Source organism: Cyprinus carpio, chromosome B11, assembly GCF_018340385.1.
Source record: "Cyprinus carpio isolate SPL01 chromosome B11, ASM1834038v1, whole genome shotgun sequence".
Lineage (NCBI taxonomy): Eukaryota > Metazoa > Chordata > Actinopteri > Cypriniformes > Cyprinidae > Cyprinus > Cyprinus carpio.
In genome coordinates, this window is record NC_056607.1 from 11239767 (window position 1) to 11383945 (window position 144179).

A 144179-nucleotide genomic window follows, 5' to 3' on the forward strand; every position below is an offset into this window, starting at 1 on the left:
AATGAAACAAGTACAGTCATTGAATCATTCATTCATAAATGACATGTGATTTTGTTTAGTTGTCTAATGTTTTTTTTTCTTCAGAATTATGGGAGAACCACAACTTCCACTGAAAAAAAAACAAAAAAAAAAAACCTCAATTTACCCTGAATCATAGGCTACAGGCTATTTTGCACACAAACAGCTCTTAAAGAGTTTTTATGTAGCCTGTTGATTTTAGTTCATGGTATTCAGTCCAATAAATGGTTTGCAAAAAAGGAGACACAGGATAAATGTTTGATATCATTATTTAATCACATTGGAATCGAAACTGGGAATCGAAAAGAATCGGAATCGCTAAGAGGAATCGGAATCGATAAAATTCAAATGATACCCAACCCTACTTACCATTGGATTTTGGTTACACAACCAAAATTTAACTAAATATCAACGTAAATTATGAGCAGTGTAAAACATATAGCAGTATAACCCAGGATTCCTTTACCTGGGGTTTAGGATGTCCCAGGGTTAACAAGCCTATTTCAGGTGTGAAAAACCCTTATGATAGTATGCTCTGCAAAAAAAAAAAAAAAAAAAAAAAAAAAATCTCGCATATACCTTCATCCTTTAATTACCTAAAGGAACTGTCTGTTCTCGTCACATGGATAAAAGCGTCTGCTTAATGAATAAATGTAAATGTGTAAAAGTCTCTAATATGAGTCCCTGTGCTACATCTCTCAGACATTTCTCCAATCATTATATTTTATGACTCTTTGATCAAGGGAACAGAGTGATCAAAATCTGAGTAGCACTTTTATTTTTGTTGCATAGCAAGAATTAATATATGTAGAAGTTTGTGTTCTACTAGGCCACATCAAAAACTTTTTACTTAATGTGTCATCCTCTCTGACAAAAATCCTTCCATCTTCTATTGTATTATAATATTCAAATACTGCAGTATTCAATGTTAATACATACTTTTGACTTTATATACTGTTCAAAAAAGATAGTTTCCCCCCAGTCAAGGACACATCAAATGACAGTAAGGACATGTAAAATGTTAAATTATAAATTAAATATTTATTTTTCAAATAAATGCTGTAACTTTCTAGTTATTAAAGAATTCTGAAAAAAGTATCATGGTTTCTACATAAATATTAAGCAGCTCACCGTTTTCAACATTGGTTTCAACATTCAACATTTTCACATTTTCAAATTGCAAACCATGCAGCTACATAATTTAATCTATAGAAATGTATAGATTTATCAGATGATTCACTGATTAACCCTTAAGATCAGATGGATTAAAGACAAATGTATTAACCTTAACAAGAATAGAGGCATATGAAAAGAAATATAGCATTATGAAAGGCAGTTAATGTGAATGAAATGTTTACATAGATTAAATACTTTGTGTTCTGAAAAGTGTATTTTGGGATTTTGTGTTTTGTACTAACACAATTGAAAACACACTTAAAATGTGTGAAAAAAGTGCATTTTTGATGATGTGTTATGAGATTTGTACTAAGAGTGTTGAAAAGCTTTGACTTACTTATGAAAATTGCACCAAAATGAATATAAACTGTAAATGAACACCTGTAATTGTCATGGCAGTTGATACATGTTCTATGCTTTGCTTTAAGAGCATGAGGCAGGCAATGCATTCTGGGAACACCTCCAGCTGAGGAGTGTCTGGAAACGCTGCTTTGTGTGAAAGCACTATTAGACTTCTCACTGATGGCTTTGTTCAATGGACTTTGAAGTACACATTTTTCCACCTCTAAGAGCACAGAGCCTCGTCCTGTTCACTGATCTCTTCTTTCCTGGCATGAGCAGCATGTGACAGGTCAAAAAAATCCACTTGCCTCTAGTTTTTGAGGAAACCATATAACCAAAGGAAGCGTTTCCTCTCTTTTATTGCAGCAGGAAATCTCATTTAAATCGAGCTATTTGATCTGTCTGATGTTTATGCTAAAAGCACATACTCTCTTTATGTTTTGGACATTCTTGTCTTCATGAAGGTGTAAATTTGCTGATTGTGCCTTTTAAGTGTAGTACATGATGGAAGCTTGTCACCCTTTCAGGTGCTATGTATTGTAAATTAAAATGACAATACTCTCAATAAAGCAACAAGATTAAAATATTTTATGTTAACATGCAGACACACACACACACACACACGCACAGCTGAAGAGAGTCTGCTATACACTGTTTTAAAGCAGCAGAAGAACATATACTTTATTTATCTCATTTCTAGATTATCAGTTCATGTAAAGAGGTAACTTTTAAACGGTAGTGTAGGTTAGCAGAAGTTTGTCATGCTTTAGTCACAAGAAATTCTGCTTTATACTAGAAAATTCTACAGAAGAATGTCAAGGTTCATTCTGTGAACTGAAGCTCAATAGAAAGTAGGTCCTGAAACCCTATAAACAAACAAATCTAACACTGAGTGGTTAAAGCAGAAGAAATGTAATTTTTGAAAGACCAAGTTATAGTCCTGTTTTTTACCCAAAAGATATGTCAAGGGACAACTTGAAAAGTTCACATCACTGAGTTGAAGCAGAGTTGAGGCCAAAATGTGCAGTCATTTGTGCAGTTCCACACTCACTAGAAATGTTTGGTTGCATTATATCACCTGCTCACTCATTCTCATTCTGACGGCACCCATTCACTGCAGAGGATCCATTGGTGAACAAGTGATGTAATGCTAAATTTCTGTTATAAAAAAAAGGAAAAACTTATCTACATTTTAGATGGTCTGAGGGTGAGCACATTTTCAGAAAAATTCTCATTCTTGGGTTAACAATTCCTTTAATGTAAGAGATTTATCAGAAATGGGATTAAAATGTTGGCATTGTAACTTTCCAGATGCTGTACTGTAAGCACCTTATTTTAAGCATGACTTCTTTAAAAAAAAAAAAAAAAAAAAAAAAAAAACTGAAGGGTGAGTAGAAGTTATTTTCTGTTTTAATGTAAAATATGCAACAAATGCTGTCGAATGAGCTTAACTTGAACCCTGAACATTTCTCACAATGCTGCTTGGCACAAACAACAGCAAACTCCAACCAGCAGAATCCATTTGACCTCCCTGATGGTGCATTGCTCTCAGGCAACAGTCTGATACTGTAGATCATGAATATTTACACCCTAAACTCTAAGCTCTAACAAACGTGTATGATAAATATGCTTCCCTGCGCAGCAGAGGCCGGTGAAAACACGGATGGGTTCATCTGTGTACGCCTTCAGGGCCGATCAGCAGGAATGCCTGATGGGAAAAGATGTTACCCGGCACATCCAACCATTTTAGAGACGTGCTGAGCACAGAGCCTGTAGCTTGTCAGCAACAACATAAAAAAAAAAATAAATAAATACAAGCTCCAGTAACTCAACTGCACAGGCAGAGGCAATTTTGCAGTAAATTTACACAATTATCCTGCTTGAGTAATCAATGACTCTCGTAGCTGGCAGAAAAAAAGCGATGGCCGCCAGATGTAAAGTCTGTGTGTGTGTGAACAGGTGTGACTGTACCCCTCTGCGCTACAGTGAAGCCTCATTTCCCATACCCTGCCAAATTTGCAAATTGAAGTGTGCGGAGGCTCAGGTAATATTGCTGCAATTTGAGATTTACTATCAGCCTTGAGAATACAAAACAGTATCATGTGTGCAGACAACTGCACATGTGATCATGTACCACGGGAAAGTGACTTCTTGACACGCATTCTATTAATTAATGCAGACACAGTAACGCAAGTGATTAATCCAACACAAATTTTGCAATAAATGAATAAACTAATAAAATATATACCATCTAAATTTCTTGTGCCCACCAAAGCTGCATCAAAACAGGCTGGGACAAATATCATGATAATGACGATATTAATTTAATACATTTAAAAATACCATTTATTCCTGTGATGTAAAACTGAATTTTTAGCATCATTACTCCTGTCTTCAGTGTCACATGATCCTTCAGAAATCATTCTAACATGCCTGATTTGCTGCTCAAGAAATATTGTAAACTCACTTTTGATTTAATGTGTCTGTGCTTAGTAAAAGTAATTGGCATTAAAAAAATGATCAAATAATTTAAATAGAAAATAAAGAAATAAAATATCTTAGTGACCCCAAAATTTTGGAAAATAAATGAATAAATAAATACATTTATAATTCAAAATTGGACCTATATATTATATATTATAATAATACACTGTACAGTATATAAATTCATGTCTTCTATCTCAGACTCAGTGAGTATTGAATCTATCTCAATCAGTATAAAATAAAATAAAAAAGTTTTCTGACAGCAAACATTTTGAACTATATACATTTCTGTATGTCGACTACCTCAATTAGTATTCTTAACTCAGCTTCAGATTGTGCAAAATCATTGGGTGGTTGACTAAGTAGACAATGCAGATGAAGATGCCAACTCCACCAATTAATCTTGTTAAAAACACACAATTATGCTCAAAGTTCCAGAGCTTCACGACCTCTGGCCAGAACTCATACCAACCACCCACAAGTCCACTGGTCCAGCTGACTTTTTAAAAATGCTGCCAGTTCCAAAAAAATTAATTATGTGGTTTATGCCAGCTTTTCCCCAGGAGATCACGTAGCAGATAACAGATGACACACTGGGTTAGAGTTCCCTCAGATCTCATCCCAAAGTAAATGGCAGCCAAGGTTAATTGGCTTCTCTGGACTCCCCAGAGGCTGATCGACGGTATCAAAATTGTTTTGCTTTTGTTAAGTGCGGAGGGTGATGGGTTTAATCAAGGTATTAAGTAAAAAAGATTTAGTCACAAGCAGTGATTTAGTCTCCGCTTCTGGCATTCGACTGTCTACTGTGCATCCAATTAAAATCAATGCAAACTATAATTGTATTTTATAGCAATTGGGTGGTTCAAACATATTCAATCAAGAGACTGGGACTTACATTGTGCCGCCTGAAGCTTACATCCACCTCACCTATCATGACAAATGTACTTTTGGCACAATGCATCTTTGAATGCATTAAAAATGAATATTACACACAATTGAACTATTATAGTAACTCTCATAGAAATTCATTTAGGTGTAGGTATTCTGTCTATCTTTCAGCTTCTCTTCAAGCCAAATATCCATGCAGAGAAGAAAGAGCAATTTATTTCTTTTTATCTCCCTTTCACTATTTTTTCTTGCTTCCTTTGTGCTTTAAGGGTTGAGGTGTTGATTAAAAACACATCTGAAAACCAACTTTTTTGGGGTTTTTCTACATGCAGCATTTTCAGGTTTGACTTTTCTTCAGATATCCACTCATATTGGGGGCGAACTGAATTTGGGCTCACTGATAATTCAATCTACATAGGTTTTTTTTTCTCCACATGCTCTATTTTCCTTTCATCTGGCTCAGAGAAAAGAGCAGAACAAGTTAGTCATGTGAAACATTAGCCTGTGTAGAGATGCTTCATCCACACATCTCTTGTGCATTTGTAGTCTTATATATATTTTTTGTAATAAAATTGTTTACATTTTAATGTAAAAAATCATAAAAGGGGAAGTTATTTACTGACCACATGTTAAACAATCACAATTTTACACTAATCCATCAAAGGTTTGCAATTAAGATTGGTTAATGTTTTTGGACCAAGTCTCTTATGCTCTCCAAGCAGAGGCAGAGGGTGAACCAACTCCAGGGTAAGGCTAAAAGCAGTCAAATGTATTAAACATCATAAACCCGTCTTTTTAAGCAAGTACCAGACATGGGTGTCATGTAGGCTACTAAAATATGTTTAATGGGACTGAATTTGTATTTAACGTGATAACAATTTAATAAAAACATCCACGGTTATTCAAACAGCCAATCAATTATAAGTAGAAAGTGACAATATAACTAACTTTGATCTATCACGAGTTTAAGCACTCTCAAAAAAAAAACAAAAAAAAACTATTGTTATAATGACTGCAGCTGTATACACTGTGAAATGAATATCTTACAAAGAGGCTGGAATTCAGAACGCATGCACACTCAACAAAACTGACCAGTTTCAATGAGGACTCATCTGAACGCCTCTGATTGGCCATTGAAAATGCAGCGGTTGGCCTTGATGGATAGCCAAAAATGTTAAGCAGCACAACGGTTTTCAACACTGATAATAAAAAGAAATGTTTTTTTTTTTGAGCAGCAAATCAGCATATTACATCGTGTCCTTACTAAATGCGATGCATCACACAAGAGGTATCTTTTTCACGCTAATCTGAGTTTTTGTCCTAAAACAGCCGCAACGGCGACAAGCGAAGTTTGTATTTTAGAAATGGCTTCTATTTCTGTGACATCATGGCTGGAACAACATACAGAGCAAAGCATACAGCAAGCCAGCAAATTCAAAGTTTTTAAGATCACAAGGAATCCTGTCCACACTTTGACTGATAGTCTAACTTCAGTCAAGTGTGTTCACATATTGTGAAGCCGCCTATACCAGAGGGCTTGTTTTGAAGGTGCGATCATTGTTTTTGTCAGACAATCAGGTGCATCCTGCCTTGAGAGGTGTTGTTTGGCTTTGTCTACAGCCTACCTGTTACAGCAGATGGCCAAGAGAAGTTGTTTCATTACCACTGTATCCTAAGGGTTCGCAATCGATACGCTCTCTCCTTTTCCTTCTCCATCTTGGCTTATATTACTAACGTTAGCGGTTCATTTGACACACAGGAAATAGAAGGTCATGCAGGCTGTATTGTAGAAGCGCAATGTGCTCTGTTGTACACTGCACATTTTGCCAGGTTGTATTACAGGGATATAGAAAAATAGCACACTATGCACAGTAAACATACTATACACTGCAGAAATAATAAGAGTAGTATGGCAATCCACTATGGCTCAAAAATATGGATTGTCTGCTGGCCTGAGGCCTTTATGAGAGAGTTTTGCGACAGTTGACAGAAGTGTCTCGTGTTACATATTTGTCAGTGCTATATCAGTAAAAAAATTTATGAACATGGACATATTTATTCAGCAAGGAAATACTTTTTTTTTTTTTTGATCAAAACTGACAACTGTTTTCAACAATAAGAAATGTTTCTTGAGCATCGAATCAGCATATTAGAAAGATTTTTGAAGGATTGTGTGATACTAAAGTCTGGAGTAAAATTCAGTAAATTACTTTTTATAATACATTAAATGGAAAATAATTTAAATGTAATTATTTATAATTAAAATTATTTCACAATATTGTATGTATTGCACTTTTGATTGACGAAAGAGACTTTGAAAAATATTTTTACAGACACTAAACTTTTGAACGGTAGTGTACATGCATCTTTTTGATTTGCAAACCTGTAATTATGCAAGTTATATTAAAATTACAATATAACATTTTCAATTTATTTGAAAAAAATGTGAATTTTATAATTTTATGTGCCAAAGCTGGTGAAAATTTTGGCCCGTATTAAGAAGCAGAAACAATCCTTATGTTAAGCCTGAGTGCAGTATTCCATACATTGCCATACACACTTTCATTTCTGCATAAATATACCAAAACCATTGGTCATCTGCACTCATAAGCTCTTAGAAAGCTCAATTTATTAAATATAATTATGAAATGTATATACACCAGTAGTCATATAAAAAAAAAAAAAAAGCCATATAATTCATTCTCAATAGAAAGCAAGTGTTTTTTCTTTTCTTTTTCTTTTTTTCTTTTTTTTGTGTGTGTGTGTGTATTGTTTTTTTTTCTAGTCAGGAGATATGGACGATAAAGACGAGATTTCGTTCAAGGGGCATGCTGTGTACGCTCAGTTGCGAGACCAGCTCGATTACGGTGGGAAAGAGAATTAAACTGCCTGAATCTGCACGGCCCGTGGGAATTGGTATACAAACAAATGACTCATATTCCATCCCTCATCCTCCGCTGATATATTCTTATAGTCCTTTGGTGGTTAATCCCAGACTTTAGTGGCTCCTTGCACCAGTCAATAGTTTCAACATCAAATGCGGGGTTGTCGGATGCGGACGTCTTTAATCTTTTTTTTTTTTTTGACATGTTGAGCGATGATCGATCCTTTAAAAACAACATCTGGGAAGGTCTGCCGCTCTGCCACAAAACCATTCTCTCAGAACCCTCTCTGCTGGGGTTTCAGTCCATTAGCTTAAGCCCACTCTATATGCAGGCTCTGAGACGGACAAGTTTGAGCAGGCACACTGGATAAAGACTATTCAGAGTGATGCTTCAGCCCTCCTGCTGTGCTGTTTGCTTGGAATGTGTGTGTGCTGTGCATGTATAACCTATTATTATGCCCGTAAAATAACAATATACAGCTCTGTCATCATCCAGGAGGCCGGCGCACGCTTACGTTCCTGTAAGCTTGACTCTCTTCGTAGAATAAGCAAACAAACAAAAATGTCTCTGTTGTAATTTCTTGTGCCTGTTGGGTCATTGCTGGCCTGTGATTGGCTGCTCAACTTGCAGTGTAGATAATACAGTGTGGTGGGTTTGTTAGCATGTACACTGGCGACAGGCTGTTCGATTAAAGGCCAGGCACGAGATGGCGAGGTCAGATGTAGTATTCTTTGCTGTCGTGGTTGGGTTTGTGCAGGTCCAGTGCAGCCCGGTATGGAGGATGTTCCATGCTGGGTCGATGTATCTTTCCGGTGATTACGGGGGGTGCTGGAGTCCGTCGGTGATGATACAGGAAGCGGATGATGAAAGCCAACGCACAGAGGGTGATGAACACCACTGCAGCCACTACTCCTGTTCATGCGATAAACGAAGAGGTGGCATGTAAAAATGAAAACATGCTAAATATTAATAAATTACACTGGTTCACTACTTTGAATGCAATGGTGTGGCTTCGTAAATGTATCTTGATCGCTTTACAATGCAGTACTGCAGTGGAACAAATGTGACAGCATTAAATAAAACTTCCGATATAACTAAAGGTGTATAAGGCTGTTCATTTCTAAGGATGGTTTATTACTTGTCAGATCTGAGTATTATTTTGAAAAGTTTTTTCACAGAGCACAATATCATGAGGATCTATACCTCCGATTACTGCCAAGTCTTTTTGATCAGCCTTTTTCAGTGGATCTTTGCCTTGGTCTGTTTTTGCTGAGTCATCTGCAAGCAGAGAACGAGAGCGAGAGGAAGACAAAGAACTGGCTTTTGTGATTCTTTTCAGCAGGCTGAAAAACACTCATTTTTGAGTCTCATGCAGTGTGGGAACTATTAAAAAGGATCATTTACCTGACCGTGTGTGTGTATCGCTCAAAGTGTTCGAGCTGGATACCGTCCCACAGCTTGATGCTTCCAGGCGGCCGATAACAGTAACTAACGGGCTTTGGCTGTTTTGCAGGGCTGCCTTCAGAGGGGTAGCCTGATTAAACTGCACGGAGGACAAGCAGCCAATAAACCCTCTCAATCCAGCCTGAACCAGTTCCTTATCAGTGATTTCAATACCTGAAACAGGAAAAAGAATTGAGCAACTGAACTTAAATGTGATGCGTGTAATATTTACATGTTAAAATACATTCTCCCATGCCAGGTTAATATGCAGAGACAACGACACTGCTATTCAAAAGTTTGGGGACAGCAAGATATATATATATATATACATATTTTTCAGTAGGATGTTTTTGAAAGAAGTCTCTTATGCTCACCAAAGCTGCATTTATTTGATCAAGAATACAGTAAAAATGTTACTACAATTTAAATTAACTGTCATATAAAAGGTAATTTATTTCTGTGATAGCAAAGCTGAATTTTAAGCATCCATTACTTAAGTCTTCAGTGTGACATGGTCCTTCAGAAATAAATTTTTTAAAGATTTGATGATTTAAAAAAAGTCTTTACTGTCACTTTTGACCAATTTAATCTTGTTGAATAATTTCTTTTAATTTCTTTAAAAACTTTTTAAAACAAAATTTGAATGCTAATCTACTGTATAAATAAACCATTTCTATGTTTGCTCTTCTGAGAAAAGAGTAACCAAAACAAGGCTCTGTTAGTGACTTTGGCTTAACAAATGGCATGAGTCTGGAGTGAAATTAGCTGATTGTCTGACTAATGGGAGACGAGGAGAGTAATTTAAGAGTAATTATGCATTTCACCTTTAAATGAATTCAAAGTCAGCTGTTAAACTGTTTATGTAACCACTCCACAGCTTTCATTTTAAAAGGAGCCGACTGCAGAATCACACAAGTAACCTCTAATCTGATTAATAACCTTTTTTAGCAAGCTTCATTATTATATTACTCAAGTCCCTTTTTAGTGTCTACAAAGCCTTTCTAAAACAGAATAAATCAGCACATTCAGTGCCAATTCCTTTTCTATTTTGCGTCTGTATTGACTAATGAGTATAAAAGGGGCTTGCTGTAGTTGTGTGAGTGCTTTATTGCTAATTTGTATTAAATGTTCACTCGCCTCTATCAAAGCACTGGGGTTCGTGCCACTTTCAGACCCTTCTTATTGGCTATCAGGTAAAAAGAAATAGTCTCCTAGGCAACACTGAGACACATTCCATTTGGCTTTGACTTGGCAACTCACCTGTGACGGCGCTGTCAAAAGTGTGCCTCCCTACCCAGACAACCACCCACCCCGTCCTAACCTGCCTGGATTCAAACACCTGATGCCACATCAGTGAAATAGAAATGTGTGAAACAGCACACAAGGAACATGAAGAAATGGAGTCCTCTTCAAAAGCCTGTCAGAAGCTCACCTTGGATTCTCCCCAGAATCACTGACCTCGCCGGGCTGAGAGCAGAGCCAGGAGACAGGCTGTACTGCTGGGTTATTGTGCTGTCAATCTGGAAGGGGACAGATAATGGCAGGTAACTTGGGAAAGACTGATACCAGTAATAGATTTGAATCGGTCACAAAAAACACTAAACAAAAAAGAAACATCTCAGGTCACTATGACATGCTTTTAGAAATATCATTTATATCTTACAAGACCTTTAAAATTTATTGGTTAAAAGTTATCGGAGCAGCATACAAGTTCGGACAACTTTAAAAGTTATCAGACAAGCATAAAAGTCATCCGTTCTTATTTTTGTAGAGTCGAGTATAGGAGGTCAAGTAACACCCCTTTTAAAATCAGATACTGACCACTGTGTTAAAACTCACCTGGACAAGGAGCTCCTGCCCCTTTCGATTGATTTTGACCCAGTGGAAGCGTCCATCTGCTAGACTGGATGACACTGGGCTGAACGTTTCTGTTTGTTTTTCTTTGTCCAACAAGTATCGTATTTGCAGGCTGCCTGGGAAATCAGAGTAAAAGCTACTGACTTAAAGTCATAAGGTATTTGTTCGATACAATACATGCAGAGTTGTAACATGACAAGGAGAATTAATGTTTTAAATTTACAAAGTAATGGGTTGCAATGCAAATTCCAACAAGGTGTTCAAGACTCCAGTGTAAAGTGTTTTTGTACCATCGTGATCTTTTTCATGGCTACTAACCAAAGAAATAAATGAATGGATAAGAAATGTTGAGTTGAAATCATTCAGTTAAGTAAGAATAAATGATGGTATGTTGATGCAAGAAATATTACACTAGACTAAATATGTAGGAAATTGTTTGCATAGGACAATGTTTGATCATGTTTAGTGATCATAATAAAATATTGATAAATATAAAAAAGACTCTAAAGGGCCGTACACACCGGGACGAATATCGGCGTGCGTTATTCGCCAGCGTTTTTCAACGCGTTTTTTGTGTTCACACCCAAGCGATTTTCGCTGACGATGAGCCGAGTGAACATGCAAATTCATTCCCTGACATTAGATGGAGCTTAATGTAAAACAGAAATACTAGAAATACTAGTTCTCTTTTATCAAGATTTTTGTAATCGCTGTCGCGTTTGTCATATAGTTCTTTGTGTTCCGACACCAACGAGACCAGCAACTCTACATTCATCTTGCCTTGCATCTTCTTCGTCTTATTTCTTCCCGGCAGTGTAGACGCTACTTGGCGTATATCTTCTTCGCCGTTACGTATGTGTGCTCAGCAAGACAGTTTTGTGTTTGAGCGCCCCCAAGTTGTGTTTTACTGTAACTTCAGAAGCTCCAGACACGTGTGCAAAAGCGCCATTGTCATTGGTCGTATAGTTTTTGACGCGGTGCGTCAAACCAAAAAAACGAACCCGAGGCGTTTTTTTTAAAAAATGACGCTTTTACGCGTGGCGTTTTTTTTCGCGTCGGTGTGCACACTCACATTGGCGCCCTTTGTTTAGTCACGAGGCGTTAAACGTCGGCAAATATCGCGTGCGAAATTCATCCCGGTGTGAACAGGCCTTAACACTAGTGTTTTCTATTCATTTTCTATTCTATCTACTTGTTTTCTTTATTATCTATTATATAAAATGACCCTCTAACACTAGCGTTCTCTATTCTTTTTCTATGCTGTCTACTTGATTTCTTTTTATTATATATATATATATCTTGCTTAGTTGGGGTTTAAAAGACAGTAATATAAGTGATTTGACTGCACTGAGACTTTCATGAGAACAAAAATTTTACTGAATTGAGCTGGAAAATGACAGTACTGTCTTCTGTGTAGCTGCTTTATAGCTGAATGGAATTTGTTTCATTATTGATGAACTTTGCAACACCTTCACTGAGTTAAATGTAATCAACTTTGACGTTTCTTGAGCCGAATAATGACACTGTTGTGTTCTGTAGCGCTGCTTATAGCTGAAAATAACTTATTTCATAATTACTTTTGCAACATCAACACTTATTTTCCTCTTTATTATTATTAAGTTTCACAAAAAATATTAAGCAGCACAATTATTTTAAACATTAATAATCATAAGAAATGAAGGATCATGTGACACTGAAGACTAGAATAATGATGCTGAAAATTACAAAAATGCATAACAGGAATAAATTACATTTTCAAATATATTAAAATAATATAAAACAGTTATTTCAAATGGTGATAATATTTCACAATATTGCTGTTTGACTGTATTTTTTATCAAATAAATGCCACATAAAATCTTGATGAACATAAAAGACTTATTTCACTTCTTCTATAAAAACATGAAAAAATCTTACAGACTCTAAGCTTTTGAATGGAAGCTTCCAGAAATATCTGTGGCCAAAAAAAAAGCGGTTTTATTTTAGAGAGAGTGACTGAGTGCGCTTGCAAATATTTCCTCAAAATTGACAATAAAACTCTTATAGAAAATAAGACTCTTTGTACATTAATTAAGTGTTCTGTCATTTCACTGCAATCAACAATTTGTGATTTATGAATGCTTGAACATGTTTAACAATCATCTGGGATAACAGGACTAGGCAAGTCTTTGCAATCACCTCTGCACTTGAAAAGTTCTCATGTGAATAATTACTTCCCTTGTAGGTGTAACATGACTAACTCCATCTACTAGCCTTCCCTTTCTCAGCTGGGATTTAAAATATAATTAACATTAAGTAATAATATTGATTTGACTGCACTGACTCTATCAGATGAGAATGAAACTTGAACCAAGTTCAGCTGAATGATGACACTATATTGTCTTCTGTTGTTGAGCTGAATTGAATCAACATTGAACTGACTTGAGCTGAATAATGATACTATTCCCTGTCAATTTAAATTGACAAACATTTCTGTAATTAATTACTTTTTATAGTATTTGCTTGCTTCTTGGCTTTCCTTACAAATACTTTCCTTCTTTTCTGCACTGCCTGCTCCTCTCCTCAGTGCTTCTTTCTTTTTATTACCTTTCTCTCTTTTTTATCCTTCCATGTTAAAGATTGATCTGTATTGCTATCTGCGCTGCAAGACATGTTAACCAGGCATGTGTTTTCTTGATGAGATGGTGACAAATATTTTTCCACTAACTGGAAAAAAATAGAGGCGTGAAAGAGTGCTGTAAATGGTGATAAGTCAGTGGTTGCAAGCAGGGGCGTCGCTAGTGGGGGGAAAAGGGTGACAGAGTGCATATAGGGCCCAGAGGTCTGGGGGGGCCCGTGATTGCCTACTGGCCATCGGGAGCACCGGGACAATTCATTCAGGTAGTGGGCTGATCGCCAAAGTGAGGGAATATTAGGCACTGTTCTATAATTACAGCGCATGTGAAACAGCATAAAGCAAATACTCTGAAGGTGTGAAGCGGCATGACCTGATGCATCTGCCAGCCGCACATCAAAGCAGAGCATCACCCGCACATTTATTATTACTTATTAAATATTTTAAAAACAATCTAATCATGGTAATGAGGACCATTGTTTTACTTCTTGTGACCACCATCCTACTAATACTAGTCAGCTAAACTCTGGATATTAATTGAAGTAAAATGTTAATTCAATAAGAGCCTGATTAAAGACAAATATCAGTGTCTTATATAAATTAGGTACTTATTATTTACAAATAACAAAGTTCTTAAAGGGAGATTCATTTTGTCATCATTTACTCAACATCATGTCATTCCAAACCTTTATGAATTTCTTTCTTCTGTGGAACATAATTTGAGAAATTCAAGAAATTTTTGTCCATGCAGTAGAAATGAAGGGTAATCAGAATGGTTTGGTAACATTCTACAAAATCTTCTATTGTGTTCAACAGAAGAAAGTAGTTTGGAATGACCTGAGGGTGAGGAAATGATGACAAAATTTATTAGCAGTAACTTTCCAGTAGTCTAGCTCAAAATCAATGCTGTACTGTCAAGTGCTTTTCTATGAGAAAAAAATGCATTATTAATTTCTTGTTGCATTTGTTGCGAATTCAGTAATATCTGTCAGTATTTGTTTCTGTCCTGTTTTATTTATTCATTTATTTACTCCAACTGAAGGCCCTATGACCCATCAAAACATTTAAGGGGGAATTTGTGGGGAAGATGGGCTCGATTTGTCCAGGGCCAAATTTTAACCCCAGTCCAGCCGTGAACATTATTTTACATCTTACGATTGCACCTCTTACCCCCCACCCCACAGAACGTGCAAATTCAGTGCACTGGGCCCAGAATTCCTAGCGACAGCCCTGGTTGCAAGAGCCTTCCATTTAGATGCCTTTTGCTTTTTAGGGAAAGGGTGTGGGTGTTACACAGAGAGAAATAGAGTGTATGTGCATATGATGCGCTTTAATGGATATGTGTGATTTTCAAGCATATTGAGGTGCCAGGTTGATACAGCATGTCAACAGGGTGTGAAATTGAAGGAAAAAACTTGAGAAGGAATGCGGGAAAGTCACATGAGAGAAGGCAATGCCTCTATCACAATATGATTGGATATGACTGGTTATGTTCTGCTGTGATTGGTTCATGCGATAAATCCCGCCTCTTGGGTTCGTGTGCGTTCATGAATCAGTCTGAATGATATAATGCCGTTAATGGGAAGACTGATTTAAAAAAGCAAGTAAACAACTCGCACACTTAGATATGAAAGTGAAAAAAAAGTGAAAGTCGTGACATTTGCCAAGTATGGTAACCCATACTCGGAATCGGTGATCTGTGTTAAGTGAATACACAGTGAACACACACCCGGAGCAGTGGGCAGCTATATATCAAGCTGCCTGGAGAGCAACTGGGGGTTCAGTGCCTTGCTCAAGGGCACTTCAGCCATGGGTATTGAGGGTGGAAGAGAGCACTGTTCATTCACTCCCTCCCACCTACAACTCCTGCCAGCACTGAGACTCGAACCCGCGACCTTCGGGTTTACAAGTCCAACTCTCTAACCGTTAGGCCACAGCTGCCCCACATGATATAACCCCCCCATGATCAAAACAAAACTTAAAATGGCCTGAAAACATGATCTGTGCAAGTATTTAGTGAGTAATCAGCTTGGTAAAATTTTAAGTAAATCTCTGCGACCAATATTTACTGAGCTTTGATGACTGATGACCCAAAAAAATTCAAAATAGTTAAAAGTTTACTATTAAAAACAAAAGTTGAACATAAGTTAACAAATAAAATATATTGTTTAAATTGTTACTGCCTTGAGTTTGTATTTTGGAATAAATGTAAAATTCTTAAAAACACCAACTTGAAGAGATTCATACTTAGCTTTAATAAATAGTATATTGATAGTATATTGATTACATATATATATATATATATATATATATATATATATATATATATATATATATATATATATATATTTATTTATTTATTTATTTATTTTTTTGATAGTGTAAATAATGTTTATTTAAACAATAAAATGTGACTGGGACATGAGCACTTTGCCTCCTCATTTCAGAACACCAATGATGTACACACACACACACATACTCACGTTTGTTTCTGTGAGTTTCCATAGACTTCTATTACTTGTATACTGACCAAACAGTATTTTCTCAACCCTAATCCCTCTAAACCTGCATGACTTTTAACCTGTAGTATTGTGGGTGTTCATTTCTACTCAGTGAAATAAGATAATGACCAAGCTAAACAAAGGAAAAATAAACAAATAAATAAAAATGGTCCTTTTTGAAGCTTGATATAGGTTTGTAACAGGATGAGCAAATTCTGACTATTCCCCAAGGTTTAGTGGTTTAGAATATGACTTGGTACCGTTTGATGTTAGCATAACAGCCATATAGTGCTGGTCCACAGTGTGTGCTGTAAGGATCAAGGCTGGCACATGATGCGTCAAGAACCCAAACGACACTTTCTCTTGAGATTTGGTAACTTCAGCATCATGAAAACCGGCCGGTGATCTTCTGGCTTCCTCATTCAGTATTCCGGAAAATGGCTCCTGGAGAGTGTACAGGATTGAAGATCCACTTTCGAAGGAAGCTGCTAGAGCTGTGATGGACACATAAAGACAAAGCATTCCCTGGTGAACTTCTCTGATAATATCATCATCATCATCTCTATGCAAATTCAGATTGCGTGCAAACTCTATGTCTCATCTGTCATTATTTGAGCTATAAAAAAACAACAACATTAGCATTGTTTCCTCCCCAACCACAGCTGAGACCGTGGCGGAGAGGTGTCCTACTGATTCTGTCTGTCTCTTCTCATTTTCTGGTCATCTATTCTAGTTAGCAGTAAACAGCCGTGGCTTGAGCGGACCCGTTGCGACATCACATTGTAAAGAAACAAAGCCATTACATCACTAATCTGACTGACAGCCTGCTGGATGAGTATGAGGCAGACGAATGACCGCTGTAATTAAATTCCATTTGTCAGTTAAAGCTTTTTTGCCATGGCCTGTCAGCCCAGCCTCAAGGAATTCAAGGTGACTACGCCATCAAGGGCATGTTGTCATTCACCGGCGGCCGATCCTCCAGAACTAATAGAAAATAATAAGTTGTCTAAAACAGATGAAATTGAGAAATTTCTATAGAGTATATAGTGGGTTGACCTACACTCCTTTTATACACATTTTTGGTACAAACGTCTCCTATTGTGAGACTCATGCCTTATCCAACAGCTCACGGCAAGCCTTGAATTAAACCAATATTAAATCAACTCCTACAGAGTCTTAATTTAATTTCTCTCTGTAAGCTTTGATCTAATTGTGTGATTTTTTAGCGTAAATCCAATAAAAACACTTCCACCATCAGGAATGCCAACACTATGGCGTTTGAGAGCTACAAGCATCTGAGGCGTGCTTAAGTCCAGAGTGCTTGTTTCATTTAGCTCTTTTTGATTGGTGCAACAAGACCAATGAAAGCGTGCTCACCCGGAGGCCATCGTAACCTCACCTGTTCTGCAGTGTGGCCCGTCGAAGGCTGTCTGCGTGCAGTCGCAGGTGTAACTGCTCCTCTCTTCCACACATCTCCCTCCATTATGGCAGACACTGTCGCTGGTGCAGTGACCCGGGCAGCCAGAATTCACCCCCGGGGTGGTCTTTGCACGTTCATACAGGTCAAGGGTAACCCCGTTAATGGTGAGGAAACGTAAGCAGCCCAGAAATCCCCTCTGCCTAGAAGCTGTTCCTCCTAATGGGGAGAGTTCAATGATTAATTGTCATAGGTAAATTAGAAAGCCAAGGCTTTTGAAGTACATAATAGTGTCATTCTCAGAAAAACAGTTCCATTTATGTGCCATGGTGTGTGTCCCAGCTACTGACTTAATTACCTGAATTTAATATTATTATTTGATAGTTTTACTCTGTTTAGTGTGTAAACAATTTTTTTATTTGATTAATATATAACCACACTTTAACATCAATTTACATGTTCCTATTCATTCACCACTACACATTAACAGGTTTTATAGGTTACAATTTTACTTTTATTATAATTTTACTTTTTATGTTTTGTTGAACTCTCAAAAGAATGATCTGCTTTTTGTGACGCTGTATTTAAGGGAGTGACAGCATAACATTTCCTGATCATGTTTTTAAACAGATAGGTTTACTGAAAAACAGTGTTCTTGTCATAAAACATACTGACTGCAAATAATGTGGTGTGGTGTTTATGAACACAATAAAAATTTATACAATATTTTGTGAATAATTTTTTTTCCTTAAGAGATATAAGGAGACATTTACAAGCTAAATTATTTATTTGAATATAAAAAGTACTCTAGGTTTTTTAAATAAAAATTGCCTTCAAATTGTATTTATTAAATAAATATGTCATTATTTATATTTTAAATATTGAGCTAAATGCCACATGCTGTTTATTGTGCAATACAGGGCTTTTGATTATAAAGAGACCCAAAATACATTTTATTGTATATTTTAATATTTAAATTTAATTGTCTTTACTATTTCCAGCTGCTCACTCAAACAAATGAGGGACATAAAATATGCATCTTAAAAGCATCTAGAACATATAAAACAAAAGTTAAAACTTTATCATAATTTATGAACAGATCATAAGCAATAGCTGGGTTTAAATGTGCGGAATTCACTTACTGCAACTGCTTTGAACTCCAAGCCCACAGAACGGCCACAAGACCATGTCACAGTTTACTCTTAAATTTAATAAAACTGAATTTAATACTTTTAAGTACCTGCAAGGACTTACTTTTTATTTGCACACATGCTTCTAAATACATTTTACAGTTTGCACAAATATACTGTAGTCGCAAAACTGTGAGTAAAACGCTTGCACTGTAATAATATTTTTGCACTGATCTTCAACCCTGTAACATTTATCAACACCATGGTTCTTGACTTATGAATATGATCACAGATTCCTTCTATTTAAATTATCTAAATGTTCTCTGTTCCCAGAGGTATTCTTAGCTCAAGTTAAAGTACACTCAATGTTTTTTTTCATTATTAGTGACATTTGCTCGATTACATGTCTGCGCACCCACAAAGAGTTGACTGCTGAGCTGAAGACGGTAGGGTCTCTCAGATGGTGCTTCATTTAGCTTCGGCGGCAGGGAGTCAACCTGTAGAGAAGCTTCTTTCACATTTCGTTCAGCACGAATATAATGCCACTGACGATCATTCAAAGCTACAGGTGAATGAACGGTAAGGATTACTGGTCCGTCCCCTAGGTCGATAGTGAAGTTCACTGTATATGGAGCTGAAAAAGAAAGGGAAAAAAAAAAAATCACACTATGTGGTTTAAACAAATGTATTTCAATGAGGTTCATTGAAAGTTCACTGAATGTACTTCTTGAAAGGGCCTCTGAGCACTTCTTCACATCAAACATGCTGAAACTCTTATTTTCAGGTCAGACGCACCCAATATATTATCCTTAAAATGAACTATTGCGTAATTTATTTCTCTCTTTCTTTACAATTAAAATGACAAACAAATAAATAAAGGGGTTTTTTCTATATAAAACTGTTATTTTTTATATAGAAAGTAGAGTTACATTTATACTTTGAATTTAGATATTTATTTGAAAAAAAGTATAAGAAAAACAAAATTTTTTTTTTTTTGCAAGTAATGTTTAAACAAGCACTCACAACTGAGTTCCAGCCTTATGAAGTCTCTAATGCCCAGATTCTCCAAGAAGACTCCTGAGAGAACACTAGTTTTGAAAAAGAGTGAAATATCGACACTCAGTTCAGCTTGGAGGGTGGGGAAATGCAGATAGGAGGACTCCTGGTAAAAAGATGCAGAGTTCCAGAAAAATCCTGCAGCAGAGGGACAGGCAAGAAAGCACATAGCGTGTTGGAAAACAAATTGTGCACTGAATATGATAAAAAAGGTCAATCTCTTCTGCATTTTGAAATATGAAAATGTATTCTGTAGAGAGCGATATTACCCCCCATTCCCCTTTTAAATTTGGTAAACAAAACACCCACGGTTGCCATAGCAACGCAGCGGTCCAATTTGGAGCTCGGCCTGTGAGTTTGTCCGGTTTGTGTCTCCAATGGCGATCTCACTAAGGGGTAAATGGTCTTTGTAAGACAACACACCAGTATCATTTGCCCTGCAGGAGGAGAAAGAGAATGAGAGAATCAGAATGTGCAAGAGATGAGGTAATGAGTGAAAGGCTAGGAGAAGGTCTTTTTAATCTCTCTCTGATGTAGAAGATTGCCCTCCGAGGAGCGAGTGTGCCATTTGTTGCTTAAAAAACGGTAATACTTGCCCTATAGCGAGAATTAAGCTTTTTCTGCAGCAACTCGGACACTTTAACAGAACAACTAATGAAGCGTTTTAAAGTGCAATTCCTATACAGAAATTTAATCGACTAAATCTCTGCAATCTGCCTCAAATTTCTTTCGTTTTTCATGAAAAATAACAATCCTGTTGGAAAACTGCTCATACAGTGCCATGTGTGAGGGAACTTGGGCTACTTTTAAAAGGAGTTTTTTTTTTTTTGTTTGTTTGACATTAAATATATGTGACTGAAATGCCTCTACTGAAATGTTATATATTTTACCAGTGTTAAAACTGTGCTAGATGTTATGTTTTCTGAGAGATGGATACTAATAGAGGAAGCTTTGTGAGGTCCTTCATAAAAAACAAACCATATAAAACATAAAAGTGACTGGAAAATATGTATTTCTCTGATTTTGGGCTAGGGTCATTGGGCTATTTTTGACTGGCCATTGGGCTAGTTTTGTTACACAAAACTGGCAAATGTGATTCACTGTAAAATTAAGATTTACCAGGTGTCTTGGTCTGCATCACAGTTGCAGAAATAATTCATGTCCCTGCAGTTGCCATCCAAACTACAAGAGCACTGCTGGACCCCAGGCAGAAATCCTCCCCAATATGTTCTTTTCACTCCGTCTCTATCCAGCCACCATGACAGGGGAGTTCCATCTGAAAATGGACAAAATGCCCAATGGATAAGAATATTTTTGCTTATCTGACAGTAAATAATAATGTAAGTAATGACAACACTGCTTGGAGTCTAATGTAATTTAGACATGCATGATTACATCTGGTCTCCTGCCCCTGCTGGTCAGTAATGGGCATTGAGACTCCTGTCAGTCAAGTAGCTGTTATAGTATTGCTACAATGTGTCTGACCAGACATCTGCTATCACAGCAGTGCAGAGATCTGGCCAAGAGCTTAGCCAATAACAAATGGCAATCAGATATGCAAGATGTCTATAGTGCTGGAGGTTCACCATTTGAGCAATGTTTAATCAAAGGTTGATCTTTTGCTCAAAGGCTTCACTGAATCTCATTCCTTTAAATCGAAATGAACCTTAAGTATGAGCCGAGTGTTTGAGGATAAGTTAACTCCAACTCAGTTAAAAGCCTAAGCATATCAACCCCACAAAGTCAAAAGTATTAAAGCGGTGTGAGAAAAAACATGTGGAATAATTTAGCGTACCAGTGTATAATCTTTTTTAAGGCTTTATGCATGCCTTTGCAATTCAAATTCTCTCATCACGTCCCATAACCATCCCTGCATGACAAGAATTACATCCTAACCGCTTTTTAAGTGAACATCATCATTCACCATGCATCGTCGTCATGTCACTTGAGTCCCTTTAATATCTGTGGTAATAACCTGCTGTTGTGAATCATTTAGCTGTGAGGTACTTCTTTGTTCCTTTGGAACATATTAGCCGAATTTAGAGGATTAGAATTCCTGAGGTAACATAAATCACACACTTCATAAGAAAAACAACATTTTAGCACTACAGTACACAAAAACAATAAGATAGACTAGAGTAATAAAGCAGGACCAACCCCAGGTGTCAAAAAGCCGAGACTTCCTGCAACGATATCTCACTTCCTGTTGACAGTGCTCCGAGGAGGTCACGAGCGAGCGGAGATGGTATGGCGAGATGGTGTAGTTGAAGATGAGAACGAAAGGGCTGCGTGGAGTAGATCCTTGAATGTCGATAGGCCTCATGTGATCGTGCCCCACTACGGTCCAAACTTTATCTTCTGTGCAAGAAACACACACACATACACACAAAGACTGAAATCCCCATTGACTCGGATCGTGTATCAACCCTCTCAAGTCTGCACTCAATTGACCGTATGTGCTCGCGAATGAAAATGAGAGATTAACGGAGTGATGGAGTCGTATGCAAATATTAAGCAGAGAACAGAAGGTCACTCATTCAGGAGAGTGTGAAATGATGAGAGTATGGTAGTCTACGCTAGCACCTTTCCCTATGCAAATTGAAACGATTTTCTTGCCAGTGCTTGTTGGCGTCGCCTGAGAGAAAAGGTCTATTGGGACTGGTATAAAGGTATATTGTGACTTTGGATCTTTAAATGCATTCACCGTGACAAAGCTAACTTTGCAATCTGGCTAAAGCTCAATGAAAGCTAACTTTGTAAAACAAAGCCAGCTTAGCCGCGCCAACATGCAGCAGGTGGTCAGAGTGTATGACAGTTTCCCAGTGCTTACTTTTCTCCGCTCAGCTTGCAGCTCCAATAACCTCAGATACAACGCCTGCTGCCTATGAAACTAAGAAAAATGAAGCTATCAGTCGCAGCTAGTACGCGTCTCTGCAGGCAGACATGCTCCTTGACTTTTTTCTTCCTTCACCTGCGTTCCTCCCTGCTGCTGACATAATGGGGCTTGAATTTCCCTGCATAATGATATAATGTATTACAGTCTTATCACAGAGACAAATCAGTCTAGCATCTGATGCAGCAGAGAGGAATGTCAGAGGCCAAAAACCAAGGTCGGTGAAATTGGTGATGAAACCTAACAGGAGATGTGAGAAAATGCATTGCTCCCTGCGATAGAGGATGCATCTGCTTGCCCCCACATGTCTTGGTAGGAGCTACAGTATATCTTGATATATCAAAACCAGTTATAAAGAGTTCATTTCTAGATATCAGTTCCAAAATATACTTGCAATTTTTATAGAAAAAGACTGTAAAAATGCTACAGTAAAACCTGTTAATTGGTTAACTGTAAGTTACCTTACCAAATACACTGGTTTATTTTTTTATTTTGTTTTGTAAAATACTGTCAAATGTTTTGTTTTTCAAATTACCATATAATTCACACTAAAAGTATTGGTGGCACATCACATATTATTATATTTTATTAGAATTGTTTCGTCCTATTTATGTTATCAGCAGTGTACATTAGGGCCTTTTAGGTTATATTTCTGTTCTTTAGTTTATGTTTATTAATTTTTTATGGACAGGCCAATTACAATGTACTCTGATTCGTCATGTGGCTTACTATTGTGCCATATGTATTATGGTATACATATCAGTACATTCATATCAGTAAAAAAGAATTTGGTTGAAGTAGTTTGGTATATTATCTCACTTATTGAAATAAATTCTATTAATTCTGTTATACATGGAACTACCACGGTTGATAGATGTTTATTAATTTATTAATGAATTACTTTTTTTTTTACTATAAATGTAACATTTAAGTTTAAGATATTTAAATGTAATTTTTTTTTTTTTACACTGTAAAGTTACTATAAAAAAATACTGTATAAGGTCAAATTCATTAAACGTGTGCAGGCATCAAGCAAAAACCTGCATCTCTCACTAATCTCCTCCAAACCACCCAAGTGCGCAGTGTCTAGCAATCGAGACAGGAGTCATTGCTTAAATTATGATTAAGTGATGGAAAACTAATAATCCATCATATATCAATGAAAATAAACAGTGCTATCAGTAGACACAAATTATTCCCTCACAGTCTTGGGATAACACAAAAACATCTTAACCACAGCAATATCACACCATCTACTAAATGTCTTGGTAACACTCATCATCTGCATCATTGGATAGCTGAATCAGGGATGTTTGTGTGGTGCCTGAGCAAAAAATCTGCCTCACTGGAGACTCCCTAGAAGGAGGGTTTGCCAACCCTGATCCAACCTGCTGAACTAGACAGCCGCATGAGATGCTGAACTCACTTAATGAGATGTGTGATTTCTCTAGGCAGTCCCCCACACATGCTGAGGTCACACCTGTCCATGCACTGAATCGGGTTTGTAAATGAGAAATGCTGAGCTTTGAGCTTCATCATTCAATAATGTGAAAGATGATGAACATCAGTGTATAATATGTCTAGAAATGTGCAAAGCTGAGTATGCATAATTGGGTCAGTCACCTGCCATGGTGCAGTTGACTTGAGTGTGCTCTAGAGGTCCACTCCCATCAAGGTCGATTGTAAACACACTCGACTGGCTTCCTGTTTTTCTGAAGGCCTCGCAGGATCGCTCATATATTGCTGAAAATGATGAATCATAGAAATGATGGAAATAAATCTGCTGCTGTTTTTATGTTGTGCTTAATTACAGAACGCTTGCATTTTGGCACATCTGCATGCTTGGCACAGGGATACTGAGCCTGTAGGAAGTAAACACAAGTTTACCTTGAAGTTTAAAGTGTAATCATATAAGATAAATTACACATGTCAACGTTTGCTATTCAGCAGTATACTTCAGACAGAGCATTCTGCTTGAATGCCATTAATAGTAGATATCTGTTAAATCAGTCACACATAAAAAGTGTTGACATGGAAATGAGTCTTCTTTCATTTAAATTAAATTAATATTCCTAACAATGGCATAACCATTTCAAACAGTTAATTTAGCAAACAGAGGTAATTATTGTTTTCTTGGGACCCGTTCGTCATGACAGAGAAGTCCTCTGTGCGGTAGAGTGAGCTAGTTTGCTGCATGTGTGGTTTTGCTGACAGTGAATCGCACAGCAGGACTTGTAAAAAGGAAATATCATATTTCTCACACTTTTAAAGCAATACATCTAACAGATGGCATTGTCATGCCTCTCTCTCCTCCAGAGAACATGTACAGTCATGAGCGTATGATAAAATGTTGCATGTGGTGGCAGATAAAAACATATTGATCCAACAAATTTGATTACAGCAAGGAACTGTCAAAATATATCTGCCAAAATAATTACAGCTTACTCAAAATACCATCATAGACACAGATGCCAAAATGAAATGCTAAAATGGTGAGTGCGCAGTTTCAAATCATCATTACATGACACATAGGCTTGCAGCTGTGATTCATTATGTACACTCTAATTAATCTTGATGATTTAAAGATAAGAAGTAAGCAGCATTGGACTAATCCAATAAGTATAGTTTTAAATAATAAATACAGTTTATATTAATGATAAAAACAACAATATGGGGAAGGACGGACCTTGCCAACTTTACAGAAACATAATAACAAATTAATTGAGTAATTGAATTGAAGTAATTGAATTAAAAATTTAGTAGGGTACTTTCTCCCTAATTATGCAGGCATGGGCTTTTTTGGGGCTTTGCATAACTCACAGCTGTGGCAGGTGGCTCCTGTGTATCCTGTTCCAGAACAGTCACAGTGAAACTGGTCCCATGACTGGATGCATTGACCACGGTGTTCGCACAGATTGGGCAAACACCTGTTGGGATGAACATGTTCAACTGCTGTGATCATTTCTGTTTTTAAACAGCTTAATTTCTAATAGAATTGCTCATTCTCATCCCAGCGTTTTATCATTATATGTAGCTTATCCTGCACATTTGTGTTACAGACAGCTTATTGAGCAAACTCTGTAATAAGTATAAGTGGTTTAAGATAATTAATTGTCAGGTTTTCCACCAAAATGTGTATAAAAAAGGCAAAGAAATTCTGTAAATTCCATCTAGGTCTGGTTATAAGCCAAATTACATATTTGATCAGTACATACATTATTGCAAGACATGCAGAGTGAATCACAATAAAAACAAATTAAATAAATAAATAACTAGGTAATAAAACTTTGTGAACATAAGAAAATCAATGAGAAAACTGACCTGTCTTGAATGTTGCAGACATCAAAGCTAATCTGGCTAAAGTTGCTCAGGCTTTCCTGCTGAATCTGAAGGAAGTTGACTGGATGGCTGTTTATGAAAAGGAGACGAAGGCAGCCTTGATATCCTTTGTTGGGGTTTTCACAGTTGAAATCACTCTGGAATAAAGGGCAGCCTAAAATAATGGAAAATCCCAACTTACTGTCTTTCAAATCAAAAACAACATCCACAACTAATAACAAGTTGCACAAAGAAAAATCTCTGTTCTGAGAAATACATGCAAAGCAGCTTATAAAATCTCAGCAGGGCTGCATTGTCCCTGAAGTAAGCAAAATGAGAGATTTAGAGGTTTTAGTTAAGTCATTGGAAGTTTGAGTCAAAGATTTCAATAACAGCTTTAAAGAAACTGCGTTTATCCTCTACAGTAATTGAATGTGGTTTGAGCTGCCTGAATGAACTAAACCAAAAAAAAAAAACCTTCAAGAAAAAAGCAAAAGCAGGACATTGGGAAATAACAGCTATGCATGTGAAATGAAATACCCTAAGAACATGCTCAGCTTGCCAAGCCTGTATTTCATTCAGGAATATGAGGGACGTTCAGTTGATGGAGGTTATAGTTAATAAGGTAGAAGAAAATTGTCCCTTGCATTCAAGAAAATGTTTTGGGTAATAGCCACTTTTTGCCTGCAGCCAACAGGCTAGTTCAGAACTCAGCTTAGTAGATAACAGATCAAAATAAGTTACGATCTCTGCATTTGAATATAGCCAGCAACTCTTTCTAAGAATCAGGTTAAACTAGCTTTTTCAATTTCTGATGCTATACCTCCAATGAAGATGGCTGTTCTTTGCATATTCTGAATTAGCCCACTGAATTCCATAGTGACAGGCTTCTGGTTGTTGACTGTTAAAGACACCTTCTGTCCCTTGACCTCAACGGTTATGGAGTGCCACTGTCCATCACTCAAATTCTGACCTGAAACACAAACAGTGAAGGCATAACAAGGCAGTCCTCAGAATGAAAGATGAAGTGTCTAAGGCTACGTTCACAGGAAGCCAGAGCTTTCCCTATCCGTTCTTTTTTTTTTCCTTGTCTCAAGAAATATCTGCATCCACACAAAACCACAAAAACGACACAAAACGATGTAGTATACATGCCAGACCAGCATGTGGCACTGTAATTCTTCCACACAGATACACTAAAAACGGAGAAGAAGACTTAGACTATGCGCATAAACACTGCGCATGGTATACAAACAAACATGGAACAATCCATTTATTATTCTGTGTTAATGTTAGTTAATAAAAAGACAATTGTTCAGTGTTTGTTCATGTTTTTGTTGCTGTTATGTGACGTAGCGGTGTTTGATGTCATAGTTTCAGAACATATACGGATTCGCTGTCCACACAAAAATGCAAAAGGGGCGTTTTCAAATTTAACCACTCTGGGACCCGGTTTAAAAAAATATTGGTTTCACTCTCCCAAAACGCCGGATCCGTGTGGACGAAACGCCTATGCGATACAAAATGTATGTACAGTGAAACGTGTCTCCATAATAATCAATTATTATTATTATTATTATTATTATTATGTCTAGTTTTATATTAAGTACTACATTCTGTACAATAGTAATATATTTGTCACAAATTGTGTGATTATTTCTTAAGTCATAATAATTTTATTATTATTACTTTTAGGTTTATGTTTGTATTTGGTAATAGATTTGGTGGATTGACTCTCAGAGCAGCTCTGGAAAAAACGTTCATGTGCCATATAGTAATACAACAGACCATGAAAACATCTTGAGCATCATGTGTGTTGTTGAATTTGTGCAGTAGGCCAAACGGAGACACACAGAACATGCATAATTCATATTTCAATAGTCATTTTGCGCTTTAATATTCACAGACACTAGTCAATATCGTGTTTTGATTTACTACAATATACAAGCCCTGCTTTTGCTTTATTCATCCAAGTTTTGTCAAATTCCATGACATTCAGTATTATACAGTAAATTCCTATTTTATGACTGGATTCAATAATTCTATCCATGTTTTCCACAGCATGGAAATCATAAATACACATCTTACCGCTAAAAACCTGAGCAGAGTTTTGGGGCCCTCCAGAGAGCAAAAGAAGCAGCCTAGCCTGGCTGAGCTGCAGAAGCAGGTTAATGGTGTCCGGATCACGAGAGAGTGGGATTGAGAACAACAGCCCTTCCTGATTCCATGTGCGGAACTGGAGTCGTACAGAGAGACTCTCCATACTGTAATCTGCAGGGAGCATCAGGAAGCTGCCTGTGGAACTGAGGAATGTCACAGCGACTGAGGAAGACTCAGAGCACGAGAACGTCACGTTACCTTAGTAAGAAGAGAGGGAAGAAGATAATGAAAGAAAGGATGAATATGTGGAGAGGAAAACTGAAATGTAGGGAAATTAAAAACTAGGTGTAGTGGAAGAAAGTGAAAAGGGAGAATTAAATAATATTATACTACGGGTCCATTGAATGTTTGAATCTGACTGGCTGACGAATGTTCTAAGGTGTGCAATTATTTTCAAGGAAACGCATGGCGAACGTAGTTCCAGGCAGCTCTGGACCACATTACATGTCCATATCACTTTGCCAAATGATTTCTGTTATTTCAAAATGTCTTAAAACAGCACAATAACCAAAACCCACAATAACCCACAATAAATATAGTATGTAATATGATAAAAAAAAAGACAGATCATTTCCATGTTTTGCCACATAATTACATTTTATTATGTGGGTAAAGCACATACTCTATCTTTCCCGCTCTCTCTCCCTCACATACATAACTTACAGTACAAAAAACATGCTGACGTTGTTAGCGCTTCTCTGGCGTTTTAGAAATAGTTTAGCAACATGACATTTCTCACAAGTGAGGTAACAACGGCGCTGTTCGTTAAGAAAATTAACTTAAAGTTTCACTGTTAGTAGAGCTGCTGCTGCCAAACACTGTTGAGAGATGCACAGGCTCAGAGAGGTAATACGGTTAATCTCTCTCTCTCTCTCTCTCTCTCTCTCATATATAACTTAGTTATTAACTGCATTAGTCTGCTATCAACTTCTCAAGTCTCCGTTACTAGGTCTAAAATGACGTTTAGGAATTAGCAACAGAGGCATTGGATTAGATGCAGGAGAAATTAATCCTACTCACAATAGCATTTTAAGTACAAAAACTGGACGAATGCCTTGAAATATATCATCTGATTGATGTCTTGAGGTGTGGCAACAGTAGTATAAGTGGAATAATTGACTCCGGGACATTGATTTATTAGAAAAATCTACTTCGCGTCATGGCTTCATCACCACCTCGGGTGTACATTATTTTACTAATAATTCAACGGCCCATCATCAATTATTCCTTACTTAATGTACATGGGCATGGGCACATGGTGCATAGTAATTGAATTATTGAACCAATAGATGTGTGCTGGTAGAAGGGTATACACACACACACACACACACATACACGTTTGTTTCTGTGAATTGTGGGGACTTTCCATAGACTTCTATTATTATACTGTCTCAAATAGTTATAGAGGATTTGTGGAAAAACTAGTGAACAAAAATCTCATTGCAAAACTATGGAAAAACGTGATAGAGTGCAAGTGTTCTACCAGAGGCTCTCTAAGAATATTTATCATAGACATGCCAAAAAATTCTTCAGTAAAGGGTTTAAAGCCTTGGACCAAACAAATTGGTTTTTAAAATCAAATTTAAGACCTACACAAATAACATTAATACTGTATGTCCATACAGAACAAACCCAAACAATCTCAAACAATCTCTCACAAATCGAATATGCACACAATTAACTGCAAAACAGGGTAACTGTAAGTTTAAAATACTCAAGAAGTGTTTTTTTTTAATACATGTGTATTGAAGTTGGTTTATGTAGTTTTTACGATATCAACATGCAAATTAGGGGTCAATCAATATTGTATTTTGCTCATATAACAATAATGTGTTTAAAGAAAGGCAATAAACTTTATTGTGTCAATATTAATATATTAATACATATACTGAACATGAAAATGGAGTTCCTTTTTTTTAAACATTCACGTTACGTTGTGTATGGGGTAAACTCCTGTTTACTCTGTTACAGAAGCCTGATTTGTTCACATTTGTGTAGCTGCACAAACCAATGGTGCTTTATCCCACCAGAAAGGGTGGAGCCGACATGTATATATCTCCTAACCCTAAGGCTGTGGGTTTGAGTCTCGGGCCGGCAGTACCACGACTGAGGTGCCCTTGAGCTCCCCGGGTGCTGCAGCATAAATGGCTGCCCACTGCTCCGGGTGTGTGTTCACGGTGTGTGTGTGTTCACTGCTGTGTGTGGGCACTTTGGATAGGTTAAATGCAGAGCATGAATTCTGAGTATGGGTCACCATACTTGACTGTATGTCATGTCACTTATATAAGTCGGATCGCAGCACCATTTCATCAGAATCTTGTCCGTCAACGACAAGGATCATCTTTTCACTGACTCTGCAAGAAGCCAAAGACAGAAGACGGATAGAAGCTCAACCCACTCGCCACCGTCGAAGAGCCCCGGCAGAAGACGAGTCTTTCCTGTGGCCATCTGGCACTTTCTAAAAGAAAGCTCCGGCTCCACCACGTTGCGCCGGTGTGCTTCACACGAGAGGATTAACACCCTGAGGAAGAGACTGCCGTCGACTACTCGATGTCCTTGATGGTATCAGACGCTGAAGGACGGTGCGTTTCCGGCGATGAGCCTGAAGCCCTCCCTTCATCCCAACCATTGCGGCCTTAACCGGACAGCAAGCTGATCCGTGTTCTCTCCAAGGTGTTGGAGGATCTGGGTCTCGAGTGATCGGCTCCAGGTGAGCCCGCCCATGGCCTCTTAGATGAGTGGTTTCTGCCGGGATGCCGTCAGCCACCTTCCCGCCAGCAGCCCACCCTGTTCTTGCCTGCAGTTCACAAAGAACTGACCAAGACGTGGTGCACCCCCTATTCGGCCTGAGTTAGCTCCTCCTCCTCAGCATCTCTCACCACTATTGATGGCGCTGAGGAAAAAGGATATAGCAAGCTCCCCCCGTTGGAGGAGGCGGTAGCTGCTCACTTGTGTCCGCCATGCGCCCTGGGATTAAAGGCCCATGCAGCGCATCTCTCGAAGCCCTGCTGGACCACTTCAGCTCTGGCCAACAGGGTGTATGCAGAGGCCTGTCAGGCCGGATTGGCGCTGCATACAATGGCAGTCCTACAAGTGTTTCAGGCCAAACTTCTCGTGATATGGACGAGTCTGGCCAAATTCAGGATGCTTTCAAAGAGCTGTGCACAGCAACTGATTGGCTCTGTGTGCTACGAAAGTCACAGCTCAGGCTATCGGCAAGACAATGGCCACCCTGGTGGTGTTGGAGCATCACCTTTGGCTGAACCTCACTGAAATAAGGGACGCTGAGAAGATGGCCTTCCTTGATTCTCTGGTCTCGCTGAAGGGCCTCTTTGGCCCCGCTGTGGACGAGTTTACACAGCGCTTCTCAGAGGCTCAGATGACAGTGCAAACACTGTGTCACTTCCTCCCTTACCGCTCTGGTGCTGCAGCCGCTAGCTGCCAGAAAGCCCCATCCACTCAACCAAACAAAGACGGTGCTGCCTTCGGAAAGAAAGAAGAAAGGGTCAGTTCTCACCTCGGCTGGTTCTCCCTCAAAAACAGATAGCTTTCAACCGCCATCCCTCCGAATACCTCTGAGCGATGGAGTTTTGTTTCCCACAGGTCACGCCCCGCAGGTACAGTGTGTACCCGAATGTTTTACTCCTGTGATAGCGGACCCAAATACTCAAAAGAGCGAATTTCCTCTTCCCACATTTACACACGCGGATATCAGGATATCCCTGCCCCCTCGCAGCGAACTTTCATTTAGTAAAATTAGATCCACTCGTATCCCTGTTCAAGAGGCAATGTGGCTCCAGGAGAATGGACGCTATGTCCTCATACGGTTCAAGAAATCTATGTCTTTGGGAAGGCAGAGGTAGACCTCTTCGCATCAGAAGACAGCTCTCACTGCCCAACTTATTTCTTGGGACAGTGAGATGCTCTGGCCCACAATTACCCAAGATCTCACCTGTACGCTTTCCCCCGATAGCCCCTAAAAGATGCCTTTACACCCTCAAATGGTCAGTCTTTCGTGACTGCTGTACTGCACGAAGCTTGGGCCTGGTAATCCTTTCTACAAGAGTTGTTGGACAACGGGCGCCCCTTCCACACTCAAAGTTTACGTGGCAGCTATCGCAGTGAAACTTTCCCTCAAAGCTGGCCATTTGGTCAGCAGAAACGATCTGATCATTAAGTTATTGAAGGGTACCCAGAGATTTAACCCTCCTCATCCTCAGACCGTACCGATCTGGGACTTGTCAATAGCCCTTAGGGCCCTACGGGGTCCTCCCTTCGAGCCACTACATTTGGCCGAACTATGCCCTTTGTTGCTGAAAACTACTACTGGCACTAGCATCGGTCAAGCGAGTGGGTGGCTTACAAGCACTGTCAATCAGTGCTTCCTGTCTGGAGTTTGGGCCTAGCGACTGTAAAGTCATCCTCAAGCCTAGACATGGATATGTTCCGAAGGTGCTCTCAGCTCCGTTCAGTGCCCAGGTAATTACCCTTCTGGCGCTCCCCGCTGCAGATGGTGAGCAGGGTCCCAATATTCTCTGTCCCGTCAGGGCTCTGAGAATATATCTTGAACGCTTCAGTCTGTTCAGAAAGTCGGAGCAGCTTTTGTTTGCTTTGGAGGCCACTCTAAGGGGCTGCCAGCTACAAAACTAAAACAAAAACTATCCCTCTGGATAATCCCGCCCCATAGGTGTGAGGGCCCACTCCACTAGAGGAATTGCCTCCTCCTGGGCTTGGTCCAGCGGAATCTCTATTGATGAGATATGTGCGGCTGCCATCCACATTTGCCAGATTTTACAGCCTAGATTTCCCTGCTCTCCAGGCACAAATTTTATCGGCTTAAACTGCTTATTTCTCCCTATGGTGGAAATAGCTATGTCCCAAGTCCTCAGCTATGCTCCGGACTCAGTTGGCCTATGTTCTATAGGGGCCCTTAACATAAGTGCTCCAGAACTGGGCTCGCACAGTGGCTTAGTATGCTTCTGCTCACAGCCTGGCGTGATTGGATTTGTTGCCCATACACAACGTGAAATGAATGTTTGAAAGGAAATGCTCTGGTTACTGACGTAACCTCGGTTCCCTGAGATAAGGGAACGAGCGTTGTGTCACTTACCATGCTAAGAGCTGCACATGGATCGATGACTGTCGCTTCAGTCGAATGATTCTGATGAAATGGCACTGCAAGCTGACTTAAATACACGTCGGCTCCGCCCTTTCTGGCGGGCTAAAGTGCCATTGGTTTGTGCAGCTACACACAAACGTGAACAAATCAGGCTTCAGTAACAGAGTAAACATGAGTTTACCCCATACACAACGCTCATTCCCTTATCTCAGGGAACGGAGGTTACATCAGTAACCGGAGCATTTTTTCCCAATTGCTTACACACAAAGTTTACTTGTCACACAATTTCTGACACACAAACACCAGAACCGCACACCAAATCTGCAAAACTACCCTTATCACAAAGAACTATACTTTAAGTTTCTTTTAAGTATACTTAATAAATACTGTACTATAAAGTTCAAGTATATTTTTAAGTATACTTTATGTAGTAAGTATACAAATATCAGTGCACAAGTAGTATACTTGTAAGTGTACTACTTCAATACTCTTTGGGACTAAATTGGCCCACTTTCTAGTATATACAGTAACAGTATACTTTTAAGTATACTTTTAGTATAACAGTAATAAACTTTGAGTATAAAACTAGATTACATATATGTTTTTAGTTTGTATTGCAACCATACTAAATGTGAACTTATAGGTATACTGATAGTTTACTAAATAAATACTTGTATCATTTTTAGTACACTCTGAAATATAGTCTCAGCAAACTACTAGTTTAGTAGTTTTATACTGCAAGTATACTTGTAAGATTCCTGAAGCACAAGTATAGCGCAAATGAATTTAGACTTTTTCTAAGTATAAGTCAAGTATACTTAAGTACATAAAGCACATTTCTTAGAAGTACGTAAAAAGTAGACTGAAAGTATACTTTCCTATTTTATAGTTTAAAAGAAGTATACTAATAGCACACTTGAATAAACGTATTTTGTCGGGCATACACTAATTCTCGTCCTTTGACACTTTTTGCAAAACACAACACACAATTCTTTATGTAACACAAAAATCTATCAGGAATTAATATTATGGCAAAGTTGTTTGCAAATGTTTGCTTTTGAGATGCGTTTGTGATATTTTGAAAGCAGTGCTTCATTTTGCAAGAGTTGTGAAGCATTTTGCATTTTGTATGTGCAATTCTTGGATTTGTGTGTAAAGTTTTGAAAAAAAGAGGCAACGTTTTGAAAATGTGTGTAAACAGTTGAAAAAAACTTTAATGATAAAGGTTTCCCATTTACAACATGAACATTAAAGGCAATTGTGTGCATGAATGCAGTAGTGCTGTATCTAATATAACTATAGTTTTGAGGACCTTTGTGAAGTGGAAGTTCTTAGATCTTTTTGAAATGGTAATCTACATAAAGAGTAGGCAATACAGTTTTATTCTACAGCCTGTTAATCACAATTAATAATCATAATTATAATATCCTGCAGCCCTTAATTAAATTGTACTACAACAGTTCATTGTATAAATAATAAATAGCTATAGCACTGCATGAACATTATTTAGTCAGTGACGTGTGGATCGTCTCAATCAATGCATGAACTTCAGCATGTACTGTAGTGCAATAAGCTAGTAGGATCTTAATCTTAAAATGCCTCTGACAAGAGGGAGGGAAAGACAAAATGAAGATCACAATGTGGCACTGCTCTTCTTTTCCTTCTGTGATAAGTGTATTAGACCACCCAGAAAGAGCGAGAGAGAAATGGACAAGAGGAGATACTTCGCAGCATGTTAATTAGGGAAAGAGAGCTCTTTTATGGTGCAATGCACACAACTTCACACAACTGCGGAAACACACTTTAGATACACACAGAGCTACTATAATTTGACACTGTAATTTGTAAATTTTACATGTAAAACTCTTGTAAATTGCTTTAGATATAAAGCCTTACTGTGTGAATAAAGTTATGCTTCATACTTTTTAAAGCAAAAATTTTAAAGCTTTTGTGGTCTCACATTACTTTTTTAGAGAGATTTCAACTCACAACCTTGACAGAGAGTGAGATTTGATGGCCTTCAATCTCACTAGGTGCCATTTGATTCTCACAATTGATGGGCATGTAGAAATGTGATATTTAGTCACAAAAGCACTTGTAAAAGTTCATACTTACCACTGTATAGATCTGTGGCTTCCGTCTTTTTGCGTTTTTTATAATGATGACATTGTTGTTGTTGTTTTCTTTTCTGTAGTGGAGGTTTTTTTGGTGGAAAGTCCCAGGCTTACCAGGCAAAGGTATTCCTCCAAAACTGAGTGAATAAGGACACAGAAACACAGAAACACACACACACACACACACACACACACACACACACACACACACACACACACACACACACACACACACACACACACACACACAAAACAACCACATATCCCAGAGATCAGTAACAAAGAATAGAAAAAAGGATAGCAAAGAACGGCTCTGAAGCTTTTAATAAAATCAATAAATTGATTGCTGTATTTTCAGATAATACATCTAGTTGGGCTTTACAGTTTTTTACGATTGCTTACGCACTAAAATTAAAAATAACACACAGCTAGTGAAACCTTACACTCAAAAAGCAAAACCTCAGCCCAGATCTTTACAACTATAAGCACATTCTTGGCTTCACACTTTTTGCAAAACACTACACACATTGTTTTTCAAAACACTAAACACACTTCTCTACATTAGACACAGAAATCTAACATTATGTCACTTCTTTGCCATTTCAACACACTGCTTTCCAAAATACTACACCTACTGTATGAACCTAATGATCAAACACAGCCATCTGGTGTGCAGACACTTAGGTGCTTAACTGTAAACTCAACAATCAAGGTGTAATCACTATAAAAGTTAACAGGTGAATTTTTGTCTTCAACAAAAGTGAAAGGCAGTGGTGCAGGAAGAGGAATAGGGAGAAACATCTTTGGCCAAAGAGCTCTTTTGAATGTCCCGGGTCAACGTGGTGGTAACATCACAATATATGCTGCAATCACGCAGAATGGGGTCCTCCACTGGCATGCCAAAATAGGTCCTTACAACACCGACCACATACGTTTTTATACGGACTAAGCAGTGGACAGTCTGGTTCCATTATTCCAGTACCTCCCACAACACTCTCCCTTCCTTTCCTTTTCCCCTTCTGCATGGCAGTGGAAGGTTTATGATCTCTGACCCTCTTATACCCCCCATTCAAGCAAAGGAGGAAGCCTGTGACCTAATAGATGCAGAGTCTGTGAAAGGATGGATTCGCCATTTGAGAAGATTCTTCTCTCTCTGTTTTGCAAAGGAGGACATTGACTGTGATATGGATGAATTGGCCATACCCAGCCATATGAAGAGATGATGCTAAGGTGTTGTTTACTCATCTCCACAAAAGTTTATGTACTATTGTATTTGGAATACATTCTGATTTTCAGTGCAAAATGCAGCCTAATTGCAATGATGTACTGAAAGTTTTTACAAAGTGCTGGGAAATAAATATTGTCACGAATGTGCAGTACTTGTTTCATGTGTTGTGTTTGGTCAATACTGTATATTCATGTACTTTAACAATATCTAAAAAAAAAAAACCTGCATCAAAAATAGAAATGTTAAAAGTGTTTAAGATTTTGCTCAGGAGTGTATAAGTGTTTCAAACTGAATCTAACTGTATGAACCATGTTTGTGCCATATGGTACCAAAATTGGGTTTTGTTAAATGATGATTTGTTTTGCAAAAGATCTGAGATGTTCTGATACTTGTGTGTGTGGATGTGTTAATTGTGTGTAGTGTTTTGACAAAATGAGCCTTGTTTTTAAAATTGTGCCCAAGCAATCGTAAAAAACTGTAATAGTGGTGTAGGTGCACTTTTGGTTGTTATTTTGAGTGCTGCAACCTATAGTAATAGTACTTTGATAGTAATGCCACAAAGTATCAAACAGGCACCCACAACCTCCATAAGAAAATTATAAACTCTGCTGCCCTCGTCAAGATCGGAAGCTCTTAAAAAAAAAAAAAAAAAAAAAAAAAATTAGAGAATGGGGGAAGTGGTAAATATTTCAGCTGTTTTTAACGAGGTTAATCTATTATAAATGGTATCAATTTTCATTCAGTATTGAACCCATTAATCATTAAAGCGGGAATGAGTGAAAAAATACAAAAAACAGGGGATGTGTGCTCTCATGTTTAAAATACACACAAAAGAAAAAATGGAGGGATAGAAGATAGGATGAAGGTTAAAGAAATGAAGAACGAAAGGTGAAAAGGACAGAAAAATGGGGAAGAAATGAGAATGAGAAAAAAAGACTTAAGTCCTGGGCTGATAGCAGTCAGAGCATCTGCATTACCCAAAATATATAAAGTAATAATGTTGATTTAAATTAATCAAAGGTGACAGTATGCATGATGTATAATTCTACAAAATTAAATTTTCTATTTCAAATTAATGCTGTTCCATTCAACTTTAAACTAATCAAAAAATCTTAAAAAGATGCATTATGGTTTCCACAAAAATATTAATTAACTGTTTCCAGTATTGATAATAATATGTAATGTTTCTAAAGCAGCAAATCAGTATGTTGGAATGATTTTTGAAGGTTCATGTGACACTGAAGACTGGATTAATGATGCTAAAAATTCAGCTTTCCCATCACTGGAATAATTTATTTTTAACTTATTAAAACAGAACGAAAAGGTCATTTTAAATTGTAAGAATATTTCTCAATATTACTGTATTTTTAAGCATAAGAGATTTTTTCAAAAACATAACAAGAAATCTTAACAAACCCAAACCTTTGAATGGTAGTGCATTTCAAAGGGTCTGCGTGTGTTTGTTTGGTTGTGCTGAAATTCCAGAAATCACCTACATTGTTCTCTATTGTTTCAGGCTTTCATAAGTTTGCAGTGACAGTGATTTAATAAAATGTTTTGAAACATGGTTTTAGATAACAAGGGAACAGAATATCTTTATGCATGTCACAGTAATAGATCTTATTCTTTTCTTCTTATTGACTTGTTCTGTTATGACAAGAAGTTATTTTTAAATATTTAGCTGTGTCAGTGTCCGTTGTGTATTAGGAATAGCCTGTCATCATATTTTCAGTATTGTATAAATAAATAACATAAATTAAAGAATCAAAATAATTAATTATATTCAGATTTATTACACTCAGCTCTCACCTCATAGTCTATCTCCAGTGTGTCCTCCTGTCCCGGACTGCGGAAGTGTTGCGTGAGTCCATCCACAGTAAAGTTGACGTGTTTGTTAAAGCGCTCAATTTGAACAGAGTGCCAGTGATGGTCATCCAGCAGACTTCCTAACATGACAGAAGATGAGCGTCCAGTAGACTGAGGCTTGGCATCATCTGTAGAGGGATAGCAAAAGATAGAATAGGAACCTAGACTTAGGAACTTAAAGTCATTAATTACTCACCCTCATGTCGTTTCAAACCCATAAGACCTTCGTTCATATTCGGAACACAAATTACGATATTTTTGATAAAACCGAGAGCTTTCTGACCCTCCATAGACAGCAACGCAACTACCACGTTCTAGGCCCAGAAAGGTAGTAAGGATATCGTTAAAATAGTCCATGTGACATCAGTCAACCATAATTTTATAACTAATTTTAAACACTTTTTGTGGGCAAAGAAAAACAAAACAATGAGTTTTTTTAACAATTTAACAATTTCTTCTCTTCTGTGTCAGTCTTCTACGTGCGTACGTGACGTAGAACCTGGATGCACTGCACCTTGTTTACAAGCAGATAAAGATGCATGCTGTACATTAAAATTGCAATTTTTTGCCTAGCCTTACATATTTAAACCAGAATACACAGACAAGGAAATAAGAGAGAATGATGTTCAACAGAAAGCTCTCAGATTTCATCAGAAATATCTTAATTTTAATTGCGAAGATGAACAAAGATCTTATGGGTTTGAAATGAGGGTGAGTAATTAATGACATAATTTTCATTTTTGGGTGAACTAACCCTTTATAAGCAAAGAATTCAGCCAGGCATCTAAACTCACTACGCCTCAGGTACTTTTCTTTAATCTCTAATTTCACTTTCTGATCCATTGAGACACTTGTGCATGAGTGTGAATAAAATGATAGAAGGTCAATCTGAATTGTGTCCCGTCCTTCTCTTTCTCTCACCCAAATTGAGATGCAAAATGAGTCTTCCTCTCTGAAGCTCCAGAGTGAGGAAATCTCCTCTCTGTCCCTCTCCGTGAACCAGAACCCCTTCTGCCTGATGGCTCCGGAATCTCAGGGAAATCACGTCTTTCACTGTGCTGGTGGACTTCTGGTTGAACCGGTAGAGTAAGGCACTGCGACCATCGAAGTCAGCCACATCAGACTCTGAGGAGGACAGCAAAAGGAGATCAAAGAGATTGTGAGAAGACCCTCTGCTCTCTGCACTTTCTCTGACCTTCCAAGATCTGTGTGCTATGATACTTCCTGTTGATTTGGAAATTAAGCTGCACTGAATGCCTGAATGCAGCTCACTTCTTCAGATCTTAAATAATGTATAAAATATACTAATAGAAACTGATGGACAACGAAATAGCATTTTGATATGCTTCTTATGCTTCTTTTGGTGTGTGTACACCAGGTTTTACCTGCATTATGGAAAGTCTAGTAAATTACTTTTATATATATATAAAAAAAAAACTAAATAGGTAAAGGGCTAAATGAAGTTTTATGTGATGGTGAGGCTTAGGGGTATGGGATAGAAAAAAATATCATTTAATCTCATCTTAGTTCATGTAAGGTATCACTCACTGTATGTGCAGCCATAGGCTTCTAGCCGTAGACCCATTCCTCCTTTGGGGCTTCCCTCAAGGGGCAGAAGACGCATATATCGAGTTCTGATTGAGTGAGGGAGTTTGTGCTGGACCACTGTGTCTGTGTCACTGTTTCCTGTAAATGTCTGTAAATATACACACAGACACACAAAACACAAATACACATTGATATTGGTCAGGCAGATCTTAATAGTTTAATTTTGGGGATACATTTTTCATTTTTTTTTTCATTTTTTGAAAGCTACCATTACTACAGTCTTCAACATCACATGGTCCTTCAGAAATCATTCTAATATGCTGATGTGCTGCTCAAGCAACATTTATTATAATTATTATTGTTATCAATGTCAAAAGCAGTTGCACTACTTCATATTTTTGTGGAAACCGTGATACATTTGTTTTCAGGATTCTTTGATGAATAGAAAGTTAAAAAGAAACATTTATTTAAAAGAGAAATTGTTCGTAACATTATAAATGTCTTTTACTGTCACTTTTAATCAATTACATGCATTCTTGATTGATAAAAATATCAATTTACTTCTGCATGAAAGACTAGAATACATTTCCATTACATTCCATCCAGACAAACAAAGCTGTTCACCAAAATGCTGGTCAAACAGTAGAGTAAAACAAATGGGCGTTTTCAACAGTAGTTCACAACAGTTTATTAAAGGCTCTTCAACAAAACAGCTGCCATGCTAACCAGGCCCTGCAGACACCATTTAGCATACAATGCTTACAATGATGCAAACATCATATTAGCACAAATCATCCACTCTGAGTTTGGTTCTTTGCTCCCCAGCGATGATGAAATGAGACTAAATGGTTTTCTGATGAGTTCTGACCTTCTCTGTCTTTCATCTGTGTGCTGATTCATCTCTGCTGGGCTGTTTTGTTTTGTCATTTTTATTAAAGGATCCTTGAAAATGAATCACTCCCCGAGCTTGTATAAGGGGGAAGTTGCCAAATGATTTTTGGAAGATGGCGGCCAGTCTGTTTATTCTTTCACCGAGCTAATGCATGCCGACAGCATACAAACCAGAATAAACTAATTTCCTTCATCTTGTCTGCATCATTAAAGTTAATGAAAGATCATAGGTGTGATGAAACAATGGGAAAGTATGAGAAAACTTATATAGAGAGAAAGATCTCTCTTTTTTTTCTGTGGGAGAGAGTGACTGGAATGTTTGCCAAGGGAATTTAAAGTCCTTGCTCACAGACTGTGAGGATTAATAAACCTCTGACGGCTAACAAGCTTCCAGCATGACTGAGGTGCGGTGTAAATGAACACAGCATGAACTGGCCTATCAATGGTCTACTTTTAATTATTAAAATACAAAAATAAAAATAATACCACAATTCTACCAGAAAGGTGAAGGGAGTCAGCATAGCTGATCATCAAATGTTAATCATTAGAATGGTTTGTTTCATTAAACCTTACAGTGAATTTCTAACCTTGGTTTTTCTTTAAAGGAAAAGCTTTAAAATTTCACCTTGTCAGAAACTCACAGCAATCTTAGGAAAAAGCCATACTCTCTTACTCACTTTAATATCATTTTGGATGCTGGAAGATCATGTCTAAATGACCTACATATTGGTTTAATATGGATAGCCAATTTTGACATACCTTCACATATTTCTTCAACAACTTCCATAGTATCATCTCTTTTGTGCTCAGAAATTTACTTGGGACAAACTATGAAAAAAATAGTGCAACAAAAATTCTATCAATAATTCAACAATGCTCTATGTAGGTTTTATTCAGAGAAGAAGGGAATAATACAATGCTTTTTGAACTTCCCCCAACATCCCAGTGGGCAACGACAGGAAAACTTAATTTACAAGTGATTCACCTTCTCAACTCAAGGATGAAGGGCTAGGAGTTTAATCCTCATACTGAACAATAGGCTTAGTTTTGTGTGTTAATTTAGCGTAGGTAAAGTGAGAGGAAGAAAGAAAGAGACGAAGTCAGGTACAACAGCTTCTCAAAGAAGTTCATTAGTAAGATACACAAAGCAGAGAGTACTAAGCAACACACTGTAAATATCACTTATTGAAACTTAAATTAAATTCTTAAGCTTTGAATAAAGCTATTAAAAAAGAAGATGGTAGTTTGTTTAACACGAAAACAAAGTGAAGTTCCTTTATATAAAATAAGTTTAACTTTAATTTAATCAAGACTTGAATGTTATAGGAAGTACAAAAGAAGACTCAAACAAACCCTTTAAATTTGTATTACATAATCTGTTCTGCAAATTGTTCTCAATCTATCATAAAGCTTGAAAAGTGCCAAATATAGGCCAGCTACACATATCAGGTTTTCTGCATATCAGTATCTCTCAGAGTGTTTTATATTCACCTTAAAATGAAAGGTATGCAAAGAATCTATCAACCTAACCCTTACCAAAAAGTAGTATACTTCAAGTTTATTTTATTAAGTATACTTAAGTAAAGTTCAAGTATATTTTGACTTTTTGTAAGTATAAGTCAAGTATACTTAATTGTCATTATAAGTATATATCTTAGAAGTACATAAAGCCCATTTCTGAGAAGTACATAAAAAGTAAACTAAAAGTATACTTTCCTATTTTTTAGTTTAAAATAAGTATATTAATAGCGCACTTGAATAAACTTCTTTTTCGTAAGGGAAAATGGCAAAATATTGTTTACCATGCACTTTTATATGGATTCTAACTGAATTGTTGTCTAGCAACTTCCTTGTTTTTTTATTTGGCCAATGTGGTGCTATTTGAATGCTCTGAACTAAAGTGGGGGGAAGCTAATCAATATAGTATAACACTGTGACGCTCTTTCATCCCGATACAGAGTCAATACACAGACGGCAGGTATCGATTTTTAAATTATAATCATTATTATTTTGCATTTTAAAGGTACAGCTGACATTTTGTGTCTTTTCTAAAGTTCAAGAATGAGGTCAATTACCTTTGAGCAATCGACCCTTGTTTGAAAGCAGAGGAATGAAAGTTGGGAAGACTTTTTGAGCTATAAATTCCCATCTGGCTTATTCTGAGTTTATATTGTTTTTGTGCATGATCCTGGTCAATTCATACTTTTTCATTTAGCATTTGAATACTCCAAAAAAAAAAAAAAAAAAAAAAAAGAAATGTCTAGAGTTTAAAATATAAAAAGAGAGGAAGAGATAAAAGAAACATTTTGCAATCAAACCCTTTAAGGAAAAAGATTCTTCACAACACTAAGATGATCTGATTAAGCCTTTAGCAGCTTTAGCGCAACATAATCAATATTTTCAATGGTCACCTCCAGCTCTGTGAAAATACAAAGACATGTTGGACCACACCTAAAACAACTTTGGAGCCAGACAGAGACAGATCAGCATACCAGAATGGCTGGGAGAAAATATCTATAAACACATTTCTGAACTGATTGACCTTTTAAGAGTGGTTTAATGGAATCTGTCACAACGTGATGAATCCTCCTTGCCACATTAGCTGCTGTTAGCGGCTTACGCTAAAGCTCCTCCCAGTCATTGCCATTGATTTTAAATGGACACCAAAATCTTATTATGTGGGATAAAAAGTGGGCGGTTTGCAGAGCAAAGGCATCAAAGTGCTTAATGAAAAAGAAACATTATGAAAAGCCTTGAAGATCAGTGTTAAAGCACAAAACACAACACAGCTGCTCTGACCTGTTCATGCTCCTGCAGATTAAATTTGCAATCCAACCTCAAATACTTGTTTTAATTGTGAAAAAAAAAAAAAAAAAAATCAGTTCACAATTAGAAACAGATACCACCACAGATTCTACTTACATTATAGATTTAGAGATTGCAGACACTAGGTGACAATTAAAACACTGCACTCATATTTACTGCTGAGAAAATCATTCAAGTAAAATATTACTCAGAAGCTCATCCTGGATGTCAAGTATTACTTTTACATGAAACTGACAGCTAATCTTTATGGTACAAGATAAGGGACTTTCATATTTGCCACAGCATATTACAATAGTATTATTTTAGTGAAAAGGTGTAGGTTAATCTTCTTTACCAATCCAAGCACAGAGGAACAGATAAATGAGAGTTCTGAAACGAAATATATTGATTTTGTGTGAATACACGTGCACTTGTGGGTTTGTGCAAGTCTTGGGCTTTACACCTGGTGGATCACGTGAACATAGCCCAGCGGTGGAGAGGAGCAAAGGAAATCGATTTCAGAGATGTCGCAATAAGCCCAAACTAAAGAAAAGACAACTAGAGTCAATGGGAGGCCAACAGTAATTCAAACAACAGCTCTGCAGAGTGTCTTCCGTCCAACAGCTGGACCTGTCAACATCAGGGCTCTGAAACCATCAACTCCACAGCCTGATTTATTAAAAGAACTCATGTGTTAAATTATAAAGATCATTGGAATTTTAGCAATTCTCAGTTGTGATTTTCTATTCATTTGACCTTTGCAAAATTACAGGTTTTGCATATCATTCAAAATGACAAAGGGGTGGGGGGCGGAGTCAGTTTTACACAGAGTATTTCTTCTAATAATGAACTAGCAAAACTTTTTCATTTGATGTATTTCTAAATAATGCACAACTTGGTCATAAATCAACACACGGTCATTCAGCAGGAAATAAATAGCGTCTTTTATGCCCCCCTGCTTTAACTTTCTCCACTATGTTTTATGATTAGCCTACAATTTAGTCCAAATAACACTAATATAAACTGGTTATATACTGGTTAGTTTGTCTGTCATTGTGTGTGAACCAGAACTCATGTGTAGTGGCTGGCTAATGCATAATACACCTGCTGTATTTAACTAATCTTTTTTTGTGTATATATATATATATATATATATATATATATATATATATATATATATATATATATATATATATATATATATATATATATATATGATACACTTGTATGTATCTCTAAATATGTATGTATGTATGTATGTATGTGTGTGTGTGTGTTTATATATATATATGGCAATGTATAAAGCAATTCGAATCTATTCACAAAAATCAAACATTTTTATTGTTTTCATACAGGAAAACACAACTGCAAATTCTTGCTACATCTAGAGATCTATCTACGTTTTTAGTGAAAATCCCTTAATACTACCATATCCCCATTTATTGTATTGTCTGTGATTAAAGTTGCTGTCTGCTGGCATGAATCTTCATTTGTCTTGTTCCTTTTCTCTTGTTATTCCTCTGTAGCTAACAATCTGATAGCGGTTAATTTGTCCTAGATTAATAGCATTTGCTTGTATTATTCTCATTTGGATAATATGCTGTGTCTGCTGTTAACAGGCTAAAAAATAAGAAAAATAAAATAAAATAAATAAATAAAAAAAACATAAAATATATCTGGCATAAATCTGATAAGTTCCTCATTGTTTGCATCTTGCTCAACTACAACGATTGCACAGCTATTCCAGGAATGGCCAATTCTGATCCTGGAGGGCCACTGTCCTGCAGAGTTTATGCTGCCTTATGCCGAGTTCACACTGTACGATTTTCAAACTCGTCAGATCACCGTTGTGTTCACACTGCATGACTATCTGGGGTAGAATTTAGTTGCTGCTGTATTCAAATTGCACGATGGATCGGCAACAGGGGTTTTCACATTGCATGACTTCACAATAGGAAGAATCGCCGACAGCTCTGTCTGGTCCACAAGCTACGTTTCACAACAAAACACACGCGAAAAGTGATAAGGAAATAACGCGAGAACACACTTGCGTCAGACCGGAGTTCTCAAGCGAGACTGGAATTATTTAAAAAATATATATATATCCCACGAATTGTCTGTGAGTTGATTTCCAGCTACAAGGAGAAAAAGAAAAACAGATTATGCAGAAGGGAGATGCAGGGAACAGGCATAGGGTGTTCTGCAAAGAGTTGGAGGTAAATAATTTAAGTAACTGTTATGCTGATGTTGTGGCTGGTCAAGCAAATGTTTGTGCTTGTTTCTGTATGATCGAATTGTTCATATATCTATTAAAATACAGATATTCTGGTCTATCACTCCCCAAACTTCTCTCTGCCCTGTATCTTGGTCTCTCATTGGCTGTAGGTCATCGCAGATGTAGTTTTCAGTCAGAAATTATTGCACACAGCGTGACTGTGAATCACCAACAGCTCCAGATATTTAGCATGCCAAATATTTTGGCATTTTTTTGCATATTTTTGTCACGCCTTTGATAATTCACACTACATGATTGTCACTCACGTGAATGAGCACCGATTTGCCTCTGATTTCAGGCATTTGTCAGCGATTTCACAAAACCTGTCAGTGAGTGAAAAATCGGGCTAAAATCGTGCAGTGTGAACTCGCCATTAATGTGCACCTGGGAAACTTGTACCTCTAAGTTGTGCATTCATCATTACAACATCATTACGACAAGTGGGAAACAACACGTAAATCAGCTTGCGATCTGAGATGCTGAACACCACATTATAGGAAATAATTACATAATAGGGAACATTATCTCCATCACTAATCAAACAAACCTGTCTGCAATTTTTAAATCATTCTGAAGACTTGAAGACAGGTGTGTTTGATTAGGGAAAGAGCCAAACTCTGCAGGACATTGATGCTCCAGGACCGGATTGCCCATCCCTGATCTACTCATAAATTTGCGAGAAAACAAAAGAATGTAAGCCAAAATGCACACATTTGATAGCATTTATGAGACAAAGGGCTGCAGTTGTATCTGAAGCTGTTCATATCAGCTTGCAAACATATGTAATGTCACCTTGCCAGAAAAAAAACAACCAAACTAGGTCTGCATGCGCTGGGACAATGAGGCGGTAAATTGTGTTCAACAAAATTGGACTGGAACATATCAGGTATTGCCTCCGCATCGGACTGAAACATTTTATCTTCCATGCCCAAACATACAGTGCACCAGACAGAGTGGTGTTTACTTCTCCTGGATGCTGCTGTGCACTGGATATGGCCATCAAATAGTCACTTCAGTCTTTCTTGCCTGAACATGACCATTAGAGCGGGGAGAAGCTGGAGTGTAATATCTCTGCCTTTGTCACATGTAGTGCATATGTCTTTGTATGTGCACTTAAGGACTGAGGAGGATACTGAATATAGATATAGAGTAGATGTGGCTTCCTGTATTGTCATGCTGCTTCATGTCATGTCTCATTACACTGACACTACAGCAGTGGCGAAGGAATCAGCAGTGTGCTCTAAAACACACACACAAGACTTTGAGAGTTTTCCACATTCTGTCATTAAGAACAAACACAATCAACCTAGGCTCATTGGAAGTACATGCCTCTACCTACAGTACTGTACATATCTGCGAAACTCAAAAAACGTACTTGTACATACAAATTGCTGCAGTTTCCAGTTAAAATGAACCCTAGAGGCAGTAAAACTCCCACAGCATTTATTATGTATGATTTGCAAGTCCACAGTTTCGATTAATAAAGCTTAAATTTTGCATAGTTACTTGATGAATACCATGTTATGAATTCTAAACAATTTTAACATGCTGCGAGATTTGAAAACTGATGCATTTGAATGTTGTTGTTTTTAAATTCAATAGGTTTGCTCGGTAACTCACGCGATACGGTGTTGCACTTAGGTCGGGAAGAGCTCCTGTTTGAACCCGGTGAAGCTACGGTTTGACAAAACAGCTCAAATCTGCATAAGGAAGTTAAAATAGCATGGCTGCATCAACAAATGCGTTTTTATATCACGTTTGCATTTGTTAACACTATCGGGTAGGTTTAGGGTTGGGTTTGGTATAGGGCATATTTCCAACATGACAGAGCATTAACTTTTAGCGACACTCCTTGAATATTTGAATTATGAACCACCGCAATATGTTCCTGAAACAACGTAATACAAATGCAGCAATACGTTCCTATATCAACATAACAAATATGTGCCAGGGTCACTTATTGAAGCTACGTTTTAGTGCCACTCACAGGACGTTTAAAACTGCCGCAAAACATGCAGTAAGGTACATAATAACAGTGCTGCAAAAATGTATTTCACGAGTTCGCACTAACATAACATAATTGAGCAAATAGTAGCATATTTGGCATGCTGTCCAGAGGGAGGGCTCTGAGCTCAGGATAGAGCCCGAACCCAGAGACCTCCTCCCCCCATTCCAAGAATGGAATGAAATAAGATTAAGAGTGAGGTATTGGGGTGGAGGCGGGATGCTGGAAAACTGTCGTGGAAGAGAGGTAAGTTGGCTATATATTTACACCCGTATTGTGCTTGTTAAGGTGATTAGCTGACGAGCTCCAGCTGGGCCGGACTAATTGATTATCTGATCGTGCTCCTCCCGAACCTTGTTATTAAAACATCATTTCACGGGTTCGCACTAACATAATATGATTGAGCAATTAGTAGCATATTTGGCGTGCTGTCCAGAGGGAGGGCACCGAGCTCAGGATAGAGCCCAAACCCAGAGAACTCCCCTAAAGAAGCTAATGGCATGAGACAGCAGCTGGAGAGAAAATTTTTAGTAGCCCCCAAAAATATGTGTGCTGTGAAGAAAAAGTGGAGTGTGCGAAAAGGACCAAATGGAGGAGCATGATGGAAGGCCAGGTGAGGGACTCTCACTGCATCCGAAGGGAGCTGTGGCTCTGCTGTACCGGAAGGGAGAGCCCTGTCCAATGGTGAATAAGCCATTAGGCTCAAAACAACGGATGGAGGGCTCTCACTACAACTGAATGGAGCTGCGGCTCTGCTGCACCGGAAAGGAGAGCCCCTCTTGAAGCTGAATAGGTGGTGTGGTTTAAAGCGTCAGATGGAGGGCCCTCACTTCGACCGAAAGGAGCTGCGGCTCTGCTGCAGCAGAAGGGAGAGCCCTGTCCAATGGTGAATAACCCATTAGGCTCAAAACGATGGATGGAGGGCTCTCACTACAAACCAAAGGGAGCAGCGGCTCTGTTGCACCAGAAGGGAGAGCCCTGTCTGATGCAGAAGGCTTAAAACGATGGATGGAGGGCTCTCACTACAACTGAATGGAGCTGCGGCTCTGCTGCACCGGAAAGGAGAGCCCTGTCCCATGTGGAAAAAGCAAATGGGGCTCAAAATGACGGATGGAGGGCTCTCACTGCGACCAAAGGGAGCTGCGGCTCTGCTGCACTGGAAGGAAGAACCCTGTCCAATGCTGAATAAACTTTAAAACTCGAAACGACGATGGAGGGCAGTATCAAATTAAGTGGGGCTCTGTAGCGGCAGTGTCAAATAAGCAGGGCACTTCAGTGGCAGTATCAAATGAGCAAGGCACTGCAGCGGCAGTATCAAATCAGCAGGGCACTGCAGCGGCATTATCAAATGAGCAGGGCACTGCAGCGGCAGTATCAAATGAGCAGGGTATGGCAGCGGCAGTATCAAATTTCATTTAACTGATCAGAGTTAGATGGGCTTTCTTTATGTGAGAATGACTGGTCCTGATGTAGCTCTTGTAGGCGTCCAATGACCATTGACTGAGATTTTGGATCTGCTGCTGTGAGAGGCCTTTTTGAGCTGCTGTAGTTGCTGCCCCAATTCGGAAGGAGTGGCTGGAAAATCTTTCTGCGGGTATGCCTGATTGGAAGAGGGTGAGTTTTAGATGTTTTTGAAACCAAAAACATGTGACGGGGTGGTTACAATCGTCGACAAAAAGAGGGTTACAAGGGGATGTATACATAGGGTAGCCATATGCGCCGCCCACACGGGACATGCCCTAGCCAGGTCCCCAATACCACCCAAAACATCCAGGTTGCACTGTGCATTCCAAGCATCTCAGGAAACCAAAAAATAAAAGCCAGTATGAACATATCGTTAAATGTACAAGCGGTATGAAGTGAGTGGTACCCTGTGTGGAGAATGTGTCTAAAGATATCAGTTGTCTAGCGTCGGGGCTTGGAGGATGAGAGTGCTGAATTCCTTTGATCAAAAGAGATGTTTGAGAATTGATTATTTCATGAGAGGGGTCGCCTTACATTAATTTGTGAAAAACTGGATGCCGCTTAGATAACTTTTGATGGACTGGGCAAGGTTTTTTTTTTTTTCTCCTAGGTTTTAAGGTAGGAAACTAAAGATTGAGAGGAAGGAGAAAGTGAAACTGAGTGAAACTGCTCAGAGGATTGAACTGAGTGACGCGTTGAGGAGGTTTTAAGGGATGTGTTATGTGAATACGAGTAGCCAATATTGAGGTACTGGGGTTGGCGATGGGTCTGCCTCCAGAGCCAGCTCTCTGAATTTCTGCGAGAATCTGAGACTTGATGGTATTAGGCACAGGGGGTGGTACCTGAGCTGCAGAATTTGGTTGGGTAGGTAGTCGGACTGCTTTGAATGAAGTGTACTGTTGTTTAGATTGGAGAGAAGGGCTGGAAGGAAGATAAGGAGGGGCCATAACCTTTTGCGGAGGCAGCCTCACGCACAGATTAGCCTCTGGTGCTTAGACAAGCATGTAGTAAGAGGTAGAAGGAAATGAGGGAGGAGGTCAGTAAGCTTGCGTTGCTGGTTGATGATGCCCTGCTTGGATGTCTGCAGCGGGGGCTGCTGGCCATTGATAGGGAAAAGGAGTAGAGGTAGGGTAAGAGTAAGGTGGGTGAGCTTGAATGGCTAGCGGAGGCAGCCTCATGCTAGCATCTGCCACCGGAGGTAGATGGAAGAGAGTGGGAAAGATAGGCGTTTAGGGAGCCACGCCAGCGGGCAACATTGCACACGGTGCTGTAGCTGAAAACTCCACAGTGATTGGTTGAGAAGAGGAGTGAGGCAACGCAGTGTGAGGAGCAGCCCACTCTGGGGCACGGCTCAAACTTGCTGATGGCCTGCTGAATCTTGAAGCTCGAGGGAAGCCGGAACTTGATCTTGAAAACAACAATTTTAAATAAAGTAGGGAGCTATGAGGGAGAGGAGCATGGGCTGCAATTGTCAGCAGAGGCAGCCTGACATTTAAAATCGGTCTCTGGGCTAGTGTCTGCTATGGGAGAAATGAAACGAAAGTGGTCATTAGAAATGGGAGGAAAAGCCAGAGATGTGTGGGCCTGAGTTGCAAGCGGAGACACCCTCACGCTTCCTTCAGCTGTTGTAGGCCACAGGGAGGAAGTGGGGTATGTGACATCCTTAAGAACCTGTGCAGCATGCACAGCTAGCAGAGGCAGCCTCATGCTAGCATCTGCTATGGGAGCTGGAGGCCGCTGAAAAGGAAAAGAATTAGAAGTAACAGAAGGAAAAGATTGAGATGTGAGGGCATGTGTTGCATGCTTAAGCAGCTTTGCATTTATTTCAGCTGCTGTAGCTGCAGTCCACGGGGGCTTGTGATATTTGGGGGAAAATGCTGAAGAGCCTATGCAGCCTGCACAACTAGCAGAAGCAGCATCACATTAGCGTGTGTTATGGGAGCTGGATACCACTGGAAAGAAAGAAAGGTTAGAAGTAGCAGGAGAAATATGAAGACTTTGACAACATTTAAAAAGTGATAAAATCAAGTGATAAAAAAACACTACTTTTTGTGTGGTTAAGAGGAAAAGCATAAGTATTGAAAAAGCTAGCCAGCAAAGCAGCACATCAGCTGGTAGAGCATTGGAGAGAGGTGCCTAGCAGTACCCACAACGCATGCAAATTAGGTTGCTATAGTTGCACTTGTTTAATAATCAATTTTAATAGTTTCTTTATGATATGCCTTAGTTGTTAGTTTGCATCTATAATTGTTAATTATTTAGGTACACTGTTGAACTTGTTTTCTCGAAAATCAGTCTTTTTCATCTTATCTGTCTATCTGAGTACAAAGTGTGATTTAAAATACAGGTAAAATGCTAGTGAAAATTAATACAGAAAATGTGAGAACTATCATTGTGTGTACTACACAGTTTTGCGTCATGGTTACAAAAATGACATCATCATCCATAATGTTATCATGTCGTTTAAAAACTTTTAGCAATAAAAACAACCTACCTTTAGCATCTTTACCTAAAAACTTAATTTGTAACATGGTCTGCACCGCTAGTGGAGGCAGCCTCGTGTTAACGGCTGCTAAAAGAGCTGGGAGTCTGGCTACATGCGGGGCTGTGGCCAGAAGAGCCGTGGTAAAAAGTTGAGCCAAAGCGGGAAGCGAATGAGGTTTTGCTGCACTGAGAACTGGGGCACGGCCCAGGGTCATTTGAGGCCTGCGGCTTTGACCCAAAGTTTGAGGAGAGCCGGGTTTTGTGCAGGATGATGGTGGTGATGAGCGAGGCGAGTTCCGGGCTTTGCTCGATCTATTGGCCGACTTGGCTAATTTACAGGGTGAAGAATAGATTGTTCAGATCCGCTTTGTTTACCCTCTGCGAGAATGGGCCATCTGAATAAATCAGCGTTTTCTTCAGGCTTAAACACTATTCACTTTTTGATCGGATAATATATTGGGATGGCCAAATGATACAAGGATGTCGGGGAAGAAATTGGAAGTCTCGCCAGTGGAGGCGAGGTTAAGCCTCCGTGTTATGGAGAGCGTGTGGCAGGTTGAGCAGAGTGGTGGCTGTGATGAAGCCTGGTGCTTGGCAGCAGTGACTGGCAGAAAAGGAGTGAGCCTAGGGCCGGCAGGTTGTGACAGAGGATAAGAAAAATCCCCGGTACAGGTCTCGTCGTTGTACAGAAAAAGTTGAGTCTTTGATATTATGGTCAAAGGAGCAAAACCGAATGCTGGAAAACTGTTGTGGAAGAGAGGTAAGTTGGCTGTATATATATACCCATATTGTGCTTGTTAAGGTGATTAGCTGACAAGCTCCAGCTGGGCTGGAGTGATTATCTGATCATGCTCCTCCCGAACCTTGTTTTTAGAGGCACATATTTCGAATGAGCCTGGGTTGTACACAATGGGTGTTAGTATTTGCATGCTAACATTTTCATACTGAAATAATGATTCATAAATAAGTATGAATTTAAATTTATTCTAAATTTAGAACAGAATGTGTGCAAGACTTGCAAGTCTTGGAAACATGGATTTGTTATTTAAATGTTCTATGATTAGAATTTAAATAACTAAATTACTTTGCCTGTAGCTTTCTCTATTTCTGTTTTATCACGTGATAGAAAGTCTAAGGCCTTCCCAAGCCGAAGGGCTAACTCATCTAATCTGCAGCCTATTATGAATCAAACTAAGACTGCTATAAAGACACACAGCACTGCCATCAAGTTAAGCATTTTTAAACATTAAAAAATAAATCATTTAAAATCAATGACTTAATCACCACAAACAATCTGGATTTTATGTTTCTAAACGAAACATGGCTAGAAGACAGCTGCAGTACAACCATCCTCGATGAAGCAGCCCCTCCTAACTTTACTTTCATGAGTGTCTGCAGGACTGTTAGGAGAGGTGGAGATGTAGCTGCTCTATTTAAAGACGTCTATCAATGCAAGCAAGTGTCATTTAGTCAGTACTGAATATCTAGGGATTATGCTGAAAGGTGCTCCATGCATTCTGTTTATCATTATTAGCAGGCCTCCAAAATACTCTCCAGCCTTTGTTGAAGAGTTCACAGAAATGTTATCAATGAATTCCTCAGAATTTGACTGTTTTGCTATTGTAGGGGATTTTAATATTCACATAGATAATGCAGAAAACAAAACTACAAAAGAAATGATAACTGTTTTAAACACTTTTGACCTGATTCAGCATGTGCATGGACCCACACACAAAGGTGGACACACTCTAGATTTAATCATCAGTAGGGTTCTAAACATTTCATCCATTGTTATTAAGGACGTAGCACTATCTGATCACTTCTGTATTTTCTTTGATATATTGATCTCTGCTACCACTGTATCTAGATCTGTCAGAAAGAGATGCTTTAACAAGAACACTAGTGTGCAATTTATGGAGGTTATATCTTTAACACCAAGCATTTCTGCAGACTCTGTTAATCTTCCCCTTGATTCCTTTAACTCAAAAGTTAAGAATGTTATTGATGATATTGCTCCTGTAATAGTAGGTAAGAAAACAAGCAGACAGAAATCAGCTTGGAGAAAATCAACAGAAGTACAGAGTATGAAAAGACATTGCAGAAAAGCTGAGTGGATGTGGCGGAAGATGAAACTTGAAATTCACTATAGCATCTATAAAGACAGGCTTCATGCTTTCAATGTGAAACTAGCCACAGCTAGGAAGAGTTTCTTCTCAAACCTTATAAACAGTAACTTAAACAACACTTGCACTCTTTTTGCTACTGTTGAGAGACTGATAAACCCCCCAAGTCAGATTTCCAGTGAAGAAAAATAAAAGAAAAGAACTTAAATTACACTTTCAGTTTTGATCGTACTGATAAAAGCAATACATCAAACGAATCTGTAAAGGGTCTACTTTTATTTGTATACACACATGATAACAACAAAACTTTGTGCATTTATAAAATAAAGAAAACAAACAGAGTGCGCTGTCTGCAGCCTTGGTCTGCGGTGATCTTTATTTAGAAACGCCTCATTAAAATGAACTGTAACTCAACACAAAGTCATGAGAGATATATCTATAGAAAGCTTGACATGTCTGCTTTTAGACTAAGCAAGTGCTACCAAAAACAAATATTCTGTGATAAAGTAATCCACATGAAAACAACATGATGTCTGTCTTTCACTTCTCCCTTCATTATATCTAATGCGACCACGCCCACGCGCCGAGCGCGCTATTGTTATTATAAGTGTCCACATGAAGCTTGCGGCGGGTAACCGCCCTCATCAGAGCAAACAAAGCAGCGAGACTGTACTTCACGTTTTTTAATTGTTACTGTTTGCTTCGTGCAGAGAGGAATAAGACATAATTCACCTCAATAAGACTGCTGAGAGGAATAAGATTTGGATTACCTCAGAAAGAAGAACGAAGCGGTTGACCCAGCAGAGATAAACATGAGTAAGTCTTTTTTATTATTAATCTACTTGTATTAGTTTTCATATAACTTGTACACATTTTACTAGTTACACTTTTTCCAGACTATAATTCCTGACTAAATGTATAATCAGGTGAAACATTATGAAGTTTCATTTACATCATCTCAATGTTTCACGATGCCAGGATGTTTTTTTTTTATTTTATTTTTTTATGTTCTATAACATAGACAGCTCTGGTGTAAATATTTTTAATGTGTTATACCCCGTCATTGGTATTTGCAATCGTCTGAGGTAAAAAAAATAAATAAAAAAAAAGTGTATCAAGTAAGCTGTAAATATCACTGACAATAAATGTGCTATGTGGTAATTGTGTTCTTTTTTCCCTATAAATTACTAATAGTATCAGTGACCATCACAATAATGTTAAGAATGCAGTTTATTTGCGTAAACAGCATACTTTCTTTTTTTTTTTAGATAAATAATAACTTGTTGCAAAGCGAGCCAATGCAAATAAGCAGCCCACTCAGGAACCTGGAACACAGCTAAGACCAAGCGAGGCACACACTCCCATCTCTTTAAAAAAGTATGTCCTTCGGAGCACATAAACAATATACATTTTGAAAATGCCAGGTATGTGATGTTTATTTATATATTTCAACATGACACATGAGCCTGCATTTATTTGATCCAAAATACAGAAAGTTGCATTTGCTAAAGCAGTAATATTGTGAAATATTTTTACTATTTAAAATATCTGCTTTCTATTTGAATATATTTTAAAATTTAATTTATTCCTGTGATCAAAGCTAAATTTTCAGCATCATTACTCCAGTCTCACTCCAAGTGTAACAATATACACTATACCATTTTAAAGCTGGGAGTCAGTATACAGTATACAGTATATATAAAAAAAATTTATTTAGCACACAAGTGATGATCAATACAATAATAATGTTAGAAACGATGATGTTCTTTCAATTAATAAAAAAAACCTCTTCAAAATTAATAATAATAATAATAATAATATTAATAAATGTTTTTTTGAGTAGCAAATCAAAATATTAGAATGATTTCTGAAAGATTGTGTGACTGGAGTAATGATGCTAAAAATTCAGCTTTGAAAGTCAGCTTTGATTGTTCCTAATAAACTGTTTAACTGCACTCGCAAGTGAATCTCAAGTTATTTTGGGGGATAATTAAATATATTCTAAATAAACTACAAACATAAAAATATACACATTTATTTTGTCCTCACATTCTTTCTCGTAACTCTTCCCTCTCAGTGACACAGCTGACTGAAAGGCTCATTATGCAGCTCATTATGTGGGTCTTTGTTTTCTCAGGTGTGAATCACACACATATTCATGATAGTTGACGCCTACTCGCATATGCCCATTTGAAACAAAAAGTGTCTTAAAAATTTTAAATTAATCTATTGTTTTCTGTGAGTGAGTAAACAAGATGATTTTCACATCATTTTGAAGCAAAAATTCTACGCTACAAGCTCCAGATTTGACAGTCTTGTAAACAAATGTTCTGTATGTGTTTAATGACCTTTTTTCAGTGACTTCAAAATTGTAGTTTTTTACTAACCACGCATAAACGTTGTTTTCTCAAAAACACAATCATGTATATACATGCTATTTACATATTATAGTAGCCCAGTTTGTACTGATTACAGTGTTATTAGAATTTAGCCATGTATCTATTTATAAGCAACTGAAAAAAGCATAAAAGTCAGGGGATGTCAAAACTTCTCCAGGCCCCCAAAACCCCCTAGACCTCTGAGGGTTAAATGGATGTACAAGTACACTGTTTAAATGTTTGGGGTCAGTAAGGTCTCATGCTGTTTGAAGATGTCTCATGCTCACCAAGCTGCATTTTTTTATAGCAAAACTACAGCAAAAATAGTAATACTGCTAAATATTAGTTTTGCAATTTAAAACATTGAATTAATCTATTCTAATATATGATCAAATTTAATTGTTACAATCACCAGCTGGAGTGCCCATGAGCTCCTCCAGAGGGCACTCCTCCTCACACCGTTGACACTCCCTCAAAACCGCATTCCTCATAATCCTTAGCCTAGACTCTTGATCATAGATTGCATTCACCTGTGTCTTGTTACCTCATCAGTCTCACCCTATTTAAAGCCTGGTTTTTCACTCATTCATTTCTTAGTCTTGGTTGTTGTCACATTGATTTTCTGAGTATGTATGTCCTGGTTTCTGTGTCTTGTTTGGATTTTGCCAAGTTTCCTGTTTTTTTTTTTTTTTTTTTTTTTTTTTTTGGGTGTGTACCTGTTTGCTACACTTTGGACTGACTACCCTGGGTATGACCTCATGGTAGTGATGGGAGAAACAAACCTTTTTGAAGCTTCAAATCAATTAAACCGATTGCTTTGCAAAATGATTCACTGTTTTGAAGCGTTTGAAACATGACACTCTAGCGATGCCTGCTGATCAAAAGTGTGTAAATGCAAAAAAAAAAAAAAAAAAAAAACTCTTAAAACATGCATAAAAACAGCTTTTAAAAGCCCATTGCAAATGTTTTATTGAAAGTATAAACATTAAATGTGATTAAAAATATTTATTTATTTAAAATAGTTTTTAAAATATTTTATATTAATTTGCAGGGCTTGTTTTGATTGTTTTATGGAGAGCTTGCACATAGAGACCAGTAAGAGACTGTACACTACGTCTCATTTAAAATGTCTGCAATTTGATGAAACTGATCTGAGATCAGGTAAAAACCATAAACATTGGTTTAATGGTTTGCTGCTGGGTAGCGAGCTCAAAGAACTTGCATGATTCATGGGTTTACAGAGATTGCCCCCCAATGGCAAGCCATTGATATTTTGAAAAGTTTCAAAACAGTTATGATGTAATGAAGCCTCGTTTACTGAATTCACATGACTTTGGTAGTTTGATACACAAACCACTGTTTCGAAACAACTGATTCACAAAGGTTTTGAAGCTTCACGAAGCACTACCTCATGCCCTAATCTTCATATCTTTGTGCAGATTGTGACAGTAATCTATTCCTGTGATGGCAAAGATGAATTTCCAGCAGTAACACAATCTTTTAGAAATCATTCTAGTATGCCGATTTGGTTCTCTAGAAACATTACTTATTATCAGTAATGAAAACAGTTGTGCCGCTGAATAGTTTTGTGGTAATTGTGATTATTATTATTATTTTTTTTCAGTTTAGCATTTGAAATGCATTATTATTTGTAATATTATAAATGTATTTGTTGTCACCTTTTATCAGTTTAATCCATCCTTTCTGAAAAAAAAAAAAAAAAAAAAAAACATTTCAAAAGGTAGTGTGTGTGGAAAGCCCTAACATAGTTTGGTTTGTTATATGCTAATTACTAATCACAGCTATGCACTTCCTCACTCAGAATAAGGCAGCTTAATTAATATTAGAGTGAGGGTAGGAAATAGGAATAAAACTTTGTGCAAACACCTGTTTTGGCAGAAATGCTTGAGCATCCTTTCTGTACATGCAAGTATTAAACTGACTGAATGAAAACCAATGTCCTTAGTTCTCCACTTGGATAATGGTTCACAAGTTCTTTCTTCTCGCTCACATGCACAAACGAGGCAAATGTCAAGGTACAGATATAGATTAAAACAAAGGAAAGGTGCAAAAGGTACAGTACAGACGGTGTAAAAAAGGAGGAAGGCAGATTGAGGCTAATGTAGGATTTAATTGTTAAAGTGCACCACCTTCATGCTGTGGTGAGAATAAAAGGCTTTGTGCAAGAAGGAATAAAACCTCAGCTGTACTCCAGGCCCCAGAAAGCTCTCACGTAGATGGTGGGAAAGAGTGAGAGAGAGGGTTATCTGTTCCACAAAAAGTCCATGTTTCAAAAAAACTAAAAATGAAAAGTTCAGCAGCCGTTCTGAAAGGCTGACTGAATCGTGACAAATTTGTCTCTTTGCAGAATCACCACTGTAGTTTCCTGTTCTCTTCCATCCATTAGCCTCAACCCTAGAGTGCCTATAGATGATTTTTTTTTATATACTTCCTGTCTATCCATACGCAGACATATTACCAATCCAAAAACATAAATACACAAACACACAGCGAAAATGGCTTCATAAATATCATGTAAGCAGCAGAATCATACCATTAAGATTTAAACTGATGCAAACTCATATGTTTACCATGATTAATGGCTAGTTTCTAGTGGGCAGTAGTGATTAGGAGACCCTTATTTAATGGCCAGCATGTTTCAGTTTAGGCAAAATGTGTGACTATATTCTGGCGTTAAACAGGCGGCATCAGATTCTGTCTGTCTGACTCATTGGCATCTGCTCCAGCTGGCATGGCAACTCACCTTGGCACAGACTGGCTCCTCTGTGAGATGGTTTGCTCCTCTGTATACAAGCAAAATTCAAGGTCCTACTGCCAGTGTGTGCCTGACAGCAAGGAGAAGCTCAGCTTCTCCTTTCGCATGTATCCTTTTGGCCACACCAAAAATCACACCATCTCTGTTGGTGACAGACTTGATATTTCAAGGTGAAAAGAACCCCAATGGTTAGACTGGAGGCTGAATAGACTGATTATTTTTATATTTATATGCTGTAATTTCTGTCACAACTTTTTTTTGTCTTAGGGTTAGGACAAAATTACTGAACAAAATTATAAACACAATACTTTTTTGCCCCCATTTTTCATGAGCTGGACTCAAAGATCTAAGACTTTTTCTACAGTATGTACACAAAAGGCCAATATCTTTCAAATATTGTTCACAAATCTGTCTAAATCTGTGTTAGTGAGCACTTCCGAGATAATCCATCCACCTCACAGGTGTGGCATATCAAGATACTGATCAGACAGCATGATTATTGCCCAGGTGTGCCTTAGGCTGGCCACAATAAAAGGCAACTCTAAAATGTGCAGTTTTATCACACAGCACAATGCCACAGATGTTGCACGTTTTGAGGGAGCATGCAATTGGTATGCTGACTGTAGGAATGTCCACCAGAGCTCTTGCCCGTGAATTGAATGTTAATTTCTCTACCATAAGCCATCTCCAAAGGTATTTCATAGAATTTGGCAGTACATCCAACCTCAGACCAAGTGTAACCACAACAGCCCAGGACCTCCACATCCAGCATCTTCGCCTCCAAGAACATCTGAGACCAGCCACCCGAACAGCTGCCTCAACAATCGGTTTGCATAACAACCCTCTACATTGCGAGTAAATCACTCGCATATGCGACTAAATCTTCACTCTGGCGACTAAATTATGTCTAATATTAGCCAATGGCTAATAAATTCTCAGATTTTACTCGCCAGTGTGTGAGTTGGAGGCTAAGTATAAATTTAGCACACATATATTTTCACTCGCAGAACACTCTCTGATTGAGCGCTATGGAGTTTCACTCTCCAACTGATCTGTGATATTTTTCAGTTCATCTGAATGGATGCAAAAACGCGCCTATTTGACTTACCATAAACTCTAGTGTGAAGGCTCACACCCTACCGTCGCTTTCTCTCACACACACGCAGAGAGAGAGAGAGAGAGAGAGAATTGACGCGCTACATGTAAACAATATTCTTTGTTGTATTTTACATTACATTACATTTAGTCATTTAGCAGACACTTTTATCCAAAGCGACTTACAAAAACTTATTTTCTTGTCAAACTAACAGCGTTTCTTTGGAATTCCTTATCGTTTAAGAACTGCTGGGTTTTCCGGTAGTGGGTGGAGCTAATGCGCAATAGACAATCTCATTGGCGGGCGCTCACCTATTGTCCTCCCTGATTTGATTTCAGCAAATTAGTTTGAGCGAATGCACACAACCTGATTAATATTCATGAATCCAGCAGCTCATGAATCCTTATTGCTTATTATAGTGTTCTTATTAGTATAATTCATATCATTATTATCTTATCAGTATTTTTGTTAGTTTTTTCCCAATGTTTTTTACAATAACACTGAATGACCAAAAAGCACCACCATCAGTCAGTTCAGTTAAACTGACTAATATGCATTAATATCTATCTCTCAGTCTGGCGAGTAAACTAAAAAAAATTACTAGCTAATGGTGATTCAATTGTCAAGGTGTCCGTAGAGGGTTGCATAACCAAAGAATTTCTGCACAAACTGTCAGAAACTGTCTCAGGGAAGCTCATCTTCATACTTGTTGTCCTCATCGGGGTCCTGACCTGACTGCAGTTCATCGTCTCAACCGACTCGAGTGGGCAAATTCTCACATTCGATGGCGTCTGGCACTTTGGAGAGGTGTTCTCTTCAAGGATGAATCCTGGTTTTCACTGTACAGGGCAGATGGCAGGCAGCGTGTATGGCGTCGTGTGCGTAAGCGGTTTGCTGATGTCAACGTTGTGGATCGAGTGGCCCATGGTGGCAGTGGGGTTATGCTATGGGCAGGTGTATGTTATGGAAAACGAACACAGGTGCATTTTATTGATGGCATTTTGAATGCACAGAGATACTGTGACGAGATCCTGAGGCCCATTTTTATGCCATTCATTCACAACCATCACCTCATGTTGCAGCATGATAATGCATGGTCCCATGTTGCAAGATCTGTACACAATTCCTGGAAGCTGAAAACATCCCAGTTTTCTTGCATGGCCAACATACTCACCGGACTTGTCACCCATCGAGCATGTTTGGGATGCTCTGAATTGGTGTATACGACAGCGTGTTCCAGTTCCTGCCAATATCCAGCAACTTTGCACAACCATCGAAGAGGAGTGGACCAACATTCCACAGGCCACAATCAACAACCTGATCAACTCTATGTGAAGGAGATGTGTTGCACTGCGTAAGGCAAATGGTGGTCACACCAGATACTGACTGGTTTTCAGACCCCTCCGGACCCCCCAATACAGTAAAACTGCACATTTTAGAGTGACCTTTTATTGTGGCCAGCCTAAGGCACACCTGTGCAATAATCATGCTGTCTAATCAGCATCTGGTATTGCCACACCTGTGAGGTGGATGGATTATCTCGGCAAAGGAGAAGTGCTCACTAACACAGATTTAGACAGATTTGTGAACAATATTTGAGAGAAATAGGCCTTTTGTGTACATAGAAAAAGTCTTAGATTTTTGAGTTCAGCTCATGAAAAATGGGGGCAAAAACAAAAGTGTTGCGTTTATGATTTTGTTCAGTGTAGAAGTCACTGACATAAGTATCACATGCACATGTATCTCTACAGGGGATGCTTGCCACACAATAGGGTTTCTTCCTGCTCAAATTACTGTTAAGTCATCCCAGTGGGCAATATTCATCTTATTAATTAATAATCTAAAATAATTAAGCAAATTAGCAAGATGTCCTTCAAGATAATTAATGCTCAAGTCAATGTGTCACCAGTATTGTCACAGAGGACTCTGGATGCTTACGAATACATTCATAATTAATACTCCCTCTCATCAGTCTATTAGGATTTGGTGGTTTTTATGCAACTTTAACCACATGGGAATAAACAAGAACACAAGATTGATTGACATTTCTGAGAAATGTAACACGGCACTTCACATTTTAGTCTGAATGACAATTAAATGTACTTAAAATAAGAGAACAAGTCCATTTAAATTTCTTTTCTGTGTTGAAGAGAGGGAAATCATTTCACCGAAACAAGCCACTAGAGTACTGCAGGATTAATTAACATAGTCTAATGAATCATTTGTATGTGCCGCATGCACTGACAGGTCTTAAGTGACCCAAAGTGTGTTTTATTGATCTCAGACATGGAGAATAATTAATCAACATATTCCAAACAAAATTCCATCACCGAACGCAGTTCATCATACGCCTTGTGCTTCACTGCATCTTGTATCAATGCCACATGTAGCATTTAGATCTTTGCTATTTGAATCAAAATATAGACTGGAATATTTGACAGCCAAATGGAATAAAAGAATCCAGCAAAAAATGTATTTTGTAGGTGACCCATAAACTGCTTAGTAGCAAAGATCACAGTGTTGTATTTTATGCACATAAGCAAAACCCACAGAGGCTCTACAGAGAGTCAGTGTGTTGTAATCAGTGACTAAAATTAAAACTATTAAAAATCCTTTTTCATTAAATAGAAATAAAGCTGAATTAAACTGGAATATTAGATGAAAAACTTATCACAAATGTAGCTTTGGCAAGTAACTAGGACAAAAATTACTAAAACTATCACTGAAATAATATATATATATATATATATATATATATATAATATATATATATCATACAAACTAATTACTAAAACCTAAACTGAATTTAAAATGAAAAAAATATATATATATATAAAACAAAAGCTTATTCAATATATCAATAAATTCTATAATGGCATATACTGTAAATAATAATAAATTAGAGAATACACATTCTGTAGCTTTTGGAATATCCTAAATATATTCTTCTCTCAGAGTCAAGCATTGTTTGTTTCTTCCTAATCTGTAACATCACTGTACAAAAATAAAAAGGACCTGACCAAGTCTCTGCAGTGATTCTTGATGTCCTGCAGGTTGGCACTGAGTGTTTTCAGTTTTCATATATAAAATGAAACCATTAATACCATTCTCTGTAGTGCCATTTGGACACTTTGGAGTTATTACAGCAGTGTTTATGTGTGTCTGAGGATTTATCTTTCAGTCATGGTTGCTATGGTTTTATTTCTCACTCTTTATAATTTGAGTCCTATAATTCAAACAATGCCTAATAATATCTAGGCAATCACTCAAGATGCATATGTTCCAAAAAATTAGCTAGACTCACCCATATCACGTCCTCTTGTCTATACGGTCTCCAGGCTCGTCCAGAGTCACTGTACTGCAGCTGGTAGCGAGTGACCCAGTCAGTGCTGCCCCACCGACCCTGGGTAGCAATGGATGTGACCTTCAACCTGTCTCGTAGGTCCAGCTGTAGCCAAGGTTGTTGGTCTTCTCCATTTGGAGACCATCCCCCACCACCTAAAAGGACAGATTTAGAGCCAGTGCCTTAAAAAATACAGAGGAATGAAACAGAATTGGGGCGTAATTCTCTCCATGATTCAAGCACTCACTAAAATTTCATACTCTGGTTCATCATGCTGACAGGACTGAAGCTTAGTGGTCAGAGGAAAAATGAATTAAATTTGTTCCAGCAGTTTTGTGGCTCAGCTTCTCTCTTTTTGAGATAGAAATCGCCAACCCATCCCTGGAGGACAGCAGACAGACCTCAGCGCAGTATAATATTACAGCGATTAAAAAAGGCAATTTGGAAATTACACAGCATATTTCTACACTTGTATGTCTTATTGTAGTTTTTCCTGCATCGATTGTTCAGAAAGGAGAGACTCACACACACACAACAACTTCATAGAATTCTTAGAAATATTTGTCCACCCACGCAGATGTACTGAGTACCCACCTCCTTTTCTTTTTATTTTGCCTGAAATCAGTGAACAGTACCTGCAGGAAGGATTATGCTGGCAGACAGGAGAATCTATAAATTGAGCAAGCGGTACATTAAAGGAGCTGTGTTGGATTTCTGCAGGTGGCATGATAGCAAAGAAATGACATGTACCTTGGAACAACGATAAAGAACACTGCCCACGTTTTCTAATGCAAAATTTGTTTTTGGTTTCTAAAATAATTTCTGGAACGAATGCAGAACATTTTCAGAAACTGCATCCTTTGAATCTGCAGAAGAAATAGGCTCAAGTTATGGGTGTGCTGCATGTCATTGTTTATTAAACTACTCCATAAAAAAAGTTAACATTTTGATTTACAATTGAGACATGGTTTTAGTATTGTCTGTTTTCACTTTACATTGCCAAACAAACATTTCCAAATGAAACCACAGTGCCTAACTTCGTTACTAATAAATCTGAGGGTAAACTGAGGGTAAAAAAAAAATAATAATAATTATATCTACATTATTACCGTTTCTGATGGAAAAATCATACTAGGATTATAAATGCACCTTAGAAACCATAAAATAATTTTAATAATTGTAAAAAATTCATTTCATATTCATCGTTTCATTAAAAAATCTATATAAAAAAAACAACCTCATAGCATTACTTAGGCAATTGTAAAAGCAGTGTAAATGCTTGTAAGCAACTCTGAACTGCATTAAATGGTCTGTACTAAATGCTACTACAGATGCAGTTTTTATGCCACTTGTCCAGTGCTAAGAAGGATTTAAGTTGATACAGATTTAATTTGACTGGTAATTACTCTAGGGAAGGATTAGGATATTGACATACAATGCATACATCTGTAAGTTTCTGACATTTATCATTATAAAGGTAAAAATATTGCCTCAATGCAGAAGTTTATGAAATATAATTTAGTTATCGACAAAATCCCAGAAAAAAATAGAAAGATGTGTTTTTTTTTGTCAATATCACACACACACAAGTAAAGAAAATAAAAGACAGAAAAATTGAAATGTAAACAATGACACACACACACACACACACACCTAGCTCAAGTTAAAGCTGCTTTTTGAGAGAACATCAAGCTGGGGTGGAAGAAGGAAACCCTCAAGGTCAGGTGTGATAGGGTTGCCTCGGGGCAAGTCAGAACAAGATGGTCAGATAATAAATGCTTCATCAGTGCTGTTCAGTGACTGGGTACATATCATCTGTGAAGATTTTCACAAAAGGTCAGGATGAACACTCTGAGCTCATTACATTCCAGTGCAGGCTTCATGAGGAGGAAGATAAAACATTCTTATACAGCATGTGCATCCAGAAAATGTATTTTTAGCCTGAGCAATTTATTTAATTTATTAAATAATTTACACACTGACACAAATAATAAGCACAGACATAAATTACAACTTACAGGTCTTGTATTCTAATGACAATCAGAGGCGGATAATGAATAGATGGGTAGATGTAATGGTAACAACATTTGGTGTCTGCACACGTTTGGATCAGGCTGCCAGTGACTGGGAACGAACTGCCTGTCTGTGTCTCACAGCAAAAAGAAACCTCCTGCTGTTACTAAGCAAGAAGCATGACGAGAAAAAGAAACGCCCTGGGGGCGACAGGGACAAGCCGACATATCGTAGCCCCACTTATTACTGCTGGAAGACACCACTGATCCAAAAAGTTATGAATCCACTAAAGAGTTTGGTAGTGTGATCATTTGTGAGTGCCACCAAGCATCATAAGGAAGTTCTTGAAGTGTGTTTGGGTCATGAGGTCAAGCATCTTGCAGTGCAAAAAACAAAGCTCTCAGAGGGCCTTGGCATTAGCTGGTATTTATGACATGTCTATGCTTAACTGCTTAATTAGCTGGGGAGTTTTCTCAAGTGTTTCTACAGACTATAATCAGCTGCTGATTGTAAGGTTGCATTAATCAAACTGCTCTCCACCTCCCTGAAGTAAAAACCACAACACGTTTGCTTAGTGATGATTTAGAAAGACCTCTTGTTATACCCTGTGCTTTGCCAAAGCTCAGCCTGGCACAATAGTTCATCTGTGAGTGTTTTAGGATCATTAAGCAAATCAAGAGCAGTCATTATACTCCTTCTGGATTTGATTCCTGAAGGTTTCTGGGGCTGCTGTTGTTCAGGAAAAATGCATTTACTGGCATTTCTGATTCAAACATTCAACCAATAATAATAATAATAATAATAATAATAATAATAATAATAATAATAATAATAATAATAATAAATGTCATCATTTACTCACATTCCAAGCCTGTTTGGATTTCTTTCTTCTGTGTAACACAAAATACATTTTGAAGAATGTTGGTATTGTAACAAAAAGGTTTTGGACAAAGTTGACTTGCATTGTATAGATTTAAAAAATAAAATAAAATATACAACAGCATGAATGAGCATGATTTTCCAAAAACGCTTTAGAAAACTGTTTCAGGCTGAGTAGCAAAACAAACTTGTAGCCAATCAGCAGTAAGGGGCGTGTCTACTCATGATGTGGAGGAGAGAGCGTTCAGTGCACAGGACGGACATTAGCCGAGCCGAGTGACAGAAAGATAGAGATGGCAGATATAAAACAAAAGAGGAAAACATCTGCGGAACAAAAGAAGGCTTGAGGCAAGAAGAGAATGAAGAGAACTCAAGGAGCGGAAGGCCTGCCATCGGACGCGGAGGTTGCTTCATTTCTTCTCGATAGGTGAGTAACACCGTGTCTGCGCCGCAACAGCTAAAGTCTGTCTAGTACACTGGATGTGACAAAGCAACTGTTGAAAATCATTTGAAATTTGTGTCAATACGTCATAAATACAACGCAGGAGCAATTTTCTGTTGGGGATGTGTTGTGTCGTGTCGCATCCAGTGTTGACCATAGATAGTATATATCAGGGCTGTATGTTAACTCTTTTTTCACATAGCACTGGTGGTACAGAGTTTGAAAGTTTTGTAGCACAGGCCAAAAAGTTGTAGCACAACTATAAAACGTCTGTTATCATGTCTGAAAACAAACACAAGTAATGGAATTCATTACTTAAACAGGCACTGATGTTCCATACAGAGCACAAAAAATAACCCATAACAAAAATTGTTTTTAGACAAAGTTTTCTTAATTTGCTAAAAATGGAAGAGTGCAGAAACACAAAACCTCTTATACCTTAACAAAATATAGAATAAAAAAGAATGGCAGAAATTTATGCCAAAGTGAGCAAAGATAAAAATCTTTGTCATTATTTTATCTTTGTTATTAGAAAATAATAACAAAGATATACATTACAAATACACATAATATACAAATAAAACAGTGATTTATTTTTACAGTACAGTTTGTATAGTATTTAGCAGTAACATTCATGAAATTGAATGAACAAATATTAAAATAAAACACTATATACACTATATACATCAATTATACTTTTTTTAAAGCAACTGACTGATCATAAGTTCATTTTAGACAGTATTAGACTCAAAATAAATCAGGTGCGAAAGACAACTTAGTCCAATAATCAAGCGCTTTTTGGCAGGCTCTCAGTGTGATCGCGCTGAGAAAAAGCGCATGCAGAACAGCATGTGAATTAAACATTTAACCGGTATTTAAAGCAGATGGAAAGAATGTAGTTTTGTTATTGCGCATAAGTGCAGCGTCCCGTGAGAGTAACTCTACTGCTGAGCTAACACTGATGTGAATGCATGTGGCGTTGTTACATTATATTGAGATGGAGGGAGGCGCCAGACCTATATGTCATACTGTACATCTCTGCGTATATATATATATATATATATATATATATATATATATATATATATATATATATATATATATATATATGTATATATATATATACATACAAACCCGATTCCAAAAAAGTTGGGACACTGCACAAATTGTGAGTAAAAAAGGAATGGAATAATTTACAAATCTCATAAACTTATATTTTATTCACAATAGACTATAGATAACATATCAAATGTTGAAAGTAAGATATTTTGAAATGTCATGCCAAATATTGGCTCATTTTGGATTTCATGAGCGCTACACATTCCAAAAAAGTTGGGACAGGTAGCAATAAGAGGCCGGAAAAGTTAAATGTACATATAAGGAACAGCTGGAGGACCAATTTGCAACTTATTAGGTCAATTGGCAACATGATTGGGTATAAAAAGAGCCTCTCGGAGTGGCAGTGTCTCTCAGAAGTCAAGATGGGCAGAGGATCACCAATTCCCCCAATGCTGCGGTGAAAAATAGTGGAGAAATATCAGAAAGGAGTTTCTCAGAGAAAAATTGCAAAGAGTTTGAAGTTATCATCATCTACAGTGCATAATATCATCCAAAGATTCAGAGAATCTGGAAGAATCTCTATGCATAAGGGTCAAGGCCATACTGGTTGCCCTTAGACGGCACTGCACCACATACAGGTATGCTACTGTAATGGAAATCACAACATGGGCTCAGGAATACTTTCAGAAAACATTGTCAGTGAACACAATCAACAGTGCCATTCGCCGTTGCTGGATAAAACTCTATAGGTCAAAAAAGAAGCCATATCTAAACATGATCCAGAAGCGCAGGCGTTTTCTCTGGGCCAAGGCTCATTTAACCCTCTGGAGTCGATTAACGCGTATACGCGTTTTGGGGTATTTTCTCCTGATAACCCCGAAAAGAACTTAAATTACACTTTCAGTTTTGATCGTACAGATAAGTGCAATACATCAATCGAATCTGTAAAGGGTCTACTTTTTTTTTTGTATACAGACATAATAACAACAAAACTTTGTGCACTTATAAAATAAAGATAACAAACAAGGAGTGCTGTCTGCAGCCTTTGTCTGCGCTGATCTTCAGATACAAATGCGTCATTAAAATGAACTGTAACTCAGTGAATACTCAACGAAGAGACATGAGAGAGATATCTATAGAAAGCCTGACATGTCTACTTTTAAACTAAACAAGTGCTGCTGAAAACAAATATTCTGTGATAAAGTAATCCATATGAAAACAACGCGATGTCCGTTTTTCACGTCTCCCTTCATTATCTTCTAATGCGACCACGCCCCTGCGCCGAGCGCGCTTTTGAGATTCCAAAGTTTCACTGAAGCGCGCGGCTTTTGAATACGCCCACACAACAGAAGACAACGCAGCGAGACTGTTCTTCAAGTTTTTATTATTTTACTGTTTGCTTCGCGATGAGAGGAATAAGACATAATTCACCCCAAAAAGATGTGATGTGGTTGAGGATTTGAGATTTGGATTTCCTCAGAAAAAAGAATGAAGCACTTTATTCAGCAGAGTTCATAAACATGAGTAAGTCTCTTTTTATTGATTTATATACTTGTACTAGTTTTCACATAACGTGTAAACATTTTACTAGTTAGACTTTTTCCAAACTATAATTCCTGACTAAATGTATAATCAAGTGAAATATTATGAAGTTTCAATAACAATATACACTACTATACCATTCAAAAGCTTGATGTAAATAATATAAATGTACCAATAAATGTAACTGTAACAAATGTAACAATCATTGCTGGTTCTTTCAATTTATCCCCCCTAAAAAACCTAATGAAAAAATATTCTCAGCTCTTTTCAACATTAATAATAATAATAATAATAATAATAATGATGATGATAATAATAACAATAAATGTTTTTTTTGTAGAAAATAAGATTGTTAAAAGGATTTCTGAAGGATTGTGTGACTGGAGTAATGATGCAAAAAAATCAGTTTGAAAGTCAGCTTTGATTTTTCCTAATGAACTGTTTAACTGCACTCACAAGTGAATATTAAATTATGTTGTGGGATAATTAAATATATTCTAAATAAACTACAAACATAAAATTATATAGATTTATTTTGTCCTCACATTCTTTCTTGTAACTCATCCCTCTCAGTGACACAGGTGACTGAATGGCTCATTATGCAGCTCATTATGCAGGCCTTTGTCTTCTCAGGTGTGAATTCATGATAGTTGACGCCTACTCGCATATGACTTTTACCAACAAAAAGTGTCTTAGAAAATTTAAATCAATATATTGTTTTCTGTAAGTGAGTAAACAAGATGATTTTCACATCATTTAGAAAAAAAAAATTCTAGGCTACAAGCTCCAGTTCTCAAAATATCTGGGAACCAATTTTCTGTATGTGTTTTATTGCCTTATTCAAGTGATTTAACATTTTTAGTTTTTCATTAACCACGCATAACATTTTTTTTCTCAAAAACACAATCATGTACATACATGCTCCACACATATTATTATGGCCCAGTTTGTGCTGATTACAGCGAGATTAGACTTTAGCCATTTAGATATTTATAAGAAACTGAAAAAAGCACAAATGTCAGGGCATGACAAAACTTCTCCAGGCCCCAAAAATACCCTTAGACTCCAGAGGGTTAAAATGGACTGTGGTAAAGTGGAAAACTGTTCTGTGGTCAGACGAATCAAAATTTGAAGTTCTTTTGGAAAACTGTGATGCCATGTCATCCAGACTAAAGAGGACAAGGACAACCCAAATTGTTATCAGCGCTCCGTTCAGAAGCTTGCATCTCTGGGGTTGCATGAGTGTGTGTGGCAAGGGCACCATCAATGCTGAAAGGTATATCCAAGTTCTAGAACAACATATGCTCCCATCCAGACGTTGTCTCTTTCAGGGAAGACCTTGCATTTTCCAACATGACAATGCCAAAACCACATACTGCATCAATTACAACATCATGGCTGCGTAGAAGAAGGATCCGGGTACTGAAATGGCCAGCCTGCAGTCCAGATCTTTCACCCATAGAAAACATTTGGCGCATCATAAAGAGGAAGATGTGACAAAGAAGACCTAAGTCAGTTGAGCAACTAGAAGCCTGTATTAGACAACAATGGGACAACATTCCTATTCCTAAACTTGAGCAACTTGTCTCATTAGTCCCCAGACGTTTGCAGACTGTTATAAAAAGAAGAGGGGGTGCCACACAGTGGTAAACATGGCCTTGTCCCAACTTTTTTGAGATGTGTTTGAGATGTGTTTTCCCTTAAAATTATACATTTTCTCAGTTTAAACATTTGATATGTCATCTATGTTGTATTCGGAATAAAATATTGAAATTTTAAACTTCCACATCATTGCATTCTGTTTTTATTCTCAATTTGTACAGTGTCCCCAACTTTTTTGGAAACGGGTTTTGTATATATATATATATATATATAGATATATATATATATATATATATATATATATATATATGGTGAAGACAGCATCACTGATTATAATGAGTTCTATAGTATTTTATCGACCCGCGCCACTCGCGTCCGGTGTAGACAAATTTTGGTGTAACCTTGGTTTTGCTTTAACTAATTGTTGCCTGGGTTGCGTACGTATGTGTGGGCTGGAGCTATTAAAATAGGGGCAAGACCCTTTTGGTGTACTTTATTGTGCGTTTATTGGTGCCACTGATTTTTTCAATCTACTTAGTATTCCAATGCTTTTGACAGCCCTGGAAAAGCTATTGGATGAAAATCTGCAAACACTGAAAGAGAATTTGTAAACATGGATTTGTAAACTGACACCAAGCATTAAGGGAGAAAAAAAGCCTCCCTTGACAAATGACATTTGATTACTAAAACTTCAAAACTTTTTAAAATTCCTTTACCTTCCTTTGAGTCCGAATTTACATTTTGAACGGTTGTTGCATATTGTTAGAGATTTATGTTTGTCTATGTCTTGTCACACTTGAGAAATGACTTTTAAAATCTTAAAATGTTGCTTCAGGCACAGCTAATCACCAGAGCTTTTCACATCAGTACTGCTCATAGACACCAGCAGACTGTTACTTTCCCTCCAACGAAAGTATAAAGTCTTCTAATACTTTTTTGCAGTGTTTGTGGAAGTTAAATCACATTACTTTAGGTATTCATAAAAAAGCTTTACGTCAACACTTTCTTCTGACAAGGACAAATTTCCCTTCTGCTTAATTCTCTAGTCACATAAACACAGACAACCGTGGATGTTTTTTGGTACAAACGGCATGAGAATGACGGGAAAAGGAGCACATACCTTCTCTTCTGTTGAGTTTAGCATAGTGTGGTGACCTTTTGTCAGAGAATTTTGATGAGTTCTGGAAGGAAGCTGGGGGTAGTGTCGTCACCAGTGGCTCTTCACAGTAATCTGGAAAAAAATATAATGGAAACTTGCATTACAACCAAAACCTTTAGTTGTTCATTTGAAATACAAAAAATCTAATAAAAATAACTTTTAAAAGTATTAAGCAAAAACCTATTTTTATAGGGAACATTTTAAATATTCTACTCTATACTATAGCATACTGAACTGACTGACAGCTTCAGTGATTATAAAAGGAGTGCTCTTTACTTGCGTGTTTTTAAATTGAGTGATATTTTGTTGATTTTTTTGATTTTGTTGAGAATTTTTTTCTTTTTATTTTTTTCCATACTTAAGTATAAAAAGTGTCAAGATTTGCCACTTAGCCCATGGATATCTGTTTTGAGCTTGAACTGCGCATATTGCTTCGAGCTGATAAATGGTCCAGACAGCATTCTCTTACCAAAAAGTAGTATATAAAAGTAGCTCATTTTATTAAGTATACTCAAGTAAAGTTCAAGTATATTTTAAGTATACTTTATGTAGCAAGTATACAAATATCAGTGTTCTAGTAGTATTCTTGTAAGTGTACTGTTTCAATACTTCTTGGGACTAAATGGGCCCACTTTCTAGTATATTTAAGTATACTTTAAGTATAACAGTAGCAAACTTTGAGTACACAACTAGTTTACCTCTATGTTTGTAGTTTGTACTGCAATTATATTAAAAGTGAACTTATAGGTATACTGATAGTTTAGTAATTAAATACTTTGTTCACTTTGAAGTATACTCTCAGTAAACTACTAGTTTAGTATTTTTATACTGCAAGTATACGCATAAGTTTTTTTAATTGAACTTTACATCATACTTCAAGTATACTGCTATGTCCCTATTTAGGTTTCAATGTGTATATATTTTGTTATACATACAAAGAAAGCAAGGGGTATCTGCTTGTAAACAAAAACATTTTATTCTAGCTTCATGCATTATTTTTTTAAACACTTTAATGTGGGTAAGTTTCATAAAAAAATAAAGAAATAAAATTTTGAACAAAAAGCTGAAAAAAGACTAGGAATTGGATGCAGAATGATAATCAAAACGTAGATGGAGTCGATCAACACCCCAAAGCTTGACTGTAATTATTACCTCTTCATCGGTCGACATTTTATTCCATAACGTTACAGTTTTGATGCTATTTCATTTCAGAAGATCATGTTACATGTGTTAGTATCTGTTGTTTCTTCTTCTTCTTCACTTGTGTTTTTTTGAAAATTCTGTACAGAAGATGTGTACTAGCGCCCTCTACCGTATAGCAATGAAAACACGGATTCTAGCAGCACAAGTATAGTTCAAATATATTTATACTTTTTGTAAGTATAAGTCAAGTATACTTAAATGTCATTTTAAGTATATTTCTGATAAGTATATAAAAAGTAAACTAAAAGCATACTTTCCTATTTTTAGTTTAAAAGAAGTATACTAATAGCACACTTGTATAAACTTCTTTTTCGTAAGGGTTGCTCAAATGAATAGTGTGGTGTCGTTCCTCTTTCTTTTCATTTGATGTTTCTCAGATGCAACAGAAATAGCAGATCTTATCAAACGGACAATGTGGTGATCACACCAGTGCAACCTCTAACAAAATTAGTCACACTGGCAAGAAAAATGATCAGAAAATGCAACCATTTGATTGTAGCCTTGCGGGGTTTATTCAATCTTATATAAATATTATTACATGATTTTTATTTTACAATTTGATTATACTAATCTTATTGCATGCAATAAATATTATGTTTTTTGTTTATTTTGCCGGATACAGTTTACTAAAAAGTAAACTCTCTTTTAATTGCAGTAGCGGAGTCTCATATTGCAGGGTGTAATGTAAAGTCATCTGCTCTCTGCAAAGACGGCCAGTTTGTGAGAATTAATTAAAGTCTCGAGTCTTGCAAGCTGTCACACGTAGCCTGCCTTTCATCTGCCTGCATTGTGAGTGCCAGTCTGTCACTGACCTCAGTCTGTTTTTAAATAATTAATTTCAATGTTTCATGTTTGAAAATGTCTGGATTGTCAGGGATTGTATAGGATTCCAAACCAAAGCTGGGAAAAGGGAGGTTCAAATGTGAGATTTTTTTTTAATCGGTACATTATGTGACAGTAGCAGCTGAATCAGACAGTTCATTCAAATCTTGTCAGTTTATTACAGCAGTGGTAATTTTAGTCTTTTGACTTTTTTGCTCTGTGTGGTTGGCAAGAATACCCATTTGCTAAAGGTCAAGGCCCTTTTCAGTTTGGATAAAAGAGACTGAAAAAGCATTTCTATGGCCGTCAGTTGTAAAGTGAGGAATGTACAACCAATTACAAACTGCTTTTCATATATCACCCATGTAAAGACATTATACAGATAACCATGCAACCAACCATCGAGCACACAGCTGCTTTTATACGGACAAAATGCCATGAAGGTCATGTGAGACCGCACTGGATGTAAGACTATTGTACCTTAAAGGTAAATAACATGGCGTAATTTGCTTTTCTTGCATCCTTCAATGGAGTTTTCCATGGAAACGCACAGATCAAAGAACTCTAATGAAGCGCAGCTCGACAGACCAAACACATTAGTCTCGAGCTTCCAAAATATGCATGTATCGTCAGAATAACAAAACAATGAACAGCAGGTTAGGGAGCCATTAGCTGTGTCCAGGGAGCATTTTAAAGCTCTCTCCTGTTTCAGCAGCGTAAGCACTTTGCTGCACTCTCCATGGACCAGGGTAAAAATATATCCTTATTTAGAGGGCCTCTGCGTTTGTGGCAACATTTTGCCTGACAATCACTCATTTGACATTGAATTGTCTACTCCCCTTTTTGATGCTCCCTATGACCATTTCTCTATCTCTTTTGTTCTTTCCTCCTCAATCTCGCCCATCTTTCTGTTCACCCACTCTTCAATTCCTATTTTCCCTCCTCCTCACTCTCCATCTCACACATACACACTCCCACTTTCTCTTCAACTTAATGAGAAAAGAGAGAAGTCTCACCATTGTGAAGGGGCTCACATGCATTATTGTCACCATAAGAGAGCTATAATCTGAGTCAGCAGTCCTCTCCGCTGCATCAGAAAGAACAGCTGCGGCATCGTCCTTTCACTCTCAGCTAAGCAAATGACACACAGCAGCCCCCTCAGATTTACTCCTACTGTAATAAGTAGCATTTTAAGAAAGTTCACGGAAGAAAGTGATGAAATGTCCTACTAAATGTTCTGCAAAGTTCATCTGAGGTTGATTTGTTTGCACTGAAAATACAACCTCAGGGATTACAAATGATATACCTGACGTTTATGTGACACCCTCAAGGGTATGACATCATTTGATGGGTACAACAAAATATTTCATGTCTGAATTCACAAGAAAGACCTTATAAATTTCACTGAAATGCATATTTCTAAACATCTGCATGTCCTGAAAGTAATCAAGCCCTTTCGGCGTGGGAAAATTAATAAACAGCCACTGTCAGGATTATAAACACACTGGAGATCTTGTTGACTCCAGCAATATTTCTAACAGGATTTTTTTCATTAAATAAAGTTAATTTCCCAATGGAGTGTCTAGACCTGAAGATGTTATGGATGATAAGGGCACACAAAATTGGACTAATGTTTAATTACCATAAACACAGACTAGGGATGGACATAGTCACACTAATAATCCCACTCAAGATTTAGAAACAATACATGTGGAAGCAACAAACAAACAAGGGCTAAGAATAGGACATGATGCACTGTGAAAACTGATCCTGCTAGCTGTCTTCAGTTGCTTGTTGACCCATTTTGAGAGAAACTGACAATCACTACAAAAGCTGAGACAGTGAATTTGTGTTGAAATTCTATACATATTTTACAGATCCTTGCACACACACACACACACACACGCATATATATATATATATATATATATATATATATATATATATATATATATATATATATATATATAGATAGATAGATAGATAGATAGATAGATAGATAGATAGATAGATAGATAGATAGATAGATAATTTATATTAACCTCATCCAAGCAACCTCTTTAAAACTAAATAATTGGCTTTAGATTTCAAAGCATGGCTGATATCTCCACAGATGTATTAATGGGTTTAGTAGGGGTTTGTTTTGTTCTGTGTGGTATGTTTATAATTGTTTTACAAAAAAAAATAGGAAAGTATGCTTTTACTTTTTATGTACTTCTCAGAAATGGGCTTTATGTAGTCCTCAGAAATATACTTAAAATGACATTTAAGTATACTTGACTTAAACTTACAAAAAGACTAAATATATTTGAGCTATACTTCTAGATTCCGTGTTTTCATTATTATAGTACACATTTTCTGCACAGAATTTCAAAAAAAATAAAAATAAAAAAAAAAACCCAGTGATGAAGACCAAAAGAAACAACAGATACTAACACGTAATCTAACACAATCATCTGACATGAAACAGCATCAAAACTGTAACGTTATGGAATGAAATGTCGACCGATGAAGAGGTAATAATTACAGTCAAGCTTTGGGGTGTTGATCGACTCCATCTACATTTTGATTATCATTCTGAATCCATTTCATAGTCTTTTTTCAGCTTTTTGTTCAAAATGTTATTTCTTTATTTTTTTATGAAACTTACCCACATTAAAGTGTTTAAAAAAAAGAATGCATGAAGCTAGAATAAAATGTTTCTGTTTACAAGCAGATACCCTGTTCTTTCTTTGGATGTTTTGTGTATTCAGATATTCATATAACGAAATATATACAAATTAAAACCTAAATAGGGACATACTGTAGTAGTATACTTAAAGTATGATGTAAAGTTCACTTAAAGAAAACTTATGAGTATACTTGCAGTATAAAACTACTAAACTAGTAGTTACCTGAGACTACACTTCAAAGTATTTAATTAGTAAACTATCAATATACCTATAAGTTCACTTTTAGTATAACTGCAGTACAAACTACAAACATAGAGGTAAACTAGTTGTGTACTTAAAAGTATACTTTTATATACTAGAAAGTGGGCCAATTTAGTCTCAAGGAGTATTGAAACAGTACACTTACAAGAATACTACTAGAACACTGATATTTGTATACATGCTACATAAAGTATACTTAAAAATATACTTGTTTGAGCAGTGTAGAGTAGCACTTGCTGTTTATCATTTCTCCAATCACAAATGCAGATATGGTTTTATGTTTAAGCGGCGCGATGCAACACAATGTGTAAAAAGACAGTATAAGTCATTATAATCAGTAATTATGTCCCCACTGGATGCAACAAATGCTTTGTTTGTAATGGTTTTATTGGTTTTGTCTGGTCCTGCCGAGAGAGGGCATCAAAGTATGGTGAAGGGCGTAACATTTCCGTCACATGCTTGAGGTATTTAGCCAATCACAATGCACTGGATAGCTGGCCAATCAGAGCACACCTCGCTTTTCAGTCCGATGAGCTTTGTAAAATTTGACCCATTTCAGAAGGAGGAGAAACAATAATGTACAGTATGTGGAAAATAATGTGTTTTTTTGAACCTTAAACTGCATGAACACATTTCATTACACCAAATGCACAAAATAATGTTCTTTTTAGCAACATCATATGACCCCTTTAAACATAACTTGATCTTTCAGTGAAACAACAGACTTCTTTTTGGTGAATACAGAAGAAAAGATCTGTTGTTACTTCAGTTTCATCACAACTTTAAGAACTGAATTCTATTAAAGTTTAGCTCAGAGGTGCCCAGTCCCATTTCTGGAGATCTACTATCCTGTAGAGTTCAGTTCCAGCCTTTCTCCAACACAACTGGCTGTAATCATTAATGTATTTTTGAAGATCTTATTAAGCTGATTCAAGTGTACTTGATTAGGTTTGGAGATGAACTTTGCAGGACGGCAGATGTCCAGGAACAGGCCAAATTATGATAACCCATCTTACTCATAAATATCCTCAATGCCCATTACAGACAATTTAATAACTAAGCATTCAATGGATTTGATTTATGTGATGTCAATTCATGCAATTATACACTGCTAACTGCTAAAGAGAACAATGAAATATTATTCTTCAAAAACAATGTTGTAAGTCCAGCATTGTTGGTGGTTTCATAAGTACCCTCAGCTGGACCCCTTCCACCTCATCGGCCAATCAAAATGTGCGCTTTTATCTTTCATAAAAAAATAGTTTATAGCCCTCCATGGTTAAAACAACAAAAGCACCTCTCTTCAATCCTCTTCATCTACAGCACGAGCATCTCACTGACCTTTCAGCATTTTTTAAAAATCACCATAATTTCAAATCGTTCTCATCCCCTTTTGGCCATACACACACGCACACACACTCACATCTGAACATAACGATAACAGAGACCATAGAGTCAGTAAAGTGTTTGCCTAGCAACAGGGACATAATTATATTTTTCCAACACAAAATAACCCCTGAGCATCAGCATTTTGAAGTAGCCGAATTACAGACATTATGTGGAATTTTTGGCCTAGGAAAGGTGGGCCTGAGTCAGTGACGTTTCAGGCAGGTCCGTGTCTCTGAAGGACTCTTCATTCTGACCTGCCTGAGAGTGCATACACATGGTCATTGTTCAAAAGGTCAGACATTATTACCGTGCTGCCTCACTGTGACACGGGCAGGAGTGCTTTAATCATGTGGTCACAGGGACATAGAAAAGAGAGAAAGAGAGTGGGAATGGCAGAGAGAAATGAGAGGAAGAATTTAAGGGAATGTTGGTAATAAGACCTGTGAAGAAAGAGTATGAAGAAAGGATTGGCAAAGGAACTTGGGAAAGCTTGCTTGATACCGTTGGAACATGGAGGCAGTAAGAGCGGAGCAGGAAGAATATTATGCATATAATTTTATTTTGTTGTTTATTTTAGAAAAATTGAAGTCAATCTTATCTGCATGAATCTTTCAGAAGCCCTGCTTTGTAATCACATAGACTGTTTTATTGAGTTATAAAGCTGTTTAGGAAGCCAAATGCTCGAAAAAGTGGGATGAAACTGCACTACTCAGTTGAATCGCGCAGCACGAATCACTGGAGAGAAGATCTGTTTACTTGCACGGCCCACTGAACAGCACAGAGATCCGTTCCATTTACTTGCGAAACTTACAGACAGCGCAAACCAGAAAATGATCTGCGCTCTACTATAACTGGAGCGCTCTACACACTCTTAAAAATAAAGGTGCTTCACGATGCCATAGAAGAACGCTTTTGTCTAAATGGTTCCATAATGAACCTTTAACATCTGAAGAAGCTTTCTGTTTCACAAAATGTTATTTGCTGAGATAGAATCTGTTTCTTCAGATTATAAAAAGGTAAGAAATAAAAAGGTAAGAAAGAGATGGTTCTTAAAAGAACCTTTGACTGAATGGCTCTTTGTGGAACCACAAATGGTTCTTCTATGGTATTGCCGTGAAGAACCTTTTAAGCACTTTTATTTTAAGGAGTGCAGGAGCTGCACAGTCCTACTCACACCCACAGCAGTGCAGCGACAATGATGCACTTCGGTCTGATGTTTTGACTTTTTTTTTTTTTTGCACAAAAAATAAAAATGAAACTAAAACGATAATTGTTCTATATGTATTATTACAGTGGCCCCACGTTTTAAGCAAAACATTTCCCATCAAGGAGTTATGTTTCAAATTATAAAAAAATGGCTTAAATGGCTTAATTTTTGGTTGTCAAAAAAGAGTAGAACATACTCATAGTTGATTTTATGCGTTCATTAAAAATCACTTTGGAACCATTCAGTCAAAATCAACAGCAACAATGGCTTAGAGAGGTTTTGTGAAAAAACAAAACAAAAAACAAACTTAAACTTAAACCTTTAATATAATTTTATCATTGTATGCAACTTTATTAATTTTAAAGGTGTACAAAAGTGTATACGTTCTGGATCCACTGTATATTGTATTACAGTGTATATTATAAAATACAATTAATTCAGAGGTTGACATGACACTTTATGTAAAAAAGACCCCTGTATAGAGGAATCACGGGATAGCTTTTAACAACTGTAAACAAGGCTGGATAGAGTGAAAGATTAAAAAGAGAGGAAATGATTATGATCATCACTGAGAGGACAGGATGTGCTAAACACCCAGAGCATCCAGGTCTAATGAACGTACATCACATCAGAGAGTTGTTTAGCCCACACTGCTCTAAGCTATTTATAGCTAGCGGGATCGATCACCCATCTGATGGGCCGCCACGATAGCGCTGATTAAGGTGGAGATTAATGGCAGATCAACGGGTTTCCTCAGTGTTTCCACCAGGCATTGTTTAAATCATCTCCCAGCAGAATGACAGCAGTACTTGCAGTGTAAATAGGAGCTTTGATAAGATTGCCTGACAAATAACTCAGTTTGGCCCTTGAGCTTTAGTTATCTGATGTATGATATAATTTTTGAGATTCGAACCACAGGAAAGGAATCTGAAATCTCTTTCCAAAAATGGCTAGAGGGTTTTGGGCAAAGGTCCATGAACGATTTTCAAGATTTTAACACTTTTAATGTCTAACTAGTTCAATCTAATGGTCCTGCAGAGAGACAAATGGAGTTTTAAACGTACAAAAATTTTACGTGGTCTCTCAAGTAATGTCAATAAAAATGCATAAGAATTATAAACAAAAATGCTGTTTTACATTAAATTTAGCATGTCACACCACATGGCAGTTCAAACAACAGACAATAGACAACAGACCCTAATGATATAATTGCATTTTTTTTAACAAAATAGTTATTTATTTATTTAATAACATCATTGCTAAAAGCTAAAACATATTATTTGCATGTGCTTTTTTACATTTTATTTATTTATTTATTTTTCCAGATATGTGTCATTTGGCTGGCGCTCTATTTGTTTGTATTCATCCGATGGTGAGCTGTGACCTTAATTTCCCCTCACCAAAACTCGGGAGGATTTTGTTTGTCCTTCACTTTGCGTTAATCTCTGTAAATCCCTGCCTGCCTTCTTTGATCTTCATTTGTGTGTGAGTGGGAGGGTCCTCTCGATATTTGTGTGTGACTGGGAGGGCCCTGGGAACTCCCCCACCCGACCGGATCCTTAGAATAACTCATCTATCATGTTTCTTTAAGTTAGTACAAAGATAGACTGAAAGCAGAAAGAGAAAGAAAGAAAGAAAGAGACTATTGGATGATATCCTCATAGCATTTGTGACCAAAAATAGATGTGTGTTAACTTTTAAAATGCATTTAGGAGCAAGTTTGCAGATAAAAAAAAAAGTCCATGCAGGTCCCTAAAAAGTCTAAGAAACAACTTGGCTATGGCAACAAACAACCAGGGTATGGCCATGAAGGCAAGAGTATGGTGACTTTTGTTGCTCGTTCTATGAGGTTGCAGGTTCAGAGCAGTTCGTAATCAATAAATATTTAAGCTAATACATTGCTTATGATCTAAAGTTGATGAATTATGACAAGGGTTACTTCATAGCATTTATATTGCTATACATTATGATATAGATGGTAGTAAGAGTAATTATTTTGTTGCCCTGATCTTTATGAATAAGCAGCCAGCAATAGTAAAGCTTTGACATTTGAAAATAAAAGTCCTTATGTATTTCAGGTTTGTTATTATTGGTATATTGGTAACTGTATCCGGCATTTAGTGTAAATTTAGTGAAGAAACTATTTTAATTTAGAAATCGCTATTAAATTTCACAAGCAATTACAAAGAAATGGCAAGCAACACACTGAATTAAACATGAAATTTAGTAGAAAAACTCAAATAGGATTTTCTTGTAAAAGATACTCCATCGATCTTTTGTTTTATTTAAAACTTTGGAAAATAATTATTTATGGTGTAGCTTTAGTCTGGGCTTCCCGTCACATAGAAAGAATAGACTAAGAATATAATTTTCACAGTTTCTTAAGTTTAAAGTAGGTTTATAAATAATTAAAGAAGTATTAAATTGAGTTTGAAGCAGAAATACTATTCTTGATGTATTCTAAATTAAATTATTGTGCTTACGTCTCCTAGAATGCCTTTATTAAGAAAAAACAAACAAAAAACAAAACATTATTTGCTGAATTTTTATTACTCCCCTAAAGTTTTTTTTTCTCCCTTTTTCATGTCAAACCCTGATAAAGGGTCTACGGCAGTGATATTTTCTGCCAAGAACCAAACTTCAAAGGACATTAAGGACAGTTTCTTTTTTTTGTCCTTAAAAATCAAACATTACATTTAACTAATATAACTAAGAACTGCACAGGCCCAGCAATATGCTAAATTAGAAAGCATGTTAAAAAGAGAGACAGAGAGAGAATCTCTGAGATGCATTAAAACAGAGTGAACGTTCTAAAACAGAAGCGGTGCTGTAACCTTTTTAAAAAAGAAATTACATAAGAGCATCTAACATCCTTCAAGAATCTACCCACTGAATAACAATTAAAATGAGCAATTCCCTGAGACAGCATATGACTCCAAACACATCTCTTTATGCAGAACCTTGTTCAATGATCCTCTGAAAGTTCACAAACACTTTGTGGCTATTAGGACAACCCAGACTATGCAGCTCTGATGTTATTGACAGTGAAGAGCAATTTAAGTGACTGTGAAGGTAATGGAGTTTATTTAGAAAACTCAAGATTCTTGTACTTGTCTTGGGTGTTTGGAGAAAATAAATAACGTAATATGTTAACACTGCCAACTTATAATTAGCAAATAGTGAGCTGTTTATGCTGACTCTATTTACAAAATGTAGGCCATGAAATGCATGCACATACAATTTGTTTTCACCTTCAAATGTATGTTTACCTGATGATCTAATTATACAAATGTAATTTTCAGCCGCCCTCTCTCTTATCCATTAGTGCATTATTGGACATCAAAGTTTCAGAAACTTCAGAGACATAACTTTGAGTAATCCTGACATTTTAACAGAATGAGGCAAGCCTGTCAGCTGTGGTTTCTAGGCTGAGCTACTTCCTCTGAAATCAAGAGGTAATCCAGCCATCAAGCGGGAAGGAGCCCTACTTAGCATGCCAGCCTTACATACTGTGTTATGCATGCTCAACTCTTAATATCTGGAGGCTGAGCTCTACACATTTTTAATGTTGCATACTGTCCTAGCATGAGATGAGTTTGTACTAGTGATGATAACTAGTGCAGATATTGTTCAGGGGTATGCAATCTCAAAGATTATTGGAATATGTTTTACAAGAAAATGCAAATCCAGTCTTTCTGATTTTAAAATTTCATGTTCAATTCATGAGTTTCTTGATATTTCTCAGTGTACTTGCAAAACCTTCAGATAAGGCCAAATCATCATGCATGATTAATAATACTAATGCTTATAATAATTAGTGTTTTTTTCCAACAAGAAAAAAAAAAGGAAAAAAAAAACCTTAAAGATGAGGTCAGTGATGAGGATACAGTCAAAACAAAGTCTTTGCATTACATTTTTCTGACATGAAACGCATCCTGAGTTTCACAGTAATTTCTTGTGGATTTGAGCAATGTCTGGGCCGTCCTCCAGACAACACTGACTAAACCCGCAGCTTTAGGGTCAGCAGAAAACAATCACACTGATCTCTTGGCAAACTGAATTTTGATTATTTCAGATGTCAGTGCCACTCACAAACAAATTAATTCTTACACAGGGCATTTTGTGAGAATTTATGTCCGTCCGCTGCTGGCATTTCAAAGCTGCTTTGGATTTGTGTGGTTCATTTAATTCACATTTAACATTCATGCTTAACGTAAAGTACATGGAGATTGCACCTTTTTTAATTCGACAGCTCTGCTCTGACTTGAGTTGAATGCTGTTCTGGAGCTTTTCATAGAGAGGCACTCCTGCACACCAGCACAAAGAGCTGGATCTGTTGGAGGATAAAATATAGGCCCTGGAATTAGGGGTGAAAGCCATTTTTAATTGAATACCTTATGGAGGATTAGGAGAATATAACCTCTGTCCTGTCCCAAAGGATTCACAGCTGCCTGTGTCTGTGTGCATGTTCATCACTTTATAGCATATGCTCATCTATATTATGTTCAAGTTTTACTGAGTGAGAAACCACTCCAAACGATTCAGTGCATGAGTGAACTGTCCAAATAACTTGCACTGAATTGTAAACCAATTTCCCTGACTGACTCAATGAAAAGACCCTCCCAAAACTCAAAAGAGTGATTTGTGTATCAAGCATCGCTGGGGTTGGATTTTTGGTATATGTTTTAGAACTGGATTGCTCATGACGTCATTAAAGTGAAGCCGCCGTGCCGCCATATTGGTAATCCCTAGTGTGCGTAAACGTTGTATGATTTTAATGAGAAAACATGACATAACAAGTCAGCGTTTTTAAATTTGAAGTATCCCTGTACATTCTTGCAACGCAAACACCCTAGGCATGTAAACGGTTATTTTTTTTTAAATGTCGGGGATTTCCCCTACTTATTAAAAAGCTACGTTCATCACAGTAGCGAACATCATGAACATGATAAACATAATAGGGAACATCATTCGACATATAAAACAAACCACAAAGTGCTCATTCTGAAATCTGAAGAAAGATTTATGCTTTGTATACCTTTATTTGCCTTGTACAATTATTCATTGTTTATATAATTTAGTTATAGTGTTTTCAATCGTTATTCAGCGCTAAGTGCAAATGTTTCAACAATGATTTCATTAACAGCATTCATTTTGAAGCAGGTAATGATTCAAACGGTTGTTAAAATAATTATTAATTCAGCATACAATATTTTACATGTAAACGGTAACGTTACTGCTAGTAAACATATTTGCGCGATCTTGGAGAGTCTGAAATAGATGTTGCTCAATCATGACATTAAAAATATACACATCATAATTTATTCAGAGAAATAACTTATTATACACATGTATGGATTAAAGACATTTAAAGGCTTTATTTCCAAGATAGTAAGTTAAGCTTTTCAGTTCAGTATATAGCAATATTAACAGATTCTATTGTATTATTCACTGTAATATATTCAAATCCATTTCTGATACTAATACGTTCATGTTTAATAATTCCTGAATGATTATGTACATAGAGAAATAAGCTATATTTTGTGTTGGATCGTTACCTGTGTCATCAGTGCGCAGCAGACACACACACATAAACGGTTTAAATATATCGCTTATACTGCCCCAAAAGACCGTAAACACTGCAGATAACACCTGAAGTAAACATTCATTTACGTACACATAACATAAAAACTAGTCCCGTTTGACTGATTTGCTTCAAATCGGGTGATTTTAGGACAGCGGTTTGAATGTGACTCAATGGTGCTCTCTGTCGGTAGGGATTAGTAAGATGGCGGATCGAACACTTCCGGTGGCTTCACTGTCTGCTGGCAGTTTAGAACGCGATGAGCGATCCAGTCATATATAGATCAGTGGGTTGGATTCATAAAACATTCTTATGAATACAATTCTAATAAACTAAGAATATTTTCTTGTTGATAAAAATAACGACTTTATTTAAAAATTTGTCTCCTCCGCATCACCCTATGGTGCCATTTAAAGGTAAACAACTTATGCTGTTCTGTGTCAGCAGCACCGTACACAGCGGTTTATATTGTTTATGCTTTGATCTGAACGTATCTGCCTACATACATTGCATACGTTGTTTACTTTAAATGGCACTATAGGGTGACGTGGAGGAGACAAATTGTTGAATAAAGTCATTATTTTTGTTTTCTTTGCACATAAAAAAGTATTCTCACAGCTGTTGAGCTGTTGAAATGACAGTTGAACCACTGTTGTCACATGGACTAGTTTAACGATCTCCTTGCTACAGTATGTTTCTGAGCCTTGATCGTGTAAGGATCCTTGCAGTCTATGGGAGGGTCAGAGAGCTCTCGGAATGCATCAAAAATATCTTAATTTGTGTTTCAAAGATGAACTAAGGTCTTACAGGTTTGGGACGACATGAGGGTGAGTAATTAATGACAGAATTTTCATTTTGGGGTGAACTATCCCTTTAATAAAAAAGTCTGATCCAATTATATACAGCTGAGAGAAAAACATGACTTGATCGTTTGAATACTGTCAGAAAAATTTTATGCTGTAGAGTTTGTCAGCCATGCCCCACTACTAATCAATAAAATAGCTTCACTGTTGAAAAGCTACATGATTTAAAATCCAGCTTCAGTATTTGGAGTGACGCCCAAAACTGATTATAAATATAGCAAGACGTCCCTCCAGCATTTCATGAATGTGGTGAAAACCAACTGAAAACTGCTCCATAAATAAACACCCACAAGACACACGTACCTCTCAGCAGAAAAGACTGTAAACACATGACTCAGACGCACACAGACAGAGCATAATTCAGGCAGACTTGACTGCCTAAATTCCATAATCTACATCAACAGCTGGAAGCCTATGTAAGCATGTTTTCTGTTTCTTAAGAAAAAATTGTGCGTGTACAATATGGAAGCACATTCTGTGCAGGCAAATAAACAATTCTGCTGCTCTACCAGTGTAATGATAACACGCATGTGCCTGAAATACATGTAAACCCCTAGCAAATACATAAGATACCGCACTGCCATACAACTGACTGCAATTTGCTTTTCTGTGGTATGATGCCAGAACGACGTTGTCACATTACAAAGTGACAGTGCTGCTTAAAATAAACTGCTGCTTCATTTACCGAAAGCTGAAAGGGTGTAAAAACAACTAAAACCCATTTCTGTCTGCATGCCATTTTGAGTCTAAAGTTTTGTTAAAAGCATTCTCCCAGCATAATCAGCTACGTTAACTCTAGGGGTTTGTCTGATTCTTCTTATAGCCCTGATCTCACAGTTACTGTCTATTTCAGAGCACTTTTCCAAAGCGTAACTTATTTAAAGGAAAGTTATTTTCTCCTGGCAAGGGTCCACGAGTTCAATCACTCACACACCTGTTCGTGGGCGCTGAAGTCTGTGAGAGACAGATTGAAAACCGCAGAGGGCTTTTGTTCTCAGCGGGGAGTGAGTTAAACGCCACTTCTCTGTCTTACAGAAGCTGCAGCACCTCTGCCTGACATGGGCGGTACTGATTGCTCGCAGACAGCAGCCTTCCACATTCCTCCAACAAAACACTCGCAAACTCATCACTCTTACCAGCAGTTTTGCAGCATTCTAAGCCACACAAATAAATATGAAATACAGGGGTTGGACAGAATAAAGTGAACAAATACAAAATAGGCAATACTTCTTTATTAAGGTGTTCTAACAGTTTTTGCCTTTGACACAGCTTCCAATCTTCTTATAATAGATTCATACAACTTCTGAATAGTGTCCAGTGTCGTCTGTCGGAACATCTGCCAGTTGTTTAAGAAGGGAATTGGCTGCTCACTCCTACTGTATCTCCAAAACTGCTCAAAGTGGTTTGATAATATTCAGGTCAGATGAAGTTCATTTTGGCGCTCCAACTGTCCAGGTTTTATGATCATGATATCCATTCTCCATTCTTGCAACGTAATTTACATGATCAACGTCCTGAAACGTAGCAAGAACATCGGTAAAAAAATATATGTGACATCAGGGGTTCAACCGTAATTTCACGAAGCTACAAGAATACTTTTTGTACGCAAAGAAAACAAAAAGTATTCTTTTAGCTTCATAAAATTACAGTTTACCGATCTTGCTATGTTTCTGGACATTGATCGTGTTAATTACATTGCTGTCTATGGGAGGGTCAGAGAGGTGTCAGAATGCATCAAAAATATCTTAATTTGTGTTCCAAAGACGAACAAAGCTTTTACAGGTTTGGAACGACATTGGGGGTAAGAGATTAATAACAAAATTTTCATTTTGAGGTGGAGTAATCCTTTAAGGCAGCTCTAATTGACTTTTTGATGACTTCATGGCTTAACTGATGACATAACTATGACATTGCCTGCTTGTATTTCTTTCCCAATTTGATATGAAATGATACAGGCTACAGGACGCGCCGGCGCATTTGTACGTATAATTGAAGAGCAGTTAGCAGTAGCATTTCCGCGCTCGTGACTTGCTCCTGGCATTGAAGTGAAGTTGGAGCGCGCGTCTGAAACATCTCCAGTTTGATGTGATCATAAAGACGTTCTGCATTTAAATAAACGATGGTTCCTGGAAGGAAAAATGAAACAGAAGCAGCAGTTGTGAGTGGGGTGGCCACCCATAGCTCCACCCCTGCGATAGCCGCTGTAAATATTTTTAATGCCATAAACTGAAAAAAAAAAAAAATTAGCACCTGCATTAACACACTAATTTTGACAGCACTAACACACACACACAGTACAATGAAAATCCATAACCCATTTAATATCTTGCCTTGCACACAGAGTATAAATGGGCCTGTATACTTCAAGAGGGCAAGGGGAATCAAAATAATTGGTACTTGGAATGAAGAAAGTTTGAAAATCTCTGCTTTAGTGCACTCCAAAACTCTCTCTCATATTCCCAGGCCACTGCAACCTTCAAAACACTCACATACTAATCAAATGCACTACAGCACCTACAAAAGTCAAGTCACTGAAAAGTGTAGGCTACCCCAAAACACATGTTGGTTTCCCAATATTGGTGAGAACTTCTCATAGACACAATGGTTTTCATATGGAGGTGAAGATATTTGCTAAACCTAAACACTAACTCTAAAGCCTAATCCTCAGTCAGACCCGAAGATGTTTGCCTTTCCAAGTGAGGGCATTTTTTAGTTTTTTTTTTTTTTTTTCCTCAGGTTTCTATCATTCATAAATAAATAAATAAATAAATAAATAAATAAATAAACCCACCCTCACAGGTATAGCAAAACCTGCACACACAAACATGTTGTAATAAAGGTTTTTTTTTTTCTTTCACACCACAGTCTTTTCCCATAATATAATGGAAAATGTCCATGCCTTCTATACGCCTGCTATTCTATTGTTTACTGAGCTAATAATATTTTGTCCTTGCTCTCACATACACACTCCTCTGCATTTTTACATCTTAATTAAAACATTATTTGTGCGTTTATAAGCGATTTTCCTACAATGCACAATTTGCTAGTCTCCCTAGTGTAGGTGATTTCAGGTTTAACTATTCTCGAGAGGACGTAGACAACACCTGACCCAAACACTGCATCCTTTCGTACGAGTAGCCTATCTGAGGCTGTTTGATCGCCGCAGATCTTCACAGGCATCCCCAGCATTTTTTTCTATGGTACTCCTCCCATCTCTCGCCTTTGCTTTCAAACAGATTAAATGAAATGTTAAAAGAGAGCGAGCAACTCAGCGCGTGACTTTTCAAGAACTGTCTTTCTGCTCGCGCACGCCTTGATGTGTATATGTGAGAATGCGCGAGAAAGATCACAGATGAAAGGCGAGGATATATTACAATCTGTTTTAAGGTGTCAAAAGAGTAGCTTTCTTTCTTTTTCTTTTGACGTGATAATTTCTGTATCTTTATGGAATAACCGACTCTTACCTCTCCAGAGGGTTCAAGACAATTCTGTGTGAGCTCACACCAGCTGTGATAACATAACTAACATGGCCTTAAACAGACCCCGGATTTAAAGTTAGCATTTATTTGTGTGTATAAAATAATACACAATTTTAGGGACGAAGGGACTTTGACTGCAAAATTCAGTGACGACAAAATCGCGATTCCAAATAATGTCGAGTCACTTCAAAAAGCCACAATGGTCTTAGAGAAGTTATCTGCTGCTATACAAAACTCACCAGAAAATACATAACAGACACAATGAATGTTGATTCATAAATACTTAGCAAATAAACCACACTGCAATTTTCGTATTGGCTGCTTACAAACTGCCTTTTAACTGTTTTTAATTCAGTGAGCAGCCTGACTGGATTTCTTCAAATCTCTCAGGTTTGTACGTGATTAGATGAGGTTTAATACAACGACACATTGTTTAACAATCGTATTTGACAGAATAAATAAATTAACTTACAGTTACTCGACGATAAAACTGAAGTTAACGCGCTTAACGTCGTGAGGAGAAGAATTTCGATGCCGTTGTGGAATCTCATATTTGGAAAAGTACTCTGCTCCACACTTCAGAGGTACCTCCGACCGTTAAAACCGTTAGGGAAAAAGCGTTAAGTCTCGTGAAGGTAGCGCTTTGACTCCCGCCACAATGAGGTGCAGCCACAAATGAGCGTGCGCCTCCCGCCGTTTCCTCAGATCCCTCTGAAGGACTGATCCAACACTTGCGCGCGCTCTCTGTTTGATGCTCTCTCTCTCTATCTCACTCTCTCACTCTCTCGCTTTCTCTCTGGGTCTGTGCTGATCTCAGTCTCTCGCTCTTTGGAATCTATGTGCTTGAGGGTACAGGTGGCGTGCTCTCGATATTGTCTAGATGACGATCTTTTTCTTTTCTTTTCTTTTCTTTTCTTTTCTTTTCTTTTCTTTTCTTTTCTTTTCTTTTCTTTTCTTTTCTTTTCTTTTCCCTTGTTGGGTCAGACAGCCTAAATCAGTTTTCCAAACCAAGAAGCTTCAAATAACGGTTCTATGTGTATGAGGATACAAGCGACACGCTCTGGATTTCAGGACCACGGAGAGCTCCACAAAGTCTTCTTGTTTAGGATAGTAAACCTAAATCAAGAGTTTTTCAAACCAAGGAGACTCAAGGGAGAGCTAAAGGAAGTTTGTGGAAAAGTTTAGAGAAAAAACAAAAATAATTAAAATGTACTGAAATAGACGTTTTATCATTGAACATTCTATTTCATACAGGTGATTAATTACAAGTATTTTATTCTACATGCTATTTTTCACCTATGATTCAGGTCTTGATACCTATATAGACCTGAACATATGAAAATATATGCCTTTTATATTTTAGGAAGGTGAACCCTCACAAATAAGAGATCATTATATTGGGCGCCGTGACATCAAAGTTTGAAAACCCCTGAGAATAACATGCCTAATGTGGATTTAGGTAACATGCCTCTAAATTAAACCCATATAAAAGCATTATCTTCTTTCACTGTTCGAATGTATGTAATTCCCCTCTAAATAAATTGCAAAAATAAATAAATAAATAAATAAATAAATAAATAAATAAATAAATAAAAAATTATAAAAAGACCTTCAAACTAGGATGTCCAAAAATGTATAATTGATAAAATAGTGATACCTGCCCTGTATGTAGTGCAGAGTCCTCCAACCCTGCTCCTGGAGAGCTAGAGTCCTGCAGTTTCAATTTAGAATTCAATTTAGATTTCAGTTAGTTTTACTGAACGGGAGTGATAAGTTGTGGTATTTTGAAGCCTTGACAAAATTTTGTTGAGATAACGGTGATCTTATGTTGTGGCCTCGAGCCTTATCTCAAAAAATAAAAAATAAAAATCATTTAAATTCTGTTAGACTATGATTAATACAACTGTTTATGCTATTTATATTATTTATGGCTTTTGTCTAAGAAGAGCATTCTCATTTATTGGTGGCTTTTCCTTGTGTTTGCTCAGATCAGTTTGTTTAACTGAAGCTGGATCACATCCACAAGGATGTCAGGCAAGTCAAAATATTTTCATAGTGGCAAAGACCCTTGTGACAATTATTAATGACTGTTACATATTGTCTCCTGATATTTAAAGAGCATCAATCATAAAACCTATTTGTCAGAATTTTATTGAACTCACCCTAAATGAACTGGTTTAAATCATCTTGTGCCATCCCAATAATAAATGTGTGAAAATATATTACAATAGAAAGCAATTCTTTGAATTGTAATAATATCTCACACTATTTTATTTTATAATGTATTTTTTGATCAAATAAATGCAACCTTGGTGAGCATAAGATATTTCCCCCCAAAAACAACAAAACATGCAATTATAAATGTTTGACTTGTAATCCAAAGTTCATATATCTGTAATGCAAGTCTTTTTTGGCTCAGATCATGATGGTCTACTTTGTTCGGCTGGTGTTGAGCAGGTGCTAACAGATCTTTGGGGTGATATTGAGAGTTCCTTCATGTCAGAGAGTGAATTGAAATCACCATGACATATTGGTAAGCCAAGGGAGTACTCTGTGTGTGTGTGTGTGATGAGAAAACATGAGCTTCAGACTGAGTAAATATCTGAAGGACATGTTTGTTTGATCCTTTTCAGAGTAAAGAGCTGCATGGATGTGAACACGACTTTCTAATACACTGTCTCTGTCTTTCTTTTTCTCACGCATGCTGTCTGCATGTCTCATTAAAACAGGTCTGACCTACTGAACTCCCGCTGTGGAGCTTGAGTAGAGGGCGATTTGGCTGTGTGGGAGAAATGCCATGAGACATCCACTCCACGCTGGAGTTCAATTCACTTCAATATTGCAGAAACAGAAGTGAGAAAATGAAGTAGATACAATCTGATGACACATGAAAGGCCCGTTTCATGTCTTTATTATATGTCTATCTTTTGTTGATATTGCTTTTTAAACAGACCACCTTTCACCAGTTGGATATAGTTACACCCACAGACCACTTGATTTCACTAACCATCTGACACATATTGCACACATAAACTGCTCATAGTCTGACTACATCAGTACTGATTTTTGAGCATAAACTGAAGATTTAAGATTAGATGTACAGATGAAGAACACCGTAGGATCTGCTAATGAAGAAGATTGGTTTTGCCTGACAGCTGTGGCAGTATCTTTAGAAGAGTGTATGAATAAGTAATCACTGAATTATAATGATTGATTCTATAAATATGCAACTGTCTGACCTTTCAATCCATATGAACTCTTCATAAAACTCATGTATTGCGTCTAATCAAAAGTGAATATCCTACAATTCAAAAAAGAAAGCAGAGAGGAGATCAAAGGCAGATCAGATCAAAGAGATGCATTTAAGATGTCACACAGTTGATGGCAGCACTTCTGACTTGACTGGAGGAACAAAAAGAATTACACATTCTGTAAATAAGCCAAGAGGAAGTTATACATTTTAGATAAATATTAGAACTGGATGAAACAATATTCAAGAATAATTTAGTTAAAAATGAGCAATTATATCTCTGGTTATGAAACAAAATGTATGAGTAATTTCATGCAGCAAAATTGTGGTGTTTACAATGATTGCTAGTTCAAATAATGTGTATTTGAACCATCATATTCACCCTCATGATCATTATCTACCAGAGGTTAACAGCTGGTGTGGAGATGAAATTCATTTAACTTTACATAACCTCTACCTGCAACGGGTCTTCAGTTTCCTATAAGGTAAATAAGTGTGAACTTCTCAAGGCTTTGTAGAATGAACTGAAGGGCACCGGGCAAGACAAGCTTCCCGAGGGACTCCGGGGTAATTCAGAGTAAATGAAGAGAAATGAAGCGTACCCTTTAAGCTGCAAACAATCTCTCCTCTCCTTTATTTTTTAGCATAATCTGCCTTCTCATCTCCACTGCCCTTCACTCAATGGCGGACATGGGAATCGTTTCCACTGATGAGGAAAAGCAAGAACTCCACCTCGCCGCCCTCCACCTCTCCGGTTAATTTTCAAAAGGCTTGATTTAATAAGGTATGTGCACAATCTCTGATCTATCATCTTATTCATGTGTACTATTACTATTATTTGACTATTTGAAATAAATGCTGGTATTTTGAACTTTAAAAGAATCCTGAAAACATGTAAATAGTAGAGAAATACAGTATTAAGCAGCACAATGTTCAGCATTGATAAGAAATGTTTCTTAAGCACTGAATCAGAATACTAGAATGATTTCTGATGGATCATGTGACACTTAATACTGAAGTAATGATGCTAAAAACTCATGTTTGCAATCACAGCTCTTTTAAATAAAACTTCTGAACTCTAGCTTATACAGTATTTATGCATTGCATTTCAGTAGGCTTGTAATGTAGAAATAAACACTTTACAGTCAAGGTTGGAATCTAATTAATTGAATGAATCAACCATTTTAAGTGAAATTGTCCACACTGAGACACACAATAAGTGTAGAGGACTGTAATATTGCTACAGCATTTAAGTACTTCCATAATACAGTTAGAAGTTAAGGAGAAAGTATAGCATACTGAATAAAGTGCAAAAAATATATTTTTAGATATGGTGGGGTGATGAAAGTAGGGCAGAAAATATAATATCTATATATACTCATATAAACACACATTTATTACTGATAGTGTGTAATGGCAAGCAATAGATTGTTACACACTGTCTCTTAAACAATGATCTTGATATATTGCTGCTGCTTTAAAAGAAAAAGGTCAAGGTTTGACTGATTAACCTAATACAGTTGAGTGCCTTCTAGTAGATGTTGAAACTATACTTTATAGTTCTAAATATGATTTTTGTGAATTGATAGCTTTTCAAAAGTTCAATTTTATTATAGCAGATGTTTTACCATGGCCTGATTTTGAACATCTGTAACATGCACTCTGCAGCATTGTGCTTTTTTTGGCAATGCTCAATGGTGCAAGTTAATGTGCTTTTGTAATATTCTGACAAGATCTTATAAATAATTTAAGATGAAGTTGTTTCCTTGAGTGAAACTGACTTGGACATTTTTGACATTTTTCTGCTTTCTTTGACCTCACAGCCCAGGATAGCGGCTAGTGAAATGCTTGGGACTTTGAATGCTCTTGTAGTGTCAGCGTTGCCATGATGTAAATATTCCTCTGCTCCAGGAAGAGTCACATGACAGTTCATAATGAGGAAAAGATGGCACATTTAAGATCATGAACTTTCATTGAAGAATAGCTTTCCCTGGGTATTGCAGACCTTGTTTTATAGAAGCTTTTCCAAGCTCAGCTTGATTCTTTTCACCTTCAGTCAGCTTGAGGAACTTTGTAATTGATTAAGAGCATATATTCTATTTGGAGGGATTCTGCAGTGTTATGAAGTGTGTTGTGTGAGCTTAATTTTAAAGCAGGAACTAAATACAGTCTTTATTATATTAATTAGTTATAAGTGACTATCTGCTTTATTCCACCTGCTTTATTCCACTTTATATATTTATCCCCCTCCCCCCCTGCAATGTGTAGGATGTTTCTGCATATATTTAAATTCTGTAGAATACTAAATTCTCTCTCTCTGGGAGTTTCAGCTGTTACTCTGTTTGATGTAAAGGTTATCTTGACGTAGCAGCAGACATTTTCAATGCCTCCATGCAAGTCTCAACGTGTCTCCTTTGTGCCTTCGTGCAGAGCATCGTCTGGTCTGCATATTATTAAACCCCCTTAGTGTTTGAAACTAAGCTTGAGCTAATGAAAGCCTGCGAAACAGGTGCATTCTAATGACATATTTCCTATGCTGTTCCCATGGAGATCTAAAAGCAAACATTTATAGTAGAATGATGAGATCTGATTTCTGAAGTATTTTGTTTGTATCTTATTCAAGCATCTGTAGAACTAGATCTCAAGTAAATTAGCCAGTCTTGCACAAACCATTAAACTACCTCTGCAAAATGTCTCAGGCGTAACTAGATAATACAGAATGCTTGCTAGCTTAGAAATGCACTTATAATTGGCAAATAAAGCACTGAAATATGACATGCAAGATCAATGGGCATTTTTTATTCCTCATCTCAACAGTTTTAAAGGGATAGCTCACCTAAAATTGAAAATTCTGTCTTCACTGACTCACCCTCATGTTGCTCCAAACCTACACCATTAGAAATAAAGGAGCTTTGTTGGCATCTATGGTTCCATGAAGAACCTTTACCATTCACGGAACCTTTCCATACCACAAAATATCTTAATGGAGAAAAAATATATATATTCAGATTAGTTAAGCAAACAAAAAAAATTAAAACAACAACAACAACAACAATTGTCTATTTACACTAAGTGCAAATAGCCTGCCTTGTTGGCAGAGGCTATTTACACTAACTCCACCCACCAATGTGTGTTTGGGCTAGTCAACACTACAAAAGATACTTGTCACACATCAGTTCTGGTGGCATCGATGGTAAAGCACATGCTTTTTGACACAGTCAACCTGAGTTCGAATTTACTTTTGGACAAACTTTTTTCTCCATTTTCAAATCTCATATCACATCGGAAAGACATTTATTTTCAATAAAAAAATAAATAAATAAATAAATAAAATAATAATAATAATAATAAATAAAAAATAAAATAATAATCAAAAAGTTGAAAATAAAGTGTCAGGTAGGGTTAGGGTGAGGAGGGCTTTATTGTCACAATAAGGTGGAATCCATTTAATAATTAAAATTAAAATTATAATTTACACTCAATACATTATTGCATTTTTTTATAATGTACTACAATACTGAGATGCAAATAATTGCCACTATTTGTAATAAGTAGTATAAATAGCAGAAAATTAGCAGCTATTTTGACATAATGAATTAGAATCCAAATAAAAAAAACACTGATGTGTTTTTCAGTGCATCAGCTTCATTTGTGTTCCGCATAAAAGTTAGTAAATGATAACAGAATTTTCATTTTAGTGTGAGCTATCCCTTTAATGCTGTTGACAGCTTGCTTTACAAAGAAAACATAATTGAATGCAAACGCATGATGCACGGCTATGACCTTCAGATCCATTGTTTTAGATTTTATCATTTAAAAAAAAAGAGTTGAAAATGATGAAAAATAAATAAGACTGAAAAATCAATGAGCATACTTATTCAATTATTTATCCAGTATACTATTTCTACATTTGCGTCTTTTTGGGTCTTTTTGCATCCATGGGCATTCTTCTCATCAAAAATTGATGGCCGAGAATATATATTTTTTCCATATTTTCATTATCTGCAATCTTTAACAAGTGTATTGATCTGTTCCACTTCCTCTTCTACCTGCCCGCTTGAGCTGTGTGTGGTATCGGGTGTCTGGACATGGAGCCTAGGTAGCACCAAATTAGACGGTAAAACCTCACACACACATCACAATTTTGCATTCAGACAAAGAAAATGATCCTATGGTGTAAATCCTCCCTCCTGTTGGTCTCTTCAGGGTTTGTGTTTTTTTAATGATGGTGGAGCCATGGATTTAGCTCAACTGCAATGCTCGCTGTGAAACAGGTGTTTAGAGGAGGCTTGTCTTTAAAAGGAAGGACAATAAGTCAGTTTGAATGTGCTGGAATGTAAGGAGAAGGAACGAAAGCTGCGTCAGTCAGCAACGATAATCTGATAAACCGCTCGTCTCCAGAGAGCACGGACTTACTTATTCTTGGGAGATCATACACACGTGTATAATTGAGTGTGTGTGAGCGAGAAAGAGGTGGTGTTGAGTGGGTGAGTGAACATACAGTATGCTTGGCTGAATGCTTTAGACAATTTCATACTATAAGAAACATGACAGCCTTTTTTCGTCCTGTCAAAGGCTTTTCTATGTGTGTGTGTGTCTTATATCTTCAGCTGGCATGAGTTTCTCTCTCTCTTCTTGAACAGGGAGCCTTAGGGTCAGTCTGTAATCTACAGCTATAGAGTTTCCTCCAGAAGATGAAAGAAAGTCAATATGGAGTCAAAGATATACCGCCATCGCTAATGGAGTCAGGCAAAGAAAATGGCAGATATATACACGGATGCTAATGTGGCAGATGATCGAGAGTGAACCCTGCTCTGTTGAAGAGACTTGGATATGAGTTTTGAATGATGCATGTAGTAGGTGCCACTTCAAAGGTTTCAACTACAGTAGCTTAACCGGTGAACTTTCCCATAAAACGGTTGACATTTTATCAACAGCATTGTTATGATTATTGATGATCTACCAGCACTAACTAGCATAAACATTTACATTAAATGATTTTGAAGCAGCTTGTAGTTATTTAGAAATAAGGAATATTGCAAAGCGATTTATCATAAAAAAATATTTTTAATCAAGCACCACCTGAAGTAGTACACAAGCTTAAGAAGTGAAATACTGAGTTTCTTTCATTATTCCTTTATTTATTTATTTTTAGTGTATTGATCAGCATTTTACATGGTAAATCAATTACGATTTTTTCCCCTCACCAATATCTTGCATGGATATTGTTACATATGAAATTGTATTTTTTTGCATCCGATTTGGACTGTTTTCAGACATGATTCTAAATCCGATACGTATCTGATACTGTATCTTGGCATTTGACCTGCTATGTCTAAACACTCATATCTGATTCTTTTCTTATTCATGAATGTTTTTTTCACTGTTACATGACAACTCGTTTTTGTGTTTATCTTTAAAAGGAGAAGCAACTCACAGACATGCTACTGTACTATGATGGGTCCAAAAATCTACAGAATTGGGAAAGGTCCATGAGCCAGAAATCAAACTCGGGATGCCCAAAGCGCAATGGTGCTGTGTTGACGTGCTGCCCATGAGGTTATCGGTGTTGACAAAACATTAGTCTCTTAGTTCAAACGCACCTTTGTAAAAAGAATTAGATTAATCTTTGAATTAAGAAGACTTAAGGGCCAGTTTTACTATAAGCTTGCGCCAGCGCAAACCGTCTTTTGGTGTTAAAATTGCACTGTTTTACTAAAGAAAGAAAGCTGAAAAGGCATGGACACAGTTATTTTTGCTCCGGACCTTACTGAATATGCATTTGTAGGAGTTTCCCTTTCAGACACAAAATTTATGGGAGTAGAGTATTTAAATGAATCACGCAATGAGATTTACTAACGTTTACGCTCGTCAAATTACTTGTATTTGCCCCATCATTTAACAACCCCAAAAAGAATGTCTTAAACTGTTTTGAGTTTGAAATGGCTGCACTTACTGTTGTTGGGGGGGGGAGGGGGGGGCACAGAGAACAGAGAGCATGTGGTAGAAGGGAGAGGATTTTTTTCCACATGTACAAATTTATTTGGAATGTCAGAAGAACACATTAACCGAACATATCATTTGGCAAGCCATGTTATTTTTTATTTGCTTCAGGAAATAAAAGATGACTTGGAACCCTCAACTAGGATGATATGTAAATGAGATGTTGCGTCTGTGTTCTTTAATTTGCGTGATGTTGGTAAATCCCCCATAGAAATTTCCATGCCCTTGGGTGCTGTTTTGGACAACCCCAATTCCAGAAAAGTTGGGACATTTTGTAAAATGTAATAAATTTGAGAATCTGTAATGTGTTAATTCTCTTTAACTTTTATTTAATTGACAAAAGTACAAAGAATAGATTGCCAAAGTTTTCAGTGACCAACTTTTATATATTTTGTAAATAATTTTTTTTTTTTTGATTTTGTTGGCTGCCACACACTCCAAAAAAGTTGGGACAGAGGCAAAAAAAAGTGAAAAGGTTACAAAATATCCAAATTAAACTGTTTTGAAACAGTTCACAGTGAATGGGTTATAAGTGAGGGTATCATGTTTGGGTATAAAAGGAGCATCTCAGTCTTTGCAAGCAAAGCTGGATCATGGCTCATCACTTTGTGCTAAATTGTAGAGAGAAGTGTCTCATGTGAAATATTGTGAAACGATTCAGGGAATCCAGAAAAATCTCAGTCTGTGTACTGCAAAGCAGGAAACCTCAGTTGAATGTGCATGACCTTTGAGCCTTCAGATGGCACTGCATAAGAAACCATCATGCTGCGGTGTTAAATATAACCACATGGGCTCAGGAGTACTTCAGAAAACCACTGTCACTTAACACAGTCTGCCGCTGTATCAATAAATGCAACTTAAATCTCTGTTACTCTAGGAGAAAGCTATACAGTATATCAATATTATGCAGTGATGCTGATGCTCATCTCAGATAGTCCACATTTCACCCTATTTCTGGCTAAAAAGTATGATGAGTTCTCAGTCCCAAAGACAAAAGGGACCTTCCAGACTTTCATCAGAGACAGATGCAAAAGCAAACGCCAGTCATGGTATAGGGGTGCATCAGTGCAAACGGCATGGGTGACTGGGATATGTGTGAAGGTACCACTGACATGGAGGCATATATTGGGATTGTACAGAGACCTATACTGCCATCAAGATGACATCTTTCATGGGAAGTCCATGGTTATTAGATCAAGACAATACCAGGTTTAATTCTGCATGAGCTGCAACAGCGTGGTTCCATAGACACATGTGGATGTGACTGGCTATCAGTTTTTCTTTTTTTTTTTTATATTTACAAAAAATAAAAAAATAAAAAAAATAAATATTTAATAAATATAAATGTCTTTGTACTTTGGTCAATTAAATAAATGTGAAAGAGAATGAACAAATAACATATTCTTGATTATATGGCATTTCACAAAATGTCCCAACTTTTCATGAATTTTGGTTGTAAATTTAGGGGTCCTTCAAAGAATTTAGTATATGCATATTCAGAAAATTTAATGGCATGAATGAATATTCAGGAAATTAAAACTAGAACTCATAGATACCAAACATTTTATAGTCCAATCCTTGTGTAATTTTCTCATCATTTACAGTTCCATATCTGTATGACGCATTGTATTCTTTCTTCTGTCAATGGCAGTAAAAGGACACATAGAGTCCTGTTCTACCTTTTTTTCGTTCGAAAAGCCACTTCACAGTATGTATACAGATGTGTAATGCAGACTTTAAATTGCACTATACAGTGGGTACGGAAAGTATTCAGACCCCGTTAAATTTTTCACTCTTTGTTATATTGCAGCCATTTGCTAAAATTCAAGTTCATTTTTTTCCTCATTAATGTACACACAGCACCCCATATTGACAGAAAAAAACAGAATTGTTGACATTTTTGCAGATTTATTAAAAAAGAAAAAATTAAATATCACATGGTCCTAAGTATTCAGACCCTTTGCTGTGACACTCATATATTTAACTCAGGTGCTATCTATTTCTTCTGATCATCCATGAGATGGTTCTACACCTTCATTTGAGTCCAGCTGTGTTTGGACTTGATTAGGAAAGCCACACACCTGTCTATATAAGACCTTACAGCTCACAGTGCATGTCAGAACAAATTAGAATCACGAGGTCAAAGGAACTGCCTGAAGAGCTCAGAGACAGAATTGTGGCAAGGCACTGATCTGGCCAGGGTTACAAAAAAATTTAGGTTCCTAAGAGCACAGTGGCCTCCATAATCCTTTAATGGAAGACGTTTGGGATGACCAGAACCCTTCCTAGAGCTGGCCGTCCGGCCAAACTGAGCTATCGGCGGAGAAGAGCCTTGGTGAGAGAGGTAAAGAAGAACCCAAAGATCACTGTGGCTGAGCTCCAGAGATGCAGTCGGGAGATGGGAGAAAGTTGTAGAAAGTCAACCATCACTGAAGCCCTCCACCAGTCGGGGCTTTATGGTAGAGTGGGTTCAGCTGCAGGGACAGGGAATCGAGGGAAAGATGAATGCGGCCAAGTACAGGGATATCCTGGATGAAAACCTTCTCCAGAGTGCTCAGGACCTTAGACCTGGCCGAAGGTTCACCTTCCAACAAGACAATGACCCTAAGCACACAGCTAAAATAACGAAGGAGTGGCTTCATAACAACTCCGTGACTGTTCTTGAATGGCCCAGCCAGAGCCCTGGCTTAAACCCAATTGAGCATCTCTGAAGAGACCTGAAAATGGCTGTCCACCAACATTTACCATCCAACCTGACAGAACTGGGGAGGATCTGCAAGGAGGAATGGCAGAGGATCCCCAAATCCAGGTGTGAAAAACTTGTTGCATTTTTCCCAAAAAGGCTCATGGCTGTATAAGATCAAAAGGGTGCTTCTACTAAATACTGAGCAAAGGGTCTGAATACTTAGGACCATGTGATATTTCAGTTTTTCTTTTTTAATAAATGTGCAAAAATGTCAACAATTCTGTGTTTTTCTGTCAATATGGGATGCTGTGTGTACAGTACATTAATGAGGGAAAAAAAATGAACTTAAATGACTTTAGCAAATGGCTGCAATATAACAAAGAGTGAAAAATTTAAGGGGGTCTGAATACTTTCCGTTCCCACTGTATGTGAAAACACCCTAATTTATATATTTTAATATATATATATATACAATATTAAATCTAAGAATTAGACTTTACAGGGTAAATGTGGCCTAGGTTGATCTTTAAAACAGGGTGAAACAACCTAGAACATCTACTGGAAACCCAAAGCTTAAATTTGAAACCATTGTTTCATAGTACGACACACCAGTTGAACTTAACTCATAAGTTCATACTCATTAATACCCAAGATTAAATCCAGTAGATTTCTGGGGTTTTATGCTTTATACTACAGCATGAATAGTTCTTTTCTTTATCTCCCCGTCCTCTCTTTCTTTCAACCACTCACAGTACATCAGCTTCCTGAAAGTAACACCTTTGGAATCACCCAGGAGCAAAACAAGCAGCACACTGACAAATCCCCCCAGTTCTCCCCACATCCCATAATGCCATCTGTTAGACAGCATCTCCACTGTGATTAGGTCAGCCCCTTCTGCCTCTTATGCCCTAAGAGTGCTAATTGGATTTCTGCAAGGCAGTTTGGAGTTTTTGAGAGAGAGGTAAGAGATAAAACTTTATATACTGTACTTTATCCAGAGGGGCCAGAGGACATGCTGCCCTCTATCCCCCAAGGGGCCCTGATATAGAGAACCTAAGCAGAACAAGAGAGTCTATGTTCTCTTTAACCATGAGTATCGGTCCTGTTCTTTCCCTTTCCAGTGATGCAGTTCTGCGGCAATCATAACTTAGTACAGTACATCAAACACTTCATGTCAGTACCAAAGCTTAATGGCTTTGATCTTTAGGATTAATTAGACAGAGTAGTTTTAGAAATTCATTAGAGCATCAAATAAGCATGTTTTAATAAGCACAGGCAAACAACAATCCAAGAAATACATCCAAAGTTCTGGCATGAAACTCTAGATGGCTCAGTCCGATAGGTCAAATACTGTCTTACATAATGACATCATTATCACATGGCTCAGCTGATTGGTTCTTTTTGTATCTGCAGACAATGAGCTTGCCGCTCAACATTCAAATACTTGGCTAATGATTGCTGTAGAAATTGTAGCGTGCTTCAGAAACCCTCCACCTTACCCAGCTCCACTTGCATAGATCTGCTACAGGATGATTGATGTATGCTATATGGGGGTTATTTCATGTTTCATGTGCAACAGTAGTATTTCTTACATGCTAACAGCAGCATGTTGTGGATGTATTGGTAGTAACAAGTCTCAGTACTCAGCAGCATAGCAGATCTATTCCACCAAGACCAAACACATTAACATTGTCATGTACATTACCATGTCAAACTCAGAGAGTTTTCATGACAGAAATATATTTTATGAAAATGAGGAATTTCTTGCATATTGGTTTGGCTGGTTAGCATGACATTACTAGAATTTTTACAGTAGCATCTTTTTCTATTAAGTTTGCATATCAGTTTGATTTCAAGTTTGATTTTATTTGTTTATTTAAAGAAGACCTTTATACTGCATTTATTTAATCAAAAATACCATAAAAACATATATATATATATGCATAAATTGTATGCATATAAATGCATAAATATTGCGAAATATTATTACAATTTGAAAAAGGAATTTTCTATTTGAATATATTTTAAAATATAATTTATGTCTGTAATAGCAAAGCTAAATTTTCTCCAGTTTTCATTGTCACATGACAATTGTCACGTTCTGATATGGTGCTCAATTAAAATTTCTTCTTATTATCAATGTTAAAAACAGTTGTGCTGCTTAATATTTTAGTGTAAAGTTTGATACTGTTTTTCAGGATTCTTTGATGAATAGACACTTCCAAAGAACAGGATTTATTTGAAATAGAACGTATGTCTTTACTGTCATGTTATCAATGTAACGCCACCCTTCATAAAATAATAAGTTCTTTCAAATAAATAAATACAAATAGAATAGTTGGTGTTTTACCAGTACCTGACATGTTCTTATAGTGTCAAACAGCATTGTCATTAAATGATTTTTCTACAACTCCAGAGTCACATGATATATTTTTACAGCTCAGGTGATCGGCTCAAAAATGTTGTGAAGAACATGTCAGAAATGTGTTAGAAATATTTTTATTGATTTATCAATACTAATAAATGTAACTGTTAATACTGTCTTTATCTGCAGGCACTTAACACTCTCTGAAGTGTGGCAGCATGATTGATCTGTTTTGGTAGTGTGATGCATCTAGGCCTTATTTTATCCATTATTTAAACAGGTTAAAGCATTTGTGTTGCAGTAGCATGAACACACACCTTAGGTTCTGTACTTTCATGAATACTTTAGAGCTACAGTTCATGGTTGTGTTTGTGTGGCTGCTTTGGGAATCTTTCCATACATCTGTTTCTTTGTGGCTTTTGAGCTTTTGTTGATCAATATCAAACACTGCTGTATCGATGACAAATGCAGTGAGACCGACCACAAAACTTCAACAAAAGAGGGAAACAAAAGATGCTAAGAATGAAAGAGCACATAGGGAACTGGAGAAATAAAGAGGGTTATAATGGAGCATTGTTTGAATAATTTTATGTAATGTTGACGATAACTTTAATTGTGTGTTGACAGTGTGAATTGTATAGACATCACACATGCATGCAGTACTTGCCATATTTAACGCTTTCTGACTTTCTGTCCTCATTTGGATAAAAGTGTCTGCTAAATGACTAAATGTAAATGACAGTGAGATCCAGAAACAATGAAAATAGCTCATATCTCACACTGAATAACTTCTCAGATTTGAATAATACATGTGCTTTTAATTTCATGTTGTTCCTTTTTTATGTTAATAGCTGAAAAATCTTTGGCAATATTGCCAAATGAGCTGCAAAATAAGTACATTATTTACAGTTCCAAACCTGTATGAGCCATTACGTTATTCCATGGGAAACAAATGAGCACAATTTGTGAGAAACAGAGCAAGAGAGAGAGAAAAAAATCTTCAGTATCCCTTTGAAACATTACATTCTTTGATCACTAATTTTATTTATTTTTTTATTTTTTTCTGGTCCACTCTATATAAGGAAGAAGGTTAAGGGTTTGGAAAGAGTAAAGGATGACAGAAATTTATTTCTTGAGTGACCCTCAAGAAAATTAGCATACAGGATCTAGTACCATAGTTCTAGTAGTTTATTTGATTCAGGGAGTGAAACAGAACAATCAACACTTGTAGAAAATGTAACCATGGTTACAACAGCAAGGACAATGAATAAGAATCTTTGAACCTAATCAGACCGTAGTGATACATTTATGCGAGGGTGTCATTTACAGAGCACTTTTCAGGGTATTACTTCTGGTATCTGAAAGTGGGTATGTGTAGTAGATAGCAATAGGTCATATAACAAGTTAGCGGTGCCTTTGTCAGGGGAAAGAGCTTCACATACCTTACCACAGAGATAAAAACCCCATTAGTTCCTAAGGGAGGACGCTTTTCCTCACTAATCTGATCTGAGAACAAATGTCAGACGAGAAGCCAATACTGCGGTGGTCGACCACAACTGACTGGGGATCAGCTTTCACACAAACCCTGATTTGGCAAGAGAAACACAGGTGCATCCTTGATATTCAGACTGACCTCCACACTGGAGACTGGCGATATCTCACATGTTCTATGAATGACTCACATTCTGTCTCAAAGTTACTGCATGTAAGTATACCAGCAGCTGTAAAACATTTGTTTATTTTGTTCAGCATTTGATCTCCTGTAACGGTTTATGCATTAAGGTTGCATGGATTCACCACATTTCTACCGATGCAACGACCGGTGTGAGAGAGAATCAAAGAGAATAACTTCACACCTATGCTCTTGCAAGACACAAATTACCCATCTGCCTGTCTGAGCTTTCAGCACAGGAGTGAACCTCGTCTTTATATAGACATCTTTCTCCCTTTGTTTGTCAGGAAGCACCTGTTTGTTCTTCAAACAGGTGAAAACAGCTTGAAAAGAAAGTTGTCTTCAAGGACAACTGTGAATATCGCCCAAAATTTCCATTACCCCATGCGATCTCCAGCCGTAACATAATGAAAGGTAGCAAGCGTAATGAAAACACCTGTCATGTTAAGTGCTTTTCAAAGGGATGAGAACTCATTCAGTCTGAGATACAAAACATTTGCATCTATTCAGGATCCATTTTAGTTACTTTAACCTTACGATTTTAATTTTTGAAGGAAATTATCAAATGTATAGAAAATAATATTCAGTTTGCTCTTGCCAAATGGAGACTTTCAGACTCGGCGTCAGATGAAAGATGGAGGGAGATATCTACCATTTTCATTGAACATATGGAGTCCGGAAAATGCTGATGAAATGATTAGTGGTTCCCGTCTTAATATAATTTTTTTTTTCTGTCACTTCTATTAGATTTTCATCTGCCCATGATGGTTTGAAGTTCTCGTAAATGGGGTTTTCAAAGTCTACAAACAGTTTCAAATATCTCCGATGAGATTTACAGATAAGGATGATGCTGAGTAGAAGCTCCATCAGAGAGGAAGAAAGAAAAACCAATGATGGACAGCCGGCGATAGCAGGATGAAGTCATAGAGGGGGTGGGGGATGTGATGAAAGGTGGGGATGAGTGCTGAGTGCTTTTGAGAGATGGTTTGAATAATTTGAATTATAGCCGAACACACCTTTTCCTGCAAAACCCTCTTAAGCTTATAAATGGTTCGCTGATGTTCACACACAGCTGGGCTCATTAGCACGGTGTCTAGAGAGATGAGCTGGGCAGAGAATAGAGGGAGCAAGTGAGAAAGAGACTGAAAAACTGAGACAGATAGACATACTTGAAGCAAACTAGGACAGAATGTTGAAAAAAGAGAGAAAAGTAGCACTTTTGACATCAAAACGAAGCGAGGAAGAAAAGGTGGCCTTTTGTGCAGTCATTCATGTCATAGAAGTTAAGCTAAAGGCTCAAGACCTTTCACATACCACTGCTGACTTGTGCATGATACACTATGGCGGACACATGCTCTGCTGTGCAGCTCTCATGGTGTTCTGCAGGTCAGGAAATGTACTTGGGAATGAAATCCCCTTGAGATTTTCCAGCAAGGTGAAAATCACTTTTAAAAATCCTGTGCCATGCCTCTATCCTTATTTGGCCTTGAGCAAGTCACTTAGCCACTATATGTCTCCAGGAAATCCAGGAGGCAAATAATCAGAGATTTATAAGATCTGTTATAGCATTTATTCACATGGCTGCATCTGTTGTAGGTATGATGGAGAACAGCAGAAAGCGCTGAAGTCTTCTCTGAATGGCATTTTGACATTGCTTGGCACTTGGCAGCGACTTACAATGGCGTTCTTTCATCTCTACTTGGGCAGTTCTGTTCCAGTTTGCAATTTGCAGTTCACACCATCAGGGATGAGACTCCCAGAATGATCAGAGATCCTCATGATATCACAGTATGTCATGCATTTGTAGCGAGGGGTATGGTTGGAAAGGAGAAACAACTGACTAGGCCATCCTGTCAATAGGGAAATATTAATACTTAGCAACTGATCACCAACAAAGGACAAACAGGAGCGTGGTTTGAAAAAGGAGGCCCTTCGATATGAATAGCAAATTACAAAACTTTATTTTAACAATCAAGCACTAATTTTAAAATCATTAATGGACAGTGAGACAAGGGCTAGAACAAACATGAAGTACACTAAGAACCAATGGCAGGTAAAGGCATCTATATCACAAAAATATTACCACCCAGTGTACTGGTCACACAACACACAAACGTAAAGTAAAGTCACACATACGTAAAGAGTCCCACCACAACTAGTCCCACCCTAACTATTTTGGTTAACTTTGTTTCTTGTTGCAGGAGCCTTAAGTAAGTAAGCAAAACAAAATAACATAAATTCTAGTCCTTACAACTAAACAATAAAATACTAAGAACCAAAAGATATTTAGTTATTAAACCAGGAAATGTTGTAAACACAAAACACTACTGTGAAGCTAAGACTCTAGCACCAAATAAAGGTAGATACTCACACATCTTCATATGAGCAAAGCAAATACAAACAATACAAATAAAAACAAATACAGCTAGAAGAAGTAAAAAAACAGCAATGCAAACAAAGCAAATAACAACAAAACTAATTTAAACAAAGCAAAATACATAAAGCAAAAGTGCACAGAGCAAGCAAATACAATGTAAACAGAAACAAAACAAAACAAAAAAATTGCACAAAGAAAACAATTATGACAAGCTAATACACTAGCGAGCTTAAGCAAAACAAGTAGGCTTATACAAGAAAACAAACACAAGACAAAATTAACACAATTTGAACAAATTTAACAATACAAGATTACCTAAACAAATACACGCTGGAGAGCAGTTTTAACACAGAAACCAGATAAGCAATTGCGAATACAGGGAAAACAAACGTCGACAAACCAGCAGTGTCTATGTTGCCCCAAATGCTTCATTAATCCTTTGGGGTCTGAGGGGGTTTTGGGGCCCTGGAGAAATTTTGACATACCCTGACATTTGTGCTTTTTTCAGTTTCTTATAAACATATTTATGGCTAAAGTCTGATTACACTGTATTCACCACAAATTGCGCTACAATAATAGGTAATCAGCATGTGTGTACAAATTTGTATTTGTACACATATTCCTGTGGCTGCCGTCGCATCATCCAGGTGGATGCTGCAAACTGGTGGTGGTTGAGGAGAGACCCCCCACACGATTCTAAAATGCTTTGGGTTTACAGAAATACACAATAAAGCGCTATATAAATGAACCATTCATTCATTCATTCTTTCATATTTCTGAGAAAATAAGGTTTATGTGTGGTTAGTGAATAAAATAATTTTAAAATCAAAATGGGTCCCAAATCTGACTATTCTTCCAAAAAAAAAAAAAAAAAACATAAAATAATTTACCACATAAAAGAATATACAGCAACTGAGGTAATTCTACATACCATCAATTTGTCGTTGTGGTAAATTCCAATCGCATGCACCCACGAACACAAAAGGACATCAACATGCCAATCAAGCATGGGATTACAGAAGGAGAACATTGAGAAAGGAAAGGCAGCTGCCAAACCAACCACAATGACGATTATGCGTAATGACAGTATGAACTAAATACATTACTAGTACTAGCCAGTACTAGAACTAACTAGTTAGCCACACAACACATGCCTGTGAGAACGGACGGGCACAAGCAGTGCCCTAAAATTCCCATTTATGTATTCCCTGAAAATATGTGTTTGGCCAACTCACACATTGCCTGTAAAAAAAAAATATAAATAAATAAAAATAAAAAATAAAAACCTGTTTGTAATACACACTGTTTGTCCTCCTACACATCATCTGAAGCCATACTACAGCTTTGAGTAAGGAACAAACTGAAATTTGAATAGTTATTTGCAGAAAACCATACATACATTCTGCATTAAGATACTAGCCGGGTTTGCAAATTTAACTTATATGCAAAATTTAAATATCGCACAAATTATTTGCGAACAAGCACCGTTTTCATCCAATGAGTCAAAGAGAACAAAATCATCACTTCCTGATAAACTGGCACTATACATCACTAAGAAAAGTAGGAGAAGCTACTGAATATAATAATCACCTCAGAATGAGCAGACGAAACACAATGAATGCGGTTATTGCTTTCGGAGGTGGATGCTGCTGTTTGGGAATGCAGTTGTTTAACAGTACTGGGAGGCAATTATACAGAAATGCTTTGATGACAAACTTTGCTCGGACATTTCCAAATGACCATAACAACATTTCAGATGCTGTGGAACAAGATCCGTCTGCTGGTTAGTCAGGATTTACCATCCCATAGCGCAGTCACATTACTTTTTTGATGCACTTGGAGGAATTTATTCGCAAAATGCATTTCCATCTCCAATTATTCGCATTAACCCTTTTTCACAGTCAAAAACAAAAGTCAAGTGAGGTTAGCGTTTTTTTTTTTTTTAGGGTTTTTTTATTTTTATTTGGGAGTTTCGATCACTCGATTCTGATGCGATACTTCAAAGTGCGCATAAAAGCAGGGTGATGGAAACCCAGCTACTGTCTGGGAAACACCAGTCTTGTCAGGTCCCAGTACTCAGTCTGCATGATCACAATCACCTGAATACTAATTCCCCGCACCTGTCACCAAGCAATCAAAACCAGTATAAAGCCACCTTCACTCCTCACCTACCTTTGTCTGGTCTTGAAGTCAATTCAAGAGACTCATCTGATTATCTGTTTGTGGCATACTTACCAGTTGATCTGGATAATCTTCGTTTTCTGTGGAACCCTCGCTGACCTTCCTGCAAAAGAAGAAAGCTTTCCTGTTAGTGCATTTAGCTAAGCTGAGTCATCTCACCAGCTAATGTGCTACTCACCTGCTGATTCTCCGCTCCTCTATTTCCTTGAATTTAATTAATAAATACCTCTTCAATTACCATTTACTCACCTTGTGGTCTCCTTCTGTTAAGTGATATACGTTTGACTTATTAACAATAATGATTATTAGTTATGAGATATAATAAATGACATTTGACTTGTCTTTCATGATTCAGTTGCAATTTGAGGTTTTTGTACATTAACAAACGGTTGCAAATATCTTTTTTTGAAGACAAAATTCTAACTTTTTGGTTGAAGTTCTGCTTTAAGAATTTTTAGTGCAGCTGTCATGTCAATTTGAAAAGTTGGTCCAGCGTGATTATTTTTGCACCTTGTGTGACACATTTTTATTACCATTCGGCATCTGGTGGTACATCAAAATATCAGCATTCTCATAATGTGAATGTTTAATGTGATTCCACCCACACGTGATTAAACAGCACTAATTGTTGGGATCAGCATTTCCAGATTGTCTCTTTAAGCCTCAGCGATTGATAGAAGGGATTTAAACACCTACTTCCTACTGAAACACAGAGTTCTTCATCATTTCCACTACACTCTCATCTGTTAGATCACATCCCAAGGGGTTCGGTGAGGGAAAGGGGAGCATTATTTACATTGTTACAGCATCTTCCTGGAATGGCTTATGAATAATGAAGTCTCTAAACACCCTGATCATTCGTCATACTCACTACTTGCTGATATGCATTTAATAGGCAGTCAATACAAGAGCATGCGTTCCTTTAATAATGCTTAATCAATGGAGCCTGGGCCCTTTCGACAAAACCTGATGAGGTTCTGCATCTTTTACAAGGCATCCTAACAAGTGATTCATCAATAGCTTGATCGATCACTGTTTTACTTGATATTTTAATCAATTACTTTTCCAGGCATCCTCAATTTCTTCAGTTTCATTAAGAATGAGTCTTTAGCTTCATTATTTACTTTAATTATAAGCTTGGATCGCAAGGCACCTGGAGTCAGTGCGGCATGCATTTTGCTGGCTCATCAGTTGAAAATAGACTGAACTTCTGGGAAGTCCTCATTATGTTTGTCATTTTATAAAACCATTTGATACACAATATCGGCTTTTAACTGTAAAAGCAGAACCAAAACCAATAATGAGGGTCATTCTGGGTTGCCAGATCCAAACACAAAACATTCGATCAAAGTGTTTAGACCATGACCATCTTCTGTAAGCAAGTTCTTCTCTTTCCCTGTTTAGGTTTAGTGGAATCTTCCATATGGCTCTTACTGCACTGCTACATTTTACAATGATTATAAGACAGAAGTAGTAGGGAGAAAAAAAAGTCAGATGATAAGATGGCTCAGGCTTTGCTAAATATATATACTGTATATATATATATATATATATATATATATATATATATATATATATATATATATATATTATATATATATATATTGCCTTTTGGAGATTTGTGGAGACTTAGCAATTTGAAATATTGTGTTTATTCTTCCATTTGTTCTTTTTCAAGAACATTTCCTGCTCATTACTCATTTCCTTTGACAATACTTCACTTTATGCACCACCATCTTTTCTCTACTAAAATATGTAATCAAACATGGAAAGGAATTTTTCATTTCTACTAAATGAAAACCATGTTTTGTGGCCTGTTCAAGGTACTTTTAAAAGATTTTTATTTTTTTTTTCCTTCTTGTACAGTTTACTTAACTAAAATGAACTAAAACCACATGATTCTTTGTTTTTCTTTTTTTTTTTTTTCACAATACACATTTATTTGTTGAAATTTGTTAACATGACCATTTTGCGTTGGCACTACATAAGTCAATTTTGTTGAAAACTGAAACTAGAATTGTGGATTTCTAGTTCCCAGCATATTTTTTTTATTTATTTTTTATTTGCTTTAAACAAACAGGGAACCTTAATATCCTGTACATTAAATACTGTAGGTGTAAGTGTGGACAGCATGGTGCCGAATCAGGAGAGTACATGTAATGTGTTTCTGAATAAATGGAAAGACTTCTTAAGGTTTAATGGATATTTATATAAGACTGTATTATGTTTGCGTTTTTGTGGTTACCATTGTGAATAGTGGAGCTTAGGTTGTGGGCAGCTACAAACATGTCATTGCATTGACAAGTCACTACTTTCTCCCTCATCCCACGTATTATATGTAGCAAAAGAAGTTATATTTAGCATGCTTACATCAATTTTTTCATCTTTCAAAGAAGAAAGTAAGTTATACAGGTTGGGTTCAACATGATAGTCAGCTAATGGAGACCGAATTTTCACTTTTAGAATTGTATTGGAAATATTTCCCTTAAATGTATTGTTTATTGAACAAATCATTTTTCACCTAGACTGTCCAATCAGATTTTAATGGAGATTGATCATCATGTGTTCTTTTTTTTTTTTTTTTTTTTTTTGAATAGAATACACTGTTTTTAAACAAAAAACAAAAATGAAATAAGTAAAATGATTGGAATGCATTTTACAAGAAAATACAATTTTATCATTAGCATTTAATTTTTAATTTGTTAAATGGAATTTCTTTGTAAATTATTTGTGAAATCTACTAGCAATCTCTGAGTAAAAATTGTTTCAACATTTTTTTATAGCATAGAATAGAGTCTTCAGTGTCGCTATACTGGTGCATGGTAATGTGGAGCAGTCTTACTGTCACCCTCATGTATTTAGGCCTAAGGCTATATTTATATGACCTCATGTCATCAAGGTTAAGCACTCATTAGAGGAAATTTCAACCTTAGCAGACTGTTTTGTTTCTATCATGCTGCCCTTTGCTCCACGGGCAAGCAGCCACCACAAGGACTTACCTGTCAGTCAGGACCAGACAGGCAGAGCTGCATTGGCTCTAGAGGGGGAATCTAAATGAGGCTCCTATAAACAGCCTAACCTGTCAGGGCAGTATGACATCCCCCATCCCCCACCCCACGTCCAGAACCCACAACACTAGACGGTCAGATTCAGAGCCTTGGTGTGGAGCTTTAATCAGTGCCTTAGGCCTGCGTGTGATCTTGACAGACATGAGAGGCATGTGATTTATTTCCTGCCAGGCATGTGCGAGAGTGAGGAATCATGCAGAATGCTGTGAGAGATTTTGATCCGAAATAAATTAAATAAAAACCACTGGGCAGGCATGTGGTTTAACTATCAAAGACTAGTTTGACATCATCTGCATCTTTTAATAAAAATACTTTTTCTGTCAGTTTGTATTAATGGAGAGTGATGGTAGTGATGTCAGCAAAAAGCTGAGTACGTATTTCAACAGTTCCAAAATGCAAGTAATGGGGAGTGTGCCTATGTTCCCTTAAAATGGAGGCAGTTCTCTAGCTTTTGATTGATTGTTTATTTATGGCAGATGATGCACTACTGTGCAAATGTTTGAGATCAGTAAGAGATATAAGAGAATATATTTATATATTGGGAAATGAATGAATAATTTTATTCAGTAAAGATGCAGTAAATTGATCAAAAGTGACAGTGAAGACATTTATAATGTATAACAGATTTAACCAAAGAATTTTTTATTTTTTTTCCTAATAAATGTTGTTCTTTTGAACTTTCCATTCATCAAAGAATAGTGAAAAAGTATTTAGCATGGTTCCACAAAAATATTTAGCAGCACAACTATTTTCAGCATTGATACTATTAATAAATGTTTCCTGAGCAGCAAATCAGCATATTAGATGCCTGAAGGATTGTGTGACACTGAGGACTGGAGTAATGACTAATATCAGCTTTGACATCACAGGAATAAATTACATTTTAAAAATGTACAAATTGTATATTGCTGTTTCTTTCTTTCTTTCTTTCTTTCTTTCTTTCTTTCTTTCTTTCTTTCTTTCTTACAATTTATGTTTTTATTTTTTTTTTGTAAAATCTTTGTTTTTGCTATGTTTATAATGTTTGTTTTCTGGCATATGTAAATGATTAATTTACATAAATGTGATCGTGGAGGTAAAATAAAGTATTTATTTGTATGTGTATATTTGTAGCAATAGCCAACAATACACTGTATGGGTCAAAATTATAGATTTTTGTTTTATGCCAAAAATCATTAGGATATTAAGTAAAGATCATGTTCCATGAAAATATTTTGTCGAATTGCTATAGTAAATATATAAAATCTTAATTTTTGATTAGTAATATGCATTGCTAAGAACTTCATTTGGACAACTTTAAAGGCAATTTTCTCAATATTTCGATTTTTTTTTGCTCACTCAGATTCCAGATTTTCAAATAGTTGTATCTCAGCCAAATATTGTCTTATCCTAACAAGCTTATTCATTTAGTTTTCGGATGATGTATAAATATTAATATTATAATAATAATAATAATAATAATAATAATAATAATAATAATAATAATAATAATAATGATAATAAAAAAAGACCTTAATGACTGGTTTTGTGGTCCATGGTCACAAATGTGCCCAGCTTGGTCATGGAATTTTGCCATTTTTTTAATTTATTAATTTATTTTTTTTATTGTACACTGAAAAAAAAAAAGTTTCATTCATTTGATTAAAAAAATGTAGGTTAATGATTCACATCTATATTTTTTTAAGTTGAGCCAATGAAAAATAAATAACTTGCCCTTATTTTTTTTTTTTATTCAGTGTACGTAATTCTATTTATTTCTCACCTACATCTTTCCATCACTGCCATCTGTTTGGAGGTGATTCTCATAAAATCCTTTCTCTCTTTCCAGCATGTTTTATATGACACTGGTGAGAAGCACTTACCCTGAAAGACTCCAGCCCTCAGAATTTAGATGGAGAATTTCCCCTCCCCTCTTTTCACCTTCTTTTTACACAAATTGAGAGTGCCAACAGGGTATTATTTAAGGGGCTTTTTTTTTTTTTTTTTTTTTTACTTTTTATTGCACACAGGTATGCTCTCAAGATGTAATTGGAAAAAAGGCCAGCTCCTGCTCTTAAGATCAGGTAATTCCAGTCTGAGTAATCCCACTGGGGAATTTTGTGGGGGAAATGATGCAACAACGTGTACACAAGTATAAAACTATAACATATTTTGTATGCTCGAGTTTATGTGTGGGCGTGATGGAGTGGAGGGAAAGAGAAATTGAAATTGTAAGAGGAGGATTATATTGTATCATTTGAAGTATTCATTTGGACAAGTAGGTGTCCAACTGTGCATTTCATGTATTAAACATACTTCCCTGCTGCTTTACCTGAATAGCAGCCACAAACACACACACACACACACACACACACACACACACACACACACACACACACACACACACACACTTATCTACATCACATTCTGTCTGAAGAAATGTGGGTGGAATGGAAGAATTCGTAACGAGGGTCAAGGTTATTGCAATATTATTCAGACTCCACACATGGGTCATGTGCAACAACTCAATTTAGAGGTATAATAATATCAGACCGTTTAATCAGTGTTGACAAATATATTTGATAGCCTTTATGGTGATTTACTGTTGTGAAAAAATATTACAGTTAAATAATTTCCTTTATTATACTAATGGTAATCTCTGTTTCAAAACCTAGTGAGCTGCTTTACATTACTATACCTTCCCAAACTGAGGCAATATCATGTGCTTTTAACAGGCAGTCCCAGAATATACTGTGCTGAGCTAAGCGCATTTCACCAGGGCGATGGACGAAATCAAACCGTGTGTCGGTTCAGGTCAGCTTTAGGAATCAGCTACTGCTAAACTAGTTCTTGATGTTAACTAACACAATTCCCATCCTTATTAGAATGGTCTTGTTGAGCTGTTAACCTTCTAACTAAGTCTTTTCCTTATTTGATTTTCTCTTGCATTAATAGCAAACTTCTTTTATCACACCATCTCCAGCTTCAACTCTTGTCCTTATTAACATTGTATTGTTAAATTGTGCACCTAGGGACTGGTAAGTTCATGTTTTTGCAAACTCATGTTAGTTTTTTGAGTTGAAGTCTGAAGTTCTTAAGAGATAAAAAGCTTGGCAACGTTTAATTATAAATATTACAAAAACTGTTCACTATGTCAAAGTCATTTAGCAGACAAATACTATGCAGGATGTGACACAAAATTTGGATTCAGACATGACACTCATTGATCACTTTGTGCACCTTGCTAGTGCCGAGTTGTAGCCCCTTTGCCTTTAGAACTGCTTTAATTCTACATTGCATAGATTCAAAAATGTGCTAGAAACTTTCCTCTGACATTTTGGTCTATATTAACAAGACAGCCATGATGTGATTCTCTTGTTCCACCACAACTTAAAGGTGCTATACTGGATTGAAATCTGATGACTCTGCAGGCCATTTCAGTGTGGCGAAGAAACCAGTTTGAGATTATTTGAGCTTTGTAAAATTGTAAGTAATCTTGCTGGAAGTAGCCATCACAAGATGGGTACACTGTGGACAGCAACAATACTCAGGTAGCTTTGACGTTTAAACAATGCTCAGTTGGTAGTAAGGGGCGCAAAGTGTGCCAAGATAATATCCCCCACACTTTTGATACAGTGCAGTAGGGATCCATGCTTTCATGTTTTTATGCCAAATTCTGAACCTGCCATCAGAATGTTGCAGCAGAAATCCAGGCTCATCAGAATGTTGGTGTGCGAAATGTAGCCTCAGTTTACTGTTCTTGGCTGACAGGAGAAGCATGTGGTGTGGTCTTCTGCTGCAGCCCATCTGCTTAAAAGTTTAATGTGTTGTGTCTTCAGAGATGCTCTTCTGTATACCTCGGTTATAATGAGTGGCTATTTGAGTTACTGTTGCCTTCTATAAGCTTGAACCAGTCTGGCCATTCCTCTATGACCTCTGGTAGCAACAAGGGTTTTTTTCTTTTTCAACCCACAGAACTGCTGCTCACCATTCTCTGTAAACCTTAGAGATGGTCAGATTGGTGTGAAAATCCTAGTAGAGCAGCAGTTTCTGAAATACTCATAGCCCGTCTGGCACCAACAACAATGCCTTGTTTGAAGTCACTTAAATCACGTTTCTTCCCTTTTCTGATACTTGGTTTAAACATCAGCAGATCATATTGACCTTGGGGCAGCTGTGGCCTAATGGTTAGAGAGTTGGACTTGTAACCTGAAGGTCGCAGGTTCGAGTCTTGGTGCTGGCAGGAGTTGTAAGTGGAAGGGAGTGAATGAACAGCCCTCTCTTTCATCCTCAATACCCATGGCTGAAGTGCCCTTGAGCAAGGCACTGAAGCTCCAGTTACTTCCCGGGTGCTGGATATAGCTGCCCATTGCTCCAGGTGTGTGTTCACTTCTCACTGCTGTGTGCGTGCACTTGGATGGGTTATATGCAGAACACCAATTCCGAGTATGGGTTACCATACTTGGCAAATGTCACGACTTTCACTTTCACTTTGTTTACATAGTGTCAGTGCCCCCCATTATTAGATATCTTGATCTTTTGCCAAGGTCTGTTAAGCCAAATGGATTAATCCTAAGAAATAGATGATATTCATGATTTAAAAATTAAACTAATATTTGTTGTCATTTGAGATCTTGGAAAATATCTTTTTGGGGGAAAAAAAATAATAAATAAAAATACTGATTAAAGATTAAAGGAAACAGATGTAGAGACAGATCTTCTGCTGTGACATAAAAAAAAAGGAAACCGGAAAATCTTTGCTTTAGTTTATTTAAAATCAAAGAGAAAATGACTGATATTTGATTGTACATGGAAAGTGTTCCAAAATCATGATGTGCCATTTGAGTTAGAGTACAACACACAACATGTAGGCTGCAAGGCAGCTCACTAGGTTTCAAAACGTGCGAGAATGTGTGTGTGTGTGTGTGTGTGTGTGTGTGTGTGTGTGTGTGTGTGTGTGTGTTTGCAGGCCTGAGTGATGAATGTGAGACTTAAAGTCTTTGGTCTTTCAAACTTTCCATTCTATCGACTGTCATCCATTTGTGTGTGTGTGTGCGATAGAGAGAGCGAGAGAGAGATTAATAACAGTGTGTGCTCACTGGACTGGGAAGAGACCGATGGCTCGGGCGTCTAACCAATAACATTTACTGGAACACTCCGAGTCATTAGCACAATTCCTCTGTCACTACGGCGACTCTCAGGCTACAAGGTCTGGCTGCTCGGAAACCAAATTTTACAGCCCGTATCAAGTTAACAGCCAATTTGTCTCCAAGCTCAAAGCGCTCTTTCATTTCTGTGTCTGTCTCATGACTACCTTCCCTCACTCAGAAACATGACCTAACCTCTCACGACACATAGAAAAGCCTCTAGTTAATTGCAAAGCCAAATTTCTTCTCTGTTTTAACAGTTGCACACAGCAGATTGTCAGTTGGCTTTCGAAAGCATGACTCAACTCTCTCTTGTACTTTATCATAATATTCCTACCATGCATCTTTCTGAGCCAAAACTCTTCTCCTTTTAAACAACGGCAGCAGGTGTCTGTGGGTGGACTACGATTGTTTGGCTACAGTATAGATGGTGATGATGGGATGAGAGCGACAAACTGTGACCATTTGCATCTTTTCATGGCGCTCCCAAATTCCTGTTACTTAAATACTTGAGTTTCACAGCTGTCTCTGAGCTGTGTTATTGTGGTTAATTTACACTTATGTGTTTTATTGCTTGTGGATGTGATCCAAGAAGTTGTTTTTGGCATCTGTCATCTGAAATTTACTTATTTGACTGGCCATTTTGCAGAGAATTCATTGCAACTTACATTTAACTGGAAAAAAGAAGCTCAGTAATAGTTTGCCTTACACTCGGACACAATAGAGTTTGAAATGGATCCATTGTCCAATTTCAACAGATGTGCGACACTGTCATCCCATGTAATCTCTTTAAAACTTTTATGAGGTTCATAAGAATCAAGCCATTGCTGCTGAATTACTGATTAATACATTTTAAAGTGCGGACAGTAGGGGGAAATCCTATCCATTATTTTCTTTCATTAGACTTAATGCGTTTAAGACATATCAGATTTTAATCAATCTCTCTGATGAGGATGACAACCACTCTGTTAGTGTCCATTATATTTTGTTCCTCTCATTTTTAATTACTACCAGACATTAAAGCCCAATTAAGAATTCTCTGATGCTTTCACGCTTTTGATAGGGATCGGCCATATGGAAAGAGCTGTGTGCCAAGGAAATGAAAATTAAAGATGAAATAACAAGGGTTTTGGGAGGAGATGTTTGAATTATGGGTAGCCGCTTTTTGCAGGACACCCACTTACATTGTGATCTATCATGCTGTGAGACCAATTAGAGTCGTACTCTAAAAGCACATGCTGAAAAGACATTGTGACATCTTGTTCTAGAGATGCCAAATGTACAGAGATCTCCCACATGAGCTACTATTTTTTTTTCTCTCCATTTATTGACACCCATTACAGCATGTGTGAACGTTGCCGTGATACAGTACGTCATCAGCTATGGCGATATAGTGAGTCAAACCCATTAATGAAGCAGGTGTCCAGCTTTTTGGCTCACAAGAAAATACCAACTCAAGGTGGTTATGTTTCATCTCTCCCCATGAGCCATTGTTTATGTGTATGTTTACTCATATTGGGCATGTTCATTGAAACTCAACTCCATGCCCTTTCATTTATTAATTGTTAATATATAGATATTACTGTCCAGAAGGCAAAAAAGGCTATTCCTAAATGACACTGACATATTAATTTATGTATTTGTCTTTAATTAATATATATATATATATATATTATATTTAATTCATTTATTATGTTAACACCACTAAATAATAATAATAATAATGATGATAATAATAATAATAATAATAATAATAATAATAATAATAATAAATAAAAATGGGTAGTGAAAAAATTAACTCAGAAATTGCTAAGTTTCACAAATACAAAGAAACGGCAAGTAACACGTTGAAATTAGCATGCAAATTTGAAATAGAAAGACTGAAACAGTATTTTCTCATTTATTTACATCTTAATCACTTTTTTGTGCATATAAAGCAAATTAAGAGTGCATACAATTTGTAGACAATTTTATATTTACTAGCCCCCAACATCCTCACAGTCTTACCACATTGCTTTAGAATAATTTTAGAAGTCTTGTGATCTACTTTTATAGTTTTTATGGTGTTTTTGTGGTCCTTTTAGGAGCAGTTAGCTGATGTAATATAAACAAGAGATGCATGAATATTCTTTTTTCAAAAATTCTAAATTTCTGGAAAAATAACAGCATGCTGGTTTGTGGAGGTATTCTTCTGTTTTAGCTGAACTATTCCTTTAACAAAACACTAGAAAGCAGCTAGTGGTCACTGAAGCACAACAACCACACATACATACCCACAGATAAACCCCCACACACAGTCTGTCTGTTTGTCTGTCTCTCTTCTGATAGTGGCACTCTATGGATCTCTGGCAGACTCTCTTCTGTTGCACCTCCCCACCTCCAGAGAGGAGCTGCGTTCAGGGTGTTTGTGTGTGAGTGTGCTTTCAACGGCCATGAATAATGATCAGAGCAGTAGGGCGGGTAAGTGCCGAGTCCTCAACCCATAATGCAAAGAGGAATTACCACAGAGAAACCTAGCGTACTTCACAGCACACAATTTCCATTATCTTTAAATGGCACCAAGGACATTTAAGAAAAGCTGTTGTTCTCCTTTACTTTGCTTTAGACCACAGGCTGTTTTAAAGTGAATATATGGAGAATGTCCTTTCAGAATGAATGGATGTTTGGTTTTCATTTAGCTGCATGGCCTGTGCTCATATGTATTTTGTGTGCAAAATATTAGCTCACCAAAATTTATAAGAATATAGTGGTGAAGATGAGACATATGAGAGATATGTAAGTGATGACCATCTGTCTCTCGGTTTGTTCCCACAAAAATTGAGATTTTATATATATATATATATATATTTTTTATTTATTTTTTTAAAGAAAAATGAAAACAAGTATATATCAAATTTATCAAAAGTGACAGTATAAAGACATTTTTATTTCAATTAAATGCTGTTCTTTACACTTTGTATTCATCTGCGAATCATGGATTTTTTTTTTTTTTTTTGTATCACAGTTTCCACAAAAATATTAAACAGCATTTTCACCATTGATAAAAATAAGAAATGTGAGCACATGAAAGATCATGTGACACTGAAGACTGTAATGATGCAAAAAATTTATCTTTGCCATCACAGGTTTAAATTATGTAAATTAGAGAGACCTTTTGTAATCTTACTGACTTTTTTGGTAGTATATACTGCATGTAGTAAATATTGTATACAGTACAGTTAGGTCCATATATACTTGGATACAGACACAGTTTTTATTATTTTAGCTGCTGACCAAAACATATTCAAGTTACAGTTATATAATATATAAATATATAATATATAAATAATATATAAATTTGAGGGTATTCTCATCAAAATTGGAGGAAAGTTTAAGGAATTACAGCTCTTTAATATGTGTCTCCCCACTTTTTCTAGGGAAAATGAGTAATTGGACAATTGACTCAAAGACTTTAGACTTTGCCAAAAAACATCTGAGCCAGACCACTTCTGGAAAAGCATTCTGTGGACAGCTGAAATTAAGATCAACCTGTACCAGAATGAAAGGAAGAAAAAAGTGTGGAGAAGGCTTGGAACAGTTCATGATCCAAAGCATACAACATCATCTGTGAAACATGGTGGAGTAGTGTGATGGCAGAGCCACTGGGTTACTGGTGTTTAGTGATGAAGTGACAGAAGACAGAAGCAGCCGGATGAATTCTGAAGTGTATAGAGATATACAATCTGCTCAGATTCAGCCAAATACAGCAAAGTTGATTGGGCGGCGTCTCATAGTACAAATGGACCATGACCCAAAACATACAACAAAAGCAATCCTGGAGTTTTTGAAGATAAGAAAGTGGAATATTCTATAAATGGCCAAATTTCAACCCTGCTGAGCATGCATTTCACTTGCTGAAGACAAAACTAAAGGCAGAAAGACCCACAAACAAAAACAACTGAAGTCAGCTGCAGTAAAGGCCTGGCAACGCATCACAGAGGAGGAAACCCAGTCTCTGGGGGGGGGGGGGACTGGCTGTATATACAAATAGTTGTAACACTTTTTTTTTTTTATTTTGATATTATGTTTCTGGAGGTTAGCTTTTATAAGAGAGTTTGTAAGCTAACCTCCAGAATTATAATATATAAATCTGAAAATGTTTAATTCATTTACTTGAAACCTTGGAAGCTGTCATTAAAAACAAAGTACCCCATTAACCATGACTTTAACTTTCTTAAAAATAAAAGCAGCATAAAAATAAATAAAAATAAATAAATAAATTAAAAAATAAATAAATAAAAAAGAGGTGTACTGGTTAACATGAAGTGGAAACAGAAATGCAGTTCTAATGGGACACAAATGAATCTTTAATGAGACACTTTTTCGTTACATGCTGAGAAAGGACGTTAGAGACACTGTCAGTGTGCACATGTGATGAACTAGATAAAGGGCCAGAATGATATACTTAAGAAAGAATTCTGTGGGATGAACACAAGTTAAGCTTTTTATTTGCATTCATGGCATTGTCAACTGCAACTAAATAAATAAATATGACTTGTTTCTTAAAAAAAAAATAAAAAATAAAAAATTCAGATAGATGTATATATAGAAATATACAAATGATAAACAATAAACAAATTCTAAATTACACACTTTTTATAGCCACAACACTAGTATGAATTGCTTGTTGTAGGTTTTATGATTTATCCTTCAGCTTAAATTTTATGGTGATCCCAGTAGAATTAATGTTTGCATGATGTTTATATTTGGATCAAAGACGTTATAAGATGTCCGCATCAAAAGAAATGTACAAAAGTGATTTTGTGTCCATAGAAAGCACATTAAATGTAAGTAAAATGTCTACTTTTAAGGTTTCAAATAAGTTTTTGGAGAATAAAATGTCAAAATTTGGTTGAAATAATGTTACATTGTCATTTTGTCACGATCATCAGCTGGAGTGCCCATGAACTCCAGCAGAGGGCACTCCACTCAGGACTCTTGCATTTGGTGTCCATTTCCATTCCCAACTCCATTTCCCATAATCCTGTGCTTAGGTCTAATCACCACCAGGTGTTCCCCATTACCACTCCCCTATATAAACTGTGTTTGGACTCTCAATGATTGTGAAGTCTTGTTTAGCCCCGTCTAGCATTTCTGAGCGGTTTCCCTGTGTTGTTCCTTCCGTGTTTTGATATTGGATTGTTTATACTGACTGTGATTCTCTGCTGCCTGCCCCGACCTCTGTTTGTTTCTGTTGTTGATTTTGGATATCCCTGTACATATCTGACGCTGTTCCCCGATCATTGCCTGTTTGACCATTCTGATATTAAATTACTGCAAATGGATCCGAACGTCTCAGACTCCACGTTACACATTCAGTGTAACACAATATTTATGCAAAAATTCAAACAACATGCTTATTCTGACGTGTACATATTAAAATATCTAAAAGAAATAATGGAGCATACTAAATTTTATAGTGTTTTAAATTAGTAAAAAATTCTTACTGACAAATGGGCAAAACCCAGGATAGTGGCAAATGTTAAAATGTAAAATTACAACTCATTAGTATTTGGGGTGAAAGTAATTAGTCTTTTAATATGTCATAAATTGATTTTTTGTTGTAAATATGCCTGACAAGATTGTTACACTGAATGAAATTTTACTGGGTGTCTTCTGTAAATCAGGGGAAGATGTATGATATTTATTTTTTGCTCAGAAAAACAAAATTGCAATTAAATAAAACCGAAAACTTTTTGCATTTTTTTGGGGGGAAAACTACAACAGTTTAAAGCAGTATTACACGTTTTTTATGCTTAAAAACTTTTTCGTCTTTGACCCATTTACACTGCAGAAGGATTTCAGAAACCGACCATTTTTGCACACATAAAAATCATAGGAATTGCATCAGTAACGCAAAATCAAAAGTTCTATCTAAGGATTCCCACCTCAATGTTGAAAACTGGTTTATTTCCATCATACTGTATGCCTGCAACTTCAAAACTGAGGAATGAGCCAGTTATTTTCTGTGGTAATCAATATTATGCTATAATGTTGTCAACTGAGATTCCAGTAAGCCTTATACAGTACTTTCAATATAATTACCGAAATTGGTCTAGTGTTAACCAAGAATTATAAGAAGCTGAAGCGGCATAATAAATATTAATGAAAAGCAGCTTGTGGTTGATGAATGATGTAGCACCCTGCGTTAAAAGGAAAATGAAAAACAAATATTACTCTAATGAAGGGCAAAAATAAGCATCATTTATAATATGAAAGACCATTCAGTTGATCTTTTGTATCAAAGTCTGCAGACAGAATAAGAGTAACCCCCGCCTCACTCTTTTTCACATGTGATTGGTGCTTGCATTAGTTCTTTGGGAATTTTTGTGATATTTCATTTACTTTGGCTTTAAATATCTAAATGGTTATTCATTCCACAATGCTGCACTTAACAGAGGTCATGCTTCTCCCGCAGACGACATTCAAAAGACTGATTCAGTCCCAGAACTTCACTTCCTGCTTTTATTAGTACAGTCCACTGCAGTACATGACACAGCATGGTGCTCATGGCAGAAAAGTGATTAAGTTTAAAAGACTGAAGCACTCTCTTATATATAAGAGAGGCGTTCACTGTAGTTCTGAATCGGTGCTTTTGGTACTTTTGACTGTGAGACAGAGAAGAGAGACAGACGGAGAGAGAGCAAGAGCTCTGACCATGAAATCGATTGCAGTTTTGCTGCGTCATCGGCCCATTATTGAAAATGAAAATAAAGACGTGTGTTCTGGTTTTACTTTCCGCAGCCACAAGTCCATAGTTCCATTAAATTGAGTTATGGATTCAGTGACCCAGCCCTCCCCATTCTCCAGCTTTTCCTCTGCCTGTCCCTCCATTCTCATAAAGGTTTCAATTACATTGTCCTGCCCCAGCAGGGGGAAAAAAAGCAAAGTGGTATTTCATGTGTGCAATACATTATCACACAAATGCACACACACATACTCAAAGTTATATGGCTGATGTATGAATTTATCTGTGTGTAAAATTATTACATTTTGCTGGATGGACAGTATGGTTTTAACATGTTGTTTTTCATGTGTGAAGGAAAAATGACATGAAACAACTTCAGATGAAAGAAAAAAAAGAATAAAATTGTTATTTCATTAATTGACAGCGCATATTATTAGCTTTAATTAGTGTTATTTTATTATTAGTGTTATTAATTAAGACTCCTGTTACAGCTAATACATTTAGGAACGATTTTAGAGTCTTATATTCTTGTCGCATGTTGCCTGAAAAATAGAAACTGTAGGGCTGTCAATATATAGTGTGTGTGTATATACAGTACTGTGCAAAAGTTTTAGGCCACTAGTATTTTCACCAGCTTCTGTAAAGGCACCTTCATAAATAGGTCTTTTAATTCAGGTAATTCTATCTTGTGCTGTAGTGTGTCAGTAGGAAATATCAGTTTCCATTTCCAAACAATCATTTTGCCATTCATTTTTAATAATCCAGTGAGATTTTTGTTTGCACAAGGAGCAAAACAAAACTGGATTAAGGCAAAACTGGATTAAAAGTGGGTGAAGAGGTCATGATTAAATAAGAAATAAAGGTAGAATGATTACCTTTGTATTGTTTGATTATGAAGTGTTTTTTTTTTTTAAGTTTTTTAAAGTTTTTTTTTTTTTTTTAATAATTGTACTAGAAATTCATATTCACTTCTAGAAATTAGTATTCCATTCTGTTGAAACCCAAGCCACTACTCAGTGTCTCATTATTTACTCTCAATCCCCAGAAGCAAAAGCAAACAGGTGGCTGTAGGCATTATCATAGCAACAGACCTTGACCCAGGTGCTCTACAGAATCTGTCAGAGATGCTCTCAGGGCTCCATTAGTGTTTTTCATGTTATTTTTATTATATATATATATATATATATATATTTTTTTTTTTTTTTTTTTTTTTTTTTTTTTTTTTTTTTTTTTTTCACTCGGTCCAGTGGATTGACATTTTTGATGTGCAATTTCAAAGATGCAGATGGACTTCAAAGCATTCTGTCAAAAGCAAAGTCTATTTTCTTGTCTCTCTAGCATTCGTCATGTAAACTTGGGATTTAAACCCAGACTGAACTCTTTTTATACAGTATGTCCCCTACTCACTAGTAATAATAAACTATATGAAGAACTGGTTCTTTCTATGAAAAGTGTCATTATTTACACACTTTTGGTAGATTGTTTTGGTCATAATGGAAAGGAGATCTTGCATCTTTGTTCTTTAAAGATGTAGTAGGAGATCTTGGAAAATGCTAACTATAGCCTGATAGCTCTGAAAGCGAACATCCCACCCTCCCTGCAAATCGCCGTCCAAAGCCATGCCCCTGAACGCATGAACACGCACACAGACCAGATGACCAAAGACAACATTACAATACATCATATGTCAATCACTGGTGAGAAAACTTTATAGCACAGTTAGTAAAAGTACTACAATACCAGGAAGGAAGGTCAGATTGATGATGTTTGCCTGCCATTCTCGTTCTATCTGCACAGCGTACATGATCGCGCTGATGACCTATCCTATCTGTGCGAACAGAGTGTGCAGAGGTATGCAAATACATGTTTACAGGCAGGTAGGAAAGTCAACATTTCTTGGTCCTACGCCTTCCACACAATATATAAATACATATAAATACATTCAGACCACTTAACTTAATGATTGCTATCAGGATGTGAAAAGACTTTCAACCAGCATAACAAAAAATGTTTCTGAAGACAATCATATATTGCACCTTTAATTTGTTTTTGTCAGTAGATCACCTGCAGAACTTTTGACTCCCATTTATATAAAGAATCATAGTTAGTCATGAATGTTAACCATTTTCTCTTTTCTTCAGCAGTCAGTACTGAAACATAGTCATATGGTCTGATTAATGGAACATTTGGCTGGAGAGCTTGTGTCTGCTGAGATGAAGGAGGCTATATTTCTTTAAGAGGAATGAGGGTGTGTGTTTGGTGTAGATCTGTGGGATTTGTTTGGCATTGCAATGTTTTGTCTTTTGTGTTGCTGCACTCCAGCTTCTCTCCTTAGAAGTCTGACACTCTGAGCTGGCAGGGAAGCGATTCAGCCTAAGATGTGTTTCTTCCTTTTTTTCTTCACTTTCTTCTTTACATGCTGTGATAATTGTAATTTGAGCTTCTTTGATATTTAAGTCAAAAGCTGATCTTGCCCTGTTTAGTTCTTTCCAAAGGACAACAAGAAAAACCTGTTGTCCAGAAAGACGAAAGCAAGATTATTTTGGGTGGACCAATTTGCCTGGACAATGTTAGCACTGATCATAATAAATTCATAGTGCCTTATTTAAATATATCCCTTATTTCAATGCTGCAAATGAAGCCATCTGCTCAAGACAGGAACCAACTGTGGGTGAAATAGATATTTCTTTTCCAAAAGGTCTAAACATAGTCACCCCTTTATCTGCAATCAGAAAAGATAAACATGTATCAAAATGTCATGATCACACATATGCATGCCAGTGTAGCTAAAGACCTTTTCATGTGACTGGAGGTCTCTCCTTTGTAAAGGATCTCATAGATTTATTTTAACTGAGAATTGAAATAGAAAACTATACATATTCAATGTGCTTGAAGTTAAAACAAATTAATTAATTAATTTTAAAAGAAATGCATTTCTATATAAAAAACCTTGGGTTTCATTCATGAAACACGAGCAAAATGAATTTCTGTGTGAATATTATCTAAAACCTTATCTTGGATAAATAGTCACATTCAGTTAAACTGAACCAATTACAACCGATTTAAGAACATCATGGAAACTTGGAAGTGGACCCTTTTGGTTTGTGCCACAAGGAACACCATAGCAACCAAATAAGTAATTTAGAAAATTGTACACCACATCCACTGCACAGTTTGAGATATCATTAAATTCTCTAGCACTATTTTTTTTTTTTTACTTAGCATCAGGTGTTTAATGCAAAATTTTAACTAAAACTTTGAGGTTAAAGGGGACACTGTTTCTGCCAATCTCATGTTACTATTGAGTGCCTGTAGAGTAGTACTGCATCCTTCGCTTCTCTGAAGAGTCTTTAGTTTGACCAGTTTTCTTAAATAAATATACAGCTGTACCGCTTCTCTCCGAAAACAGTCGAGCTCCTGGAGGCGTGTCATGTGCGTAGCTAAAGAGTCGCGTGCACACAAAAATTTAGTGTAGTGATAGTCTGCAAGCTGTGTCATCGACATAAATAAAACAGGAACAAAACTTTAATTACTTCAATTTTATTTAATTTGTTTATAAGAGGTTTTGCATATATATTTCGGGATATAGCAAATAAAATTGCTGTGATGGCTTTGGAGAGCAGATGGATTTGCTTTTTTTTTTATTATGGGTTCTCTGGGAAGCTGAACAAGGTTATCTTTCCTTCATAACCAAAACCACATTTCTTTGGTGACATTGTTGTTTTCGTAACAAAATTACAAATCCTTCTCTAGCAAGTCCTGTGCAGTGCAGCTGACGACTTCCGTAACCATAACCCGAATGAAGCACGCTCCTGTTCATGCTCTGGGATGCGTTTCCCTAAAAGCAACTATGGTTGCAAGTTCCATCGTTACCAATAGAGTTCAGTAGAACTAACAACAATAGTTAGCCAACAATGGTTTTGGGAAACACACCCCTGGTGTATGAGCGCCTTTGCGGGAGAAGTGCCCATACAAGAAATTCAGCTCTTTATGACATCATGCAAGGCCATATTAAAAAAAAAAAAAAAAACCTTACTGAAACTTATATGAACCCTGAAAGAGTGTATTTGGCACAGAAATACTCCGTTATACACCCAACTCATTTTTTTTCCTTTGAAACTTTGGCCATGTTTAGAATAAGAATCCAAATCTTTAACAGTGTAAATAAGTCAGAATGCATGAAATAGCATTCGAACTCACCTTTAAGGAAAGTGCTCACATGTGTTTTACATTTCATACACGTTCTCACATGTTGTGTTTAATGTCATTGCACTATTTGGAGGGAAAAATCTAATTGTGATTTTTTTTTTTCTTCTCAGAACTTTGCTGAATTTGGTCAAAATGTTTGGGATTATATATATATATATATATATATATATATATATATATATATATATATATATATATATATATATATATATATATATATATATAAATAATTATCACTACTAAATAAAAATGTAATTCAAGAAAAATAAATTCGTATAATTGTACAAGTGCAGTTCTAACATTTTATGTCCTGTCTTCATTTCTTTATTTTCAAAAGTTAAACCATCAAGTTTTTATTTTGCCAGAAAACTAAAGGGAGCCCTTAAAGCTTCTCTTCTGTTGACAACAGCCGGTTTATAAGTGCTTCTCATTACAAGTTTGGGAAGATTGTTGGTGCATATTGCTTTCCTAAATTCAAGTTTTAAGTTCCCGAAACTCGGAACAGTTGAAATGATTTTACTGTTAAAATTTATAGGCTCTCCAATTTGACATCTACCCAGTGATCTGGAAAAATGTAATTGCCTTTCGTAACCAAAACTTTTTTGGGCCTATTAATTTTGTTTAGTGCCTTTAAAAAAATGGCTTTTAAAAAATCCACCCAGAGGAATATTCTCTGCAGTGACAACTATCCCCAGTCTCCTATATATATATTTTTAGAAGACATATTTTTTTCTGAACTGTGAATGCTTTCTGCACAATTAGCTTCCTTCCTGCATTCAGTCCATTCCTGCCCAGTGACAGTCATTCATTTCATTCAGCCTTGAGGATCGCAGTGCATCTCTATCACTGTCTCTGTACCCCGTCCTTGGTAACCTGAGATATGTGCAACCCCATACAGCAGCAGCGCTGAAGACAGACAGCACTATGAATGACAGCTCCAGTCAAAACAGCACGAGTGTGTCATTCACACAATGGATCTCTTACTCAGGGATCAGCTGTAAGTAAAGGAGGGAAAAAAGGAGAGTGAGACATACAGGAAGTAATGTGTTACCCTAATGGCCCTTTGGTGTAAAGAGTTTGCCGTCAGATCAATATGCATTCACTCCCTCAGAGAGCGAGCACCGTTGTGAGAAACGTGACAGGTTGTTGTAGAATCGCGTATGTGTGTGCGCGCATGTGTTTTCAGATCATATCCCACTGATGGAGTAAATAGATCCTACTGTCTAAGGTAAGGGAGCACAAGCGCAACGCCTATAACAGTAGATTGAATTGAAATTAGTTGGCTCCATGCGGCTCACTCTGGAGCTGTGCTCCACATTACTGTCAGGACCAAATAGCTCATGGAGCCACAGTAAATTGAAGTTGCAATCTGGTCAGAGCAGCACAGAAAACAAGACTGAAAAGAAGCTCTGTGCGAGTCTGACAGGGATGTCAAAATGAAGGTAAGAGAAATTACTGCGGGGACAACTTTAGGCATAAATGAAACTGAATTTGCCTTGGCCTTGTAAGTCATACAACTGTTACTCATTGAAACTGCCAATCAAGCACCTTAAATATAGTGGTCTCGTTGGGAGGTCTGACCCTTGCCGGGTCCTGCAGCAAAAGGTGCCAAAACTGCACCAATGTTAGGAAAGTCTGCTTACAGGGGAGTCTAGTGCTTGGCTCCCTCAATAATTCATTAGAAATCATTAAAAAAAAAAAAACTTTATTGAGCTCTACTGAATTATTAACTGCCTGTCGACTTTTGGCACATTGCCACAGCCTCTTCACAGCCTTTATGCTTATTAGCACAGAATAAAGTGATTGCCGTTTGTGCTATACGTACCCTTTCAGTCCAGCTCGACAGCCTTTCCAAGAGTTCCAAGTTGTGCACAAGCTAAATGGCAAAACTGTGTTTACAAACAGGATCAAGGGAAAATTTCTAACATATTTTCATTTCCTCATCCCCCACTCAGATTTATTTTTTTCTTAATGCTGATGCATTTTTCATGTCCCCCATAGCCTTCGCAGTGGGAACTGACCCACAATACAGCTCTTCCTGCTGGGTTAAAAAGCAGGAAGTGGCTTCTCGTGGGCCTGTCCCACTGCTGTGGGTAAGGGGATGTGCTCGGAGGTTATGGGATCATGCAGGTAATTAAATAAATAATCAAAACTCTTTTGACTGTAGCGCTTACCTGGAATGGATCGTCTCCGATGACCAATCTCAAACTGACACTGTTCTTTATTTATTCATATGTGCATTATTACTTATTCAGAACCTTTCAGTGACGACTCCTGGTGGGCAGTGGTGCCTATTAACACAAACAGCAGACTGTGTGTAGAGCTCTGGGGCCACTTAAAAGGCAATCATTTAGGGCCCTATCATACACCCGGCACAATGTGGCACAAGGCAAGTGTTTTTGCTAGTTTCAGCCTGATGCAGTTCTCATTTTCCCATTCTGCGCCGCGTTGTTTAAATAGCAAATGCATTTGCACCCATTTGTGCGCCCATAGGCGTGCTGGTCTAAAAAATAGGTGTGTTCAGTTGTATTGTTGGCAAGTTGCTATTTTGAGGAACTGAAAATAGACTGTGCCTTAGACCAACTCAAACCTGGGGCCCTATTTTAACGATCTAAGTGCATGGTCTAAAGCACACGGCGCAGGTGCGTGGGCGTGTCCGAATCCACTTTTGCTAATTTAATGACTGGAAAACTAATTTCATGATTTATACAGTTAATACCATCATACAAATAAAAGTTCCTCTATTATGGGTAATAAAAGGTTCATATTTTGGTTTTGGGAATCCCCAACAACAGGTTGACATGGATGCAAGGTCAAAAAATACTTTCATTGTCTTATTATATGCATTTATTTTTACCTTACTTGCTCTAAGACTCCCAAACGATTCGCTCAAAGATAATTTTTTCCAAACCCATCCTTTGCGTGACTCTACTCTGTGGTGATTGGTCCTATTGGCCTCATTTTCATCATGCCAGATAAAGCAGCGTTTGTAAGCGCAGTGCTGCTTTCTGTACAGAGTTTCCTGGGGAAACTGCTATTTTTACCACTCCAAAAGCGGCACCTAGTGACAAAGAATGAATTTGCATTTCCATTCAGACCAATGCCAAGAGACCAACAAGAAGGTGGGCAATATGCTAATGTTTGGTCAACATGAAACGGCTTGGGATCACTGATCTATAATAGACAGTCATATATAGATCAGTGCTTGGGATTCATTTTAAAAATGACTCGTTTCAGTGATTGAGTCGACTCTTTCTTTTGAGAGACAAAAACTTTATACACGGTGCACTTTCAGATTTAAAACTTTGCAGGATGTTTTCATTCACTTAGAGCTGTATTACACACTGCATGAAAGGCAATTTTCAATAATAGGGGCATCTTAAGATTCTGGTCGTATTGCCACTAATATCTAATTACTAAAGAACATGTGTAAGCTCTTTGGGACTCTTATTTAGAAGAGAAAGCATTATGTGTGGGATATTTCTGTCTCGGGAGTTTTTGTCCTTTATTTATTTATTTATTTTCAGTATGTCAGGCTGTGGCTTAATGTCCTGGGACATCGAGTAACTGCAGGCTAATGAGATGGCCGAACCCCAGACGCTTGACACAGAATTCAATTAGACTGCGCTCTCACTACCTTTTATAGAGGTAGGAACTGGCGTGAGAAAAGTCTGGTGGGAAATGCGTTTTTGTCTGAAAGAGAGAGAGAGAGAGAGAGAGAGAGAACATTAGATATAGAGAAATTACAACAGCATACACATACAACTGGCCTTTTTTACCTGATCATTCACTGTTTTGGAAATATTCTGTGCAATAATTCTTAGCCAAAGTCTGTTCTTTGCTGTAAAATGACACACAAATCTGTTTGTGATAGATGAATACTGGAGTCATTTCATCCATAAACTCTTACCTGGTAAACCTGGCATCCACTACAATGTTGTCCTGTCTACCCTGGAGTTCATGGTAAAGGCAGTTTTTTGTTATCTACAGGCCTCTCTTTGTCAGTATGTCACTCATGACAAAGCACTGGAATTCTGGGTAAAGTGGGTTTGTGTAGCATCAGCAGTCTCAGAGATATGGCTAGCGTTTGGTACAGTTTGCATCAGCGTCTCTACCGCAACATGGGGAAACACAATGAAAATTGAGACAGATGAATACAGATGGGCGCCCCTCAGAGTCTCCCGTAAAATGACTATGTGGTGAAGGAGCTGCAGCAAACAGCTCAACCTTAGCTTTTCTTCAGCGTCAGCAGGGCTTGGCTAGAGCAGAGATGGCTCATGTGGTTGCTGATGATTTATCTTGTCAAGAATCTTTCTCTCTCGCTCACTTTACACAGGCACGCACACACTGTGTGCTCTTGTCTATTCTTTGTCAATTATGCACACTGGGCTCAAAATAGCTAATAAATTAGATAGATATATTTGTCTGCACTGTAAAAACACTTGATAATGTTATTTTCTTGATACTTAATTTGAATTACAAAAATAGGTTGTGTTCTTTGATCAACATGCTTATATTACAGTTTATATAATATAAAAAAGATTAAATTACAGTTATAGACATGCATGAAAAAAAAGATCCAAAAATGAGACTAAACTCAGAAAACAACACTTTGTGGCTCCACCATGATTATGGACCTGTTTTGTTGTGTTTTCCCTCCCCATGTGCTCCACGACCTAGTTTCTCCCTTGCTTGTGTTCATGCCATCCACGTCTTGTAATTATCCTCGTTACCCCATGTATTTAAGTCCCAGTCTGTGTTGTCAGAATCAGAATCAGAATGAGCTTTATTGCCAGGTATGTTTACACATATGAGGAATTTGTTCTCGTGACAGAAGCTCTGCAGTGCAACAGAATGACAGCGACAGAACAAAAAACACATAATAAAAGAATAAAAAATAAAAAAAATACAAATAAGTAGGTAAGGAATGACAATATACAAATTGACAATTGTATGGCAGGTATATTACAATGAGCAGTTATGTATGTACAGGTATATTATGTGCAAAAAATTTAAGTGTACACTAAGTATGTGTGTTAGATAAATAAGTGTATGTGTGTGTAAATATAAATAGTGTAGTGTGTTCCACAGTTATTATCAAGTGTTCATTAGATGGATTGCCTGGGGGAAGAAACTGTTCCTATGTCTGGCTGTTCTGGTGCTTAGTGCTCTGTAGCGTCGACCAGATGGCAACAGTTCAAAGCGGGAGTGTGCTGGATGTGAGGGGTCCAGAGTGATTTTGCCAGCCCTTTTGCTCACTCTGGATAAGTACAGTTCTTGAATAGAAGGGAGGGTTGTACCGATGATTCTCTCAGCAGTCCCGGACTACCCTCTGTAGTCTTCTGAGGTCAGATTTAGAAGCTGAGCTGAACCAGACAGTTACTGAAGTGCAGAGGATGGATTCAATGATAGTGGAGTAGAACTGTTTCAGCTGGCAAAGGAAGTACAACCTCTGCTGGGCCTTTTTCACAATGGAGTCAATGTGAATGTCCCACTTCAGGTCCTGAGAGGTAGTGGTGCCCAGGAACCTGAATGACTCCACTGCATTCACAGTGTTTTTCATGATTGTGAGTGAGGGGAGAGCAGGGGGGTTTCTTCTGAAGTCCACGATCATCTCCACTGTTTTGAGCGTGTTAAGCTCCACGTTGTTGAGAGTGCACCAGACAGCCAGCTCTTTAACCTCCTGTCTGTAGGCAGACTCGTCATCATGCTGAATGAGGCTGATGAGTGTGGTGTCGTCTGCAAACTTCAGGAGCTTGACAGAGGGGGCTTTAGACATGCAATTGTTAGTGTACAGGGAGAAGAGCAGTGGGGAGAGAACGCAGCCCTGAGAAGCTCCAGTGGTGGTTATACGGGTGCTGGATGTGTATTTTCCCAGCCTCACTAGCTGCTGCCTGTCTGTCAGGAAGCTGTTGATCGACTGGGAGATGGAGGTGGGCACGGAGAGATGATTTAGTTTGGGCAGGAGGAGGTTTGGGATGATCGTGTTAAAGGCAGAGCTGAAGTCCACAAACAGGATCCTCACATAAGTCCCCGGTCTGTCTAGGTGTTGCAGAACATAATGCAGTCCAATGTTTACTGCATCGTCCACAGACCTGTTTGCTCTGTAGGCAAACTGAAGAGGATCCAGCAAGGGTCCAGTGATGTCCTTCAGGTGGGCCAGCACCAGTTTTTCAAATGACTTCATGACCACAGACGTTAAAGCCACAGGCCTATAGTCATTTAGTCCTGTAATTTTGGGTTTTTTTGGGATGGGGATGATGGTTGAGCGTTTGAAGCATGAAGGGACTTCACACAGCTCCAGTGATCTGTTGAAGATCTGTGTGAAGATGGGGGCCTGCTGGTCAGCACAGGATTTCAGACAAGCTGGTGTAACACAATCTGGGCCTGGTGCTTTTTTCCTTGTGTTGTCTGTGTTGTCTTTGTTGGGTCTACATTGTCATATACATGTGTCTTTTGCCATTCCAAGTGTGGATTACCGTGTGCTGGATTATAATAAAGACTGTTCCATTGATCTATGTCTCCGTCATTCCCTCTGACACAGTGTGAGACACAAGGGCATTGTTTGGTCATTTTGTTTTACCCCAAGTTCTTTCACACTGTCTTTTGAATAAATCATTGCAACCACGGAAAAAATCCGCTACACAATGGAAACAAGCCACAACACAACAAAATCTTCACAACACAATGGAAACAAGACACAACACAATGAAAAAAACAACAACAACAACAACAAAATTTGTACTATGTGTTGTGTTGTGGCGATTTCGTTGTGTTGTGCACTACTGGACCACCATAGTTTGTCCATCTATAAACTGAATATATAGTTTCATATATGGCTATAAATATACATAATATAAAGTTATCTTTACAAAAACAGCAACTTTTTCTCAAAATTTTAGCCAATCATTTAGAAATTTAAATAAAATACAAAATATAAATAATAATTTTTATGTACAGTATATATATTTTTTTTTACAGTTATTAATATTTATTTAAATATTGTATATTTGCACATAATTTATAATAAACAAGTATTGTTCGTTGACTGCAACCATATAAAATTGGTCAAATTATTGCAAATTTTACTAATCTTTGCTAGCCAATAACTGTAATTGAAAAAGCAAGGGCTTTGTTTGGTAATTTTATTTTACTCCAAGCTATTTCACACTGGCTTTTTGATAAATCCTCCATAATGTTGAGTCTTGAATTTAAAGTTCTGTTTGTAGATATCTATTTTCCTTTCAGCTAAGCATAACAATCAACCTATATTTATTTGATACCCGTAAAATGCATTGGTCCACACCTGAACTTAACTGTAACTGTAATTGTGCATCATCATTTTTATTTTCAGTGTTGATGGACAAATTACTCATCAGTTGAATTTCTGTTGATGTTATTGTTGAGATTATCATGTTTTCATCTTGCCAAGGTCACTGATACAGATCTGATACAGTATATATCACTTTGTGTGTACTGTGACTGAGAAAAACATTGGTGACTGAGGTAAATGGCCTTAATTTAGATGCTGTCAGCATGTGAAGTTCATGTCAGATCAAGTCAGTCAGGATTTCAAATATACAAAACAAACTGGCACAGTCTAGATGCCTGACAGAATACTGAAGCACAACAGAAGTAAAGAGCAGCAAGAAAAGAACATGACAACTTTCTGCTCTCAAAAATTAGTTCCATGTGAGTGGCAAAAAAGCTTCTGCTAGAGTTTGTTGAGTGTGTTGCTGTGAACAAGACAACATCTTAGATAAGAGGAAAAGTAGAAAAGTAGATAATTTCTTTCAAAAAGAGCAGTGGAGGACAGAAAGACAATTGTTTTTACTACGTAACATGCTCCGATTTACCCAGCAGATGGGATGTCTACTTTGAGACACATGAAAACCTTCTCCATCAAGCTCCACTGAGGGATTTAGAAAGGTACATGGCAGTTTTTTTTTCTGTCAGGCTGTCCCATGACATTCTAATGCCACCCTTGACATGTGATGTAGCAAGCTAGTGTTAGCTTGGTATTGTGAAGCCCCAGGACGGGTACATGGTGTGTGTTACTGTTTTTACACAGCTGGTCACGGCTTTCCTCTAGAGTCAAGTTGCCGGTGGGACCATTTGTTTTTCTGGCCACACTTTCAATTACAGAGCGGTGGCCTCCAAAACAATCCCTCAGCAGGCTTCATGACAGACAGAGCTGGGAGTTTTGAGAGACTTCAGATAAAACCACAAAGGGTGATCGATAAGTCATCAGGGACGGAGGGAGGAGGAAGAGAAGGGAGGAGTGGGAGAGAAGTGGAGAGAAAGGAAAGGAAAGAAGACATTTGAGAAAAACAGATACATTTGATGTAAAATAAATATATAAAAGCACTAATATCATGTTTTTGCCTTAGTATTCTATAAGGTGCCATGGTACTGTACAAGAATATGGTTATTGTGGAAATTTTGTCCTGTTTTTGTAACGTTATTACCTTATTACCTCTCTGTCGAAGTGTCTGAAATATTTAAATATTATAGAACGCTAGATGCATAGTTGCACAATATTTCTATAGTCTACCATTATGGTTTTGCCTGATATTTGATATGCTTTCATTTATTGGTGTCAGTCTATATTTCAGATTTAATTGTGCATGTTCATATCCCCTATTTTTACATTTAGATTACCTCTGGCGTCATCAAATCTCACTTGTTAATCTTTAAAAACACTAATAATTTAATAACAATATTAAATTTAAAATTTAGCACATCTCAAAATAAATATCTATTTTCCCTAATGTACATTATATATACTCTACCATTCAAAAGTTTAGGATCAACGAGATTGATTGACTGATTGATTGATTGATTGGATATTTTTTTATAATGAAAATAATATTTTTTATTATGCTGAGATGCATTAAATTAATCAAAAGTGACAGTAAAGACCTTTATAATATTACAAAGGATGTATAATTGTGATAAACAGTGTTATTTTGTACTTTCTATTGATCAAAGTATCCTGAAAAAGTCACAGTTTTTACAAAAATATTAGTTTTCAACAGTTTTTTGATTATAATAAGAAATGTTCTTGAGCAGCAAATCAGATCTGAAGGATCATGTAACATTAAAGTCTGAAATATGACATTACAAGAATAAATGCAATTTAAATTATATAAAATAGTAATGCTTTTAAAAATTCCTACTATTTTGAATAACTCTTTTCTGTTTTTATTATATTTTTAAACGAAGAAACTTATAAACATCAAAAACACTTACCAAACATTTGAACGATTGTAGATGTTATGATGCCTAAATCCATTTGTAGCAATACAAACTATTTAGGTAATCTGTGGTATTTTTTGGCCATAATATGAAAATAATTTTCATAATAAAATGTTCTCATAGTTTAGTCACACAGGTTTTCTGAACAACGTGACGGTCAGTAAAGTATTTTAATTTCAGCATTCACGAGTCCGCCTGCCCATCCAGTCCTGATGGTTATTGTTGAACGAACTTGTCTTGCTGTCCTTAATTCCCCATTGTGGTACTACCTAGAGGGAAGAAAATCAGAAATAGAGGAGGTACAGTACAGTAATGTAGGTACAGTAATGTACAGTAACCCTTAAGAATTCATTGAATAGGGCAAAAGAGTGGGATTACAGTGGTGTAGGACAAAAAGTCACTAGACTGACATTCCTTTAAGAGAGTTTGTTGGTACCATGGCATGTCTATAGTATTTGTTTGAGGGACATTTTACCCTAGGACATTTTTCCATGCATAAAATGTCCAAATTAATCAAAACATTTCTGTTTATACATCACTATGACCCTACATAGTCCTCTTTTGCGTTGTCACCACTAATTGCAGTATTACACAGTAATTGTGTTGAGAATAATTCAATCTAAACCCCCCAGAGCAAGTATCAGCTGTCCACACACACTACCTGAGCTCTCCAAGTTGAGTGGAGAATTTGTGCAATAACAAAGCCTGCATATGTTAATGGTGCCTGTTGAAGTGCCTTGCAGCACCGGCAGAGTTGTCAGTCATCACCCTCACGTGTACCACTTATCTGACCCCACAGCAATGCACAGAGGGATATGATGGGCGGCCCGTCAGCCAGGGGCATAACAAGATTAGCAGGAATGCGTCAGACAAATTTATCATCTTCGCTTGCCACCCCCATTCATTTTTTTTCCTGTGCTTTTTCCATTCCCCCACTTTCAGTTGTGGCTCAACTTTTTTTTCTCAGCTCTCATCAACACCTTTTTATGAGAAAAAATAAGCAGAAGTATGAACTTTTGACCTCTGAGCTACAAAAAAAGCCATTCGCGATCGTACTAGACTGAACTCCACTTGGAATTTATCTTGAAAAGCTGCTCCAAATCTAAACTGAGTTGTCACCATGCAATTCAGGGCTGACACATACTATTTCAGTCACAATTGTGAGCAAACTCAGGCTTTCAGATGCATTTATTTGTCTGACTTCTGCTTCTCCTTTTCGTTATATTTTTAATGTGCGGCTGCCTTGAGTTCCTTGCTGGGTCCTGTCTGCCTTGGGTTTAGCCTTAAGTCAAAGAGCTAAGTGCTAAGGATAACAACAAATCTCCTGCAAGCAACGGGTATTTCTGGAAGCTTCATTTCACAGTGATCGCTGGACGGCAGCATCTTAGGCCAGGACAACCTTCAAAGAAACACAAAGAACTCTAGGCTTGCTTTATTGACTGCAACTTTTTTTAAAATAGTTTTAAAACGCTGTCCGCCTTTTCCGAATTCACCTGAAGCATTTCTCTTTAATGGAGCCTCACTTAAAAGCTGTTGTTGCCAGGGCGACATACATTACCTCAGTAATAACTAAAGGCAGACATGGCCCATTTCCTGCTTTTCATCATCCTACAGCCGCGTTTAACCTTGACGCACAATCTTTAGTCTGGCCCTCTGAAGCGAGTCCAACTTCAAAAGGAGGTGAGATTAAGCAAGCATTAATCGTGATTCAGACCTGAGTGTCCATTTGGTTTTGACTGTGGAAAAGATATTTCAGTACTTTCATTGAATGAGAGTGATGTGGTGACATCAAATGGGTCAGAATACGAATGATGAAATAAAATATCCTTGAATACTGATATGGCAAAAAAAACAAATAAATAAATTCATCAAACTTTTACATGAATAATTAAAGAACATCTTAAGATCCTAAAAATCTGAAAGCTTTATGCTTAAATGTTTGAAATTATTTATTATAATGGATTAATTGGACAAGATAATGGATGAAACACATGTCCTACATACATGTAGTGAACTTCAGTAGAAGATAGATGAAAGAATGTGAAAATCTATCCGTCAGAAGTGCACTACACAATGAAATCTCCACAACAAAATGGAAACAAGCTGCAACACAATTAAATTAGCACAACACAATGAAAACAAGCTGCTACACAATGGCAAAAAGTCACAACAGAGTTGGAACAAGTCACAACACAATGATTTGTTGGTAAAATACTACCACAGTAGTGTGTGTATATACATAAATTACATTTTACAAAATAGTAAGAACAACACAATGGCAAAAAGTCACAACCCAACGAAAACAACCACAACACAATGAAATTAGCACAACACAATGGCAAAAAGTCACAACACAATGGAAACAAGTTGCAACACAACAGCAAAAGGTCACAACACAATTGAAACAAGTCACAACACAACTAAAACAAGCCACAACACAACAAAATGAGCACAACACAATGGTAAAAAGTCACAACATACTGAAATTAGCACAACACAACAAAATTAGTCCTATGCATTGATGTGGTGATTTCTTTGTGTTGTGCACTACTAGGCCACCATATCCATCCATCTATAAAGTGGTGTAAATCAGACATCTCTGTCTTAAAGTAGCATAACAGCTCTCTGAAATGGCTCTGGAATTATTTCTGAAATTAGCATTTGGTCAAAGACTTCAAGCAGTTGGAAGCCTCTATAATCCACTCCTCCTTTAGTCATTAGTATTCCCCAAACTCATGACGCACTGTTCATCCAGAGTCACTCGGGATCCAAACCTTCTGGGTAGTGAAACTATAGCGGATTTAACTCCTGCAGCACAGATATGATCAATGCTTCTTACACAATCTGTATTCCCTGCCCACACACACAAACACAAATGTGAAGGCCTGGATGAAGGGAAACCCCAACCTCAAACTATGTAACATGCATCACACACATACAAAAGACAGGCCGAGGCTGACCTGCTACCCACAGATACAGCAGCAGGGAATGCTAACAAACATAAAGCGTGGGAACAGAAGACAGTAGGTTGCCAGTAAAAGGTTTTATTAAGGAAACACGATAGCTAGGTTATGTCTCTAGTGTTGTCCTTTGGATACACCATATTATCGGGACACGCAAGATACTATTTGGAGCCATAGTGGGTATACAGTATAAAATAGTTTGAGATATTCGGAAAAAATTCATAGTCAATTCGGATTAATTTATATATTTGATTGTTTCATGCCATATTATCATTTAAGGATATTTCAGTTGGATTTTGACATCTGTTTGATGTCAACAGCATCGGTCTCATTCAATGCACCAAATGAAGATATTGAAATAAACATTATTTTCATTTTACTCTCCTTACATTCAGATTGCAAATCTGCATTCCTGTCTGTTTCTTAAATTCAAATTAAATTTAAATTGGAATTTAAAATGCATTTTCAATTCAATTCTAGCTGATGCACTGCGATTATGAAACACCACTCAATATTACTTGGACCTGCAGCGTTAAAACAGTGCTTTCATCAGCAAGTGTATAATTCAGTAATATTTAATGAATGCATTTTCATGTCATTATCAGTTCTAGTGCTGATTAAAAGTCAAAACCTTCCTGTTCAGTGTCATTTTTCTTCTTCATGATTGCCTCTCCCTTATTCTCCGCTCTCTTGCAAGTGCCTTTATCACTCTGTCTCACTTCACACACTTACTTCTTGCCCTCTCTCTCTCTCTTTCCTTCTCTTTCAGTCTATCAGCGTGTGTTCCAAGCACTTCCTGGCACCTCAGCTCTGCAGTAATATAACTGTAGCTAAACAACAGCTTACAGTAAAACCCTGGAATGAGATCAATGGTTTGTTTTATTAGGGGTGGAGACAGACATGCCTGGATCCATGTCTTTCCTCATAATGATAACAGTAACTTGATTGTTCATGGTCTGATCCAATTCATTTATGTTTAAATCTCTGTAACAGCATTTTCAAATGTCTGCAAGTAAATATGGTTACATAAATATTAGCGTCAGTACAGAAAGGTCAGCATGTATATCTCAGCCTGCATAGACAGCTGCCTTCTAAAGGGGTGTTTGCACTGACAGTGATTCAATTGCTGGAGGTGGCCATGTGTTTGCTGTTGGTCTGCAGTAGGTGTTTATACTTGAGTGCTGTATCCAGCTGTATCAGGCAGCAGATCACAGTCTGTACAATTACTGGTAATAGACGCATCACATGGTAGTTCATTTGCGTAAAGTTTAGTTCTCTTTGTCTTTGTTGCATCGAATGAAATCAACAAATTTGATTTAAACTATTTTAGGCTGATTTGCCTTTGCAGGTAATTGTTGTAACATGCAAATGTGGCAATAACAGTGTTTCATGCCATGAGCACTGCATTTTTAAGATGCTTGTCACATTAAAATAGTTGTGATGTGCAGTTCAGAGATGAATCAAGTGGGCGATAAATACATTTGCATATATACAAGCAACCTATTTATGTTCGCAATGAGGTATGGGAGTTGCTGCATCACGCCTTTGTTGATTTAAGTCAAATCAGTTTTATTTGTATATTTTATTTTATTTTATTTTATTTTATTTTATTTTATTTTATTTTATTTTATTTTATTTTATTTATGTTTTTTTTGCAATATATATTGCAATACATATTGTTTCAAAATGTCTTAACGTCTTAATTTCTTAGTATGCAAGGCAAAGATAACAGTGTGAAAAAAAAGTTACATTTACATACATTTCTCTCGATTTGTCTGATGTTGGATAATAATAATAATAATAATAATAATAATAATAATAATAATAATAATAATAATAATAATAATAATAGTAATAAACTAGTGCAGTGCATTAAGTATACATTTGATTCCAACTTAGAATTTGGGCAATTTTTTGTCCGTATTTCAAAAACTATGTCTGTGCCATTTACATTTTTATACTTACATGCGCCTTTACATTCATTTAAAAGCTGTCTACTGTAGGTTGGTAGCTCACTAGCTGTTGGACAAGTTATATGCTCATATGCACAGATGAGTCATTAGTTATAATGCCAAACAAACAGTATAACATTTTTCTTTGTGTATCATTTTACAGAACCCTCCATGCACGCTTTACATATAAAGAGCATTCCACCGTAATTCTGCAGAATGATGACAATTTCAAAAAGCACGCAAAAGCACAGTGATTTAAGTCTTGAATCAAATGGAACGACCTCCCCTGCTATCTCTCAGCAAATTGAGCCATCAATCTGCAGATTTAACAATGATAGGGCAAAGAGGAAGCAAATGAACACTCCCATTGCCCTCTTAAATTAATTAATAAAACAAAGGAGAGATGGGTCCCACACAGCACTTAAATTATTCAGAGGTGTCCTGCGGCTTTGATTAATGGACCTGCAAG

At 37.0% G+C, this 144179-nt stretch overlaps 1 protein-coding gene across 1 annotated transcript; it reads right to left on the bottom strand.

The window, feature by feature from the left end:
• Positions 1–7064: 7064 nt before the first annotated feature.
• Positions 7065–90755, bottom strand: LOC109073420 (contactin-associated protein-like 5). Its single transcript, XM_042733917.1, has 25 exons — positions 90346–90755; positions 72355–72465; positions 63659–63852; positions 40058–40205; positions 39431–39634; positions 38442–38637; positions 35417–35552; position 33635; positions 28111–28380; positions 26846–26995; positions 26026–26197; positions 25525–25631; positions 24328–24447; positions 21969–22169; positions 20931–21087; positions 20121–20248; positions 19779–19949; positions 19171–19389; positions 17608–17844; positions 16469–16702; positions 11076–11209; positions 10669–10756; positions 9198–9410; positions 8997–9071; positions 7065–8705 (listed from the first exon to the last, which is right to left on the bottom strand). The coding sequence occupies exons 1-25, from the start codon at positions 90422–90424 to the stop codon at positions 8509–8511; spliced, it is 3942 nt and encodes a 1313-aa protein (XP_042589851.1). The 5' UTR covers positions 90425–90755; the 3' UTR covers positions 7065–8508.
• Positions 90756–144179: the final 53424 nt, after the last annotated feature.

Coding starts and splice junctions, on each gene's coding strand:
- LOC109073420 (XM_042733917.1), bottom strand. CDS start 90,424: ATGAGATTCCACAACGGCATCGAAATTCTTCTCCTCACGACGTTAAGC. Junction 72,466..90,345: donor AGTTTTATCGTCGAGTAACT/GTAAGTTAATTT, acceptor ATTTTTTTCCAG/ATTACTGTGAAGAGCCACTG. Junction 24,448..25,524: donor AGGAGCCACCTGCCACAGCT/GTGAGTTATGCA, acceptor CATCATTTTCAG/CAATATATGAGCGATCCTGC.